The sequence below is a fragment of the Clupea harengus genome, chromosome 15 (assembly GCF_900700415.2).
Source record: "Clupea harengus chromosome 15, Ch_v2.0.2, whole genome shotgun sequence".
Classification (NCBI taxonomy): domain Eukaryota; kingdom Metazoa; phylum Chordata; class Actinopteri; order Clupeiformes; family Clupeidae; genus Clupea; species Clupea harengus.
In genome coordinates, this window is record NC_045166.1 from 2059252 (window position 1) to 2189251 (window position 130000).

At 44.6% G+C, this 130000-nt stretch overlaps 5 protein-coding genes across 5 annotated transcripts in view; 3 read left to right on the plus strand and 2 right to left on the minus strand.

Moving 5' to 3' along the window:
- tab2 (TGF-beta activated kinase 1 (MAP3K7) binding protein 2) overlaps positions 1-7397 on the plus strand; it is a 20740-nt gene extending 13343 nt beyond the window's left edge. Inside the window, 2 exon segments of the mRNA XM_031581160.2 lie at positions 1416-1511; positions 4400-7397. Of these exon segments, the coding sequence (XP_031437020.2) occupies positions 1416-1511; positions 4400-4545 (242 nt within the window). The 3' untranslated portion in view covers positions 4546-7397.
- Positions 7398-7611: 214 nt separating this feature from the next.
- Positions 7612-16356, minus strand: LOC105897016 (probable ribonuclease ZC3H12D). The gene is made up of 6 exons (XM_012823858.3): positions 15531-16356; positions 12939-13813; positions 10975-11114; positions 10420-10654; positions 10115-10221; positions 7612-9077 (listed from the first exon to the last, which is right to left on the minus strand). The coding sequence occupies exons 2-6, from the start codon at positions 13313-13315 to the stop codon at positions 8065-8067; spliced, it is 1872 nt and encodes a 623-aa protein (XP_012679312.2). The 5' UTR covers positions 13316-13813; positions 15531-16356; the 3' UTR covers positions 7612-8064.
- Positions 16357-26271: 9915 nt separating this feature from the next.
- scara5 (scavenger receptor class A, member 5 (putative)) lies at positions 26272-74562 on the minus strand. The gene is made up of 9 exons (XM_012823976.3): positions 74008-74562; positions 71009-71121; positions 67815-67943; positions 44818-45495; positions 42230-42310; positions 41354-41461; positions 37861-37929; positions 31362-31550; positions 26272-26922 (listed from the first exon to the last, which is right to left on the minus strand). Exons 2-9 carry the CDS (start codon positions 71118-71120, stop codon positions 26789-26791), a joined length of 1500 nt encoding a protein of 499 aa, XP_012679430.2. The 5' UTR covers position 71121; positions 74008-74562; the 3' UTR covers positions 26272-26788.
- Positions 74563-75018: 456 nt separating this feature from the next.
- On the plus strand, positions 75019-88746 carry LOC116223747 (sterile alpha motif domain-containing protein 12-like). Its single transcript, XM_031581595.2, has 4 exons — positions 75019-75145; positions 76466-76624; positions 76967-77104; positions 85698-88746. The coding sequence occupies exons 2-4, from the start codon at positions 76498-76500 to the stop codon at positions 85712-85714; spliced, it is 282 nt and encodes a 93-aa protein (XP_031437455.1). The 5' UTR covers positions 75019-75145; positions 76466-76497; the 3' UTR covers positions 85715-88746.
- Positions 88747-116891: 28145 nt separating this feature from the next.
- LOC105897019 (exostosin-1) overlaps positions 116892-130000 on the plus strand; it is a 235472-nt gene continuing 222363 nt past the window's right edge. The window contains exons 1-2 of the mRNA XM_031581851.2: positions 116892-118259; positions 118656-119772. Of these exons, the coding sequence (XP_031437711.1) occupies positions 118802-119772 (971 nt within the window). The 5' untranslated portion in view covers positions 116892-118259; positions 118656-118801. The remainder of the gene's footprint in view (positions 118260-118655; positions 119773-130000) is intronic.

Genomic DNA, 130000 nt, shown 5'->3' on the forward strand with positions numbered 1-130000 from the left:
TTTATACAAAGTAAAAAAGTGAGTTTGAGTTGTCTGTCACTCGACTGGAAGTCTCCATCGTTAAGCTTTGTGTTCTGCTGTGGAACATAACTGACTTTCCGGTGTTTCATTTTTTATCAAATGAAATCCACTCGCTTTTTTATCATTGGATCCTCTGCGCTCTCATTAAATGCAAGGATTCCATATGATATTCTGTTCTGTCCTTTTTGCACTATTTCAGATTTGGACTCACTAGTATCATTACCAGTGATTACCTTGTTTAGTATTGGCAAAGTTGTAGAACTGTTGGCCAACATATAATATCCGTATCCGTATAATATGTACGGGGTATTCCTCTAAAGTTTTAAGGAACTGGTCTGTGAATTCTAGAAACTTGAAGAGCAACTTGTCACCTTAGTATGTCTTGTTCTACCGATAAGCCTCTGATGAACAACCCATAAGCTTCTGTGCCATTTGTAGTCACGCCAACCCCACTATATTTCCATCAACAACTGTTTCCTTCTAAAGACAATGTCACGTTTATAATTTAAAGAATGAAAGAGGAAGAAATATTTTGGTGCGAGTTTCGTGAGAAAAGCGCTGCAGAACTTGGCTCCAGGGCCCCGGCGCTCGCTCACTCGCTCGCTCGCTGCGAGAGTGCTGCTATTGTGCTGTTAACTACCAGCAGTTTCCTGAATTGCATCCTGTCGCTGGTCGCTTGCAAAGGGATTTATTGGGCCCCAGGCACCTCTGAGCGTATGACCAGCATCTCAGATGCGTGAGTGGGGCCAACACAGAGGAAGTGGGTGTGGTGTGTGTGTGTGTGTGTGTGTGTGTGTGTGCTGCAGACGAGTGAAGCTCTTTACCGGTAGCTCCGCAGTCATCTCTGTGCACACTCGGCGCATTCTGTCCCCCTTAGTGGCCGCCAGATGACTCGTCCACATCCTGTCAAGTCATCACCTGCTCCGTCCTGTCCTACATTGGTGTGGGATTCAAGCGTGTGTGTGTGTGTGTGTGTGGTGTGTGTGTGTGTGTGTGTGTGTGTGTGATTGTATCTTTACTGTGTCTGTGAGAAGTAGTGTTCTGAGTATGTGTCAGTGGGTGACTGTGCAGCACTTTCTTTTTTAAGAGGGCGTGCCTACTGTTTGAAAACGATACATATTCATAATGGGTCACTGGCGACAGTCACTCTGTGTGTGTTAGTGGATGACTGGGTCCTATCTTGAGTATATGAAATTTGCTTAGTCTGATCAAATCTAGTTTGCTCAGTGTGTTACTTGATGACTATCCCAGCCCTTCTGTGTATGTGTGTGAGTGGGTGTCTTAATTATTAAGCTCTGTGTCAGCTGAGTGTTTCACAGATGTGTGTGTGTGTGTATGAAATTCATCACAAGAAGGAGCTGTGTGTAACCTCGTCATTCTTCTTGTATTTGCAGGACCACACTTCAACCCCAGTGCAATTCAGAACTTCTATGACAGCCTTGAATGCTTAGGTCCGGTCCCTCCAAAACCCAAAGGTACTTTATCTGTTGGTAAGTTCTAGAAAAGGTGGCGTGTTCCTTTCTGGACAGTCTGATCCTCTCCCTGCAGCTCCCCTCTCCTCTCCTCTTTCTCCTTCTCCATTGGAGAGTATACAGGGCAGTACTGTGCTCTTTTATTCCAGTAACGATGCCTGAGCCTAGCAACATCCAGCCTTAGCAATGCTATGAATGCTGTTTCTCTAGTTTGCCTGTATCTGTAGTGTATGAACTTCATTATTTCTTGATTCTGTCCATCTTTCTCTTCTCTTTCTCTTCTCTTTTTCTGCCACTCATCCTGTCACCCCCTGCTTTCTTCTCTGGGACCCCCTCAGGGCCAGAATACCCTGGCTCATTGGACAGGAGAGGACGGAAAATAAACGTCACCTCCAAGTTAAAGATGGATGCCACCGCTGCTCTCCCTCCTCCTGTCCCTCTGGGTTGGTTCGTCTGTCTGTCTGTCTGTCTGTCTGTCTCTGTGTCTCTGTTTCATCTCTCTCCGTCTGTCCTCTGCAGTCCATCCTTTTCCCCCATTTACTCTGCCGGGTCATGTCTGTCCATCAACACTGCCCACAAACCTTTTCAGAGGAATTCTACCATCATTTTTTTTTCATTCTGAAAAATGAATGTTGTGAATTTTCAAAATGTGTTCAATAATCTAATAGATCAGGATGTGTATCTGTGTAACATATTTACTCAGTAGGTGTTAGCTTTAATCTCAGACAGTGTTGTGTAGACAGTGTTAATATGCACACCATTAGTGTGAAATACAGTGCATTTAGGAACTGTTCAGACCCCTTCACTTTTTTTCCACTTTGTTATGTTGTTGAAATTATTTATTACCTTTATTATTAAGGATAGACTGAAATATACACATTGACAGTATTCGGATCATTTGCAATGGCGCTTCAAATTTAGCTTTGGTGCCCCCCTTTTCTCCTAATCATCTTGAGATGTTTCTGCACCTCGAATGGAGTCCATGTGTGGTAAATTCAACTGATTGGACATGATTGGGAAAGGCACACACCTGGCTGTATATGACAGTACATATCAGAGCGAAAAACCAAGCCATGAGTTTGGAGGGGCTGCCTGCAGAGGATAGAGACAGGAGACGAGGCACAGATCTGGGGAAGGCAACAAACAGAATCTGCTGCATTGAAGGTTCTCAAGAGGCCTCCGTAATTCTTAAATGGAAGATGTCTGGATGGAACAAGCAGGACTTCCGGCCAAACTGAGCAGGCGGGGGAGAACGGTCTTGGTAAGAGAGGTGCTCAAGAACCCAATAGTTACTCTGGCTGAGCTTCAGAGATCCTTTGTGGAAATGGGAAAATGTCCTGAAGGACAGCCATCTCCGCAACACTCGGATTTAGGCTTCAGGCAGAGTGGCCAGCTGAAGGCTCTACTGAGAGAAAGACACAGAAAGCCTGCTTGGAGTTGGAGCAGAAAGGGATTCAAAGGACTTTCAGACTGAGAAACAGGATTCTCTGGTCATTAGGGTTAGTGTTGAAAACACTGTGACTGGTGAAGAAACAGCAAACTAAATATGGAGGTTATTATCTGTTCAAAATTTGAAACCTCTAGCATGAAAACTTTTTGAGATGACGAACCCCAAACTTTGCCCCAGTCTGTCAACGTGCAAGAGGGGATACTGTGTTCAGAATTTCTTTTCTCAGAAAGTATTTCATGTAGCAAGCTGAGATTTTGCAAGTATTAGTTTGGAAGGTCACACTTTAAAATGTTCAAGAGAATCTGAGATGACCGTGCAGAAGGCGTTTGTCGATTTGGTGTTGAATAACCCTTTTTAATACATTTGCAAAACATTCTGAATTTAAACGATCTCAGCATAAGGCTGCAACATCAAAACATGTGAAAAAAGTAAAGGGGTCTGAATACTTTCTGAATGCACTGTACATGACTGTTGGGTCTGAGTAAGATATTATTATGGAAACACCACAGCACAATTTCCTGTGTCTGGCTTGATCAATGTTGTCCCACTAAAACATGTAGGCCAGACGTTAGCATTTAGCATCACGCTCTTTATTAAACACAAGGCCTCAGCTAGCCCATTTTAGTCTGTGTAAAAACTCCAGCTTCGTCTTTATTAAGTCCTATTTTACAGCTGGGTTGTTTACTGAAGGATCAGTTCACCCACACATGTAGGCCAGAGGCAGGGGGACAGGTGACACGATGGAATCCAGTGGATGGCTACTGATATGCTATCTCAGATCTATTCTAATTCACTTTATAGGCTGTCAGAGGATTATTTGTGTGTGTGTGTGTGTGTGTGTGTGTGTGTGTGTGTGTGTGTGTGTGTGTGTGTGTGTGTGTGTGTGTGTGTGTGTGTGTGTGTGGACTGTATGTGTGACCCACCCTTAAGCTCAGCTGTATTTTGAAGCCCAATCTTGGCAATGCTTTATCTCGAGTATTCTTTGACTTTGAGTTGCAGGAGCACTCAGGGTTGTTTTTCATTTTGGAGAGGGGATTATAGATGTATCTGGGGGAAACTCTGATAGCTAGTTTGATGGAAGGCCTGTGAGGCTAGAGGGAGGGCTACACAGCTGCGGTGTGTGTTTGAACATGGAACATTTATGTGAGACCGTGTTTACATTTTTGCCTCATTAATGAATGCCTTGTATGTAAATAACACGCCTTTTTTAATTTCTCCATTTCTGTCCGTTTCTGCCCAACTCTCCCTCTTTCTCTTTCTGTCTTTCCCTCTCTCTTCCCTTTTCTCTCATCCCCACCCCTTTCTTTCTTTACCTTTTTGCTCCCTCACTTTCTGTACACCATCTCTCTCTCTCCCTGTCACCCTCCCCATCTCTCTCTCTGCCTCCCCATCTCTCTCTCTCCCTGTCACCCTCCCCCATCTCTCTCTCTCTCTCCCTCCACCATCCCCTGTTCAGCAGACTCCAGCAGCTGTAAAAGTGTGCGGGCGGTGGCCGACTCGGAGGAGGACGAGGGCACCCAGTGGAGCTGCACGGCCTGCACCTTCCTCAACCATCCCGCCCTCAACCGCTGTGAACAGTGTGAGTTCCCGCGTCACTTCTGAGCCACAGCGGACGCCACGCCAACGCCACGCCAACGCCCCGTGCCCCGCGCCCATGCCACTCTCCACCAGACACCAAACACACACACACACACACACACACACACACACACTCAGCTAGAGCGGGGGAGCGGACGCCAAACACACACACACTCAGCTAGAGCGGGAGAGCGGACGCCAAACACACACACACACACACACACTCAGCTACAGTGGGGGAGCGGACGGCGCTCCTTCTCCAATCTTCTAGTTCTATTGAGAAAACACGGACAGGGTTACAAGTAGGTTTTTTTTGTTGTTCTTTGGTGTCGTTCATTTTTTTTTCCTTCCTATTTTTTTGAGTTTCCTCCAAGATTTGTGGAATGCTGAATCATTGAAGGCTTGACTGGATAGAGTTTACAGGTTGTGTCTCTTAAACAAACAAACAAAGAAAACATGAAAAAAAAAAAAAAAAAAAAAGAAGCCAACAGAAGCCAGCAGCGCCACCGGTACCTCTCCTTTGAGTCTGTGTGTACGTGCCACCCTGTGCCACTCTGAGGGGTACCTCTCCTTTGAGTCTGTGTGTACGTGCCACCCTGTGCCACTCTGAGGGGTACCTCTCCTTTGAGTCTGTGTGTACGTGCCACCCTGTGCCACTCTGAGGGGTACCTCTCCTTTGAGTCTGTGTGTACGTGCCACCCTGCTCTGAGGGGTACCTCTCCTTTGAGTCTGTGTGTACGTGCCACCCTGCTCTGAGGGGCATTCTTCTGCTCACGGGAGAACTCCCTGCTCCCTTCTTCAGTATTATCAGAGTACTGTGCCTCACACACACACACACACACACACATGGACACACACACACACACACACATGCACACACACACTGCCTGTACGCACACACACACACAGGGAAAGGTTGTGTGGATGCCAGTGATTTGGGCTCTTCTCCTGAAAAGCATGGAGAGAAAAATGGGATCTGGACTGGAGTGTGTCTGTCCGTGTGCCACGCTTGCCCTGAAGGGGAAACTACACGCACTACTTCGGGGGCCGGAGTGTCTTCTGCGTCTGGGTTGCTGTCTCCAGGGGTCGACGGGAACGATTCGGCGGAGTTTCTGCCAGCGATGGGAGAAAAAAAGAGAAAAAGCAAACGTTTTTCTGTTATCGTCCTTTTATTTCAGAGTACTCCTCACCAAATCGATGCCTCTGCAATCTGTAGCGAAAAACCAACCAAAAAAGAGAAAAATGAAACTGCATGCTTTACATGTGTACAGTCAACGGAGGAGAAAACCATCCCCTTGAACTTATAACTGTACATAGTTTTAGAATGTGCTTTTTAAACGACAAAAAAAGATGCCTCCTTCTCACACTATGAATCTCTTATATTTCTTGTAAGTATAGCTCTATAGACTTCAATAACTTTTCATCCTTTTTTTTCCCTCCCTCTCCCCCTTTCCTCTTGAACATGAATAAGCACGATTTGCCCATTTTTGTAAGCTTTTGAACTTGATTTCTGTGAGGAGGGAAGCGGCGCCTATGGGAGGCGGTGCAAGCAAGGGAGCATTTCTTTTTTTTTTTTTCAGGACGCGTTCATGAGAGCTCTGGTCCGCTCGCTCGCTCGCTGCTCCTTACTGGCATGCAACGCTGCTGACGGTCCCACGTACCATCTGTGCATGCAGCGGAAGTCGGAAGATGGAGTTATTTCTTTTCTTTTTGATTTTTTTTTTTTCTTCCTCGTGTCTAAAGATGCAAGAGAACTTTGGACTGGTAACAAGGACAAAACAAGCCCACAAACAAGGAATGACTAACCATCTTATCTGACAACTGGAATGCAGGTGCCAAGAGAAGTGTGCATGGTTAACCATGCACCCAGAAACATTTGATAGAAAAAGAAACTAGATTCACCAGAGTCAAAGTTTGAGGGCTTGGACTTTTTTGGGGGGTGGGGTGGGGGGTGTTTGGGGTGATTTTGCCCAGGTGTATGTGCGCAGCTTGATCTAAAGGTGAATTTACAGCAGAAGGGCTTTCACAAATGGAACAGTCATGGTGGGTTTACAAGTATGCAATAAAATCAATAGATTAAAATCCATCAAAGGTCCAGGACAGTTGTGTATCAGACAGCCTCGTCATTGATTAAGTGTGCGTCATTCACCTGTGTGCATCAACTAATGCCTTAAGCCTGAAGGACTCGATCTACACAAGCCCAAACAGACAGTGCCAAAGCAATTTCCCCTCCCCAGATATGTTGACCCTTCCTATTGATTTGAGAATTCAGTGTTTACTGTTTTATTGATTTTTACCTTAATATTTGAAGTTTCTTTTATTTTCTTTCCTCTGAGATTTTGTGAAAAAAAATTCTCACATGTTGTAATTAGCTGCCTCACCCTGGTGTATTGGAATGCTATGTGTATGAGTAATCTATGCAGTCACCAGTCACATGTGTCCTTTTGAAAAAAAGAAGCGTTACATGGATGGAATCAGAGGAAGGGTAAAGAGTTAAACTGACGCGATATCTCTGAAGCACTTATGTGATACTTTGACCTGTTTTAAAATTTAAAAAAAGGAAATCCAGTACCTGCTTCAGCCACAGCCCAGTGAGACGAATCTGTTCATATGTGTTTTATTAATTAAAAACAAAAAAAAAAGAGACTAATTTGGATATCTAAAGTTGTTTTTGATTTTAGCTGGGAAAACTGTCTTTGTAACAGATAAGTTATTTGTAAAAATAAAAAAAATCTATTCTGAAATTCTGGATGATTTCCCACCTTACTTCTGATTTTGCTGTGATTGTTGAACAGCGATGATCCTGACAGAGACAACCTCTTGAAGAGCTATCCACTAGGTGACAGTAGAGATAAGAATAAAATAATAAAAAACAACCCCTTGAAGTTTCAGGTTCTGTCTGCATAACAACATAAATGCTTAATGAGAACGAGAAGTGCAACAGTTCCTTATGGCTTGCAGCCAGTTGAAAACTTCCTTGTTGACAATACTGGCACTTTTATGTTGTGCCAGGAATTATTACCAGGAAGAAAAAGGTTTAGCATAATGAGACGAACGGTGAACATATCCTTGTACAAAACACGTCACAGGTAAATTTCAACAATTGCATGTTTATTGTCAGTGAATCTTCCATTCAACAACCTGTTTCATGGCAGTGACATGCTTTGGCAATCCCCACATCGGGGCTACGGAACTAAAAACAACAATTGTGTTGCTTTGACACAGTAGTTCATTAATGCTTTTACATAACCAACAGGGTTTACTGCCATAATTGCCCCTTACTTTTTTTTTAAAGTGCATGGCACATTCACATTGAAAAAAAACACATTCGGTGTGGACGGTCTAAATAGAAAAAACTGCTTTCAAAATGAGCAGGATAAAGGAAATGACAGTGAATGACTTTCAGAGTTCAAAGGTCAGGAGGAGCCTTTAAGGGCACTATGGTTTTTGAAATTGTAAACAGCACGTAGACAAACCTGAGAAAGAAACATCCGTCTGAGAGTCCAGATGCGAGAGAGGGAAAGGCGTTTGATAGAAGACATCTCAGAAGCTAGTTTTGAACTTCTGTATCAGTGCCACCAGTTCGGCCAAGTCGTGGACGTGCGGGTAGAGGCCCATGACCTGCTCAACAGAGCTCTGCGGGAAAATGGTGCTCAGCTGTGCCCTGATCTCCCTCCTGTCACTGGAGGAGGAGTTGGAGCGTCTACCCACTGCAGCCACCTCCGCCTGCGTCTGACCCCATCCAAACTCAAGTGACCTATGACCCCGGTACGGCCTCTGGTGGTGTGCTTCCTCCATGGGGGGCCCGTGACTGTGGAAACGGACGCTGCAGTGGCCGTGTGATGGCGCTGGCGTGTGCCCGTGGGGATGTGGCTGGCAGTACAAACACTGGCCGCGGGCTACAGGTGCGCCCATGTGAGCGTGACCGCACGTCCCGTGAGAGTGTGGCATCATGGGAGTGTAGCAGCACTCGGGCTTGTGCAGGCCCAGACCGGTGTTGTGTGAATGCTCAAGGTGCTCCCCGACCTCGGTGGCCTTCCTTGGGTCGCCAGACAAGTAGAAGTCTCCGCTGCCGTGGCTGGAGCCGGCCACTCCGCTGCTGAAGGCCAGAGACCGGCCCTGCTGGCCCTCGAGCTGCTGCGGCGACTCCTGCATGAACATCCTCGACATGGACGCCTCCAGGGAGCAGAAGCCTGGGTCGCTGTCTGAGCTGAAGCCGCCGTAGGGGGGCAGCGAGCCGTTCAGGTGGGCTGGGCTTCCTGTGCCTCTGGGGCTGTTGGAGCGCAGCACTGGGGAGCTCCGGTCCTCTTGGCCCATGCAAGGCACTATGCTGGGGAAGTACCCAGGGCGGGAGTAGCCGGCCAGGCCTGTGTCGCTGAGAGCCGACGTGTAAAGGTGGAGGTTCGAGGAGGTGCTGGAGGCCTGGTGCAGGGCCTGTTCTTGCTCGATGGCCGACTTGCTCTTCGCTCTCAACTCGTCTGCCACAGACAGCTGTGACTGGTCGGCACGCTCTGGGTGGTAGTACTTGCACTTCACCCCATAAGTGCACTTCTTCCCTGAAGGAAACAGATCGAAAAGGGAGGTGGTTTAGAGAGGGGGGGCGGTGGGAGGATTGTTTATGGCATGCATACACACACACACACACACACACACACACACACACACACACACACACACACACACACACACACACACACACACACACACACACACACACACACACACACACACACACACACACACACACACACACACACGCAGCAGCAGCAGCAGCAGATGTAAACCTCGACTCTCTTCAGAAAGTGTCAACAGTGGGAACGTGTTTGTTTGAGCGCGCCCTAGGCCCCCCCATCTCTTTCTCTTCTAATGCGTCGTAAACACACTTAGCAAAGCAAACAAATTAGCCCTCCTCTCACAACCTGTACTCGCTCCCCGGTTTTCTTCCTGTTTCCACTCCTCCCCCTCCCCCTCCCTCTCCCCCTCTCTATTGCACTTGCACTTACATAGGGTGTACTTCTTGCCTGACAATGGACAGATGTCAAATCAGCCAAGTGTTTGCTTTAAAGCTCGATTATCTACAGGCCTGATCAGCCTGTGTGAGGGGAAGGGTTCATTAGGGGCCAGGGAGTCAGGGGCCTTGTGTTGCAGCCTAGGAGCCAGGGACCGGCGTTCAAAGCCCAGACCCCAATAGACTGCCTGCCTGCCAAAGAAAAATCACTATTCTGCTCACCTGCTACAAAACGCCAGCCACAAGTCCACCTCAGCTGTTAGGAGCTAAGCCGCATTCAGCTGAGGAGCTCTGCGGTGAGCTTGGAGTATCTTTACATTCTCCACATTCCCTCTGCCCACTGTCCTCCATCCTCCCCTCAAGTTTGAATGTGGTATTCTTTTGTATGATTTTATCTTTGATTTAATGTGAGAACAGATATTGGTATCGTCCTTTAAGAGACTTTCACTCGTGTAACATCAATAAGTAGCAGACTCTCTGTGGTCCTCTGCATATGTATGTGGACTTGAGGATACCATCTGACTTTAAAAGATGAAGTTGTTGAGCTGTTAGTATCCCTCATCTGATAAACTGTCTGTTGCTTACCATAGGGACAGGGCTGCTGCTTGTTTTCAGGCACGGTTGGCCTTTTCCTTAAAAAGTTTTCAAGCGGTGGCCCATTCCTTCCAAGTGGATCCTCAGGTGGCATAAACCTGATGAGATGTAAACGTGTTATATTCCATGTTTAGCATTGTGATTAGATGTGGTGTCCAACACCGTGTCATACAGGTTGTGTGACCATGAGTTATAAGCCCACATTTTCAAAGACTGCTATTGAAATCAATGGATGTAGGCCTACCAATCAAATCATGGATAGCAAGTGATGATTTCAACCGTGATTTAATACTTACGTGTCATTAGCAAACGTGTACATTAGCAAGCGCTCCTCAATGAACTTCTTCCACTGTGGCTTTTCAATCTGCAGATCTCGGTAATTGTCGTTGGACACGATGATGCCGTCTGATTCGAAGGCCAGGTTGACAATGTAGCGGTCGTCATAGCACACGATCCGCTTGCCATTGATACAGCGTGATGGCGTGAACACAAGGATCTTTTTCCGTTCCAGTTCAGTTAGGATATGTTGATCTGAAACGCATGCACACATTGATATGATCATTATTCTACGGGGACAGAGAACCTAGAGGGGACATTCCTGTCTACTTTAACTTTCATCATTTGAGCTACAGTTACAATCACACGCCATGCAATTTGGGCCAGCAAAGCTTAAGGAAATTCTCACAAACAAGCAAGAAAAAAACCTTTTAATTTAGGTTTTACTGAACGACAAAACTGGGGAAATACACGTTCACAACAAAGGTCGGGCATGGAAGGCAGGAATTCAAACAAAACAACCGCCATATCACCATCTAGTGGACATTTTGCTTTACGACAGGACGTGGACTTACCTGTAATAGGTGTCTCAGGTCGCGGCTGCTCCTTCCTCCACAAGGGTATAAACACGGTGATGTCCCGCATGCCTCGATCCCAAAACCACTGCACAGCCAACTGCACCCCACGACATGAAAACACCTGTTTGTTCCCATGGCTGAAATGAAAACACCAGCCGGTTGGCAAAGAATGTGCCCTAGGTTATTCCACAGAACCCGAGCACGGGTTGATTGAAACAATTCCAAAGAAAATGATTTAGTGGAGTATTGTCGTGTGTGTGCATGTGTGTGAGAGCGTGACCCCAGAGAAGTTTATTTTTGGCATTGTTCACTGCTCTCGTCAGCTGGCTGGTGCGTGTTTATTTGCCTATGACCTGTGGTAACTCAAATGCGGGGTTTCCCCTGACCCCCCTCCCCCTGCACTAACAGGAAGTGGTAGTAAGTTTGCATATGCATGCTTGCAGCACACCCGGTAATGGAACTGCAGAATCAACCCGTGTGTGACAGCCTTAAAGACAAACTCAGAACAATGCCAAATGCCATCACGAGGAGTTGGAGCTGGTTAATGAAAGATACATGTTTGGAGAGAGTTGTCTGGTCAGTCACATGTTCATGGTCAGAGGGAACTTTTCTGAGTCAGGTACAGGAGCTTCCCTTATAGCACATGACGCTAACCACACGCACAGCCACCGAGACTGTCACTTAACAGGTGAACACGTCATGATGACTGGTCATTTTTAAAGCTGAGGTTGGACTATAGTTGAGAGGCAAGCAAACCTATTCTATATCTGGTGTTTTCTTTCGATCACTGCTCTTTAAAGCATTGAGACGGCTGTGTAACTGAGGATCTGTATGGAACGACCTCGTGATAAGAGTGCACGCATGTACACATCGATCCACATGCATGGTAGAGAAATTCACCAACAATTCTAAGTCTATGGGTTGCTGATACATGCTGAGTAAAAGACATAACATAACATAATGTGCTCTTTCTGCTTTACACAGTCAAATGGTATAGAGCAGCGTTGTGGCAAAGAATGTCAAGACCACGGTGCCTGCGTTGTCACTCTTTGCTCTCTGCTGTGGTGTACATGTCTAGGCTGCCTCTGAACACGTATTTCCTATTTTCCTCCGAAAATTAAGAAATGATTTCTGGCTTTCACTTCTTGTTGTCTTAAAGAGGAACTCCTTTTGTTCTGAAACCACTTGGCCTGGGTCCTTAGTGTTGGTATGGCAACCCCTTGCCCCTCACAACAAGCAGAGTAGCAGTAGCATGTACCCAATTAACTTTTAGAGCTACACTGTTCTACACCGACCGGCTTGTTGCTCTATGCCTCGACATGGCAGCAGTCATGTCTACCTATACTTTAGTCTCTTTTTTTGTTTTGTTTCGTTTCACTATTAAATTTGTTTTGTTTCACTGTAAATTTGGATTTCTTGTGTGTGTTTCAATTCAATGTATATGAAGATCCTGATTATGACATGACTATTATTTTGAAGCGCATGCATGGAAATGTTCTTAGCGTGCTTTTAAGGCTCCGGTGACCTCTCAGTGCACTACCTAACCAGCACTCTTATCTTGAGTATCAGCCCATCAGCAGTACCTATAATTCTACTAGGTTCCACCTGGTTTCCGCCCTGTGGTTTCCTCTGTGCCCAGGTTACGCAGCACAGTGCATAGGGCACATTGCTTTCATGCAGACGTCTTTCTGTCATCAACGCCAATTAGGCAAAACATGAAGAAATCACAGATTTTTGGTGGCTGAGGTGTTGAGCAAGAGAACTGTGGAGAGGTCCCACAATCTATATTGCCTATGCCAGCACTTCCTCTCCCTTAAGCCACTGGTGTTTCAACAGTCCATTTTAAAACCCATTCCCATTTGAAAAACTAGCAAAGAATTCTACATTATTTACACAGTGTCTTAATACAGTTTATACAGTTACCCAGCCATTCTCTAGCGTGTATGAACAGTAGCTCCTACCTCATGGCCACATTGCTCCCGTCGATGACTACCGGTCTGAAGTTGCTGACGTGGTTCCGGTCCACCGGCGTGGGGCTGTGTGACGGTGACACCGTCCGAGGAGGGCTGCACCCTCTGGCCACCAGCTGCGGGCTGCTGCTGGAGCCTCTGGAGGTCTTGGCAGTGCCCATGTGATGCCCGTTGGTCCGGGAGTGGCTGCTGCCCGCGGCGCTGTACGCTTGGCTGGTGCTGGTACTCTTGTGGCAGGTTTTGATGAGCTCCTCCAGGATGTCATTGGTCTGGGCGTCATGGCGGAGGCTGTCCAGCACCCGCAAGATGTCAGCGTGGGAGTAACCCAGCTTCAGAAAACGCTCCACTTTGCTCTGCTGCCGATCCATGGCAGCCTGCGTGTGTGTGTGTGTGTCTGTGTTTCTCTAACAGTATGGTTTGTCTCAGTTTCAGTCAGCTTATGTGTGTGTTCGCTGATTAAGTCCTTAGGTGTGTGTGTTTACTTGTGTGTGTGTGTGTGTGTAGTGTAGAGGTACAGTCACTCTGTAGTACTCCTGTGGGTGTTTAACCCATGTGTTGTATGGGTGCCAGGTCCTGCTTTGATGCCAATACTGCTCCTGTGATAGCAACTTTTGCCTCCGCTCAGCTTTTCTCTCACTCTTTCTTTCTCTCTCTCTCTCTCTCTCTCTCTCTCTTCTCGCTCACTGGGGGAATCCTCTCGGTCGTCTGTCCCCCTTCTCTAACACATGACTGTTTCCATGACGGAGCTGTCAGTTTTGGAACAGTTGACGGAGGCTTTAGGTCCTGAGGGAGCGAGGGCGTGGTCCGTTGGTGGTGGGTGGGTGGGTGCTGCTGGTTGACCAATGTTGACGAGGCGACCCCAGTCACTGTAAACACAGGAAACGCATGGCTGAAGTGACAGGGAGTTTCAGAGTAGGTCTGCGCTGCGCTGTGCTGTGCTGTGCTTCTCTGCGCTGCTCTGATAAAGATCTGCATGGTGCACCGATGCACAGGGACTGCGCTCAAAGAAACACACCTATCTACGTCACACACAAAAAAAAGCCCCCTCGATCAGGAGTTGCGAGTTGTCTATGTGTATATGTGTGTATATGTGTGTGTGTCTGTGTGTGCATGGGCGTGTGTGTGTGTGTGTGTCTGTGTGTGTGTGTGCATGTGCGTGTGCGTGTGCGTGTGCGTGTGCGTGTGTGTGTGTGTGTGTGTTTGGATCAAAAGCTGTATCTCCGCCACTTTCACTTGAGGTGCGAGTGGGTTTGTGTTGGCACAACAAATAACCCACCAGATGGAACTCATGATGGTGAACCTTGTCTCCGCAAAACCCCTCCCTGTCCCTTTCTGTCATTAGACTGGAAACTCCCTGCAAAGGAGGTGTGTTCAAGTAGCTATTTGTTTTTCTACATTGAAGGTGTCAAAAGATTTCAACTCAACAAAAGTAACACTTTGAATTTAATTAGCTTCCTTAGCATCATTCTTTTCCAAGCACGTTCTTCCTCACACAATCACATAAAGGGCACATCATTTCTAAACATGGAATGCTGTATGTCACTTTAAAATGACAAGCATTCAGAGTATAGGGCATGCTCTCTATCTGACTCATTAACCTCACAGTGGTACCTCAAATGTCACACACTGCTTTCATCTAGATCTGGTTTAGCCACTGACAGAGCGCAAAGGACTGGGCCGGGCAGGTACAGAGTGTTTTTTTAATATCTTCCTTCAAGGTGTTTTTCTGGCTGATTCTTCCTTGTGTCTATTTTTAGCGCTGCCGTCACACAATGCACAAACATAACCTTTCATTTGTCGTATAATTCAAGCCGTTTTTTTCTTGTGGCAAGGCATACATCCAAAAACAACTGCTCAGTTAATCCCGACTAACTGCCTTTGGTGAGTAAGTTGTTTTTCTCATTGAACTACATGCTCTTCCAACACCTCATATCAGCTCTTGACTGAGCTTTTAAGGCTAACACTGCGCTTCATATGTAGGCATATGCGTTGCACAGTAGATAATCAAATAGTTTTGGAAAATAGAATTCTAACAATCTCCCAGAGATACTTTCAGAACAAGCCAGAGCAAGCCAGTCATTGGTCTCTGCCCTGTACAATCAGTCACCACATCCTGCTTTTGTGGTGCTACTCTCTTCGCTTTTGTCAACCACTCATTTGGTGATCCACCACCCCCAGACTCTGCGAGCTAGACTCTCAAACCCCTGAGGTGGTGGGGTTTCTGTGTCTGTCCTGTGTGACCAGTCTGTCTGCCTGCCTGACAGCTGTCGTTCCCTCTCTCATTCGGCTCCTCGCAAAGTTGTCCTGGTGGTTATAGCACCATAGCAAGACACCACATTCTTCTAAAATGTAGTGCTTCTGCATTTACCAAAAAGAGAGAAAGAGAGAGAGAGAGAGAAGTGTCTGCAAGAGCTGTGCCCACTTAACCCAAGCTCCTCGCGAGTGAACTGAAACTCTGACAGTTAGAAAAAGCTGTGACTCTCGCCACGACTAAAACTAACGCTTCAGAAACGACACCCCGTTAGTGTCACTCCAGATAAAGCCCAGATCCAGTGGTGTTAGTGTGCGCAGGAGGGTACTCACAGTGAAGGAACAGTGATGTGCAGCCGCTTCGGCTCCCTCTGGCTGCTGCCTGTGCAGGCTTGTCTGGCGGTTGGAGTCACGTCTCACACTGAACTCGCTTCAGCTCCACTCTGCTGTTATCTCCCCGAACGAGGAAGTGACTGCATTTTTTTTTTTTTTTTTGAGCTATACCGGCAAGGAAGTGATAGATAGAAAGAAAGAGGGAAAGGGAGGGAGAAAGAGAGAATGAACGTTACTATACATTACCGAAGGGAATGAGACAAGCCAGGTTATGCAAAAAAACAGGGTCCATTCTCTTAAATGCTGCTTCCTCATGCAACTTGAGACTGTGCCTCAGGTGGTGGGTTCCTTAATCTAGGAGGAGTTGCTGATCTACCCACCACATGCGGCTCACCATCCTGAGCACTCCTGATTTATGAGCATGTTTTTTTTGTTTGACACAAGTGTTCTGCCGCAAGTCAAACCAGTAAACAAGTGAGAATTATGCTGATTAGCAGAATGTGTTTCAGGGCAACATACCAACAGATCAACAGAAACAAAAACCCTCTGAGGCTCAGGTATCTACATATCACATGCTAACACATTGTGTTGTATAACACAATTTATAAAACTTATATAACATGCTAACACAATTTATAAAACTTATATAACATGCTAACACCATTTATAAAACTTATGTAACATGCTAACACAATTTAAAAAACTTATATAACATGCTAACACAATTTATAAAACTTATAACACATGCTAACACAATTTATAAAACTTATATAACATGCTAACACAATTTATAAAACTTATGTAACATGCTAACACAATTTAAAAAACGTAAAACACATTCTAACACAATTTATAAAACGTATATCACACGCTAACACAATTTATAAAACTTATAACACATGCTAACACAATTTGAAACAATTGACAATTTGGCAATTATTTTTCAAAGAAAATGAGCCCTGGTGGTTCTCAAAACAGGCACACTTTGCACAGCTTCAAGAGATCAGTTTGTACGTGTAGATTAGTGTGAGTGTGTGTGTGTGTGTGTGTGAGAGAGAGAAAAGAGAGGGAGAGAGAGTGTGTGTGTGTGTGTGTGTGTGTGTGTGTGTGTGAGAGAGAAAAAGAGAGGGAGAGAGAGTGTGTGTGTGTGTGTGAGAGAAAAAGAGAGGGAGAGAGAGTGTGTGTATACACACAGGGGAATGGCACTTTCGCAACAGTACTCTGAAGCTATGGTTACAGGAAGCAGGATCAGAGACGATCCCAACCGAAATCCAGGAACAATCCTGACCTTACAAAAGGCCCTTCGAGTGCCTTTTAAAACAGCAACAACAGGAGAGGAACAAGGAGGTATTGGAGTCTTTGTTTGCTATGATGATCCTATCCTTATATATACAGTATATATATACTGTATATACAATCATGTTTGAGTTTTATTTGAAAGTCTGTTACTGACAACTAACAAGTATACTATTCTCTGTACTACAAAACAATCTATTTAAATTCATGCAAATTCACCTCAAGGACCTTCAGTGTGGAGTCATAATAGGCGATATGACTTTGATCTATGAGGTGCTTGTGTGTGTGTGTGTGTGTGTGTGTGTGTGTGTGTGTGTGCTTGACTTATAGCCTATTGCTGCTGTTCAACAACTACCACTGACAACAGCTTCTGCAGGAAGTGTCCTCTGTCTCAGAGACTCACCCACTCTTAAAGGTGCAATGGGGAGTTTTGGTTGTCAAACATCAGAAATACTTACAACAGTGATGCATTCTCAAGGACTTGGGGAAAGAGAGTATTGTAGCTTCCTTGGACATTGTAGATCTGTTCTGTTGTTGCTATTCTAAAATCAATTTGAAACTGGTAAACATTATCTGTAACTGCTGGTGTAACTGCTGGTGCCTGAGCTAATCTTGAGAGTTTTGTCTTTGACAAGCAAAATACTTTATTAGGACCGCAGCATTTATAAAGTCAAAGTCACCATGTTTGTCAAATGGTTTGGTCGACAATATCTCAAATATCAACTCTCAAATCCACAGAATGTAACTCACGGGTACGGCTTCACACCCTATCAGTGTATAGCAGCCATATCCACAAACTATAGTTCCTTACATTTTACTCCGAATAAGACCTACTGCTAACTTTTTAGTCTATTTTTGCCAGAAGCGTTATCATTCAACATAACACACTTTACTTGGAACAGAAAATATCTTATTTCACTTAATTTGTGCTCATTCTCTGGCCTGGATTACCACATGGGCGTATGGGCCCTAAAAACCTGCTCCAACTGATCCACTGCTGTAGGGTTGGCCCTTGAGAGGCCCTAAAGGCGTCCCCAGCCTCAATGCAAGTTGTCCAGAGCTAGTCTGACGCAGTGGCATTAGGTCCATAGCCCTGAATATTAAGCCTAGCCCAGAGTATTTCCTCCCTGAAAACAGAGGGGTTAATAGCAGAACAACAGACAGACTGTGGAACAGGGTGGAACCTCACTTGCAGTGTCCGAGGAAGGGGGAAATAATGAAGCGCTGCACAGAGCACTCAACGCTGGAACACTCGTGCACCTAGATGAAAAAAAAAAAAATGATTTATCATATTGTGTACCAAGCAAGCTCTCTCTCCCTCAAATAGACATGACCAGCCTACCAATGCCAATCTCCCTTCAAAACAAAACCAAGCCCCAGGCAAACTTGACTAAGGCCCTAATCCTTCTTCTCTGGGTCCCCCTGACAGAATTTTGAGTTAGGCCCCTCTAAGCCAGGATATTTAAAATTGGAATACCCGTTTTCCCCAGAAAAGTCTGGTTAAGTAACATTTTGTAGCCTACTTAGTTGTATTGTGGTTATACCTGAATGTCCTGAATACCTGAATCTAAGTGTGCAGTATCTATAATCTTTTATCATGCCTGAAAATATTTGGACAAATGCATATGTATTTCCATTTTGTAAATAGAAAATCAAATGAATGTGATATGAGAAACACTATGATACGTTTAGCAAGCCTGCCTTGGTTATATAACGCACCGCTATGTTGTACTTCTGCTTGATCTCGTGTTTTGCAGCGTACACCTTTGCTTTTGAAGGTCTTGTGTTTTTGGACATTGTATTTACAGTCCTCATGTTTGGGCCACATCTGTACTTCCTTGTGATTTATCATCCAAACCCTTTTTTCAGTTCCTCAAATGTTTCCTTACTCAACACCACAATGTGCTTGGATTGAAAATGAGAGAAAAACATGTTCACATGTTCACCACATCTTGTGAACATTTAGGCAAGGGACAAAAGTGCAGTCATGATACTGTTAAGTTAAAAAAAATAACACACATCAACACAGCAACATATCATCCCTCTCATAACTGTTGTAACCTGTCCTAAATGAATAATTTCATATTCTGACAGACACACGCATCATGTTGACAGGGAGGCTGAAGCATGTTTCATGCGTAGGCTGGGCGGAGTGTTTCCCTTCTCTGCTGCAGCCTTTGACTCATCAGGTGCACGCTGGCAGGAGGGGTTTCCCAATAGAGAAGTAACAAGTTTCCATTTAGCAAGTCTGTGATGGAGAGACTCAGTCACTTTTTCATGTCTTATTTCCACTAGTCTCATAACAAACATAGGCGGTGACAGTGACAGTGACAGTGGTATTCACTTCAGTGCAATATAGTTTCAACTCTTTGATTACCTTAATCCACCCCCCCCCCCTCCCCTGCATACACCCTCGTATATTTCCCTCCTTTCTAGTGATTTCATGTAAAACAGAGATGAATTTACCGGCATGAGAGGAGGGATCGAAACAAGCAACGGAGTGATGCTATTTGGTCTACCTCGACAACTCTACAAAAAACAAAGCAGTCTGTTTTTCAGAAGAAGTGCTGCAGGTCTGTACTTGTGTGACCTGAGGTCGTTCCAGGTAAAGTCAAGTAAAATGCCCAAAGCTGGTCTCAGATTGTGTTGCCATTTTGTTGCCCTGTCATTACACTATAAATCTACATTATAATATCAATTTACCTTTCGGACAAAGTGTGTTGAGGTTTTCTCAACCCTTTTATTATGGTTACGTTTTGTTGGCTTAGCTGTGCACTACCAAAACAATACATACTTGTCACCTTTTTGCTCTTTTGGGAAAAAGACAAAACAACAATATTTCAAAATGGAAATGATGTTACCAGTTTGCAGTATCAGTAGTGGGTTTGTGCTGCCTTTATGTTTGAATTGTTTTGTTTTGGTGTGTGTGTTGTTTTGGTGTGTGTGTGTGTGTGTGTGTTGTTCTGGTGTGTGTGTGTGTGTGTGTGTGTGTGTGTGTGTGTGTGTGTGAGAGAGAGAGATAGAGTGTGAGAGATTGAGAGAGAGAGAGAAAGCAGGAAGGTTTTGATAAATAACCTGTGATGTTTTGGTGACTTCCTCTTTCAGGTCTTATCAACAGCTATCAGGAAATTGTTTTTGGCGCATGATCATCATTGCGCAGAGCAGGCTTTCCATTATAAAACAAGTCTGTTTCCATTACGTCCTCCTATCACCAAAACATATCCCTCCTCACACAGGCCCTATATTTTAATTTAAGGTCACGTCCAACGGCATAATCATGACAAGCCCTTTAAAATCCCAAACGATATCAGTGCAATGTTTCTTGTGTAGGTAGCATGAACACAACCATGCACACACTGTCTGAAGGGGTTGTGGCAGTGAGTGGAGCTAAGGGGCTACCTGCTTGCTCTATTTGAATGGCTTAAAAAGCAATGAGCACCACCCAGTTCTGTTCGGTGTGTGAGCTCAGACCCTGTGCTTGAGATTGGGCCAGGTTAGCCTTTTCTTTACAAAATGGCAGATCATTGTAAGTGCGTACATTTTTTAACTGACAGTAATTATTACCTTGTTGACACAAAACAGACCAGCTGGTTTACAAGCATGGTGTGAAAATCTCCAATTTAAGAGTTTGACCCCCGACCCCCCCCCCATTGCATCAGTTTCACTCTGTTTAGAAGGCATCGCCACGGCGCTCACCAGCAAGGATATCGGTGCAGTTGTGTAACAGTAATAATTCATTATAAATATTTAAACCAGCATTTGTGTTTTACCTGCAAAGAATGCACATGTGCAGGAAAAGCTTAACATGTTTTGTTCAAAGAGGCTTCCTGGTGGTCAGAGAAGTCACATGAAGTGAAGCAAAGCCTTGGCTGAAGACATGTGAAGAGAGGGGGAACTGGTTTGTCTTGTTTCCCAGATATCATTCATCATCACGTGTGTGGGGCCTATAGCTATAGGATAGAATCACTAAGCCATTAGAATCTACAGCATTTGTAGTGGTGAAGGTAGTTCCACTGTATGACCCTGATGGCTCTCATGATGATTAGATCTGAAAGAGCTTGACACTTCCAATGCCAGAGTCACTCCTCAGAGTTGGCTCTGACACAGACGCTAATGTCACGTCTGCTAATATGTGACATCTATAAATCAGAAACCTTACAGTAGATATGCATGCGCTAGCTGTGCAGCAGGGAATGATGAACCAGTCAGACACTAGCAAGTCTTGTCTCATCCTGTGTGAACTGTTGAGGGCGGTCTGTATGCGTGCTGTGTGTGTGGGAGTTTCTTTTTTTTTTTCTTTTTTTTTTTTTTTAAATCTCAACAACTTTAGAAAGAATAATATTAAAGAATGCTGTGTTGTCAATTAATCACAACAGTGATGTATGTGTGAGATCCACCTGCCCGTAGACAAGTGTTACAAGGACACTATGATGTCTGCTGTGATATATTTGGCCACTAGAGTGCGCCAAAGCTGCACAGCCAACCTCAGGACTGCGTAATCTGTTACTACGATCTCAGTAGTACAGTCAGTGATAGTAGAGAAAATTATTCATTTTGAAACACAATGGTCAAGTAAATACGAGTAAATACCCCCCCCCCCCCACATCCCTTTCCTCTCAAACGTCCTTTTCCCTGCACATGTCTTAGCAGGCTCAAGTTTTTGGCTCCCCCCTTGTCCTGATTTGTTGATCTCAAATCATTGATTTGTCTGATCTCTGCCCCAATAAAAGAGCCTGCTTTCTTCAAACCCTCTTCCTCTTCCTCTTCCTCCTCTCCTCTTCCCCTTCCCTGTCAGTGCCACCAGGGGGCAGGTTTGAAGAGAGCGCAATACATCAGCGCCATCACTGTATTTATGCTCCACCACCACTATATATTTAGCTCTGTCCAATATGTCATAGCCGTTTTCATCACATCTTATTAACAGTGTTAAATATTGTGATCATTTGGTTAAGACGGTGTAACCAAGTCAAGTCAACTGATCAAGTTACACCGATGGAAAATGAGTTCAATCAATTCTAATCAACATTAGAACAGCTGTCAGCTTCATGCCAAGACGATACTGCTCTGACAGGATTTTTCTCAGAGAGTGTTGAACGTGTGTTTGCCTCGCAGCGTGTACCTCCCTGAAAAGGATCCAGACGCATCAATCCGCTAGCCTGTCCGCTGTCAGGTGTGCGCCCTGGGGTATCGGAGCCAGAGGCAGGCCATCGCTCCCCCAGCATGTTTCGTTTTCAGGACTTGGACACAGTTCTCTGCTGCGGAGGTGAGACTCATCTCAAGAATGTCCAGATTTCACACACATTTGGAGTCAAAGCCTCCATTTCATTCATTACTTACTCATGGCTTTGGGCAGCTGTGCCTGTGTGTGTGTGTGTGTGTGTGTGTGTGTGTGTGTGTGTGTGTGTGTATGCGTGTGTGTGTGTGTGTGTGTGTGTGTATGCGTGTGTGTGTGTGTGTATGTGTGTGTGTATGCGTGCGCGTGTGTGTGTGTGTGTATGCGTGTGTGTGTATGCGTGCGTGTGTGTGTGTATGTGTGCGCGTGTGTGTATGTGTGTGTGTGTGTGTATGCGTGTGCGTGTGTGTGTGTGTGTATGCGTGCGTGCGTGCGTGTGTGTGTGTGTGTATGTGTGCGTGTGTGCGTGCGTGCGTGTGTGTGTGTGCGTGCGTGTGTGTGTGTTTATGGCACACATGTGTGCACAGAATGTGGTTGTGTTTTTGTGTGCATGAGAATATCTGCAAGCTGGCATTTGTATGTGTGTGTTTCAAAAATGATGTCAGCACAGTCAAGCCATATTGATTAATGTCTGCAAGTTCCTCTTTCCATATGTGTGCAGTTACTGCAAATCACCCTTCAATGGCACGGTGACATAATCCATAGTTTTTAATAATGAAAATAGTATAGATGTTTGCCTTAGGAAAAGTACTATAATGAGAGAGAGGGTGAATGAGTGAGTGAGAGAAACAGATGAAGACAGAATGAGAGAGAGAGGGTGAGAGAGAGAGAGGGAGAGGAGAGAGAGAGAGAGGGTGAGAGAGAGAGAGAGAGAGTGTGAGAGAGAGAGAGAGAGGGTGAGAGAGAGAGAGAGAGAGCGCAATAGGAACATTTAACCTGACCACAGAAAGGATTTTCTCTGGATGTTTGTCTTGTTAACTCAGGCAGTTGTCACTGGCTCGTTGGTTGTTATAGGTAGTTTAGATTGAGAATAAACTCTTTGGTCAAAAAACCCCCACAGTTGATCGTAAAGGGGGAGAAATGAAATCGGCTTTATTTATGTTTGAAGGTGCCGTGGCTGTGGTTCTCTTCATCGCTACGACATGCGTCCATACGCAGGCTCAAGCTAGCTCGTGTTTATGTTAAGACATAAGCAATCAAAAGTCATTTTTTCTTTTTTTTTGCCATCAATGTCAAAGTCATCACTTTCTTTTGTGACTCATGCAGCCCGTCAACGCAGATCATTTCTGCCAATTCAAGACATCTGGGTTCTATAATTCTCACTCTTTAGAGGCCACCCTGGCAAGCGTTTCAGGGTATGTTGTAACAAAACCGACTACCTTCAACATCTCATCATCAAATCAGCTTGACCAGAATCAATCAGCAGCACAAGTTGATTTTCTTTTTTTTAATAAAAGCAATATAAAACAAAACATTACAGTGTCTCCAACTTTGGTCTTGAGGTTATCTCATTTGCTGTTGTGTTGTTTCCTAGCAAGCTGCTGTTTTGCTCTGGGTGGAGAGTCCATTTGCACCCTCCTATTGCAATCCGACATCGAATGAGCCGAATCATAACGCACACTTTAGTGTCCACTGATGCCCCTGACGCTACGCTGCTGTATGTGACAATGGAGGCGTTCATTTGACTGGGACAAAACAACTTCAATGGAAACACTCTTGCACACAGAACTCCATTTTCTACGAGTACTCAGATAAGTGGAATCAATGCGCTCCACTGTGTCTCCTGCCTAAAACATCAGACCCAGAATGCCCTTTGGATTTCTGATTTCAAACCTTCGGGCCAAATAGATGGAGGAAGAAAGGTTTGAAGTCACTGCCAAAGACACTTTTCATTATTGTTTTTTTGAGCCTGACACGCTGTCCGTGGTATGAATGTCCTCTGGATGTATCTATCCATTGTGCTCACTTTCCTGTACAACTGTGTTTGTATCACATGAGAGGGCTAGAGAAAGGGAGAGAGGGGAGATGGAAAAAAGAGAAAGAAAGAGAACAGAAAGAAGAGTTCTATCATTGTTAGGTGAATGGTCAGATAGCCTACTTGTTCTATCAGTAGAAGCCCACTTGCCTACTAGATTTAAACACATTGTGGAGACTCACTGTACAGTACATCCACCCCCTTGCATGTCGCTTGGCTAACTCCTTTAGTTTCCTAAGATCACCTTGAGAGGTGCAACCCACCCAAAAGTGAGTTGCGGCGGCCAAGGGCCTTAGAAGCTTGATTGGAGGTGACAGTCCATGTGCTCCGATTCTCTTTGTTCTCTTTTCAGTTGATCAGTGGATTCTGTTGGAATCATTTCCATATCCGTTTGGGCATGTGGAAGCCATCACAGGTAATTGTTCCTCAGCCTTCGTCTGATTTGAGAGGAGGGCATTTGAGATCGGTTTCCTTTTATAGGGTTCTCTTGACTTTCTTACGGTCTTTGAATGTATATCGGGGGTGCCTGGGTCGTTGGCTGCACCGCTTTGTGTTGAGCAGGGTCATAACATTCAGCTTTATCAGAAATAATGGAGGTCGTATGTATAAACACAAAAAAATGCTTTATTCTCTCCAACAATATATAACAACAAATATCAAATACTGTAACTGGTATTGCCTCTGAGATTGAAGTAGCTTTACAGACACTTAAAATATGCTTCTCTATGATGTTTATAGTTCATATACATTCGTATGCAAGTAGATATTGGATTTCTGTCTTTGCATCTGTAAATGAGAAATACAACTGACAGCTATGACAGAGAGGGGAAAAAAAATACAAGAAAACAAATACTGTGAAACATTCTTGGAGCTTTGGAACACCTGTGGGGAGTAAACCTTCATTAAGGAGAACCTGCAAGCCTTTCAGTGCTTATCATTGAAGAGCAATGGCTGCTTCACCAGTGGTCAAGAGCCTCATGCCTTATTCATCCAGCACAGTGGGCTTTCCCTGCTAGTTCACTGCCTGGATGGCCAAGATCTGTGGAGCCTGGCTTTGTGTGTTTGGCGTGTACACAGCGTGATATAAGCCATAACGATGAAATAGGCATCTATATTAAGAAATGGCCGCATTTTAAAGAACAATTAGGCCCCTGGCCCCGTGGTTTGATGGCCAAGATCCAAAACAGGAAGTTGTTCAGTGGTCAATTTACAATGCAGCAACAAATCTAAATGGGGAGGGGGGGACTTATGTGTGGCTTTAAAACCACTTGTGGTGAACATTAAAAGCATGTCTGTTCTGCCAGTTACTAACTACAACAAAAGTTAAACAATTGTAGACTTACATAAAATAAATTGTTCAAGTGTTAAGGTATGTTATTTATGATAGAGTAACACTACATAATGACACTGGTCACACTTATAAACATAATACATTGTTGGAAAATGTCATAAAGATCGGTACATACAAGCAATGGCACTTTGCAGTCCAGCTGGAAATGTAAGTAATCATGTCCTTCAGAGAGAGAGGATGACAGCATTCAAACTGAGAAGGACTTCATGGTGTGTTGTCTTTGGCTGCTTTCTAATACTGTTTGATTAAGCTCCACTGCCCCGCTGAAACTCTGGGGTTGAAGAATGGACTCAAGGGATGTGCGGTGCGGCCACACGGACAATCTAGCTGTCCGCAGAACGTGGCCAGGGAGCATTAGACACGTTTGTGTTTGCAGCAATAAAATGACATTCGTTTTTTAATGGTATCTGTATCTCCACCGCAGGCTATGTTCCATATAGCAGTGGTTGATTCAAGTACAGAAATGACGTTGTCAGCCAAGAGTATGGGGGGGGGGGGGGGGGGTTTATATGAAACCCCTTGCTTTCACCAGTACTTTAGCACCAGTCTACTTGAGGCTGTAAATTGGTAGATTTGTGGTCAGAGTCGGGGTTTCCAAACACAAACCAAGCGTCACTCTCATGACCACTGCACTATTTCTTACTGAGGGGAGAGACATTTTTGGCAGTGCTCTGTGTTACCCAAATGACCTGATTTGTGTGTGTGTATGTGTGTGTGTGTGTGTGTGGGGGGGGGGGGGGTTTGGAAAGCATATAGGAGCATTATAAAATCCGACATAAAAAGACCATACGTATCTTGATGTTAAAATTCACTAATGAGAGAAACTCAACACAATCACACGTGCACACATGCTCAGACACACACTTACACACACACACACACACACAGACTTACACACACACACACACACACTTACACACACATACACACAGACACACTTACACACACACACACACACACACATACACACACACACACACACAGACACACGTACACACACACACACACACACACACACTATTGAATCTGCTCTCTGAAGCCCACATCCATTAGACATGCACGACACTTGTTCCCACTCTTTTCCCTTTGTACCTTTTGCTTCTAGCCCCAAACAGGTCACTGTATGTTACTGGCCATTATTTTGGTCGGATCTTCTTGGCAAGAGATTCAGGTTTTTTTTTTGGTAGCGCCAGCCAATGGTGACACCAACTCTACAAAGACAATAGCTGACCCAGAGGCCCCCGCCGGGGCCCCCAGGCGAGGCATGTTTTCTCGAAACTGTCAAATCGATTTGCGCGGCGCGGACCAGGAAGTGCGGCGGCTTTGATGCACCTCGCCCAGGCTGTCAAGTCACGCTCTCGCCACATAACAAGTTAGTTCATTCTGGCCTTTCCAAAAACGTAGGAGGGGGGGAGCAAGGCGAAATGAGTGGTGGTGGTTGGGGAAGGCGGGGGGGGATGCTCTTAGGTGTTACACGTCACCCCTGCATCTTCCACATGGCCACAGTTGGTCCTGCCCCAGCCGGAGAACTTGCACTGGTGAATGGTGTCCTCAGTGCCCACGCAAGCCACGTCGTCCATCCAGATCAGACCGCTGCCTGTGGGACGAGGAGAGCAAAGCAGAGGATCAGGACCTGAGAGCCACCCTTCAGCAGTCGAAGTCGAAGTATCAACATATAAAATACACATTGTCGGCTAAATACAATCCAAACACGACCACTTTGGTTACTGTCTGTATGGTCAGTCAGATGAGGTGGCATGTCATGGGAGTACTGATAATCACAGAGGTAGTAGTCTAATTGCTATGAAACCAACTGCTTTCACAAAATAGGAGTTTATTCAGGGTACTGAGCCTCTACTCCCATAGGGTTCCATTCAAACAGAACAGCCACTGGTCTCCCCTCAAAGACCCCACAGCCGTTACACATTTTCACCCGAAGATTGGAGTCTCCCCTTTTAGAACAGCTCTGCCTGGAACTGACTTTGTAGCTAAATCAAGCACAACGCTTCTGTTGGATTTAGTTTTTTTTGGATTTTGGATGGTCACTCAAAGGAGCCTTAAAGGAGTTGTTTGAGGCTGCTGAAAAAGCAAGAATGGTTTGGAACAAATTCGTTTATTTACCTTTAGTTTTTGTTTCTGTTTCTGTTTTTGTTTATTGAGCTCATTCACTGTACTGTGATGAAACACATCAATGATGGTGTTGATATTGACATTTTTTATAAAAATCTGAATTTTGCGGGTTTGAAAATGGCCATCTTGAAAACAGCCCCTCCACAGTTTAAAATCCTCCTGAACCTTGCGAAGCCGATGCTGATGTAGAGTCAACCGTTTGGACTTCTCTACAACTCCCCGGCCCCTGACACGTGGGAGTCTTATTTTCATTTCATATTTTCATTCATCATTCACATGAGTTTAATTCCTATCAACTGTGTTGACAGCAACAAAGTAAAGTAAAAAATTTAAAGTAAATAGTTATTTTCTATTAGCCCATATTCTATTATTATCTCGGGTTGGGGGTTATGAGTACTTGCACGTGACAGTGAGAGGTTTGGCTGCTGTGCACAAGGAATTTAACAACTTATCCTGTGTATAACTACAAAATTGGCAAAAACACAAGCACAAAAACTCCCTATCTTTCACTCTCTCTCTCGCTCCCCCTCCCTCTCTCTCTCTCTCTCCCCCTCCCTCTCTCTCTCTCCCTCCCTCTCTCCCTTTCTCCCTCTCTCTCTCTCCCTCTCCCTCTCCCTCTCCCTCTCCCTCTCCCTCTCCCTCTCTCTCTCTCTCTCTCTCCCTCTCCTCATCTATAGTCCGACCCTGAGATGTTTGCATGCTCCACACATGGCAGCCAAGTGCCACCCAAGAGGAGCTCTGGCAGAGGGTCCTCCTCTCCTCCTCTCCTCCTCTCCTCCTCTCCTCCTCTCCTCCTCTAAGTGTCTTTACTGCCTTTATTAATTACCTCAACAAAACCAGCCATCTCTCTGGCTCAGAGGTACGTTCAGGTCTTGTTTTTAGCACAGCCAGAGTTACAGACACCCACCGAATGATCCCTGCTCTTGACAGCTTAATGAATTGGTTGTGTTCGGTCCACTGTGCAAAGCCTTGTCCAAATCCTCTTTTAAGGTGCCGCCATTTTTTCTGAGAAGGAATAAATCAATGACTTTGGTCTGAGCCATCCTTAATTCTCCGTTATCTTTTACAAGCATTCTACTGATGTAAGCACTCTAGCTACGACTAAGTTGCGACTTGCGTGTGGAGGTTAAAGGTTTTTTTTCTTTTTTTTTTTACCTTCTGTGAGGGTGGTTGGGAGGTTGGGTTTCTAATGGAATCAAAAGGTCATCACTGCTTTCTTCAAGTCTTACAGCACACGTTTAGGCAAGGGAACGGTTTCACTGGGTCTGATGGATTTTCCTGTCCTAACGCCAGGGTTCCAAAGTTCAATGACATCCATTAAAGGGTCACAGCTTAAGGCTGACAAATACAAAACTCCTATAGGGGAGATGCCTTACGGTGAAACACGTCAGATATCATACAATGACCAGTATTGTTCTAGATTGAGAGTAGATTTGTTTGTGTGTAGAACACTTTGGGCTGTCATTTTTCTCATCATGTGAACATTCCCCAGTCATACTTACAGTGTGCCAAATTTAAACAACCGTATCAAGACAGCATTTCAGAACGTTAAGAGCACCTTAGATCAATCTTGTGTATGAATAAAAATATATTCCCGTACATGATTACATCCTAAAATGCATTTCCAGGCTGTTAAAGCTTCCAGGTGCTACACCAGGCATCTATCTTCACTATCATCTCTCACAATCTGAGAGCTTGCAGATGTGCAGTGTTCGTCCACCGCCCCCAATAGGGCTATTAGCGATCCGGTGTGGGTCTGAGCATCCATACACAGCTCTGAGGAGAGACAACAGAGAGTTGTTCAGGCTCCATCAGGCTCCACCAGCCTCCATCTCAAACCTTCCACACTTATGAGTCAGCCCACTGTGGAAGGAAGTCAAGTTGGAGAGGCGCGTGCTCTGGGGCTGCTCTGTGCTCCGAAGCCTGACCATGGAGCTTTTGAGGACACGACTGTTGCATGCTGCTTCATGCAAATGTGTTTTAAAGCATAATAAGCATCCAATGACTTTTTTATATACCAATAAAGCAGCTCCAGGACATTAATCTATCCCATATTTTCCGTGAAGACGATCAAAAGACGTTTTTCTTTAATACAGAAAATATTTACCAAAATTCGTTCACATGATTACGTATTACTTGGAATAACAAAGATGTTTGTGGAGTATCATCCATGATTAATGTCACAAAGCTCCACAGGACACTGACACTCATTGAGAAGCTGAATAAAACATCTCACTGACAAACCTCTAAACAGCGACGCTAGTGTCACATGAACTAAGCACAGATGTTCACTTGACTGGCTGAATGAGAGTTATGATTTCAGAATTATAATAAATATAATAAAATAATGAATGAGATTAAGAGTATTTAAGAGTAAATCTATGTTCAAATATAGTTATATGCAGCGAGAGATGAGGTAAATATTTGGAAACATTGTTGTAAACAGAACACTAATCTTTGAAAAATGGGCTGTATGGGTGATTTCATAGCAAAACAAATCCAAATCATTTCTAATTTTACTTGGTTCTCTCAACCCTTAACTACCCTACAAACATGGTTGTTATTTCAACAAAACAAACTCCAAACACTGTGTGTGACAGATACTGCAATAAGTCATCATCTATATAGCCTTTCCTAAATAAGATAATTTTCTGTAGCTGAATGTAAGTTATAGTGGCAATCAGATGAATGTCACCATAGAGACTGTTTTGATGGCATCTAGCCTCCCTGGCTCTTCCCCATAAACTCATATTCTTCTCCAAAGTGATCCGACACAGCGTGCTGTAAAATACCTCATAAAAGTACAATGGAGAAAACAACTGGTCTCAACCATTTCCAAGATCCATAAATGCGGACTGATCACTCTATTGGATCTGACCTTAAGAGCCCGTCATTACTGTGTGGTTCAAACACAGATGGCGAAGTATTCTTGCCTCTCTCTCTGACTGTAGGTTTTAAGCATCACATCACCATTGAGCCAGGAGCAATGACGGTGTAGGTACCACCCAAAACATGTTTTGCTGCTGTCGACCAATAAACGATTTAAGGATTCATCTTAGTTCTCGTCTCTTAGTGCCACAGGTTTTAATACTAGTCTTGATTGGTAGAAGGCTGTTTACTTTAGTAAGAAATAGGGAAGGTTATGCGAGAAGCTGCTTCAGAACGACCTAGCTAGCCAGACTTAAACCATGTGTTTCCCCTGTCCTTTTCATCTCAAAATGTCTAAAAATGGCAAAAAGGTTTTTACTGGAACCCCCCTAACTGGTTTTTAGTCTCACAAAAAGATAAATGGTCATTACACGCCTAACTATCAAACACAGGCTGCCACTGATTGCAGCACTATAGATGAATGTATAAGTGGATCCCAAAGGCGGTTCAAAGTCGGGGAGCAAGGGGGTGGGTGTGTGCACTGTGTGTGTGTGTGTGTGTGTGTGTGTGTGTGTGTGTGTGGGTGCACTGTGTGTGGGTGCACTGTGTGTGTGTGTGTGTGTGTGTGTGTGTGTGGGGGGTGCACTGTGTGTGTGTGTGTGTGTGTGGGTGCACTGTGTGTGGGTGCACTGTGTGTGTGTGTGTGTGTGTGTGTGTGTGTGGGGGTGCACTGTGTGTGTGTGTGTGTGTGTGTGTTGGGGGCCCCACCAATTTGAAATGCCTTCTGCGGTCCATGCCAGTATGTATATGCTTCACACGCCACCTAATAGTGTGTGAGAGTGTGATAGGACCGTGTACTGATGTCAGTTAAGAAATGCCCCCCCCCCCCCCCCCCCCCCCCCCCCCCCTCCCTCAGCTCACATGTCAAACTCCACCTGTGGGTAATAGCTGTGAGAGTGATTTTGGAAAGATCAGATGGGAGGAAGACATTATACATCATTAAAGATAATATCAACATGGTAACTTTAAAAGACTCACCCTGGCCAAAGCGGCCGGTCTTGTGGATCTCTTTGGCTCCCCTGAAGCCCATCATCCTGCACACCACGTCCCCGTCCTTCTTGTCCCAGACATCATCACACACGGTGCCCCAGCGCCCCTCGTGAAACACCTCCACCCGGCCCTCGTGAGAATCCGATCCATTCACCAGCCTCACCAGTGTTGGCTCCACTGCATCACACACACACACACACACACACACACACACACACACACACACACACACACACACACACACACACACACACACACACACAATTAGTCTTACTGCATACAATTCCATTCCAAGTGACTTATAGTGAAGCACACCTTGGGACTAATGAAGCGGTTATATAATAAAGCATCTAGTTTTACTGTTTAAACGTCAAATAATACCTCATGGGTGAAGTATGCTAGACTTTGAGAGACATTGACAAAGGCGTTTATGGATATGCTATATGCTTCCAAGGGAAAGAAGATTTCAATGTTTGGATAGAGAACGCTTTTTCCCTAAAGAGCTTAAAAAGCATGAAGTTGGAGAGCTAGATGGGAAACTCTGCCACACGGTTAACAAATAAATGTGTTGAAGCGAAAGCTAATTAGCAGTTGAAAGGCATTTAGTGTCTGAGGAGCTGGATGGCCCTCCTCTGGCAGGTGTTTTCTAATTCAAATCCCAAACGCAACAGGTGACGGCAGAAAGAACCTCAGAGAATGTTCCCAATAGCGAGCACATCTGCATGAATGGGTCATCATGACAATCATTTCAAGATGTGCATCTAAGCTGCTTTCACTCAGTGCCCTACACGACGAGTTAATAAGTTCACTCACTCTCTCTCCTCTCCTTCTCCCCCCAGTCTCTTAGCCCCCATTCCCACAACACGGCACGAGCTAGCAACAACATCAGACATCTATTAGTCAGGGAGACGTGTCCAACGAGGCGTCTTCAATCTTCCTTCTCGTGCACGTCTCTGGGAGGTATCTCTCAGAGATTAACATCCGACTTTTGCCCTCACGCGTGACAGGTAGGTGGGAGGTGTTGATAACGATCGCTGGCTTAAACCGGACAGTGCTCCATCATTGGAGGGGCTCCGGTCTGGGCCCACATGGTGATATTAATTCGGCGGCTGCATTAAATGTAAATCTCCAGGATGGGCCTCGGAAGAGAGGAGGAACATCCTGCAAATGCATTGCAGATGCTGGCCCAGGGTTGGCCTGAGGAAGGCGGCCAATCTGCAGTGATTGAAAACACATGTCGTCCACCACAGACAAACAGGGAGATTTCCCGCTTACGCTCTCCTTCAACCCGCACCCCCCCCCCCCCCTCTCGTTCGAGATTACGGCCAGTTACGGCTCAGGGAACAACAATCTGTGCTGTGAAAAGGGGACTCAGTGGTGGGCTTGTTTGTGCCTGTGTGTGTGGTGTGTGTGTGTGTGTGTGTGTGTGTGTGTGTGTGTGTGTGTGTGTGTGTGTGTGTGTGTGTGTGTGTGTGAGCGTGTGTGTTTATGTGTATAGGTGTATGTCTGTGCATGCCAATTAGTGTTTATGTCTGCAGTACAAGACAGTGTCAGAGTCAGTGGAGTGCAAATCAGTAGGTGTGTGTATGTGTATATGAGTCTGTACTTGTGTTTAGGTGTCTATGAGTGTGTGTGTGTGTGTGTGTGTGTGTATATAACATATATAACAAAATCATGTATATCTGTGTGTGTTTCTGTGTGCGTGTGGGAAAGAGTGTGTGTGTGGGGGGGCACTTATATCCATGTGTGTATTGGGTCAAGGTCGAGAACAGAATCGCACATCTGACGGCTCCAAGCCTGTGTGACTAATGTGCTGCGTTTGAGCAGGCAGGGCTTAGAGCGTTCGTGCAAAAGGACTGAAATATATGGAGGAAATACTTCATTCAGGAAGTTCGCCTCCAAGCGCTGCATATCGAATCAAACAGGGCTAGTTTACCTGCTTTTGTAGCACGTACAAGGTTACATGTCATGCATCTGTAAGGATATTACCTTTAGCTGGGTAAAAAAAAAACAGATCAACACAATGCTCTTGGACATGCTAAACAGCATGCACAAGTGGTTTACTGCTACTCTTCCCTGTGACCAGTCAAACAAATCAGCCATGTGATATGGACGACGTGAAAAACAACTTTCGAGAAAAAAGGGAAATGAGATTTGTAAGTGAATACTTGACAAAGACCGATTGGCTGGGGACTTCACGTTTGGCTCATATAGCGCTTTAGTCCAATGTATTCATATCCCACATACCAGTTTATCAACTGTTGACCTGAGCCTTGCAGGGAGGTGGTCACTTGTACAGTATCAGACTCCTAATGGTCTACTCAACTCTACCTGATCCCACCATTGCGTCTGTATGGTATGTATGGTTTACATTAAGGTTTACATGGTTAAATGCCCATGTCAGAGTGTGGAGCACGCTGTGTGTAATGGCTCTCCTGGTATCTGTGGCCCTTATGTGTCACTCCCACAGGGACCTGTATGTGTGTGTGAGGTTTCAGCTCCTTAAGATGTCTATCAGTGGGCTGGGAGTGCCAGTACTACATTAGTGGACTCCACCGAGGCCGGGGTCCGCTTCCCCCCTGTGTGCGTGTGTTTGGACTGGACCGTGCTCACCACAGATGCGTCTGGGTCGTCCAAAGAGCAGGTTGAGCGGGGGAGTGATGGCGTCATTGTCGTGTTTGTGTGGTCCGGCCCCCAACCTCTCTGCTTGCGGACGGTTCCCACGGCAGCAGGAGCACAGTGAGAGGAGCACAGTGAGGGGCGCACCTCTCCCCCCTAATGCAATCCACCCCCACACCCCAGTGTGGCCCACGGCATGAGGGTGAACACGGCCAGGAGGAAACGCCTCACGTGTCCTAGATGTCATTCTATACTCCCCCGGTCGCATGCATGTGTGATCCAAGCGCTAAAAGCACGCTCGCTGTATCCTCAAAGGCCTCTGTTTTGGCTGCGCTCGGATGACATTAGAGTGGAATGTTGACCCATCATGTACGATATCTAGCTGATGTTCATAATCCAGGACTGTGTGTTTTGAACTCACACGGTGAGATTTGATATCCTTTTAGATGTAGTATTGCTGATATATCAGAAGTTAATAAGCACATCAAATGCATTAGTGCTGTACTGCTGTACAGGCCGTACTGTGTCTAAATGAGGTTTCTTACCAGGATATTAAAAGATCAAGAATATTAGAAATCCACAGCTTGTTGGAATAGTAAGTTAACCCTGCTTTTGATGAGTGCTAACTCAAGCAAACATGTTTTTGCGGGTGTAATCTGCTCAAAGCCAGCAAATTCCAGTGTGCAACTTAACCGAAACCGACTAATTGTCCAGACGAAGTAATGAAAAGCAGAAATCGAAAAACTTTCCAAAAACCCCCGGTGATGTCACCTCCCCTGTTTCACAACTCCCAACTTGTGAGATTTATTTAAGAACTAGGGCAGACTCCTTCCCTTCCCGTGGGACAGATCTCTGTAAATCAGCACTGTCGATACCTTGCAAAACACTGGCAGACATGGCCCACATGGTCCAGTCAGCAGAAGAAAGTGCTGTCATAATGTTTGGTGAAGAAGAGTCCGCTAAACGTTCTGTTTGGGGCCGGACAATTACAACATCTGTATCAAGAGCTGATCAATAAATCCCCACTTACAGCGTACAGGAATACAGTCACGTCAGTAAACTGAAGGACATGACTGCCTTACTTTCAGGGGAATCATGTCAGGCTGGTTGTGCAATACCCAGTCTTTTATTTGCCCAAGAGTGATTTACTCTTTGCACTGGTATATGATGTGGTTTTGAAACCCTTCAACACACCTCAACTCCTCTCTCTTTTCACCTCATCACTCCATCATCTGCACACACACACACACACACACACACAGTGCACCCACACACACACACACACACACACACACACACACACACACACACACACACACACACACACACACACACACACACTCTCTGGCCCCCACACATGAGAGTGTGTAAGAACGGTGTGAAGAGTGTGTGAGATGAGGTGTGGAAACAGACTGCTTAGCTCTCACACACCACTCTGCCCTTGATTACACGGCGGTTCATATTTAAGTCAACAAGCCCGTGGGGAGACAAGTGCGGAGGTGTCAGAGGGGATGGACACAGTGGTCTGCACGAGGCGAGGCATATCACAGCTGGTCAAACTCCTTATGATGTATTCCCTACGTCTGCCACACCTGTTGGGTCACAGTGCCAGGAAGAGAGGGAGAGAGAGAGAGAGAGAGAGAGAGAGAGAGAGAGAGAGAGAGTTCTGCAGTGTGATGCCATCAACATCAGACGGAGACAGTGATGAATGGGCTGAGGGGAGAGGCCAGTCACAACAGCGCCGTGGTGACAGAGCATGTGACATACATCAAGGCGGTCAGACCGCAAAACCCCTGCGTGTGATCCCACAAACCTCATCCATTTACATGAGTCTCTTCACACTCATGGAACCAATTTCACTTCAGAGGGCAGAGAAAGAGGAGAAAAAAACGAAACCTCCGAAGCAAAACTAAATAAATTGAGAAAAGACCCCACCCTCAACCCTCTTCATTTGGTAGGACTCTAATTCACAGTCCTTCTCTCTTTCTCTCTCTCTCTTTCTCTCTCTCTCTCTCTCTCCATGTACCTAAGTAAGGGTCAAAATCCGTTTCAGATGTTTGGAGCTGTCACTTTGACAGAGGCCCATTCCAACTCTCATCAAGCCAAAATGAGCCCTAATGATGTCATCAAGAAAAAATAATATTTCCAGCTCGAGGAAAAAAGAAATGAGAATTTGGGTTTGTTTTCTTTCCTTGCCTGAAAGTACATTGTGGTTGGTTTTATTGGACCAGTGTACCGGCCAGAGGGGGGAGTGGGGGGGGGGGGGGGGGGGGGGGGGCTAGGGTGGTACAGTACAGTGGGATCTAACAAAGAAGCACCAACCGCACAAACACTAAGCTAACCGGCTCTTAGCACACATTTCAAGATGGAATTTGTAAACAGATGATCTCAAACTTTAATCAGTGCTCTATGAAACCACTAAGCCTTCCTATCGGGAACTGAGCACTCAACCCAACCTCAAAGTCTCCAACAACAGCTGTGAGTGGCATTTAACTGTGAGCACAGGACTCCGCACATGAATGAATGGCTGTGCAAGACGAGGGGAGAGAGGTACATGGTCAGTAATGCTTTTCCAAGGGCCTTCGAGGAGCAGCTTTTACTCGGTCGTAAAATCGCTAGACTGAAAAGTACAGGTGATACGCCTCTTGTTTTGCTTTAGAAACGTGCGGGGGTGCTGGACGGAGCCTCTCACATCATGGCCAAGATGAAAGAATTCCAACATTAGCAATAGCTCACCCAGGAGGAATCTAATGGTGTTGTTTTTTTTTGCATCTGTTAATGTTTGGAGGCATTTGCAGACATGGCTGTGATATAACACACGACAGAGGAGAGTTATTAGTCCTGTGTGATATAACACATGACATAGGAGAGTTATTAGTCCTGTGTGATATAACACATGACATAGCAGAGCTATTAGTCCTGTGTGATATAACACATGACATAGGAGAGTTATTAGTCCTGTCCTGTGTGATATAACACATGACATAGCAGAGCTATTAGTCCTGTGTGATATAACACATGACATAGGAGAGTTATTAGTCCTGTGTGATATAACACATGACATAGGAGAGTTATTAGTCCTGTGTGATATAACACATGACATAGGAGAGTTATTAGTCCTGTCCTATGTGATATAACACATGACATAGCAGAGCTATTAGTCCTGTGTGATATAACACATGACATAGGAGAGTTATTAGTCCTGTCCTGTGTGATATAACACATGACATAGCAGAGCTATTAGTCCTGTGTGATATAACACATGACATAGGAGAGTTATTAGTCCTGTCCTGTGTGATATAACACATGACATAGCAGAGTTATTAGTCCTGTCCTGTGTGATATAACACATGACATAGGAGAGCTATTAGTCCTGTCCTGTGTGATATAACACATGACATAGCAGAGCTATTAGTCCTGTGTGATATAACACATGACAGAGGAGGGTTATTAGTCCTGTGTGATATAACACATGACATAGGAGAGTTATTAGTCCTGTCCTGTGTGATATAACACATGACATAGGAGAGTTATTAGTCCTGTCCTGTGTGATATAACACATGACATAGCAGAGTTATTAGTCCTGTCCTGTGTGATATAACACATGACATAGCAGAGCTATTAGTCCTGTGTGACCTACATTCTGCCCTTTTATGTCTGCCTTTGCATTCCATTGTGAATCTTACAAAAGAGCCACGGTCAAAGTGCCTTCTCCGTTGTCTTGTTCAGCATAGAATCTATTGCGTGAGGTGCTGCATAATGCGATCATTGATTGATATCTTTCAATATTCAAGTTATAGTATATAGACTTTATGTTTAAGTCCAGGCGAGCTCTTCCACATAAACAAACGCGATGATCAAATCCTACCTGTCTTCTCTCCTCCTCTGTCGCCTCTCTCCCCCTTGTCTCCCTTTGGCCCCCTCTCTCCCCTTTGACCTGAAAGACACAATCACAAACGGCCGGTTAAGGACAACAGACAGACAGACAGCAGATAAGTGGCATGCACTGATACATGGAGCAACAGGAGTGCTATCCCAGCACACTTCACTCTTCACACTTTGACACCAAACCCTAGGGGACCCGAAGGGGGACTTGTGCACGATGTGAGACTTTGCAGCAGCTTGTGAAAGCTCCCATGATGGAGAACTTTTCGTTGGGGGCGGGGGGGGTGGAGTGGAGAATTCAAGGCCTGTGGCCATGATGGTATAGCACCATTTAAGAAACAGAGGAGTATCTATTCACTGGTTTTACAGGAAACATAAAACAGCACCAAAATGAGCCCTTCCCCTTCAGAAAACAAAGTGAGATAGACCAGACCGTGGTAGGTCCTATTATTATGCATTAACCTACGGCTTTACCCACCACACATGCTCTCTAATCTGCGTGATGTGTAGAACTGAAGCAGACTGGCCACACGTGAGAAAAGAATACTTTAAATAATACTTCACTACTGTTTAAATTGGTGCTTTTCATTGAGAAGCAGAAGGACCCTCCTGTGGGGCCAAACCTCCATGCACATCAGTGCAGAAGAGTTGAAAGTGGTAAAGCACATATTTCTGAAATCTGATATTCATAACTGTAATGGGTTTCTCTGTCATGGTGACTTAGACTCGCAGAGCTTCGTGTGTTTGTTTACTGTTGTTCAGCTCGTTGTCTGAAGTGGGTCATCCATCTGAAAATGGTTTAGCGTGCTCTGCAGCAATCGCCAATGACAGTCTCAATGCACCAATTCAAGGTCTTACCGAAACTCCCTGGAAGATGGAATCTAAAAAACCACATGCTTACAGCAACTAATGTTATGTCCTTTAGCACACCCCTGATGAAACCAGATAGCCACAGAATGGTCAGTGATATTTATATAGCAATGACTCAGAATGATGTTATGGTACATTAGTCTTATAAACATTGCTTTAATGAAAATGTCTTGTTTATTGGATATGCAGCAGCAGAAGTAAACCCCTTTGCTTAAAGGTCATGGGAAATGTAGTTTAGATTTGAGGTGGTTGTGGTGTCCTATAATGTAAGTACAAAACAAGTACAAAAACATCTTACCTTTAACTTAAAATAAAATATACACCCCAGCTCAATAGATCATTACTAAATTGTCACACTATTAACAGATGTGTCTTTAAACGTGGCATTAAAATACGTTATACATTTCAGCTGCCTGCAATGAATATCTTGTATTGCCTGTGAAGAAAGAGCTTACTGGATGAGGACATAGCTCACCCTCAACTGTTGAGAAAATTCAAGACTTTAATTTTTGAACATACTTATTTCTGGTAACCTGTTCTAGTGGGAAAGTCCATTGTGTTTGGTGCTAAAATGGTCAAACTTCTCACATAAACGGTAAAGCTATTTATTGCTTGGGCCGGCGTGTCTAGGCTTATTATAAGGAAAGCGTACCACCACACAGCCAGCGGCGGGAGGCTACACCTCCTCTGAATTGGCCCACGCCCTGCCAACCCGCCTCTGTTCCACCCTGACAGATAGTTCTGAGCCACATCAATGGCCACGGCCTCTATGGTCCTCACATCTGCTACTCCAGTAAAGACACATAAAGGGGTTTAGCCTTCTGAAAGAAGGGGAGCCATTACTGTACGTTAGCTGTAATTTACTGCATTTTCTTTTTCCAGAAAATCATAGGACAGCATCCAGGGACAGTGGCACCCAAACACAACCACAAAATGGCGCCTGGTTGGTTTCTCGGCTGACCACATCCGCGGTGCAAACGCCTTGCGCCAGCGGGGATATTTTGAGGGGCTACGGCAGGCGGCTGCCAGGCTCAGCCCCTCCTGAACCGAGAGCGGGGAGGAGGAGGAGGAGGAGGAAATGGACGGGCTGTTCGGAGGTGCGAGTTACAAGCCTCTCAAGGTCTCTCAAGTTTTCCTCATTGATCCCTCTGCAGCTTTTTTCTTTTTTTCACTGCAGAGCAGCGTGCCTTTGTTGTTGTAAGTCCTATTTGTTTAACCCCTATTTCAAAGTCTTTAGGGTCTCGGGAAATGGCATTGTCCAGGGCTGGACGACTGCAGCACAGGGCAGTCTCCACGCAGGCTTATTGTTATTGGCTCGAAGGAGTTTTGAGAAAGTTGGATGGGAGACAGTTGGGCCAAACCAAACTGATCCCCAACAGCTGCTTGTTTAGCAAACTCTGGTCTGTGAAAACAGAATGGGTCTATTGTTGAGGGTCATGTCCTATAATGTTCCTATCACGAGCATGTGGGGTAATGTGTGTGTGTGTGTGTGTGTGTGTGTGTGTGTGTGTGTGTGTGTGTGTGTGTGTGTGTGTGTGTGTGTGTGTGTGTGTATATGTGTGTGTGCTTGTGTGTGAGATAGAGAGAGAAAGACTGAGAATGAGAGTCTGGGGTATTGGAGTATTGGATGACAAAAACTAGACTTGTGTTCCAATAAACACTCTGCATGAATTCCCCAGCATTCCCTGTGCCGTTGAAATGGGGATGTGTTATTGTGCTGGGCCAGTAGTGCACCGGGTCAGCCAGATGGATGAGGGTCCGTGGCAGGGTGGATCACTGTGAGCATTGCCAATGAAGCAAGACAAACGCAGGCTGTTACACACCAGGGATAAAGCGAAAACTCACAGGGAAATGGCACACTGTGAGCTCTCCAAGTGTGCTGTGAATTTGACATTTGACCTTTACACTTCTAGTTTTGCCAAGTGTGCTGTGAATATGACATTTGACCTTTACAGTTCTGGTTTTGCCAAGTGTGCTGTGAATATGACATTTGACCTTTACACTTCTGGTTTTGCCAGTGAATGTTGAAGTGTATAAAAGAAATGTTACAAATTCACAGGGCCAATATGTGTGCTCTATGTATAGGATAGTGTAAGACACGCATGTGAGTTAAATGGCCAACATGTGTAAAGGCCTTGAGAATTAGTCACGGTAAGACAGAGAGAGGGATAGAAGGAGAGAGGAAGTGGAAGAGAGAGGGATAGAAGGAGAGAGGAAGTGGAAGAGAGAGCGATGGAAGGAGAGAGGGATGGAAGAGAGAGGGATGGAAGAAGAGAGGGAGTAGTAGAGAGAGTTGGGAAACAAGTCAATGGAGTCTGTAAAACAGACAACAGAGTAGACAAAAGGATGGTGGGGGAAGATGATGGAGTGAGAGTGAGGGATTCCTGGATTCCATTTGTCTGTAAGACGGCACGGTCCTCTGGTGTCTGCAGGGGGAACCTCCGCTCCGCTCCGCTCTGCTCAGCTCGCTCACAGCGGGCCAAGACAGATCGAGATGGAGAGGCGGCTGCCCTGGGACGCCTCTGAAGTTCGAGACGAACGAAAGGCACACGCAGCTCGGCTCGGGCTCGGGCCCCCAGTGACAGAGGGGGTAACATCAGACATACCTTTAGGCCCTTCAGGCCCCGTCTCCCCTTTCTGCCCGTCGACGCCGTCCAGGCCGCTGGCTCCCTTCAGGCCCCGGAGACCCTGGATGCCCTTTTCTCCCGCAACGCCTGACAAGAAACACAGACACGCCATGGGGATTTGCTTTCCAACAGCCCCTTTCAAACAAATGGGGAAGGGAGGAAATCTGGCATTCATTTACCAGAATGAAAACATTTTCTACCTTATCAGGAATTTGGGAGCAAAGCACTGTTCTCATGCAACTGCCCTGTCAGATGCACCCCCCTACCCCAACCCCAACCTCCCTCCCTCCCCCAGACACCATGAAAAAGAGGCAGTGGGAGTTCCTCTGCTTCCTCCCTCGATATGTGTGGAGGCTTGACAGGGGCTTCAGATGCTTTGTCATCGGTAAATAAAACGCTCTCATGGGATGCTGTATATGACAGGTCAAGTGTGCTAAGGTTAACCCATACATTTAGCACACAGTGCCAGTGAGCAGATGTGCACGTGAGCTACGGGTCCGCAGGCAGGGCGCTGAAGGGTCAACCGTTATAGAGGGTCCCTGCACACAGCCCATGCCATGGGAATCTGGCAGATATATAGAGTAGACCTGACCTTATACTGGGAGGCTGACAGTTCAGGATAACACGCAGTACATGAGGCCTGTGAGGAATCCATCATTGTATTTTTTTTTTATTTATTGTTTGGAGGATAACCCCTTGAGATGCAGCATCTCGTTTTCGAGGGGGTCCTCAAACAAGCTCCATGAAAACACCATGTGGTGATACTTGCAATGCAAATGAACGTTCATGGATGGGAAGGAACAACATACGTCACATGGATATACAGTAAGAGGGGGGGGGGGGGGGGAAGCATACCTCTCAATCCACTCAGGCCAGGCGGACCCACTGGGCCCAGGGTGCCATCGTCACCCTTCTCCCCTTTTGGTCCCGGAGGTCCTGAGGACAGTGACAGGACAACAGTGAGTTACGTATATCTGATACTACATCTATTGCCACCATTACAGAAATCCATGAGATCCATTTTAGTTTACTGTACAAAATATGAAATACTCAGCAGCAATATGTTTCTTGGAATCTGTATATGGTTGGATAGGCTCAACAAGGTAATAACAGCATGTAGTTCTCACTGCCAACAAAAAGTAAAAACGTTTACATGTCTGCTTTCACTCTATGCATGTCACTTATAATAGAATATCGATGACCTACAGTAGAGATTTGAAAGCATGTAAATAAAGTTAGTCTCTTACAGTCCTTGAAGTGCACTGTGTTGTTTTGAAGTGGACTGTGTTGTTTTGAAGAGGACTGTGGGTTGTTTTGAAGTGGACTGTGTTGTTATGACGGGAGCTGTCTGGGATTCAATCACCTAAGCAGTTTGTTGACCTCAGTTTTGGAAGGCCTATTCAAGTTTCATGTTGTTGACTCATTTTGCAACAGAGGAGAACATATGCTGATTCAGTATTCACAAGCAGGAAAAGACGGTAGTGTGCGAGGCAACCAAAGCGTATTGCATGGATGAAATGAACTGTGCAATGTAAACAATTCCTGGCTAACCTGGCAGTGCGAGGGGGTGCCTTGAGTTCTGGAAGTACAGCTCAGCTGACTCCTTCCTTAAAAGTGGCTAAAACATGTTTTCTCTGTGTTTTCTTAATGGATAAATGTTTTCCCCACAGGGGAGTATATGGATTCAGATGAGTTGCCATAGTTAATAACCTCCTCTTAACGAGCCACCACTTCAAAGCCCGAAGACTTTGAAGCGGCCTTTAAATCCGAGCCCTTGTTGCGGGTCCTGCCAGGAGTGGGGAGCATCTCCGGAGAACCTTGCGGTACCCATTAAAGGCTCCAGGAATGTATGTCTGCGTCGGGGTCAAGGCTGAGGGCCCCAACTGGGGGGCCCAGTGCGTTAAGCAGCGAGGTCTAATTGGTGGTTTGTTTTAGTGGAATCAGTGTTATGGTCCTGCCCTCTCCGCTGGCCCCTGGGTCATTAATTCATTACACTGGAACTGTTGGAGAAAAAATAATAAACCCTGTTGCTAGCTAAAAATGAGTGAATATTTCCATCTATGCAAAAAACTAGACCCACCCTTGTGTTTCACGTACCAGCTCTTTTTGGGCCTGTTGGGATTGGCATGGGATCTTAAAGTTAATGTTATTTCCTTCCTAGAAGAGAGACGTTTTTTTTTTTCTAAATAAGGAAAGAGTGTCGTGTTCCTTCCTGATGTCAGGCCAGAAGCCAGTTAGTGGAGGTGGGAACGGAAGTCGCCAAGGCAGCCATGACCTTTAGAGAACATTCTAGTGTTGTTTAATTGTTTTCAATCAATGCAGGAACACATCAGAAAAGTTAATATTTCCTTCACAGGATGTGGTAGATCTAATGCTCAGATTGTGTTTCCTTGATTTACTGTTGACTGAAAATAAAAAAAATAGACACGGGCTTTGCTGCACAACACGTCCAAATACATGTACTATGTTACTGTAAAAGTTCCATGATCACAAGTTTCCAGCTTTAAGCCCTCCAAATACGATACACACACTCAAAGAATTCATAATTTAACATTTCAGTAATTACACTCTTTTTTTTCACAAACACAGCTTTGTTATTTGGCGCCAGAAACACGGGTGGAAACTAAACACAAGCTAAGAGGCACTGAGACACGGAAAGACACAATGCCAGCCACGGCGACTGCGAGTGTGAGGTGCGCAGCTTTCCTGGCTCTACTGAGGCTTAATGACATACAAATGTGTCTCATACTGGAACTAATGACAGACGGGCAGAGTTCTTAAAAGCAAGGTTCTCGAGGCAACCCAAAACGATTGTTTCCAGCCTGGATTCAGCTTCCTCCCACCCATATATAAACCAGATATTGGATACGATGCATAATTAGACATGGTTCCTTTTATATCCACACTTAGTTTTTCCCCTAACCACATTCTGACTGCCAGCATTTTCATCATGACATCACTGTAACGTCTCGGTATTTGTAAACATTTTGTGTGCATGTGTCTAATTTTGTTACTTTAAAGTAACAGAAGCAACAATTTGCCACTTTTTGTGGTATGTTCTTGTAGGTAACCCGTTTTGGTATCATCTTCAAATTAATTTTGATGGTATATAGTCATGTGAAGAACAGATAAACACACTATCAAGCTTTGCAACTAACTTTGCATACATGAAAGTATACATTTTTTATCTGAGATCTAAAATGGTTGAGAGTAACCTTAATGTGAAACACAGATATTTTGTTTTTGTATCAGCCACACTCCTAAGGCACTATTGTTCTCTCATTATGCTAATTGCATTTGATTCCCAACTTTTGTGTGAGTACAGGGAAATGTCTCCCATATGCTTTCAGTGTTAAATAACATTGCTCTACAGAAGCAACAGGTAGAAAATAGTTTGTCAACTCCGCTGACTCTGTGTGTTTTTGAAGCTCTCTGAAACGTACCTTCTATGTATGTGAGGTTCTTGAGGGCGACCGACTGCTCCCAGTCCTTGAGCCTCAGGTCCTCGGTGATGACGTTGAGGATCTCAATCTCGTTCCTCAGCTGCTCTTCCAGGTGCTCCTGCATGACCTTCATGGTCAGCGTGTCGTGGGTCACGTTGCTGATCTGCACCTGCAGGTCATGGATCTTGGCGCGATGGACGCTCACCTCGCCGGAGAACGTGTGGTTCACCGCGCCCACCATCCACCCCACGTCCTCCACACGCTCCCGCAGCCGGTCCACCCTCAGCGATGTCTCCCGCAGCAGGGTGTCCTGGGCCTGCAGGGAGCTGGTGGCGTGGGCCAGCTGAACGTCCAGGCTGCTGCTGCCGTTCCTTGGGCCCGACGAGCCCAGGCCCTCCAGCCGGTGCCCGAGGTGCTCCACGGAGTCGTCCATCTGAAGCGAGTGGTCCTGCAGGCCCCGTACGTCCTGCTCCAGGCCCCGCAAAACCAGATTCAGCTGCTGCAGGGCCTCTGTGTGGTTCTGGAAGAGGTTCTCCAGCTTCCAGATGTTCTCCAGCAGGTCACTCTGCGAGGAAAGCTGGCCCAAGGACTCCTGGAGGTCACGGGAGCGGTCGCCCAACCTGGTCATGTTCTCCATCAGGGCCTCCTGCTTCTCTGACGACACTTGAGACCTGGACACTGGGGGTCGGAGAAGAAGTTAAATGTAGCATTTGATTTGGGGTCAAGCATTGGACCAGAACCAGAAGTTTTTGGTGATTTGGTCTTTCAAACACACTTATTTTAGTCCAAAGCTATGGTTAATCACTACCATTAGAACAGGATGTAATACAAAACAAATCACAAGGTCACAACAGATGTTAGATGTTGAAGCATACACAAAGCCAACAATATGATCCCTTTGTGTATTGCAATGACTTTTATGGTTAGTTTGTGTATTCACTAAAGGTTCAAATAAATCATGGCCTTTATGTGCTGTTTGTCCTTCCAGAGCTGCAGAGCCGTTCTGTGGAAACTAGAGTTAAGGCTTTCAGGAAATGGACCACACAAATAATATGACTAAAGTGTGTTCAACAGCTGATATCCCAAATGTACTAACTAACTTTAATACATCCAAAATGATAGTAAAAATGTACAGAGATGTACAGTATATGTATATAGAAAGGACATAAAGGAAGGACACCAACTAGACGTGTAATTGGACTATTCCATGGAGACCAATGAAGTTTGAATGGATTGTTTTGCTATCTGTATCTCAGTTCCATATCACTTTGGGAAAATCATTGAATTTAGTGATGAAATCACAGTACCAATTATCTTTCAGTCTCATACCATCTATTGATCAAGCTGTTTACTCATCCCAGTGAGTTACACTTCCACATCTTGACATTGCCACCATGAAATAAGTGAGATGGGCCTCGGTGAAGAAAACTCACAATTGGCTTAAAAGAGAATAAAAGGCTGGAAGATATTTTGTTGCTCTGTCAAGATTTATTCCACAATCTTAACTTGGTTTGTGAACAGCTGAGGAAAACTCAAAATCCCCTTTTCAGCCTGAGTGAGATAGAAAGGGATTTAGGATTTATGCTCTGTTGGAGCCGAGTTGCTCGGTAACAGGACAAAATTGGCCCAGGAGATATTTTGAAACCAAATACTTCTCTGTCCCTACAATGACGCAACTGAATCTTATAATTTTAATACCTTTTTCTCTGTGTGTGTAATGTCTGAAAAAGTAGAAAAGAAAGGAGTGGAAATGGCCTGACCCATATGTACTTAAAAAAATCTCAGAGGCCGTAATACCACCATTACCAATGTAAAGTCAGTTCGTTTTTTATTTTACCTCAGTGTGCTATCATGAATGTTGAGGGAGAGCGGGGAAGCAGTTTTTCAGAACTGAAAGAAAAGTTCAGTCCCGTCACCAGATGAGAACTTTAATTCCGAACAGAACTTGGCTCCTCCATCACACAGATAAGACTAATTGATATTAATCAAGAAGTCACGACTAGAAAATCTTTGCCTGCATCTAATGTGGCTTTGAAAATTGGCAGCGGTTCGTGCCAAAACCCGCAGAAAAAAAATCGAAGAAAAACAGATGGATTTATTCCCAGAAGAAGAAATTAGGCAGAGGCAGGGTGAGGGGGGGGGGGGGGGGGACTGGGGGGCAGTGGATTTCTTGATGAAGACTAAAGAAGGCAGTGAAGGTGAATGTCTGCACTAGTTTACTGTCCAATCAGTCTTCTGCTGAGACAGTGGGGAGCTCCTCAGAGGGTCCAAGCTTGACCAGGACTCCATTGACAGACCTCTGCCATATCTACAGCCATAAAGCACTCAGGCATCAGGAGTGTGTGTAGGGGAAATACTAACGTCATGTACACGCCATTCCCTCACTTCCTCCGCCAAAGATGTATGGCCATTTCTACGACTGTCAGAACGTGAGAGCAGCCATTTCTCGGCCCATTTTCTTTTTTTTATGACGGGAACGGGGCTCAAGAGGGGTATTAAATCGGAACGACTTTCGAGTTTCGCCCGCACAACCTTGGGGCAGGGTTTTAAGGCGCGTAGTTCAGTGTGGGGGGGACGCGTCGGAGATGTTGCGGAGGTGGTGGTGGTGCTCAAGAGCATATCCATGTGTGTGGAGACGGCACGTTGTGAAGATAAACATCTTTCATCATACGTCGCTCGTATTCCGAGAGCGGAGCAGATGGACGGACCATGTGTGACGCATTCACCGTTTTGCACATTTTGTGGGTTTCTAATTCCCTGGCTGATTTCATATTGGAGTCAGTTTGTTCTCCCCCCACCCAACTTAAAGGATGTCCCTGTGCTAGCTGATCCCTGAGACCAGGTGCAAGTCAGCTGTGTTTGTTTGTGTGTGTGTGAGTTCATGTGTGTGTGTGTGTGTGTGTCCACATGCTAGTGAATGTGTGTTTGAGAAAAGGAAAGAGCCAGCTAGTGTCTGTGTGTGTGTGTGAGTTCATGTGTGTGTGTCCACATGCTAGTGAATGTGTGTTTGAGAGAAGGAAAGAGCCAGCTAGTGTCTGTGTGTGTGTGTGAGTTCATGTGTGTGTGTCCATATGCTAGTGAATGTGTGTTTGAGAGAAGGAAAGAGCCAGCTAGTGTCTGAGTGTGTGTGTGTGTGAGTTCATGTGTGTGTGTCCACATGCTAGTAAATGTGTGTTTGAGAGAAGGAAAGAGCCAGCTAGTGTCTGAGTGTGTGTGTGTGTGTGGGTGGGTGGAATAGTGGGTGGGTCTGTTAGAATGTAGGCTATGCTCCCTTTCCTGTTATTCCATTTCACATCCCCACTTCATCAGCATGGTCCTCATTATCTGCAGGAGTTTTTCCTCACAATAAACTGCACTCTCATCTCTCTCTCTCACTCTTTCCCTCTCTTTCTGTGTGTGTGTGTGTGTGTGTGTGTGTGTGTGTGTATGTGTGTGTTAAAGCAGAGGCCACACTTTTACAGGATGTATATTCCACACTCATTTGAGCCTTAACGCACTCTGGGGACCACCGTCAGAGTCACCCCACACACCTCAATGCTACCCCAGCCTCAAATGTTTCACATTCCCCCCCGCCACATTCAGAACCTCCCCTATAAACCCACTTGGAGAGGACAGCGTTAACATCCTCTGCTGCGCGGCCCGATCGCCGAGCTGGTCTCTCAGGGCCTATGAAGCCAGGCAGAAGAATTCCCCTGCTGGGCTGGGTGCATAGTTCTTTAGTTATGCCTAACCCACTGCAGGTTTCCAGCCAGAGGTGGAGAGAGGTCGGGAGAGGAACGTCAACAACATTTTGTTGAGCCAAGCATACAGTGAACTAGCTAATTACACACTTAAGGCCTATCTCCTGCTGTAACTCTTTAGCCTAAAGCTGAAGTTATAGCTTGGCTCTGTGATAATGCTCTAGGCCCCCCCACCGACTGACCTGAAAAAACCTGGGCCAGTAATAGATAGCTGGCTCTCTGCATGATGCATCTTCAGTTGTTGCCAACCTTGAGTTATTGCCAGTCCAGGCATTTTTCAGGTCAGATGGGGCAGATGGATGGATAGATTGATATCATGGAGAAGTAGCTTCAGATCCAACCTTGATCTCATGGAATGAATGAATGAATGTTGAATTCTTCTCCACCCAGTCTGGCACAGTAGGCCTCATGCTGTCCCATCACACCAGCCGTTGATACTGAACAGATAATGGTTTGATTTGACTGTTTGTTTCCTGCCATTCTCCCTCTCTGCCCAAGCACTGCCACTTGATTTCCCTCTGCTGCCTCCAGCCTTGAGATGATGACCAAACCCAGATGACTGGCATGAAAAACTGGACAACACTTCAGGACCGTAAAGCCCACTGTTCTTTGCTCAAACTTGTATTTTTTTTTTCAAGCCACACCTGAATTGGTCTTGAGATAATACTACAATTTTGGCAAAATCAGATTTTGAGGCAATTACCTTCATTATGTTTAAGGCAACGTCTCTTTAACTACTCGCAATCGCTTGTTTTTTTTGAGGTTTTGGATCTGTTGTGTGAATGTTCCACCTCATCTGTTAGTTTATTTGTATCTGTGAGTCATCACAGCCAAACAGCAGCCATGCTAGTGGTGGTGGAGCCAGAGGTCAACAGAAGTGAAGAGACCACCTGGGTAAGAAGAAGGAAAGGAGGAAAGGAGAGGGAGAGGAGGAGAGGAGAGGAGGGGGAGAGGAGGAGAGGAGGGGGAGAGCCCCCCGCAGGCCTGCTCTGGGTTGTCTCAGGCAGAACTTCAAACCTGCTGAAGCTCTCCTTCTTGTGCCCTGTCTCCTTTTTGATCTCCTCCCCCTCCCCAGTATTTATTATCTTTTCGGTCTCCCATTCGTTTTCACTCGTTAAGTTTTGCCCTTATCTCTGCTCTTTCGCTCTCTCTCTCTCTCTCTCTCTCTCTTATCACACCCATCCGCATGCTTCATTGCTATCTATCCTTCTTCCTGTTGTAAATTGGAAACCTTTGTACCCAGAGCCCCCCATCTCTCTTCATCTCACACCACCTCCCACCCGTCGTCTCCTCAAGCCTAAAGCTCATCAAGGGCAGCCCCTTTGATCTGATAGGGACCATTTTCTGTTAGATATACATTGATCTTTGATTGCTACGTCATGTTTCACAAGGGTTTATTTTACCGCTTTTTTCCCCTCTCCCTTGCCTTCCTTCTCCTTCCATCCCTGTCATCATCTTCTCTCAGTCCTTCTTCCCAGATTTACAACCCCCTTCTTGTTTCACCTTCTGTTCTTATTTAGCTTGTGGTGTGTCTTCATCTTCACTGGAGCCATATTTAAAATGGCAGCCACCTGAACAATAAATCCCCCCCTCCCTTTCCCCCCTCCCTCGCACATTTCTGAATCTCATCCAAAGTAGCCCTCTAATAGCACTACACGACCAAGACGGCAAGAAATCATGCCACTTTGTTTTGACAACGTTGCCGGATGCATTTTATGTCTCTCCCAGGCCGGCGTCCGCTCAACAGTCTGTGGCAGAGGGATTTTGCGGTCGAACATCTGAATCCATGTCATTCATTAGCAGTGAACCCAGAACAGGACAGCAATACTCCCTGTGGTGAGTCTGTGTTTCTGTGATTAGCTCCGAGAGCTTTATGACTAAACCAGTGCACATTGCCGTACTTACACATCATCCTTTTATGCACCGCATACTTTCTTTTACAACTAGATCACAGATGCAAGGTCTACATCCAGGTAAAGTCATTTATTTTCGCCCGACACATTATAGTGGTATGTTGGTTAGTTGGTGCTTTATAGTCTCACGTGTTGTTGAGAAGACTTTTACTCTGGAATTCTGGCACTTTACAGATACAATTGCTTTCTGCTGATTGCACCAACCGCAAATCTCTTAGGCGCCCTGAGCTCCACTTTCAGTGTGCACCGTCGTCATTAGTGTAGCTATGGAAAAGCATTATTTTGCAGCCATGCTTTTAAGAAATATCCTGAATGAAATGTATGAATGAAAATAAAACTCAATTCCCAGCAGACATCACCTGGAATCAGTCCATACTTCCATGGGCAGGTATATAAACTGCTAGAAGATAACATATACAGATATGCCACAGGCTATTGACTGTACTATTACATTGTTTTGCAATACTTAGGTTGATAACATGCTCCATATGCGTTTGTTTATCCATAGATTCCCTATAGAAATAGGTTGCAAATCCCCAAAAGCAGTCCAAATGCCTAAAGGCTTAGAGTTGATACTGAGGTCAGCAGATAAGCTGACTGATGAACGGAACATGTTGAGTTCCAATATGAAACCAGCGGAAGAATATTTATTTGCTGGCTTCTGGAACATTCTTAGGGATAGTCCCTTAGGGATAGTCCGTGTCATTCACTCTGTGACTTTGTGACCTCTAATCTTGTTTACACCGTGAGCATCTGAGAATCGTATTGTCTTATCAATAGAGTGAAGAGATGGGAGGAATTTCATGGACACAGATCTCAGTATTTCGAAATTTCTGGCAGCCATCATGCCCTGCAGCACATTGAGTTCTCAGCTGCATTCTATTCATCTTCTGTTCATTCTATTCTACTCATCTTCTGTTCATTCTATTCTATTCATCTTCTGTTCATTCTATTCTATTCATCTTCTGTTCATTCTATTCTATTCGTCCTGCACCCTTTCTTATTGCAGTTCCACACTTTCTCCTACTGAAGTTCACTGCCATGTTTTGACATCTTAACTCCTGTGTACAAACACAGAAAAACATGTTGTTTTCATAAGGGGTAAGTGCAAACACGCATGTTGCTTTTCTATAAATATGAGTCTGACACTCCAGTTAGTAAGCCTGGAGATTTAGAGTGAAATGTTATTGTAATGGTCTCTCAAATCACTCAGTAATTTGACAAGCATTCTGCAGCTGTGGATGACCATCAGTTTTATATGGATTGACCTCATGGCTAATGTTTTGTAGCATGCATGTGTTGGGAGAGAATATTTTGTCTGCCTAACTCAACAGTTGAGATCTGTTGGCAAGGCGATGTGTGGTTAGGTATAGAACCTTCCTGAGGTGCAGAGACAGAATCCTTTGATATGTGATTCTTTCTCTTTGTTGATATATACAGTATACAGTATTTATTCATTCACTAGAGGCACTAATGCAGAAGACAGTAGTCTACGGTGCGTACAGTGCATCATTCATACACTGTGAACCAAGCTCAGGTGCTCATTCTTGTTAGCACCTTGCCTCAATAGTTTAGCAACAGGAACTGTTTGTAGAGGGGTTACCAAAGTACCAAAGTGCCATTAGAGTACCATAAACTCTTGGGGCTGGAAAAGTTCCCTTTTAATAGGGGAACAAATTCAGATTGCTGAGATTTAGATAAATTCTGGTATCAAAATGGGAGGATTTATTGAGGTCACCAATTGGGACTTTATGGATGGGACCTAGGTTCAAATGTAAGCTCTTCAGAGCGTATTTCAATGAGTTGTGACGGGTAATTTAAACAGTAATAGAGCCAATATATACTCCCCTCCAGACACTAAAAAAGCGAATGCTGTCGGAAAGTAAAGGATAACCCAACACTGGGTGAGATTCAGCTTCCATATTTCACCCCTGACAGTCATGGGTCCCTCTCGTCAAATTTGGCAGTGATTTGCCTGTCTAGGTAATCAATCAGGCTGATTTCTGTCAGTGCACGTGTCGTTAAGACAAAAACGGATTTTTGTCCTGTATGCGCCATTTGTCATTTACTGAAATGGATAGGCTGTTCCCGCCGACTCTAACACAAAGCAGATTTATTGACCATCTTGCACCTGAGGAATCCATCACGAATAAGCCCTGCCTCGTTCCCCACCATCCTGTTCTTTCTCTCTATTCCCTAGCAACCTGCACGAAAACTTCCTCTCTCGCTCGCTTCCAGTGACTGTAAACACTGAGATTAGTTTCAATGTAATCGCCTGCAAGAGTGGTTTTGACATTGCTAAAGACCTTTCCTGCTGGGGAGACAGAGAAGACACCTATCCACCACCTCTCGGACCATGACTGAGCACACAGGGTGTATAACCGAAAGCCAATGAGGGCTTGAGGCAAAGCATCTGTGTCTGTCTCTGTGGATGACCACATCCCTGGACACTACGTTATCGGCCCAACCACAAGCTCTGCACCCACGCAAGGAATGTGGAAAGTTTGCCATAGAGGGGGTCATCTGCCCATGAGCCACCATTTGACAATGAGGGTCATTGTCTCCTCAAGCTTTTTCTGGGCCATGTCTGTAACAAACACTTCCCTTTCATCCAAAGGGCTCCATGATCGCTGACCGACCACGCCAGCGCAGCCAAGCCCACACCGGGAATCAAAGGTGGCCACAACCGTGGCTTTTAATTGGGGTTGGCAGGAGCCAAGGAAAATATACAGGTACAAGGAGGCCCTGGCAGTTCAAACAGCTTTATGTGAACAGTTGCTCGTGTCAAATACGACAGTTACTGGGGTGGCCTTCATTTCTGTGTCAACTCAAAAGCGTGGAGACGAGGCTACTGCCAACACCAGAGATCAGAGGCCTATTAGCGTATGCCTGTCTGTGCTTCATAGGATGACTTCACTTTTCTACGAGACCATCATGCCTCATTCCTCTCTCTCTCTCTCTCTCTCTCTCTCTCTTTCTCTCTCTCTCTATCTTTCTCTCTCTCTTGTCAGACTCTTTCTGTTCTCCCCTCCAATTGGCTGTTAAGAAAGTTCCTAAACCTCTCTCTCCTTTTCTTACTGAATTGGTGTCAAGACCTCATCACTGTTTTGTGAGCGCTGGGAGTTGAGGCCAGTTGGCAGTGGAGGCCATCATGTGGAAAGGCTGCCGGCCTGTTTTGTTGTGAAAAATGTACTGGCATGTGTGACACACGGCCATCATCTGGACATCATTAGGCCCTGATGTAGGCCTGTGTGAGTCACAGTCAACATTATTCACAATATGAACTTCTAGCCTGCCAACTGTAAAAGAGGTGTGGGGCAAGCCATCAGAGCACAGAACAGCTTGTTATTCTTAAGTGTTAGTGTTATATTCGCGAGAACACACACACACACACACACACACACACACACACACACACACACACACATACCATCACAAACAGTATGTAAGGGTAGTTTGTTGAAGTAAGCTAAATGTTTCGCCAAGATGGTGGAGGCTAACAGCTACGTGTAGCATGAAAACATTTCTATGATTGAAAGATATCTAGGCTACCATTATGTCTCCATCAACATCGATTGATATTTATGTTACATTAACTTATTCAAGGCAAAAAAGACTCCTATAGTTCTTCATTTAAGTCCTTTTGAGCTAGCTGATATTCAAACTATTTATGTTAACCGATGGGGATTCTACTGAGCTACTTGTTGCTTTTGACTACAGGATAGCCATACTCACTTGGGGTGCTTTTGTAAATTCAGTCGGGCCCTCTGAAAATAGATTGAGGCTATTTAAAACAATGGAATGTTCCATTTCTCCACAAATTAACAAAAACTTTAACTGTCATTATTTTAGCCTCTGAAATGAGATTTTATGCTATTAAAAACACCATTCCTGACAGAGTGGGCTTATGCCAGTGACAACACCCTTGTTATGCTTTGCTGTTTTCGCTACAGTGACTCACTAGCGCCTCTTGAGGTACAAAATGGTATTCTGAGAGAGCACAGTAGGGCTCTAGCTGGTTACCATTGCCAACGTGAGTAGATATCTGGGCAATACAGTGCATAGGCATTTTTGACATTTCTTCATATTCTGTTGCTATTTCTAATTCTTACTTATAGCCCCTTTAATGTATCTGTGTCTTAACCTGGTCAGTTAATGTGAACATATTCCTTTAATAAACCAAATATACTGTATTCCCATTAAAGGCTCTCTAGTTGGATGCTGGATGCTGGGTCATTGCCCTCAGTATATGGTGAAATGAAGATTGAAGTGATAAATGACACTACAGTACCCTGCGGCCAGTTTGACCTGGAAGGCTTCAGCTGGTTCGGTGTCAGTGCTGTGACTGATGAGGTGTCAGCCCCAGCAGGCCCTAACTCTCTCCGCAGCCCTGCATGTCATTAATTACGCTTTAATTGGTGTTGGCAGCAATGCATGAAAAGCCTTCTGGATGAGAGCAGCGTCTGTTGACTAGCTTCCAACCACAGCAACAACGTGTGTTGAAATGTACAGTCTTGTGTGTCTGAGGCTAACTGATAGTGATGCTAACTGAATTATTCACCATTAACCGTATTTACCATTGGCTCAGCTGTGCACATTCCTGTAGTAATTCTCCTCTTCCCTCTCAGGCATTGACTTTGACCTTGCCCTCAGACCAACCCCCCCGCCTCATCTCAAACGTACCATCAGAATCTCCTCTGTGGATATTCATTCAATTAGGAGTGAAATCTTGACCCCCCACGCTGTTGGATGCATAATGAAAAATTCCTCTGTGTTTATTTCCCCAAACATACTCCTCAGTTAAGCTTTCATTGGCCTTGACAACATGTGGTAAGAGGGCGTGTAACAGCAAACGCAAACAAATGTGAAATCCTGACCGCCAGTTGTTTTTGTGTCTAACAGCCAAATTTCTTTTCACTGAAGCTCATTTTCACAAGGGGAATGCCAGATTGAGCATGGGCGGAACCCCACTTCAGATTGAAATCAACACTAAACAGCTTTGTAGTACCATCACATTCCTTTGGTGACATAATAGTGGCAAAGCATAAGTTACCCCATATTGGAAAGGCAACTTCAAAATGTAACCCCTGAAAACAGAGGTTAATTTACCTTCATGGTTGTTGCTAAAATTGTTCTGAGCCACTTTCTGCTGTCAAAGGAACGTAGAGCCATTTGAGACTGTGGGGTCCTGGATATTTCCAGGTGGAATACGAGCTAATAGTCTGCAGTAGATCTGTTTTCTTTGACATGGCTGAAAAAAGAGTGGCCTTTTCTCACAGACAATGCGCTCGCTCTCCCATTTCTGTCTGGACAAGACAAAGTCTCGCTTTAATTTCCTGTTCCCAGGATAACCTTTATCCAACAATTTAGACAAATGCCTCCCCAGTAATATGGGATTGAATGCTTAATTCCAGATTCAGCCGCTGTCTGGCCAGTTTCTCTAGACAGCACAGGAGAGTCAGACACACACACACACACACACACACTGTGGACTTATTGGACTGGCAGACAATGAGGAGAGCAGTGGCTCCAGAGTGGGATGAGTGTGTGTGCGTGTGTATGTCTGTGTGTGTGTGTGTGCGTGTGTCTGTCTGTGTGTGTGTGTGTGTGTGTGTGTGTGTGTGTGTGTGTGTGTGTGTGTGTGTGTGCGTGCGTGTGTCTGTGTGTGTGTGTGTGTGTGTGTGTGTCAGAAGGGAGGTTGTTAGGGGCGGTGGTGTCAGGGAGGGGGGGGGGGGGGGGGGGAAACGTGGGATTTCAAAACACACGAGTGGTGCAACCTAGCTGCTGGAATGCCCATAAAGTGGGGCACGCTTTGTTTGCCTTCACTTCACTCTCTCTGAAGTCTGACAGATCAAAGTGGGTCTCCCACTGCTGAGAGGGGCAGGCTCTGCCAGAGCGATGGCTCTGCTTGACCGCGGAAGAAGCCTTAAGCAATCTGTCATTTTTAACCGTTTCAGTGTAAGGCACCTGTTCACCCATCTACATTCAGAGTATTTTTTCTTTTCTTTTGAGAGTGAAACGTTCTGCAGGGTCCAAAGTAATTCAAATTAGAGTATTTCATTAACCACTTTATATATTTGTTTTCCTCTTGTCACTGGTTCAACTGCGACCACTTCAGGCGGCTCAACATGCCATTTCACTTCTGAGAGTTTACGGGCTTAATTGTATCAATTTTGTACTCAGAGAAGTATTTGGGGCAAAAGTAGCAAAACACTCTTAAATCCACATAAGCTTGCAAAACAAGCAAATAACCTGACTTCACAGGTCTGTGGAGACTAAACATTTCTACCAAAAGAGACTGTGAAACCAAACAGCGCCGGCCTTTTAATGTCGCTATCTATGGATAACTGTCTATACAAGAAAAACAAATAAAAATCCCTCACATGGTTTATGAGGACCTGCGGGTCTCTACCCTGTGGTTTGCCCACACCCTTGAGACAACTATCCATTTGTCATCGCAGTGGGGACCGGGATTATTGCTGCCGCTCTCCACAGAATGCTTCACTTTGGTGCTTTTTTTTGTTTTTGCCTTGTAATCATCTCACCAAATGAAACAAGCAAACCAAACAACTCAGATGGTCATTCACAGCATCCCTACATAGCAGCTGTATTGTTTAATGGCTGGATGTCCATGTTCCAGCCAAGCTGCAAAGAATCCCACATGCGGTCTCTGAGTGTGTTGTGTTTAATTACCTTCCTGCTAAAACAGAGCGACATTCAGTGTGCCAATTATGCTGTCTGCTTTTCAAATGGAGGAGGCATGATTCAGCTCCACCCTCTGGGGCCATTGGTAGATGGCCCCGGGGCCGCCATGCAAGCGCCTTAGGAAGCCTTTTCAGCCGCGCTGTAGTGCACTGGAAAAGTTGACTAGCTGCTCTTTTGTGCCCTCCCAGGGACTGAGACATGAAGTGCTCTGAAAGGATTGGCCAAGAGTGGTCCCAGTGAAATAGCTTAGCTAGTGCGTTCATAACTGGAGGTTTTTCTGGGAGGTCTTTGTGCTTCTCTTGGCAAGATTGGGAAGAATGATTCTCAAAGTGGATGCCCTGGGACAGCCATGGCATTCGGACCCATCAATGATAACAGATGTCTGTAATGTTCCCTGTCATTGCCACCTACTGGGCACTCAACTGCCATTGAGTCCTCAGATGAAGATAAACGTCTCATTCTGTTAATAGAAGAGTCACACAGGTTTGTGAATCTGGGTTCTATACCACAGCAGGACAAAGGTCTACTTTGCTCCAACCAGCATTTAAATGTTAATTACCACGCAGAAGAGGTATTTTACACTTCATTTTTATAAAAAATCTGCACTTTAAGGGTTGAAAATAGCTTAACACAGCGTCTCCTGTTTAAAACCATCCAAGGCCGATGCTGACGTGGAGTCAATCATTTGAAATAGGCAGCCCAATAGGCAGCCAACCTCCCCCAGCCCCTGCCTGTGAGCGTGAGTCTGTGTGTGTGTGTGTGTGTGTGTGTGTGTGTCTGTGTGTGTGTGTGTGTGGGGGTGTGTGTGTGTGTGTGTCTGTACGTGTGTGTGTGTGTGTGTGTCTGTGTGTCTGTGTGTGTGTGTGTGTGTGTGTGAGGGGGGGGGGTGCGTGTCTGTGTGTGTGTGTGTGTGTGTGTGTGTGTGTGTGTGTGCGTGTACATGTGTGTGTACATGTGTGTGTGTGTGTGGGGGGGGTGTCTGTGTGTGTGTGTGTGTGTGTGTGTGTGTGTGTGTGTGACGCCATCCGTGTCTCCTGGCCGGCCCCCCTGAGTTGAGGTAGCCCCACTGTGCTACTGGTAACACATGTACACATCCTCTCTGTAATTAGTGGGGAGAAACAACAGGGGCTTGATGCAGCACAAAAATTAATTAGAGAGGGGGGTTTTCACCACAAAGAAGAGGGGGCACAACTGGGGCACTGACCGAATGCCCTGCGGGAGGCTTCCTCTTCTGTCGCCCGGCAACAATTGTTTACTAAATGTCATCCTGTTCAGGGGCCAGCTCGGGCCCCCACTTATTGAACGCATACATCACGGAATGAGATGTAACTCTGACAGCTGAGGCTAGAGTCAGTTTTTTCTTTCAAAGTTCGGGATGGTCTCCAAGACGATGCTTATAAATGGCCACTTTGAACACTGTATGGAGTAAATTATAGAATACTTTTTTCATGAGGAAACCTTCTGTGACCCATGTGTTTAAAATTTATGAAAATTCTGATCACAGATCATGTTATACTTCAAATATGGTTTGAGGTCTTTAATGCTCTTCAGAGGGAATAACACTTGGTCATTCGAATGTCAGCTTACTGTTGTTGTTCAAGAACCGCGTCTGAACTTAAACTGACTTGCCTATGCTCTAAGGTTTTAATCATTTGAGCTGGGATACTGGACTTTTTTGTAGGGGGGTCAAACTTAATGAAAACCGTACTAAGTTGGCATGGACACATAGATCTCCATCTAATCTGACAGTATGGTGGTTGTGTTGGCCCGGGCAGAGACTGAGTCAGGGGCAGATAGCTGGGACTTTGCCCAGTTTGACTTCATACATCCAACTTGGCAAACCAGGCCAAGCAGCTAGATCACCCAGAACAAATCTACACAGACCTACAATGCATAGAGCTATCCATTGGTTGAGAGTTATATACCGTTTTAATAAGGTTCACTCTCATTGGCCAGCAGAGGTAAATCTAGACTCAGATACCGAATGGGGGAATAGGATTAGTCATCACTCCCAATGAATGAGAAGGTGCTGGTTCTTTGGCCTGTAGTAGGTATACTCTTGTTTGTGTTGGACAAATAAAGACCGGCTCTACTGAACAAAACCACTCTGGTGAGTTTCCCACATTAAAAACATGAAAAAAAAAAAACATTCCCCAAATTACAAGTGGCTACAGGACTGCAAAAACAAATAACCATGAAAAACTACGGGGCATGGGCAAAAGAACTGGGTGTCTTCCAGCCATTGAGCTCAAGTCGTAAACTCTCTTGCATCTCGGCAATGGCTTTGCAGGGACCTGTCAACAGGGTAGCAGTCACTCATGTTGTCTCCTGAAGTTCATGGACTTTCAACATAGATGCAATTACAACTCTACAGAGGAACATTGTGCATTTGTGTGTATGTTTGTGTATGGGACAAACAGAACGCATTGAGAGAGGAACAAGAACAAAATACGAAGAACAATGCTCACTTGGAGAGCTGCTGAGGTGAAAAGTGTGCGGTGCATGAAAAATAGCCTGAATAAAAACAGCCATGTCTGGACAACCGTGCGATAACAGCTCCACTAGTGCCTAGGTGCAAATAAATGTAAATGTCTTTCAGGTTGCATAGAATTGACTTAAATGGAAATTACGTAGAAATGTGTTTCACCCAGGCAACACTTAATGCAGGTAAATAGGCCCTGTGGTCTAAGAACAAATTCCTCAACAGCACAATAACAAGCTGCCAGACCCATAGAGGTGGCACAGCCCTGATCCATACTAGTCTGGACACGGACAGGAGACAGGAGACAGTCACTGGACTATTTGGACACCTGGAATCCCTTTCCCATGAAGGTAAATTGCAAGACCAAAGCTCTCCTGAAAACAATCTGGTTTTGCTGTTACCTTGATCAGAGTCCATGTGAGTGTGGCGAGTGGTCTCTTTTTCTATTTCTCTCTTTTTCCTCTTTTGTCTGTTTCCCCTACAGTGTTTTCTGTTCCCTTGCATTTGAAAGGAAGCCCCTTCAAAACCGGATTTTCGATTTTTCACTTGACAGCCCGATATCTGCACATCGTCTGTTGCTGTAACACAATGACCCATAGGCGATGGAAGGCTGGGGCCGGGCCAGGTGGATTATGGGAATTTAGCAGTGGGGGAGGGAGCTCTTACGAGGATGTCTTTCTTTGTGAGCACGAGGGGGAAGAGGGAGAAACGCATGATTGTTTTCATGTCTAAGCAACACAGCGGCACGTCTTTGATGGACTGCTCCGCCACTTGGCCGGCGTTCAGCTCAGCCGTACAGCGGGACATCCGGGGGAACAAAGCCCATACTACAAACCTGATTGTCCCATTTTTTAGGTTTTCCAGGTAGGCCTCATCCAAATAGGCCTGGAACCTAAGCATCACCCTGCGCAATGTTGTTGGAGGAGACGCATAAAGAAGGGTGGGAGGCGGAAATTCGATAACTCCTCAAACTCTTAACTCAGCAGTATGCTGTCTGCATAAGATCTTGAGGTTTTTCTTCTGCTAAACTGAGGGCTGTTGAAAAGGCACGACACTGAAAACTCTGGGAATGGTATGTATTTTCAACCCCAACAGTCAAGGGACAAACTTATATATTGCCAATACTAACAAATACTGTCGATCTCACCAGGATATGACATCAGCTGAGAATTAAACAATCACTCTGGGAAGGTGTGGCAGCCATCACTCCCTCTTGGCCCCCACTGGAAATACTGAAGAGCCAAAAATAGATCCAAATACGACATAGGCCATTTCAACACCCGTGGGCAAATATTTAGTGTTGTGCCAGTCCCATGCTGCGAAGTTTGGTGTAAGTCTGTGTCGCGAGGTGCTGTCCAGATGTCAGATGTTTTTGCTAGATCATTTGTCAGCCTCTGTCAGTATGTTTAACACTGCTGTGGTGAAGGAATAGCTGAAGACCTGCATCACACCCCAGAGCTCCTGTCTAGCAGTCTAGCCCTATAGATTATGGAAAAAGCACACATTATTTCCCCTGGTCAGTGTGTATTTGTTTCTTGCATTACATACACTCAATTATCCGCTGCTCAATATTTCTAGATAAGTAGACAGTTTCCAACTTACAACAGTCATGTCCATGGTGTTAGATACATTAGTGAACTTACAACAGTCTTGTCCATGGTGTAACAGACATTAGTGAACTTACAACAGTCTTGTCCATGGTGTAAGATATGACTATATTATGATATAGTTTTGCTTGCCTGAGTTTTTCCTTTTTTCCTTGAGGTTATGCTACCTATTACTTTCAGTGTATGTGACTTGCTACTGACCCTTCAAGACTTTTTTTCTAATTGAACTTGTACATCTCTACTTTACAGTCAGGACTCAAAATGTGAAACAAATAAAGACTGGCTCCTTGCTGCATTGTATCAGCTGTGTGTTAGTAATTAGGTGCATTAAATCCTCCTGAAAGCGAACTTTCTGAAAAAGAGTTGCAGCTGGAAGAAAAGCATGCACACGTCCTCTAAAGCAGAAGTTCATCAATGCCAAGCCAATACCCTTACCAAGAATGACAATATGGATCACAAAACACATCCATCATGTGCTGTGTTACTCAGTTTGTCTGTCTTCAATACACGGCAAAAACAAAAGCAAGAACACAAAAAAACTAAATGTTAACTAATCTAGCCTGTGCCAAAGACCTTGTTTTTCAGCCAGACAGCCATGAGAAGTAGGTGGAGAACATGGAAATGGCATGGGAGAAACAGCTCTGCTAAGGTCGAAACACTACAGGCCCCCCAGCTAGTCTCATCTCCAGCCACATTTTTATACTTTTGAAATACAAATCAGCTGCAAACAGGTTGGCTGCAAGGGCCTGCTGTGATTGTAAACCCTGGTAGTTATTACTGTGCTCTTCCAGTCAAAGCATTTAGAACAGCCCCATGTTCCCAGTTTTATTGAAGTTCAAGCAGTTGAAGTTCAAGTAGTTCAAGTCCAGCGAATGACCTGAAAAGGAACAAAGGTAAGCGGCAAACTGCCAGATGTCAAAACAAGTTTAAGTTACCCCGAAAACTGTAAACTAAACCTTGACAGTTTATGCAAACAATTCCTACAGGTGTCTCGACTTCTGTTGTTTACTTCCAAACCCTCCGTCTGTTTAAAAGCAGTGTTAGAACAGACGGTGTTACTGCACCCTCTGAAGCATTGTTTGGACAATACTGCACTTCAGGAAGTAGTAGATTGCTAACATAATGGCGATAAAGAGGGAATCAAACAAAGGAAGACAGACAAACAGACCATTATAACCCTTAAAAGTGTAGTCCTTTCTTTTAGAGAAATAGCAAAGAAAGCCAAAGTGTCAGTGAGGACAGTTTCCTACACCATAAAAAAGGCACTTAGAACTCTAACAGGAAATGGTCTGGCACACCCAAAGCCAAAACAGAATCAGGAGATATGTTTCTGAGAGTCAACGCCTTATGTGACAGATGGCTAACAGGACAACAGCTTCAAGGACAGCTTAACAGTGGTTGGTGGAAGCAAATCTCAGTTTTAACTATGTAAAGTAGACTTCGAGCAGCAGGTTTGACAGGTTGAGTGGCTGTAAGAAAGCCATTGCTAAAATGGCAAAAAAGGAAAAAGAGTCTTGCCTGGGTCATGAAGCATCGACACTGGACTACTGAATGCTGCAAAAAGGTATTATGGACAGATGACTTCAAATGTGTGTGTGACACCAACTGTCAAACATGGAGGAGGAAGTGTGATGGTCTGGGGTTCTTTTGCGTGACTTGTGTGAACCTGAACCTGACCCTGAACCTAAAGGGCTACCACAGCATTTAGTAGCGTCATGGATGAAGTGGACAGAAGGGTGAAAGCAAAGCAACCAACAAGTGCAACACATTTGTGGGAACGGTACCGAGAAGACCTTTCTGAACAATATAGGATTTTCCATCGTAGACAGAACGCCTTTGGTGTGTTCAGCTGTCATATCAGCAAAAGGTGGCTACTTTAATGAGTCAAAGTGTAGATTAAATCACGTTAAACAGAACAATTCCATGAGCAGTTTTTTTTTGTAAATCTCTAACTGCTTTTTTGTTCTATGCTTTAATTTCCGGGTACATTGAGACAATAAACTGCATTCATTTCAATAAAAACTGGAAAAGTGGATGTGTCAAAAACTTTTGGAGTTGATATTCACATTGAAAGTTTTCCTTCCCTTTGGAATATATATATATATTTATATATTGAATCAAACAGCACAGCCCCTTCTTTCTGAGCAAAAGCCTTAGAATTCGACAGCCACACCAAAAGGTCATGTCTACATGGAAGTGTCATCTTACTGATAAACAAAGCAAGCACCACCAAATTCCCATACATGGGAATGTTTGAACAAAGGCATTTCCCTGCCTTTCCGATATTCTGCCTCACATCATCACCAGGCATACAGAGGTAGCCTTTGCCAAACAAGGCCATGGCTCTCCCTCATAAACACGGGGTTCAGAAATGCCACATCTTTTCCATGCACACAGCACAGTTTACACTAAAGAGACCGAGGAGATCCCAGAGATCATTAAAGTGTATAACACGTGTAAGCAGCTCTGATGAGCGCTCGAGCTTAAGGTATGGCTTCTAAGCCAATCTGGCACGTAGACGGGCTCAAGTTCATCTGAGAAGCGCCCCTGGATGGATGAGTCTTTGAACTTCAAAACGAGCAAGTGGGGATTAGTTCCTCCTCGTCTTCTTCCATGATCGCATGTTGGGACTACTTAGGTAATACAATGGCACTCTTTCAGAGGCTGAAATCTCTTTCTCTGCGCTGTTGCTCTGATTAAAGGTTATTACAAGTGGAGCACAACTGTGAACACTCAACTCTTCCACCACTCTGGTGCAGTGTGCCACCCTTCCCTATCTGTCCTCACTTGGTCTCTGTCATTCTCCCTCTCTGCTTCTCTCCTGACATCATTCTTGTGCAATACATGTGCAATCAATCCTTCCCATTGCTGTGGACCTCTTGGTCACTGGAGTGCCGGGGAGTTGAAAGTACCACTGTACCTACTGTCTTTTCTGGTGTGACAGATGTGGACATGATTTACAGTTCAGCTGTGCGACAGCTGCAGAGGAGTGAGCCTGAGCCGCGCCCACTCCAGCACAGGGGCATGCTGGGAGTCAGATCTCCTGCTCACTCCTGGGACACTCGCTCTCATGACATCACAGCACAACAGACTCTCTCTATGGTGGAGTCAGATCTCCTACTCACTCCTGGGACACTCGCTCTCATGACATCACAGCACAACAGACTCTCTCTATGGTGGAGTCAGATCTCCTGCTCACTCCTGGGACACTCGCTCTCATGACATCACAGCACAACAGACTCTCTCTATGGTGGAATCAGATCTCCTGCTCACTCCTGGGACACCCGCTCTCATGACATCACAGCACAACAGACTCTCTCTATGGTGGAATCAGGACCACAAGAACTATTCAAAACCCACAACGTCGCGTTGAGCGGAGCAGAGCAGAGCACTGTGGGATGGCCCACAGTCTTTCAGTACTGGATCCAAAGAATTATATATTCCCGCACACAACAATGCTTTGTTCGATGTCTAGGAAATCATCAAGGCATGGGGACAATGACGAGTTTGCTTGATGTAAGACCATGACACCAGAAAAGCTCTAACTGACACAAGATGTAGTCATAACGTGGACTCTATCCCTAGCTGTGGCTGTGCATTTTAAAGTGGGGCGTTTGCATAAGCCCTCTCTATACTGTATATCTATGAGTCAATCTGACACTAAAGGGGTCTGCAGAGTGCATAATGGGTGTACCATTTGATACCACCCTTCAGATACTTGGAAAAGGCCAGTGGTGCTCGAGGGTCTAGATTACAGCCACCACCTGCCACACCGCCACCCATATCCAGAGTCCCCCACCCCACACAGAAAGGCACATTGAAGCACACTTTTGTCTAATGTTCTCTGACTAGCTGGATTGGAAAATATGTCTCAACGTGAGCTGCTGGTTTAATGCTGGGTGAAACTCTCTCCGAGCTCCTTTCGTGGACTGAGCGTTTGATGGGGCGGTGTGCATTGTGACATTCTAGCCTCGGTCTGGACCCCTTAGGCTCTTCTTCCAGGGGGCTTATCTGAAACTGGGGCTTGGGGAGGCCGGGTCTATTCCCGCCTGGCCGTATCTTGGATCCCATCTGAGACCTCATAAATATTTAAGCGTGAACATAAAATGGAAAACAAATGTGGATTAAGAAGTGGATTGGGTCTGCCCGTGTTCACACTGGAACGTTGGCTGAGGACTGAGAATGGTTCCTCACCACAGCGTCGTATTACAACTGTGCAGCTCTGCGATGATCTACACTGATCTAATTCATCCCGGCAGTAAACAATAAATTGTCTCTTTTGACAGCTGGCACTACCACACAAGTTTCAGCCTTCTCATATGTATGCTATGACTTTGCTTAAAGCTGGCCATAAAAGCTGTCCATGTTAAGTGCCCTCCCTGAATCCTTCTTGGGTTGTAACTCTGCTTTTGAGGTCCCGGTGAGTCTGTGGGAAATTAAAGTGGGATTGTCATAAGAGAAAGCTTAGCCGTCCACATCCCCGCTGTTTGAGAACCCAAGAGGGCATGATGTCACAGGAGTTGGGAGAACATTAAGCCCATGTCCATTGCTTCAAGATAAGTCGCCGTGACTTCTGAAATTTGGCGACAACTGTTGTTCCATCCTTTCCATATGTTCTCTAGATTGACAGTTAGCCAAAGCTCAAAAGCATATTTATAACTCAGATAACATGGACGATAAAAAGTACACTAGAAGATCCTTACAATTTTCATCAAATTAACAACCTCCTCAACACCTCTCCTCAAAAGTAATGACCATTAATGTAGGCATTGCCGTCTGCAAAAGGCCATTTCTTAAGCATGTCCTGGTTTTCCAGTGCTCTTTGTTGGAAGTGAGGTCCCATTCACAGGAAACACAAAGTATGTCTCAGTACATGCGAGGATGTGTGGAGCCTCTGAATCTCTGGCATCTGCCCAACTGTGTCACATGATGGATAGATTTTAAAACACACACACACACACACACACACACTCACACACACACATGTACGCACAAACACATGTACACCCACTCACACACAAAAACTGACATTCTTTCTCTCTCTCTCTCTCTCTCTCTTTCTCGCTCTCTCTCTCTCTCTCTGTCTCACACACACACACACACACACACACACACGCACACACACCTTGCGAGGGATGAGAGCAACAGCTTTGACAGCCTTGATTAATGACAGTTGACATTCCCAAGACTACCCATTCTGGGATAGCCCGAGCTGATGCTTCAGCTACACATGGACATTCTCTGGAAACGAAGAGGAAAAGTGGGGAAAAGAAAGAGCCCATTTCTATAAGCCCAGTAAGTGGCCAGACTATTCACATGGGCAGGAAAACATACTGATGTGACTACAATGTCTCTTCATTCTGGGACAATATGAGAGAGGCCCCTGGGTGTGGCGCCATGGGTGCCCGCTGAAGCACGAAGGGGCGCCACAGAGGCCCGGTGAGGTGGTTCTGTCAATACCACCCTGCCCACCGGGATGCAATCCACCGTGGGCCTCCCCAGAACTCCCTGTCAAAAGTCACAGTAATGCACTCAGTCATTTACATGACAGGGGGAGAAGCGTGGTCTTCACGATTTTCAGCTGCGGGGAGGCTTCACAATGAGGCAAAGTGCACCAACCTCTCAGTGAGTCGTTTGTCAGAGAGAATTACCAGAGGAAAATTGATGTATTTAAGGTCACTGTGTGTGTCAACGTGTAACCACAGACTTGGGACTAGATGCCAGTGCAATTTTGGGGGGATGACAGCCTGTCCGTGATCAAAGTGCTTTCTCAGAAACCTTCCCTCCCAGGAGACATTTCTTAGAGCGATGCTTGTAACTAGTGCACTACAAATGAGCCTCCAACAGACGACTAAAGCTAAAGTACGAAGGCAAGCAAGAAATACAAATTCCCCTCAGTGATACCTTAGACAGGCAGGCTCAAATGTTTTCATGTGGAAGTAACTGAAGCGTTTTCCCATTCCCGTTGCGATCTGCTGGGATGGCTGATGTCATTCATTGCACAGGGCTCGGGACCAGGAGAGTACGCAAGCAGAGACAGATGGGCCAGCGATGTGGGCTTTCAACCCAGAAACCCAGATGCTCCCGCACATCTTAACTCAGTCTGTTTGAAACTCCAGCGAAGCTAATGGATACACTTCAACTGTGTCGCACACAAACTCAACACCTTTCAACATTAAGGAGAAGATCGTGCCACACACATGTCCCCAGAAGCCTGCACATTATTATCAACACCAGTGCTGCACGCACGCTCATGTGAGATGTTGTCTCTTGTGCTGTGTTGTCTACTATTGCTTTTAAATTATGTCTTTCTATTCTCTTGGTACACTATTGAAATAAGATGAACCACCAGTACATCATATAATGTCAGCATTAAGGGAACCTGACAATAAAATACTGGCAACCTTCAATGATTTAAATCTGACCATCTGGATGAGGACATCCAGGACATCTGCTTTGAGGACAATGGGACAACAACAGCAGCAGCAACAACAACAACAACAACAACAACAACAACAACAACAGTGACAGAAACACAAGGTCGCCTTACCTGCTATGCACAGCCCAAGAATGCTCAAGAGAACCAGGATGTACAATGAAACAATGGCATATTTGATGGCAGACAGGGAGTTGAGGTGGCCACAGCAGCTATCTCCCTTTCTTCTCTTAGAAGAGCAGGCTAGAGAGAGAGACACACACACACAAAGAAAAATAATTCACCTCAGAGCAATCCTCTAGATTCAGAAATGTTATACAAGACCCTGCCTAAGGAAATAATAACTAAGGATGGGTACAATAACACATCCTAAGGTGCACATGATCACTTGACAGCACTGCTTGCTGTTATTTCATTTAATTCGGAGGACAGTCAGGCTGTTTGGAGAGCTTGTCTGAGTCATGTTCCCATGGGCTCCTTGGAGTGTTTTTGTCAGCATGCATTATTTGTTTCATTGCTTTCAGGTGCAGACTATTTGATTGCTAAAACACAGTGGTAAACAAGCATAACTTCAAAACACACAAACATAAACAAGTGACAATTGTATACGAATACAATCACAAGATGGCTTTAAAGATTCACATACGGACATGTTTAACTCTGTCTGTGTACAGATACTTTGTTAAGCATTTTAAACAACAACGGGTCTCAGAACAACAAACACTGAACTGTGAGAGGGAAAAAAGTTCCCCTAGAATTAATATGGTACATAGATTTTCATCTTTGGCAGATGCAATAATATCATTCACCCTAGTTTGTTTTTGTTTTCATTCAGCTCAACCCTTTGGTGTCCTGTGCACTCCTCTGGCTGGGAATCAGACCCCTATTGTATTTCTACCCAGAATGCCACGCACTGCCATGTTTCAGAATCCATAGTTTTGTTATTGTAGCCTCTCCGAGAAACCAAACCAGGACCCTGAAAAAAGGGAGTGTTCAGTATGGGATTTATTAAGAGAGGCCCTGACAGGACTAGTCCCTCTGCCGGCCCTCCATCCATCAGATCCCTCGCCACACAGCCTCCACCTAATAACTGTAATAAGCCATTGGAGCGCTTAGAGTGGCTCTCAGTGGGTCAAGGATGATCTCTGAGACTTTTTTCCTCTGCTGACAGTTATGCTTCAGGATTTTGTGGGAAGGGTGGGCCTGTGTTGGAGAGATGTGGACTTGAAGAGGAGAAGTGAAGTGGGAGTATTGGGTTTCATTGAGGTAGTTTATTGCGTAAACGTCAGCCTCAGCAGAAAGTAAGGCCAGCAAACAACAAACACACAGGGAACGCATCGCTGCACCAAACTCTGACGCCAGATGAAAGCAGACTATGGCTCTGGATGAGACAAGCCACACACATCTGATCCACATTGGGAGAAATGATCCACGACCTCTTGAAATGGTTCGACACTGTTTCTCCTTTCAAAACTACTGGAGGTAGGTCTACGATAAATGGACATACCAATACTTGTACTTTCATTGTTCGTAACAAATCTCTGAAGAAGAATCTAGAAGCACATTGCAAACTTCATCCTCTCCTGCAGGCATTTTGATTTGCTTATCTGAGGACAGATTGGCTTGGCATCGCAGAAGGCATCCCTTTGCATCCCCTATTGTACAGCAGGCCACGGAGGACTAATGCATTATTCTTTCATTCATCCCATAAAAGGAAGGAGAGGGAGAGAGAGAGAGGGAGAGAGAGAGAGAGAGAAAGAGAAAGCAGCTCTATAAAGCACAAGCAGTCAACCTATTTTCCATAAACATACTTCTGCCTTCTCGGCAACATGGTTTCAATTGTCCTAAGACGGGTGATGTCATGCAGGCAGAGACAGACAGCGGCGAGTGTTCTTGGTGCTGCACACATGCTGGGCCTGGGACTCTAAATGCAGAATAATATCCATGGAGAAGGGGGGCGAAAAAAACACACACTCTGCCCCCAGTGATGAGATACACCTTTTTCTGTAGCTTAAGAAAACACAGCTGCTTTGGTCACACATGCGTTAAGTCTTCTCTGTTTGGAGAGTGGTTAAGCAATTTAAAGGGCTCTGGCACCTTACGGCTTCGCCTCTCTGGCTCTGGACATAATGCACTGGGACTTTTGTTGGACATGGCACATTGCTCACAATTTGTGGAACAATTAACGGTATGCCTTCATGCTATGGAATTCTGGCCAAGTATATTTATGGGCCAAAAGCATGGCAGACAAACCATATACGAATGCAGACTGCGCTTGTGCGCACACAGCCGGCTAGGCCTGAAAGAAATTGCGCTGTAAAGCAACGACGGATGGCAGCGCTTTGTCAAAAGCCATAGACTTCAGGCTTGAGTATCGCTGCGCGATATGTATACAATGGCAACCTTATGCATAAAACATTGGGTGCTAATCGTTTGCAGTTGTGTGTGAACTTGAAGCAAGACGGTCTACATTACTTGTGAGAGGATGTAAACAACCACATAAAATGTACAATGAGGTCTGGACATGGGAATGATTAACGCTCAAATGGACGTCATGTCTTTCGCTATATGTTTCAAGCGTCCAGGCGGAGTAGGTATCCTCTATGATTATTTACATGCTCTTGATATTTATATAGTTCCACAAACATTACATAAAGTCTGACACAGTGTCAGTTGTGTAACTCTAAATGTCTTATAAAACCCAAAGATAAGTAGCTCAGCTATGTTTAACGTAGTTCATTTATTTGACCCCCCTCTCTACATGTCTTTGATGATGCTTGGCTCTGAAAACAGAAACTCTATCTGCTGTTCCGCACTCTACATCTCTCATCCAATCAGTCAAGTATGTTCAGTCTCGGCTAGCCCGATGCCCAAAATGGAAGCTGGAACAAAAAGCAAACATTTTCAGCGAGGCTACACCTGTCCAAGCTCTCAACACTCTTCTTCGAGGAAACAGGGCACGACCTCTCAGCCTCCAACCGAGAAGCTTTTGCCAAAGCGTCATATTCCCCCATATTTATCTTTTCAATTAAAGCCTGACCCACTGTGAAAGTGTGACTAACTTGCTGAAACCAGCGGTGTTGCCCTTGTTCCCATGACTACACTACCCTGTCGAGCACACACTGTGCTGTGTGATACTCGAGAGGCAAACCGAAGCCAATGTAGCGCAATTACTGGGAAAGCAACGGAAGGCCTCAGACAGAGGGAGACTACTACAGTAAAGTTGTATAGCACACAGGCCAACCACAGATCCCTGGAACAGAAGAGCTGATGAAGTCACTCTGAGAAAGATCTAAACATGGCCTTACACTCTTCGCATAGGTTGAGTTTGGAGAGGTTGTGTCCATCGTAGGCCTCCTCGTAGAAGGAGCCGTTGTCCCGGTCCTGATAGGTACTCAAGTACATGGCCTTATTCTCCATACTGCAACAGAAGAAGAGGACAGATGATTACATAAGGGCATACATCAAAACAGAGAACAGACAGTGTCAACCACGGCATGTGTTTGTGGTTCTTTTATAGAACAACGGACATTTAAAAGATATATGGACACTTAAGAGATATACGGACACTTAAGAGATATATGGCCCAGCAGACGTCCAACAGCACCTCTGGCACCCCCAGGATGCACAGCATGATGCCAGCACTGATTCCAGAACAGTCCAAACGCAACGTAAGAGCACCAAGAATGCATTCTGTAGCCATGTTCACCACCCGCCCCGTCCAATCCATTTATAGAGATGATAATCAGCCACAGAGGGCCTGGCACACATTGGCAGCTCTTTACCATTAAGGAGACTTCCAATCCTTAATGCCTATTAAACATGGTAGCTGATTTTTTTTCCACTGCCTGTTGTCCTGAACAACTTGGACAAAGTAATTAAACATTAATCACTGCCAGTGACTTAAAGGGTTGAAGGGGGGGAAAAAGAGGATGAAGAAAGAGCTGAAGAAAAAGAGCTGATGAATGTGATCCAGAATGAGAAAGAAAAGAGCTTAATGTGCCAATAAAAGCTTTGGCCAGGCTTTCCTGACACAGAGAGTCTCATAATGTTCAACAGGGTCCTGAATCTGTTTAGCCATGTTTATAAAATGATAATCTCCACAACTGTTGGGTTTGAACATTAAAAGTCTTTTCAAATGTCATTATGGCCCAAATTCGGCATTTTTTCTTCTCCACAACATATGGCCGCCTGACAAGAAGTTCCCCAAGCACACTAAGAGGGCGTGGCAAAGCATTTGGACAACTTCTGGACAACAAGGCTTGTGTTGGTGAAATCTTATCCCAATATAACACACCTACACTTATAACAAACACGAGACAACTTATAAGCCAATTCTATATCTAGTCTCATGCTAAATTATATTATTTAGTGGCAAACTCAAATGTTGTTTAAGCAGGGCTTAATACTTTATACACGAGTGTGAATGTCAAGCTCCAGATCCACTGGTGCTGCCATCTAGTGCTGCCAGAAGTCTGCAGGGCAACACACAGGCAAAGAGCCTCCACTTCAAACATGCCCGGTTCAACAGCTGTTGGGTGAGGAAAAGAGAGAGAGAGAGAGAGAGAGAGAGAGAGAGAGAGAGAGAGAGACAGAGAGAGAAACTACACATTCCTGATCTATGGTCCTTCCCACAGTCTTGGTGGATTAGTTGACATCAGCCCATGCATGAGAGAGAGAGAGAGAGTGAGACCAGAGGATAGATATGGTCTTTGGCTGCGACCACAAGACCTGCTGTGATAACAACACAGCATCATGCCTGCCACACAGCTTTGCCCCGAGCCACAGCGGAACCTCCACCACATGAGAGGGATTATTTTGCCCTTAAACAAGTGCAACCAATGAGAGGGGCTATTCTGGGGTATCAAAGAATTTAGACGAATAAAGGTTTGAGTGAAACCAGTGGCTTTTGAAATGATGACATACTGCGACCCTCGCGTTGTTACTGGGCGCACATGGCTGGAAAACGCCTGTGAACGCCACAGTCTGACTTCAGAGGAGTGGGGCCATTAATAGCGCTTGTTCTGAACAAAAGGGATGTGAAGTACAGGAACGGACGAGGGGCTGTTTAGTGAAGTCATTAAAAAGCGTTCAGTCTGGACTTTTTCATTACGCTTAAAGGGGCAGGGTGGGTGTGCGGGAGGGGGAGGGGGAGGGGGAGGGGGGGGGTCTGTTGACATTTCAGCTCCAGCCTGACGCACACTCTTGTGCTGCTAGGAGACATGGGTTTGACCACCAATCAATGTCAGCTGAGATGTTGACAAAGTTCACCCTTTCACAGCCTTATCACACTCCAAATCCAAATCTGTCCTTTTGACTCCCGTTGAAGAAGCACACTCTTGCATTTCCTTATCATACTCCTGTTTTTCACTGTTATGCCAAAATCACCTCGCCTCAACAGCAAAAGCTATCTACCCATCCTGCTGTTCCAGTGCTAGATAGAATCTCTGACAACAGCTGACCGCTACCAGATAAGGACTCTCAAAATGAGCCTTATCTGAGTTGGGTCTTGTGACCTGGGCTATTGTTGCCCAAGCGAAACCTCAAAACCTGAATGGATGACTTGTGGCCAGCCTTAATGAGGATAAACCGCAGTGGAGAAAAACAACATCCCTTGTAACCAGAACTTCAAAGCCCAACACTGGCATCTCATCAATCACTCTGAGCACGACCAACAGCTGTGTGCTGTTGGGGGCTCATAAGTGACGTCAGATCTGTGATCAGTGGCATTCGTTCACTTACATTGGGTGTTATTAACATCCACTGGGCGCTATTAACATTTGAGAGGATGGACCTCGTCCAGGTGAACATCTGTTTGGAACCCAAGGGAGTTTAGGTATGATATGTAGCTCAAAACATCGCATGTGCCACTTTTGAGAGACAGAGAGAGAAAGAGAGATGTACTGTCATCCATAACATTCCATGCACAACCACACTACATTTAGACAGTTCTTGAAGAGAATTCTTGGTGTGTGTGTGTGTGTGTGTGTGTGTGTGTGTGTGTGTGTGTGTGTGTTTGTGTGTGTGTGTGTGTGAGAGAGAGAGAGAGAGTGTGTTGGGACCTTATTCTCAGCAGGTAACTGGTCAGTCATGCATGTTCTATTATTGCTGACAGTAGCACCACAGTGCAAAACACACCAAGGTGTTAATCAACCTGTTGCTTTGCACCTTCTGCCATAACTAATGATGCTCTGGAGAAGATCTCTAAGGGCACATTTTTTTTGCACCAGCAAATCATACCAGGCAAAAATACATAGACAGCAAAATGAGTAAATGTCCAAGTATGTAAAAAAAAAAGCTGACTTACCTGTAGGTAGTTCAGTGTGAGTTTAAGAAATTTGCACGAGAACAGCCTAGATGTTCATTTACATGCATAGATTCTATTCCTGTTTGTCACGTCTATTTTCCGAGTGCAGTCATTAGAACATGTTTTCTCTGTCAACGGTGTGGCTCAATGACAGAACGGACTCGGAGACGATGCTGAAGTCAACAGATGAGAAGCCGGACGGTGGACAGAGCAATGCACTCTTGAGCGCGACTTCATAAGTTATTTCCGTACTTGCAAAGTGCAGTGAAAGCATGAACGCTGCAAGTGACGTTTATACACGCCGAGGCTGTCCCTAATTACTTATGTCCTTACCTCATTCTACAGTCTCCAGTTTCCCGGGGCAGTGTCCACTTTTGAAAAACTTTTGACATCCCATTGCACCAACACGCCCTCTTGTGGCTTTTTTACTCTATGGCTGACGACAACTATGCCTAAAGAAATACAGGTTCCTATTCACTATGTTGGATCACAGAGGATTTAAACCATCCTGATCTTAAAAATAAAACGTTTACAGAACACATTTAATGGCGGTCAAAGTACATATTTTCATTCTACCGTAACGCAAAAGTGCGTATCAAAATTCCCAGCATAATTCCATTTCCATGCAACAACACTTTCAGTGAATTATCTAAATCATAGAACCTATCGTTTGTTTACAAACGTCTGACCAACAACCATAAACCTATCGGTGAGCTTTATTCAACAGCACAGCACAGGCCAGTACAGCTCAATACAATTACACTAGAAATATCTGAAAAGGTGGTATGTTGTCGATCCCATTATTGTTGCTTTAAAGTAGCCAAACCATTCCACAAACTTATCACAAACTTAGTGATTAGTTAGTTCAGTTCAGTTCACTTAGATTAGTTCATCTGTTTTTCATGGGCTAATTGGCAAAACCCTATCACTATAAAACATGCAATGACGAAAGACTATACTTAGCCTAAACACTACCTATGACACTCTATAGGATAAGCTATTCGCAAATGACAGGTGAGTCTCTTAGGTGACTATCATTGTACAGTGTTGGCGTACAGCCAAAATGCTGTGCTCCTCCCAGGTGTGCGCAGATGAGTAGCGGAACTCGGGTGTGGCCTCAAAGAAGAGGACGGGACAGGTAAACATTGGGCTTTTTCTTCGTTAAAGACCGTACTTTTATATTTTCTTTCAAGTTGCTTTTACTGAATGGGTACAAATGATGTGGTTTAAGTGGGCCACGTCGCTTAACGACGATGTAAGCAATCGAAAACTGGAATTTGGCAGACTCGACATGTGTTGGCTAATTTGTTATGAAATGTACTTTGATAAACAAAGCGTTGTTTTGGCTGTTTACATAGCAGCTATGAGTGGTTTGTCGCATCAGTTGCGCACTCGTTCAACAAGAATTTGATTGTTGCTGGTGATTGCATGGCATTCCTCGGCTGTTTTCATATCCTCTTTCATTTTATGGCATTGCTGGTGATCCATCCAAGAGATGCCATGAAAGCAACGGTAACTCCTAAAATGCAGTTAAGCAGTTAAATGCGTTCAGGAGGGTTGTAGATATGAACTGTAATGAAATTAATATTTACAGTAAGGTCCCATTTGTTTCTTTCTGATTGGAATAATTTCGGGATCAACATTTGTCCAAAACTTTACATTGTGTAATTACCAAATGGATCGCTAGGTGGTACGTTTGTATCAGTAGACCTGTGGCATTGCTGTCAATAGTCGAGCAGTTTATACTTTGGTCCATTATATAGCCTACTACCTTTTTAATATGAATACGAACATCTGCTGTGTTCGACGTGAAGTATGCGTTCGTGTGATTGCATTCTAACGTAATGCAAAGGGGCTATGCATTCCCGTTACACTTTATGCTTTTATGGTTTACCTACAACGGGGCTCCTGTTGTTTACCACACTCCATCTATTTCGTTATAGGGTTTACTGAACATGATTATTTTACTCTGCCTCGAATATTTTATTATACTTAAAGAAATCCTCATTTGCTAAAATGTACACGCTTTGTTTGCTTAAGCAAAGGTCCTTTAAGGCTGCCATGAGAAATAAAGGCATTTTGTTGACCCAAATAACATTCAACACCAATCTGAACAGGTTCAAAGCAGTGATTTGATAAATATTATCGCCGTTGTGTCATGAATTTCAATGCTGGACTCTCAAGAAACATTTCCATCTCACATACTCTATTGAGGTCAAGCAGTGGCATTGTTTTTGACCTAGAACGTTCTCCCTTTGGACAGTGGTCAAACCAACGAGCTCAGTATGCCTTCTTTTTAAACCTCACATAAACAGAGATCTTCTTGGACTGGTATACTGACTAATCAAATTCCCCTTCAATTCCCAAAGAAATACCGTTGTTGTCACTGATAATGCATAATAATAATTGCAGCATTACTGATTCCGATTGTATCTCACAATCGATAATGTATGTCTAGTTTGCACTAAGGTCACATTTCAAGAGGTCCTCATGGGGTCCTCCAAACGAGTGTCTAAATGGACAGTGGACGAAGTGTGTGACTGGGTGAGGAAGCAGTATCTCTGTGACTATGAGCAAACCGCCCTGCAGCAGGCAGTACTCACCCATGCCATCTCAGGTAGGATTCACCTCTGATCATTCTCAATAGTGTGCCATATCAGAAGATAAAAAGATCCTTCCTTTGACTCCCACATTTGATCTCTGACGGGCTTAAGATATGCTTAAGTTTTAAATCTCATCGATTAATAACAGAGACAGGAGACATCATATGTTTGTTGTACGTGGAATTCTCGTAATATTATTTTGTGATTTTATATTTTGTGAGAAAATGTTTGAGTTTGTTAGTACTGCTGAATGTCCTTCTGCCGGAGTGAGACAGGGTCACTGAGGTCCCTCAGGAGGAGGACACATAAGGAGGACTTTATGTTCTGGGTCTCACCTCCTTCGGTTCACTTGGCAGGTCGCGCTCTTCTGAGAATGAGCGAGCACCAGCTGGACAGGCTGGGTATAGAGCCTGAGCTGCAGCAGGAGATTCTGCAGGACGTGTTGCTCCTCAGGGTCCAGGAGGAACTGGAGAACCTGAATGACATCTTCACTGGTAAGGGACTGTAGGAGCCATTTGGGTTCATGTTTTAATCTTGTGTGGGACACTAGATGGCGCTCCATTTTAATTAGGCTTACACAATATAGGGGTGAAAGTTCATGCAGGTATCAGGTGTTGCTTGACGGAGGGAGAGCACACACACCTTTTTGACCGCTTCATTTGTATTTGCAAAGGTCTGTTCCATGTATATAAGATGCAAGTTTGGATGTATGGACATGCTTATGGACTGGATCTTACTGTGAGAAATAAAATTTGCATAACCAAGAACGAGAACGCAAAATTGGAACTTATTTGACATCTAACAAGCGCGTCAATTAAGTGCTCGGTCAGCAATCCCTCTGGGCTTAAAGTATAGACTTAGCCCATATACAAGTCAAAAAGGTTACTGCTCCACGTTACCGACGCAGTAGATTAGGCTACAGCCGCGTTCGAACCAAGCCAAGACCGTTGCATGCAATCGTGGATTGTAGAGAAAAGGACATCACGTTTGTTCATCCAGTCAACAACAACACATCTGTGGACAGCGCGAGGACGGCGTTCGTATTGGAGTCAACGTTGCTTCACGTCTCTGCGAATCTAAAGGCTACCATCACAGAAATCAACACTTCGTTTCGAAAGCCAACTGGAAATTCATCAGACGCATGGCGCCCAACGCGAGGTATGTGTACCGCTACTAAATTAATGGCCATTCGAGTTTTGTGTACACACACTGTGGGGCTAAAAATCCAACGCATTGGTGACAGTCGGGTTGGGGAGGATCACTAAACTTCACGTTACTTTGTTGCGAACTTGTTGCTAACAATTGAACTGAGATGTACGAAATGGCGGACACGCCCACTGGGCCACCGGCTGATTCGAACAATGTTGCAAATGGCGCTGATGCGCAAGTGGACAAAGAAAAACGTGTTGTAACATTAACTGCTAAAGCGTTTGTTGAAAAAATTGAACGATTGCAAAAGGATAGGAGGGCTAAGCTTAACAAAGCGAGCAGCTTAAAAAGAAAGATAAAAGAGCTTATACAAAAGGGAAAGAAATCACAGGTCCAGTGTGCCTTTAATGAGCTGCTTAAAGTATGTGATGAAGCAAAGAGTGTTCAAGATTCTGTGATTAGTATGTTACCTGAGGTTGAACAAGAGAAACATGATGTGTGGTTTAAAGCCCAAATGTTGAACATAACTGAATGTATCACACAGGTGCAATTATGGGTATCAAGTGTTGAACAAAATGTCCTCAATAGTGGCGAACAAAATGTATCTGATTATGATGATGATGATGATGATGATGGCATCAACCCTGATGACAGTATCTCAAATGTAGGCAGCCAACACTCAAGCAGGAAGAGTGCGTGTAGTAGTGGATCAAGCACTACTTCCTCTGCAAGAGTTATAATAGAAGCAGACAAGGCAGCGCTGCTTGTCCGTATGGCGGCGTTAAAGGAAAGGCATGCTTTGGAGGAGCAAGAACAGCAAATAAGGAGGAAAAAGGAACAACATGAACTGGAAACCATGCTTGCTGAGTCTGCAGCTAAACTTGCGGTGCTACAGGCCTCTGATAGTCGGTCAAAGGTATCCAATGCAATGAATTCTTACCTGGAGAGGGAAACTAGAAACATGGAACCTGTAAACAGATTGGACCCATTGGCAAAGGAATTCAATCTTATACCCCCAAGCAGACCCCAGCGGACCCAGCAGTTGTCGTTGCCAGCAGCCAACAACCCATTAACAGCCATAAGGGTGCCTCAGAGTGCTAGCCAACACCTTGCAACTAGACCAAAGGAGGGGACTAAGTCAAACAGCCATCATGCCCTGGAAAGGGAAACATTGACGCCGACTCTGGAACGTTCCCATCCCAACACTCAACCAACAGATCAAAGTCACTCTGGAGACCTTCTCATAGTAATGCAAAGGCAAAATGAAATAACATCCGCACTTGTCCAACAACAACGCCTATCATCATTGCCAGCAAGAGATATCCCCTTGTTCGATGGAGATCCTCTGCAATATATTTCCTTCTTGAAAGCATTTGAACAAGGAGTGGAAGAGAAGGCCAGCAAGGGTGACTGCCTCTACTACCTTGAACAGTTCACTAGGGGACAGCCAAGGGAGCTGATCCGTAGCTGTCTTCACATGACACCTGAGTATGGCTATGCTAAAGCAAAGCAGCTGCTATGTGAACATTTCGGCAGTAAGTACAAGATTGCTGTGGCATATATAGAAAGGGCTTTGTCCTGGCCCATAATAAAGACAGAAGATGTAAGCGCATTGCAGGCTTACTCTCTTTTTCTACGCAACTGTTGTAACGTAATGGAGGAACTACAGTACATGCAAGAGTTGGATATGCCAAATAATATGAGGGCAATCATGTCTAAACTGCCATACAAGCTCAGAGAGAGATGGAGAACCATTGCATTTGACATACTGGAAAAAACCGAACACAGAGCCCTGTTCAAAGACCTTGTGAAATTCCTAGAAAGACATGTCAGAATAATATCAGACCCTCTGTATGGTGACATAAGTGACTTAGCATCGGGAATGAATGAATCTAAGGTTTCTAATAGGCCAAAGTCCCATCAAGGAAATAGGATCAAGGGAAACAGCTTTGCCACAACCATTACACCTATGGAATCGATGGAGAATAATGGAGAGCGGAGAAATGCATCGCAAAGACATGACTCTGCAGTGGCGCTAGGCTGTGCGTGTTGCACTCAAGGTCACTCATTGCAGCAGTGTCAACAGTTCAAACAGATGAAACACAGAGACAAGCTGAGCTTCCTTAAAGAGAAAGATCTTTGCTTTGGCTGCCTGTGTGCCGGGCACAGGAGTCGGAACTGTGAGAGGCGGTTGACCTGTAGGTCTTGTGGAAAAAGGCATCCTACTGTACTTCACATTGACTGGAGAGAGACAGCCAATGCACCTACAGAACCCGCCAAGGAGTCAGGTGTCCAAGTACTGACAGCATCCCCGAAAACTTGTGGTCAAACAGGGGCCGGAACGGGATCGCTGCCTGCTTCCCATCCTGCCAGTCCAAGTCAAGTCCATTAAGGGAGACCAAGTAATTCAAACGTATGCCTTCTTAGATCCTGGAAGCTCCGCAACATTTTGCTCAGAGCAGCTAATGCGAAGGCTCAACCTTGCTGGAAGACAAACTCATCTTCTCCTACAAACCATGGGACAGGAAAGAGTGGTGCCAGCATACTCGGTCTCAGGCCTGGAGGTGTCCGGAATCAATGACAACCTTTTTTATAAACTCCCAGAAACATTCACACAGAAGAAAATGCTGGTAAACTCAGTTAACCTATTGAACGAAGGAGATTTGGCAAAGTGGCCCTACCTGGCAAACATTAAAATCCCCAGCATAATGGCGAATGTTGATCTGTTGATCGGAAGCAACGCACCCAAAATGTTGGAGCCCAAGGAGGTTGTCAACAGTAAAGGCGATGGCCCATATGCTTTGAGAACAGCCCTAGGCTGGGTTATTAATGGTCCTTTACATGGGAACAACAGCAGTTCCGGAGCAGAGTGTCGGAGTACATCAGCCATGGTTAATAGGATCTCTGTGTGCAAGTTAGAAGAAATGTTAGACAATCAGTACAATCATGACTTCAATGAGAGGGCTACAGAAGAGAAAGGGTTATCAAGGGAAGACATCAAATTCATGGAAATTGTGGAAAGGTCTGCAACCCTTGAGCATAATCATTACTGCCTGAAATTGCCTTTTAGGAAGGAAAAATTGTCTCTGCCTAACAACTTCCCTGTGGCGAAACAAAGGGTTCTCTGCTTGAAAAGGAAGTTCCAGAAAAATGAGCTCTTTTTCAAGGAGTACAGTTCATACATCAATGAGATGATTGATAAAGGATACGCAGAGGAAGTACCTACCCAGCAGCTGAGTAGCGGCCACAGCAACGTGTGGTATATCCCCCACCACGGAGTATATCATCCAAGGAAGAAAACTCTACGAGTGGTGTTTGACTGTGCTGCAACATTTAAGGGAACATCTCTGAACCGAGAGCTCTTGCAAGGTCCCAACCTCAACAGTACGCTGCTGGGAGTTCTCCTGAGATTTAGGCAGGAACCAGTGGCAATCATGGGAGATGTGCAAGCGATGTTTCATCAAGTTCAAGTCCCAGAAAAGGATAGAGACTTCCTGCGGTTTCTGTGGTGGCCGGAGGGAGATCTGACCAAACATGTGGCTGAGTTCCGTATGACTGTCCATTTGTTCGGTGCTGTATCCTCCCCGAGTTGTGCCATATATGCTCTGAGGAAAACAGCCGACGATAATCAGGCCGACTTTCCAGCAGAGGTGATCCAAACAGTCAAAGAAAACTTTTATGTGGATGATTGCCTGAAGAGTATAGCGTCTGAGGAGGAGGCCATCCTTATGGTCAAGCATCTGACTGCCCTCTGTCACAGAGGAGGGTTTGCCCTGACAAAATGGAGCAGCAACAACCGCACTGTATTGCAAATCCTGTCTGAGGAGCATAGAGCAAAAGATCTCAAGGAGCTAGACTTAGACATGGATAAACTTCCTGTCGAGAGAGCCCTAGGCTTGCAATGGTGCGCTGAAACGGATTCATTTAACTTCAAGATGGAAATCCATCAAGCATCTCCCACCAGACGTGGAATGTTGTCAGTGTCTAGTTCAGTGTATGATCCACTTGGATTTCTTGCACCTGTCCTCCTGCCTGCTAAGATCATGTTGCAGGAGCTTTGCAGAAGAAACTTTGGATGGGATGAGACTGTCCCATCTGACATCCTTCATCACTGGGTAAGGTGGATGGAGGAGCTGGATATGCTATTTGAGTGGAAAGTGGAAAGATGCATTAAACCTAAAGGCTTTGGAAACATCACACATGCTCAACTCCATCACTTCTCTGATGCTAGCGAGTCAGGATACGGGACAGTTACTTACCTCAGGATGCAAAACAACAGACATGATTTCCATGTGGGATTCCTGACGGGCAAAGCCAGAGTCACCCCTTTAAAGGCAATTACCATCCCCCGCCTTGAGCTCACGGCTGCCGTGCTTGCCGTTCGCATTGATCTGATGCTGAGGACAGAGCTGCGGATTCCATTGCAAGAATCAGTCTTTTGGACGGATAGCACGTCCGTGCTCAAGTATATAAAGAATGAAGACAAGCGCTTCCATACCTTTGTGGCAAACAGGGTTTCAACTATAAGAGAAACATCTAAAACTTCGCAGTGGAGATATATCAGTACCAGGGAAAACCCAGCAGATGATGCATCCAGAGGAGTGAGGGTTGGAGACTTCATCAATAACAACAGGTGGATTGGCGGCCCAGGGTTTCTGTGTAAGCCAGAAGAGGACTGGCCAGCCAATACAGTGGATACTGTGATCGAAGCCAATGACTTGGAGGTCAAGAAGGAAGCTGTTGTAAATGCAATTAATGTGAGGGACTTCCTTACTGGTACCAACCGTCTCGTCGCCTACTTCTCAGACTGGAGGAGATTGAAGGTAGCAGCAGCCTGGTTCCTTAAGTTGAAAGGGATACTTCAGCGCAAGATTCACAGAAGGAAGGGGCCCGAGGCCATTGATGCACACAAACAGCGTGTGATTGTGTCAGGAGGAAAAGCTCTGTCGGCAGATGATCTGCTGGAGGCTGAACTTGCTTTAATTCAGTACTGTCAACAGCAAAGATTCAGTGAAGAGATTACTATGTTGTCAACTGAGAACGGTGCTGTAAGCAGACAGAGTGTTCTATACAAATTGGATCCACGTTTGGATGGCGGCCTCCTGAGAGTCGGAGGGCGGCTGACTAAAGGTGCCTTGCCAGAGGAAACTAAACACCCACTGATAATATCCAAAGACCAACATGTAGCTACTCTCATTCTGAAGCACATCCATCAACAGCTTGGCCATAGTGGTCGTAATCATGTGCTATCCACACTGAGGAGACGGTACTGGATCACAGGTGCAAATTCAGCGGTGAGGAAAATCATCACTGAATGTGCTTTCTGTAGAAGACACAATGGTAAAATGATGGAGCAAAAAATGGCAGATTTGCCAAAGGAAAGGATTCTTCCTGATCACCCACCGTTTACCAATGTGGGAGTCGACTACTTTGGACCGATAGAGGTGAAAAGAGGACGAGGTAAAGTCAAGCGCTATGGCGTGATTTTCACCTGTTTGACCAGTAGAGCGGTCCACCTAGAAGTAGCCAACTCCTTGGATACAGATGCATGCATTAATGTTTTCAGACGATTCACCTGTAGAAGGGGTCAAGTGGTTCATATTCAATCTGATAACGGGACCAACTTTACAGCGACTGAAAGAGAATTAAGGGAGGCACTCTCATGTCTGAACCAAGCACAGATCGAAGGAATGTTGCAACAAAGGGGAATCAAGTGGAGCTTCAATCCTCCAGCAGGGTCACATTTTGGCGGCGTCTGGGAGCGTGTGATTCGCATGGTAAGGAGAATCCTGAATGCAGTGCTTCGACAGCAGAGGCTAGACGATGATGGACTTCATACAGTCATGTGCGAGGCAGAGGCTATTCTAAATGACCGACCCATCACCAAACTGTCCGATGATCCAAATGATCTCGAACCCCTGACTCCTAACCATATCCTGCTTATGAAAGGAAAACCATCTTTACCACCCGGACTGTTTGAACAACATGACCTGTACGTCAGACGGAGGTGGAGACAAGTCCAATATATCTCTGACCTCTTTTGGAAAAGATGGATACGTGAATACCTACCTTTACTGCAGGAACGGCAGAAATGGAATCAAAAGAGGGGCAATCTTAAACCTGGAGATATTGTAATCATCATGGACCCTACTGCCCCACGTGGTTCTTGGCCACTTGGAAGAGTCTTGGAGGCTTTTCATGATAAAAGGGGGTTTGCCCGATCAGTACGTCTGCAGACAAAAATGAGCATCATCGAAAGGCCTGTGACAAAACTTTGTTTGCTGCATGAGTCATAGGTTAGCCTTAACTTGCGTCTTCATTTTACCTTGCTAATGTTTCAAACTTGCTGAGTATCTATAGGTGTGATTTCACTCTGCCCTCTTTTCTTTATGGCTCCCATTGGTACGTGTTGGAATTGTTATGTCCTGGCCATCACAATTAGGGGCCGGTGTGTAGGAGCCATTTGGGTTCATGTTTTAATCTTGTGTGGGACACTAGATGGCGCTCCATTTTAATTAGGCTTACACAATATAGGGGTGAAAGTTCATGCAGGTATCAGGTGTTGCTTGACGGAGGGAGAGCACACACACCTTTTTGACCGCTTCATTTGTATTTGCAAAGGTCTGTTCCATGTATATAAGATGCAAGTTTGGATGTATGGACATGCTTATGGACTGGATCTTACTGTGAGAAATAAAATTTGCATAACCAAGAACGAGAACGCAAAATTGGAACTTATTTGACATCTAACAAGCGCGTCAATTAAGTGCTCGGTCAGCAATCCCTCTGGGCTTAAAGTATAGACTTAGACCATATAGGGACATTAGCAGGACATTCTACCCTTGTTCATAAAATGTAGTATCCACATCCAGTCACTGCAACTTGAGAAATTGAGATCTTGAATCACTGTACTGATTCAAGCATAGACCAAAAAATATGTTTGTATTAGCTTATATCATAATATAAAATAATGATAATGAAAACAGAGTTTACAGGTATTAGGCTGATTCATGTAAAACACCCGTTTGCTGATGTTTCAGTCATTCTTTTGACTTGACATCATTGATAAAGTGGATCCAGTTGCAGCATTAGTAGCATTAAAGCATCTTCAAGCATAGCCCTTACCCTCAATGATTTTCAAATGCAGTACTATTTTACCTTAACCTAAATAACTAAGCTTGCTGGTGCAGCACCAAATCTACCAGGCTTTTTCTCTTCTCCAGACTAATGTTTTTCTGTAAATACTGAGGGCACAATATGTGGACTGGAATTGTCAGGCAAGATGCATGTGAGCCTGGCATCATTTTGATAATAAGTGGACACTGTCATAAGAACAAAATACATTTTCTTGCATTAACATTATTCATATTGAAAACTAGAGGTGGGGACAGGCATCGATTAACATTTGTCCACTGTGTCATTGGCCATATTGTTGGTGACAGTTGTGTGTCCCTTTAGCTGCCCGTGCAGCGTCTAAGTGATGTGGTGTTCAACTGTGAAATGAAAAATGGAGCCACAGCATGTTATTGGTTGAGTGAGTCGTAACTGAATCCCATCAGCCGGGCTGCCAAACAAGCACCTCGACTCTTCACCTGACTCGACCCGCACAGGCATGCCTATCCTCCAAAACAAATTGCTCTGCCAACCAAACAGTAAACACTCTGATATTCCATTTTCATTGTGATAGGGGGTGGACCAAATCACACAAAAGAAAAGAAAATAACAGAACCCATGTAAAGCAGGCCTGGTCTCAGACTCTGATTGTCCTCGCCGACTTAACACAGAAACCCTTTAGTAGAGAGACGAGGAAGCGTGTGGTGTTAGACGAACATGTGGAGAGAATTGGTAGCAGGATGCCAGACTGTGATGTGGGTGACTGTTGTGGTGGATTAGGATGGCGTGTTCAAGCTAAACAAATGTTCTGTCTTTGCTCCACAGAGTGTTTTGCATCATGACCGAATAGACTGTGGATGTGGGGACTGCGGAACGTTCATTTGGCCTACATCTGCTGAAGATGACATGAACAGGGAGCATCCTTTCACTCTCAGGACTGTGGGCCCGGACAATTTTAGCAACACTGTTTTTTTGTTACACTGTCTTTCTGCACACCTACACAAAAGCCTCAAAAAGATTCACGCTTCCACAAAAGAATCTTCAGATTATGCAGAACAGTTGGGCACGGCGTACAACACAGTTACCCAGGTCAAAATCATCCTCAGTAGTTTGTCTGACATATTTATGAAGGGGGTCATTAAAGTAAGGCCGTTTCCCACTGGGTCCATTTTGCTGATCCAATTATTCCGAGTATTACGTTGCATTATTTGGTTGCGGACCACGGTCCATTTATGTCATCAACACGTAAGGAATGTGCTGATTTTATTCACTAGTGTTTTTCTTCATCTTTTTGTTCATGTGGTCATTTTCTCTCTGCCATACATGATGTGAGCTGCTCAGGTGAGGTTGTTGCGGAGACAGGCGGCAATGTGAAATGAATTTGTAGCTTTGTTTGCAGAGCATACACACATTCCCTCAAGCATAAATTGCCACATAGCATGCCCCCTTAATCAATTTTTTAACTGGTTAGCGTTTTAGACAATTGCATGTTGTGAAATAATTTCACATTTAACAGTGATTTATTTATGGTGGGAGAAATTGGGATCCATGAGCGGTCATAAACAGCGTTTGCTTTCTGGTTTTTGATCTGTTAACTTTCTCTCCAAATTCAAACAACACTGGAGTTCAGGTCATTTTCTGGAGGATTTGGGTACAGTCCATGATGTGCACCAGTTCGGAAAACAGCTTTGACATCAACCGAGCTCTCAGCCTAAAGGGACCGTACCAAAAGCTCTAGTGAGAAAGCACCCTAAGTATGACCAAATTAAAAAAGACTGTTAGATTGGCTAAATGACACAGTTGAATACTGTCATTCAGATCTGATAAATCAGTGGCATGAAATACCCTCATTAGAGCCCATAATAATAGAAATGGCTGTGTAGACTCTAAGGTCCAAGTACACAGGACCATCTCTTAGGTCAGGTCCTGTCTGCGGCTTCAGCCTATTGGGAGTTATAGGTCTATCAGCAGGCCGTCACCTCACTTTATTTATACAGCAAAAACAACAGGAGTTGAACCAAAGGGCTTTTCAGTCGAGGTAGATAAATTGACAATAAACATATACATGAATAAAGGAATAAGAGTTAAAAAGACTAAAAAGAAAATACGAAATATAAATAATACATAGGAATACAAAATAAAACATATGGAAGGATTAAAAGTGAGAGGAATAAAAAAAAATAGCAATGTAATATTAGAAATAAGAATGGATTAGAAGAGAAAGGAATAAAACTGGCAGTAAAATAAAACACAATAAAGGAACAACAAATCAGAATTACGAGTGAAAAAACAGAACAGCCTCAGACTGAAGTAAAAGCACAACCTCTCTGACTTAACTAAAGTGCAACTAAAAGGGACACGTAGTTAAAACCCAGAGAAAGCCAGCTTATAAAAGTGAGCTTTTAGTCTGGTTTTAAAAGTCTCCAAGCCGGCAGCAGATCTCACATCAAATAGGACCAATAACAGTAAAGGCTTGATCATCGTTTGTTTAAAAAATTAGACCTTAAAGCCCTTGATGGAACATAGGGGTCAGGAGATTTAAAATATAGGCTAGAGTAAGGCAATTCACAGCCTTAAAAGCAAACAGTTCAATCTTCAGATGTATCTAAACCTCACTGGGAGCCAATGTAGTGCAGCTAAAACAGGTGTGATCTTGGTCCTAGTTAATTAAGAGCCTAGCTGCTGCATCTCGGACCGCTTGCAGTTTGGAGAGTGATGCCTGGCTAACACCTATAGTATAGTACACTGCATTACAGTGTCTGGAAGACATAAAAGCATGGACCACCTTTTCACAGTCTTTGGGGGGAAGGAAATTCCACACTTTAGCAATTATTCTTAGTTGATAAAATAAGGCACTAACCACAGAATTGATCTGCTTATCAAATGTCTTTAACGCCTAGGTTCTTTACAACAGGCTTTGTGTTTGATGTGAGTGGACCGAGGACACTGCTGAGGTCTGTGGACACACCGCTAGGCCATTGGTTGTCCCTGGAGTGTCTCCTTACCAGAGATGGCATTGATTGTAAGAGACTGTATGCAATATGTTTTCACTGATGTCATGCTTTAACCTAGTTAATCATTGATATTGTTCGGTATAATATTCCAATTGATCTTTGGAGTATTATCTCATTTGTTCATAATCAGATTGACTACACCTTGTTTTGTTCATTTATTTATATATATACACACACACAAAAAGAATACAATCTCCAGTGCCAAACTAAACAAATAAAAAAGAGATGTAGACAAAGAGCAGAGTAAGTGGAGAGCTGTACCAAATCAGCACATGGAGGGAATCTGAGCCTAGTTCAAAGGAAAAGGGGGGGCATAAACCAAAAGAAATGCGAGCGCTAAATCTGTTTATGTTTTAAATCCTTTCCGCTTGAAGCAATCCTCTTGCTGACTCTGGAGTTTGGCCCGCGGCCCTCTGATACTGTTAGCCTGCCGCAGCTCACTGAGTCCTTACATTTTAGGGACATATTAGAGTACCTGGCCAACGCAATTAAACAGGGAAGAAAACTCAACACTGTTTCCACATCTGAAGAGTGTGAGCAGTGTGGCCTCTACTGGAGAGTTAGGTCCATGATTACTATAAAGTTCATTCATCAGATAGACGATTGTACATTCATTACACTGCCAAGAGACATGTTATTTGTACAGTGACCTGCAAGTGTCAATAAATGGTGTGTGACCCGCTGAACTTACAGACTCTGATGTCAGGGAGTCAACAAGCTGACCTAAAAGAGTGTGTTGTTTAGAATATTCCTGAATACTTAAATGTTACAAACCCAATGCATAGAAATAGAAGCTACATTGTGACCAAGTAATGTGTTTAATGTTAAAAACAACTTAAATAAAATAATAAATAAGTGTACTGAGTTGTTCATGTTTAACTAGGTTTTATAAATGTGTGCGTCACAATATAATTAAGACTTTAGTCAAACTCAAGCTATAGTAGATATTGCTTTATCATACCTGAAAACAGAAATGTATTATTAACTTTCCTAGCTAATGTCATTTTTCGCAGTTCAAGTCTTGAGATTTGGAGAAACAGTAACAGTAAACAGTCACAATAGGTGACAACAGGTACAGTATGTAGAAGCACAGTAAGAACAATCTGGTGATCATACAGTATGCATGGCAGGTTTTCTATTAATTTGACAAAAGCTTCTGAATATGCAGTCCTAAAAGATTCAACCCACTTCCCAAAACACTCACAGCACACTGATGGAGCCTGATGCCAGCGCCAACACTTGTGGAGGGACCAGGGAGACAAAGTCAGGTTTTGAAGATTGATATGATACATATGAATGCAGATGAATGACCTCTGCATAGATGGAACAGAACAGACACAAGTTTACTGCCCCCCCTGACAGAGAACCCTGCATTTGTGGTGTCACTGTGGAGGTGATAAAACAACTAGAAGAAGCGTTACTAGGCAGGGGAATTACTAACAGCAGATTCTTTTCTGGGGGTTAAAAAAGCACTTCAATTTCACAGGTGGCATAAACAGGGACAACAGCAGTAATCCCTCAACCCCTTTCCTCATCTCTCAGAATCTTTTAGAACCCAACCTTGCATTATTACAGCACATCCTTGCCACCGCCCAAATCAGGGTAAGGCTACTGTTTTGCAACTTCTATTTTTCTAGGAGCCACACCCTGCTTGCTAAGAAGTCTGCCGTGCCAACAGGAAGTACTGCACTGCTCCGACTCCACACTGTTGACTGTTTTCCTCTGACTCACGCCCCAGCACCACCTCCCCGCCCTCTACGAGGAGAAGTAAGTGCTGAGCCCATGGCTACAGCGTCCCACGGGGGTTAGACCAAATTAGGGCCCTTGATTAATATCCCTCCTCCTCCGAGATGCGTGGCATTTGATTTCTGCCTTTCAGGGCCACAGTGCATCAGGAAAGGGAGGAAAAAATGCTGACTCACATTAAATGTAAATCTACCTCAGGGGGAGGCACTAAATCATCGCTGACAGAAAGAGGCCTGTGAATACTCCAAAGGTTAGCGAAGCCTGCCGTCAGCCCGACGACAGAGCTGAAGAAAAAGCACAGATAGAAACTAAATCTCGACGAGAGAGAGAGAGAGAGAGAGAGAGAATTTTTTTGAATTTTAAAACAAACTTTATTGTACAACAACTGAGAGCACCGTACATCAGTACATCAAGTACATCAGTTATTCAAACATCGAGCAAAAGAAAGTTCATTATTTGTTACAGAGCACAGGGCACCATCCGTACACCATCTGTCTGTGAAAGACTCAATTGCCCTTGTTAGCTTATAAAAATGAAAATCAATAGTAATTCTGGACTTTATTAAGTTCTTGAAAACAGCTATAACATCATCTCCCATGTTCTGCTGGACTTTATTTTTTCGGCTCATATAAATAGCAAGCTTGGCCTGACCAACAATAAAATGAATAAGCTCACATTTTGTTCTGTGTTTCTGATTGTAGAAAAAACCAAGTATAAACCCTTGTTTGGTAAACACAATTCCAAAAGAAAATAACAAATGACTTAGCAAGCAAAACAATGAACTAAGCCTATTACACTCCATAAAGCAATGATAAATCGTCTCTCTCTCTGTACAGAATGGACAAGTATCACATATTGTTGGGTTCATCACAGACACTATGGCATTCACAGCAATGGCACCATGCAAGATCCTCCATTGAAGATCACCAGTTCTCTTTGTCAATGGAGACTTATAAAAAACTCTCCACACAGGCTTGGTTTTGTCATCAATACCTAACTTGTCTCTCCACACAGTATCCGTTCTACCTTTCAGAGTAGCCCTATTGGCCACTTTCACAAGATTCTTGTATACAACCTTCCCAGTGACTGAATCTAAATGCATCCGATCACAGTCCCCAAGCACTAGCAGAGGGCTAGTGTGACCACATTCTGAAAGTGATGGTGAAAGTTTCATATTCGGAAGACCATCACTAGTATTACATAGAATGTTACCTTTAGTATAGTCTTCCAGGAGACTTTTCTCCTGGTAACTTAACACCGCACTTAGTTTATCCAAAAACCGTTTCACATATCTCTGAGACCTTATTCCTAAGAAAGAGGCTGTCGCCTGGACATTCTGTAAATTACAACCTGCTGTATTAACAACATGGCGTAATTGCAAGACTCCTTTCTCACAGAGCAGAGTTTTTAGACCAGCAAAGTTACATGACACATCAAATCGTGACCCCATAACAACAGGTTCTTCAAGTAACCAGTGCACAGAAGATAGTCCTCCTGCCCACTCATGATTGAAAAGCCCCCAAGCCCTAAAAAGGCTCTTGTAGAAAGGAGACAGTCCATCAAGCGCAAGTTGCTTTGTGTCCATTTGAAAAAGAGCAATGTCCAGGCCCAGGTTACTGACTTCACGCAGAATGCCAAGAGCCAGTGGTCTCCAGGCCAGAGTACTTGAAGCAGAGAGCAGTCGCTGGATGAACTGCAACCGAAAAGTGTCCCTCCTGCAAGCAAGATTAATAAGTCCTTGTCCTCCATCCTCCTTTGATAGGAAAAGGATGACTTGAGGGACCCAGTGTAGTTTATCCCAAAAGAAATTTACCACTTCCCTCTGAATACTCTCAATAAGTCCAACAGGGGGTTCCATACATGCAAATTTGTGCCATAAGGCTGATGCCACAAGGTTGTTAATTATAAGTGTGCGCCCCCTATATGATAGTTGAGGGAGCAGCCACTTCCATTTCCCCAAACGAAACTTAACCTTTTCCAAAACCCCTTCCCAGTTCTTTTGAACAAAAACATCGTCACCCAAATAAACACCAAGATATTTAAACCCTTCCTTTTTCCAAACCATCCCACCTGACAAACCAGTGCACCTTTTTTCCCACTCTCCAACCCAAATAGCTTCGCTCTTCCCCCAGTTCACTTCAGCAGAAGAAAGAAAATTAAAATCCTTAACAATAGTTTGTAACACATTCAAATTATCACTGCCATTAACAAAAACGGTTACATCATCAGCATAAGCAGACAAAAAGAAACGTTCGTTACAGAAAGGCAAAGAAACACCCCTCAATTCAGACCGTAGCCTATGTAACAGGGGCTCAATTGCAATGGAGTAAAGCATGCCAGACAATGGACACCCCTGCCTGACCCCTCTTTTGACCTTAAAAGGGGCGCTCAGGCCTCCATTTATTTTCACCAAACTTTCACTGTTACAGTAAATAGCCCTGACCATAGCTGTGAAAACAGGGCTAAACCCAAAAGCGTCAAAAGTGGCCCACAAATAATCATGTTCAACATGGTCAAAAGCTTTTTGTTGATCTAGAGAGATCAGCCCCACATTAATGCCTGCATTTCTTGACGCAGTCATTAGGTCTCTGACTACCGCTATGTTATCAAAAATTGATCGGTCTGGTATACAATAAGATTGATCTGAATGCACTACTTGACCAATTACTTGTTTTAACCTCATAGCCAGAGCCTTGGACAGAATCTTCATGTCAGAGCATAGCAGGGAGACAGGGCGCCAGTTGCCTATTTCCTGCAAGTTACCCTTCTTGGACAGAAGTGTAATCACCGCCCGGCGACAGCTAAGGGGAAAGCACCCTTCCCCCAAGCACTCACAGAGAGGTCCTTCCCAACACATGACCAAAAAGCTTTATAAAAGTCAAATGGCAGACCATCGATCCCAGGGGCTCTGGCATTCTGCATACTCATGGCAGCCTGTTCAAGCTCATGAAGTGTTAGCACCTTATCTGTTACAGCATGACACTCATCAGGCACTTTAGGCAAATCATTGAAAAAAGGACTGGGCAACAGATCATTAGACACCAATTCAGTGTCGTACAACTTAGAATAAAAAGATCTTGCATAATTGCAAATCTGTGCAGGGTCAGACAACTCCTGGCCTGTTTCAGACCTCAGGATGTGCATTAACCGGCTCTGACCATTCTGCCTCTCTAAATTAAAGAAATACTTGGATGGAGCATCCATCAGCGTAACGTTCTGAAAACGGGAGCGTACTAAAGCCCCTTGTGCTCTGACTCCCAACAGTTCTTTTAGCCTGCCCTTCCTTTCATCCAGGAGTTTAAGGTGGTCCCCGTCCCCTGCAGGTGTTACCAGCCTTTGAAGACGCAAGATATCATTTTCCACGACCTTGAGCGAGGAGATAATTGACTTAGTGACATTAGAGGTGTAATGCTGACAAAATATCCTAATTTGGACCTTGCCATAATCCCACCAATCCCGTAAAGAGGAAAAGGAGTCAATTTGCTTCCTATAAGTATCCCAAAAGAAAATAAAGGTGTCCTTAAAGTGCTGATCTTCTAAGAGTGATGTGTTAAAACACCAGTAAGCACTTCTAGGCTTAAAAGCCTTAACACTCACATTACAAACAACCGCACAGTGATCAGAAAACCCAGTTGGCAGAATATGGCATGCTCTTAAAGTGTTGCGATGATTCTCCAGGGTATAAATTCTGTCTAGTCTTGCAAAGGAAATATAATTCCCTCTGCTGTGAGACCAAGTATACTGCCTGACACCTTGATGCAAGGTTCTCCATGTGTCACACAAATGATGAGCATTGATCAGTTTAATTACTGCCTTCTGGGAGGGCGCATGAGGCTCTAGGTGATTTCTATCTAGCTTGTCATCCACAATACAGTTAAAGTCACCACCTACGAAAAGAAAGCTTTCTGCCTCCAAATCATTTAACACCTCATCAATTTTGCTAAAAAAAAGTAACTCTGTCAGCTCCATTTGTTGGAGCATAAACATTTTAAAAAAACCATGGTGTGGCTTTCAAAAACTGCTTTAATCATCAAAAGCCTCCCCTCCACAATATCCTGAACATGGCAGCAGAGCGGGAGAGAATCTTTAGAAAACAAAATCGCCACCCCTCCACTCACGGAGGACTTGTGACTAAAGAATATCTGACCATTCCATTCCCTTCTCCAATCAACTTCATTAGTTTTATCACTGTGCGTTTCCTGAATTAGCATGACATTTATCTTTTTTAAATTAATAAAATCTATCAAAGTCAGCCTTTTCATTTTGTCTCTGGCACCGTTTAAGTTTAGAGTGCCAATTGTAAGGGCATTCGCGATCATCATGGATGTGTGGAGTTTGTAAACGTTGACTGCTCCTTAACTTTTTTCCTGAGTTTAGTCAGGAATTTTCGGAGGCGCGCAGCCTCCTTCCCAGAAAATACATTGTCTCTCAGAAATCATACAACATCATTAATAAACTGTTGCCGATCAGGAAAATAAAGCTCTGTTTCAACATTACGAAGCCCTTTGGTCTCATATAAAAAGCGGCTTATATCCTCTGCTTTGTACTTCAACGGTAAATCTCCTCCAGGTGCACAAACGTCACCAATCGAAGAGTCAGACAGATTAGAGCAAACAGACTCTTCGTCACTATCGTGTTCATCCCCTTTTTTTGCCCTTGGTACACAGCTTGCACTGTCCTCAGCCTTTCTCTTGAACGGGGTCTTAAATCCACCGCTCATTGCAACGTCTTGGGCAGGCTCTGGCGAAAGCAAGCCCGACACTTCTGCATTAACATTAACTGTAGGTGTTTCTAATACAGGTCTACCGTCTTTCTCGCTCAAAGCAGTCAACTCTTTCGTGATCAAATTAACTGCGCTATCATTTGAACCAGCTGGAGTGGAGCCACCAGCTGCGGCTACAAGCCCCTCTGTAATGAGGTCAATCAGGTGTTCCTCTGATTTGCTAGAGATGTTATGTGTGCTAGCTTCATGCGCAAATGCTTCGGCGGGCGAGGGGGGAGTTGCGGGGGGACCTTCTGAGCTCGTTTCAGCCACTTTCGGTGCACTTTCAGCACTGTTATTCTTTTTCCGTGGGCAGTCGCGGACGACGTGACCCACACAACCACAGTGAAAACACCTCAGCAATGCATCAGTCGTAGCATAAACTGTGTACTCAAATCCATCCACATTTAGCTTAATTGTCAGGTTGAGCTCTTCCTCCCCATTGTCAAGCACCATATACACCTGTCTCCGAAAGGAGACAACATGCTTTAGAAGCGTTGATTTGCAACCCAGAGAAATCTTCCTTATGGATGAAACCAGACGACCATAACCCGATAGCTTATCCTCAATCAAATTATCATTAATAAAAGGTGGAACGTTAGATATAATAACTTTCTTGGAAGGGGAGCTAAGTGGAAGGACGGTTGTGTGTGCGTCATTTAGCACGATACCTGTTGCAATTACTTGTCTAGCTTTGTCAACCGTACTGATAAAGACCACAATTGCATTATTCATACGGGAGGCCGATTTAACATTTTCATGGCCAACCACATCACCAATGGCAAGGCTACACTCCTCGACACTTGCGGAACACTGAATTTTAACCCCATGTTGTCTCGTTAGACGCTGAAATTCCATTATGCCCGTAGCAGTCACGCTGCCAGCCAAGGCTGGTGGCTAACTCCGCGGGAGGGCAAACTAAAAAAATAAAGCAAACTAAAAACTATCTACAGCGTCTGTAGAGATTGATAACAACGGAAAATAACAAAGAAACAGTTTGCCGAAAAACATGTACAAAAAACGTACCAAAAAAATAAGTTAGAATAGTTAGAAACCACTCACTTTCAGGAGCCGCTCAAACACTCAACCGCACGCGTAGAGAGAGAGAGAGAGAGAGAGAGAGAGAGAGAAAAGATGAACATGGAGTGTTGTTTTAATAAGACGCGAGTCCCGATTAACAGTTAATGATGGGTGATTCCAGAGAGAGGATAAACAAAGTTAAGAGGCCTTGCATTCCACTAGGATGTGCCTCCGGGTTCCCTCCGGGTTCCCTCCGGGTTCCCTCCGGGTACCTCACTTCCATCGCTGAGAAAGCCCACGGCTCTCAGAAGCGCAGTAACTCACCTACCCAGGCTCCAATTCTCTGGTTTATGCTCCATATTTACACAGGCTTTATGTCTGTTTGCCTGCTTATCAGTTTGCAAACACCACAGGGAGTCAGGGTTCACTTGACATGGTGTGTAGTTTCTCTGCTCCTGATTCGGAGTCATTGGACTACCATGTAGATGCCAGCGTATAGGGTGGGTATTGACCAGGTCTGGCATAGCCATGAACTCCAGTTTATTGATCATTTGCCATAAGTGATTACATAGGCATGACTGGCAAGGGTACCATGTCACAGCTTGGGAGTACTCTGCCCGGGTAGCTCCCTGTAGGCAAGTAGTGGACTGACGTTAGGTTGATGAGCATGAATGAGATACTCACTTTTTACGCCAGTTTGTCAGCATGTTTAGCCAGCATGTTTAGGCAGCATGTATACATTTTGTGGACCCTTAAATCCATCCATCAGTCTAGAGACATGTTTATTATTTAATGACCTGAGGATGTCCGCTTTACTCTCTGTCCATTAAGGATGCCGCCATGTGGAGTCAGAACATCCACATCAGCATGAAGAGAGAAGACAGATGGACAAGTTAGCGGTCATACAACTTAAAGCAATGTGGCCCATAGGAGAGGTGCAGGATGTGTCTTTTTTAGCTCCTCTTGCTTGACTACCTGTTTGTTTCCCTTGTGGATCCAAACAGAACTGAATGGACATGTCCTTTCATGAATCATTGCCAAAATGTCCCCCCCCCCCCCCATTTCGTGATCCCAGTGAGTTACTGTGATTGCTCCAGATCAGCTATCACCATCACAAGTTTCTCACTGTATATGTAAGGGACAACTGTTGAAAAAAAACTGTTCTTCTATCCTTTCTTTGGTTGACAAATGATTTGATCAGTTTTGACAGTGCGCTTCTATCATACAGCATTTCTCTCACTCTTTACCCATGACTATTCCTCTGATTGATTTCATCAAAATGGACACGATGTTAAAGTAGTTCCAGTTCTGTTTCAAGTTAATTGTTAACATCTTCGGTTGATCCGGTGATTGAACTGTTCAGTTCCCCACTCAAACGAGTCAGCACTGATACCCCAAGCATCATCCATGATCTTCATCAATATTAATGATACTGTAAATGATTCAGCTTATGATTAAATAATGTCAGCGTTAATTGCATTTGTTCACTTTCCCTTGTTCTCCCTGTCTGTGTTCCTTAGGAGGTTCCTCTGTGTTAATCACTTCTGATTGGTGGAAGCTGGTCCTGGCCAAATGTATAATTAGCCTGATCATATTACCAGTGCCTTGTGGACATCGCTGCATCACTCAGGGGGCCTCAGAGGCTGCAGGAGAGCACTGGCTGGGCCCCGCTCAGAACAATGAAACAATCGCTCCCTCAGAAACAAAAGGCAAGAAGAGAGGAGGAAGAAATCTCATTTGGACACTTTTTCATTCACATTCAATTATTATCTGAGGTGGTGCTTCGCGAGAAATTAGTTCCACACACTATTAATAAATTCATCTTGCTCCCTCTCTCGACCCTCTCTTCTCATCTCCGTCTCTTCACCCTATCGACCTCTCATCCCTCTGTCTCCCCACCTCTCTCTCTCATCCCTCTCTCTCCCCACCTCTCTCTCTCATCCCTCTCTCTCTCTCTCTCTCCTGACTCTCTCTGGCTTGTTTGCTGCATGTGCATTCCACAAATGGCAGTAGGCAGTGTGCATGGCCGCACATGGGCAGGGTCTCTCTCTCCTTCTCCTTCTCCTTCTCTCTCTCTCTCTCCCCCTCTCCCCTGCTGCAAGCTTGAGCATCCATCCGCGGTGGGGGCCAGCTGCTGTTTGTCACTGTCTTGTAATGTATTCATAGCGGCGACTGGAAGAGAAGGGATTGATTCCTTTTCTGACAGAGAAATGAGTAAGCGGCAGGCCACGGGTTGCATCCATCTTTGGATTAAGGGAGAATGAACAGTGGAAACGGGGCCGGGAGGGCGCTCTGGAGGCGGTGCCTGCCAAGGGCCTGTCTCGGCACACTCCACTGTAGTCTCACGGCTCAGTGACGAGGGACGGCCGGGAGAGCCGGGATTAACTTCTTCACTTCAGTTATGTGTTGGCTTTGCTTGTGTGCTTTTGGTGGGAGATGGGCAGAGGGATTAAAAGTGCTACTTTGGTTCTTTATTAGTGGAATTATACTTATGTGTCTTGTTTACTTGGTTTTAATTCATTTTGGCACAGGGTACTTTAAAGTTCTGAATTATTACTAGAACATCTCTGTTTTGTAGTTTGGGCATCAGACTGTGCAGCAAGTAATCACACTGTTTTGTAATCCAGTAATTATTCAATTACTCTGAATTATTACTAGAATAAGTTCTCTAACATCCTGTAAAAGAGATCAATTATTTCTTTCTTGTCTGAATTTGTTCTCGAAAAATGTTGTGTTGATGAGAGCAGTGTGTGGACATAGTGTGTGTTTTTGAGTATGTGCAGTATGCATGTGCTCAAACCCATTCTTGTGTGTATTTTCTACTGATTGTCTATGTGTGCATGTTTTAGATGTTCATTAAATGCTCAGAATAACACCTATCCCCTCTCTAACATTAACTACCCACTATTCTGTCCCCTGGGTTAATGTGGAGTATTATTAGAGGGGAATTCTGTTACAGCCCTCTATGATAATTACTTCATGCTTTCACACATACTCAAATGATTGTGCTTTTACTGACTAAAATGCACATGCCCCTTTGAATTAGAGTAGAACAGCTGACCAACCCTATCCCCAGCCTGTCATTCTGACCCTCTCTCTGAACTATGTGTACTCTCCAAGCCTAACCCCAGCCTGTCATTCTGACCCTCTCTCTGAACTATGTGTACTCTCCAAGCCTAACCCCAGCCTGTCATTCTGACCCTCTCTCTGAACTATGTGTACTCTCCAAGCCTATCCCCAGCCTGTCATTCTGACACTCTCTCTGAACTATGTGTACTCTCCAAGCCTATCCCCAGCCTGTCATTCTGACCCTCTCTCTGAACTATGTGTACTCTCCAGGGCTGACCCCAGCCTGTCATTCTGACCCTCTCTCTGAACTATGTGTACTCTCCAAGCCTATCCCCAGCCTGTCATTCTGACCCTCTATCTGAACTATGTGTACTCTCCAAGCCTAACCCCAGCCTGTCATTCTGACCCTCTATCTGAACTATGTGTACTCTCCAGGGCAGACCCCAATGTCATTTATGTCTTCACTTCATCTTTTTTGCATCCATTCATTTAGAAAGAGTATTTGAAGGTGGCCATTTTGTGTGTATATGTGTATATTCATTGGGCCATCCACCGTGAGTGTGTGTGTGTGTATCCTGTATGTATGTTTGTGGATGTGTACCAGTGAATGTTTGACAGTATTTATGATTTTATGGCATGTGCTTACTGCAGTCTGGAGTGGAGCGGCATTAACTTATTCATCTTTGGGCTGTGTGCATTGAATAAGCCTGTTCATTCTGAAGGACCAATGACCCTCAGTTTAGAGTATGTTGTAAAAAGTGACTAAAATATATGTGGTTATTATTTATTTATTATTATTTATTTATTATATATTATATATTTAGTTTTCACTCAATTACCTTGGATTTATCACCCTACAGTTTGTCTTCTGATGAACACGTGATTACATATCTTGAACTTTGACCCTCTTTACTGCTCAGCAGTTGGCAAAGTGGTGAGTGTGTGTGTATGGGAGTGTGAAAATGTAATGTAAATGTAAATGTATTGATGGTATTTAATGTAACCATTTCTTATTGCACCGAATCCTTGTCTCTGTGTCCATTTTATACGCTTCTCTTAGTGTTTATTAGAATTCCAGGAATCTTTATTGGATTTGGGCGGCAGACATCTTGTGAACTGATTGAATTGCTGCAGGAAGCAAATCAAGTTACCTTAGAAGACACTCGGAATGGGCTCCATATTCCCGCCTGACATCAGCCCATTGGCTTTCTGCGTGTGATTAATGTGGAGTAATTGGCAAGTTGGCTGTATAGTCAGTCAAACCTTCATTTCAGGTGAGAGGAAAAGAAAGAGCGAGAAGGAGATAAAGAGAACGGGTGTGATACACACACAGAAAGTGAGCGAGAGCAAAAAAAAAAGAGAGAGAGTGAGAGAGAGAACAGGAAGAAATTAATGATGTAAGGAAGCTATCAACTAAGGCTAGCGCTGCTTTTATTAGCACCGAGAGCACAGGGAGATCCACAGTCTGCACAATATCTCCAGGTTAAAGCGCCTTGGCCTGTTATTGAATAAATCCATTTGTCAAGACAAATGAGGTACACAGAGCTGGGGCCGTGATGGGCAAGCTTCCAGCGAGGCCAAAGGACCATGTAGTTTATTACCGGGGTGAAGAAAATTAGTTTTCTCTGAAAACTCAGAGCCAGGGCAATTCATTTCCCTGACATCAATGGACCTTTGGCAGCTGATTTATCTCTGCTGTATTCAAACTGATTGTAGGAGAGAGCATCTGGCTGCTGGCTGGCAGGACGAAATGGTGTGGGGTGAAGCCGGCCAGCTTTGGTTGTGCCTTCTTCGGGAGCTTTTAGAAAAATGCTACACTACAAATGCACCTTCATCTGTTATGAAACAGAAAAGGATATGGGCAATAAAAAGTGAGACACCAAAATGACTAGTTTTGTATACATAGAGTGGTATGATCTGTCTAACTGCCTCATATTAGGTTTTATTTTCTAGACTCGAGGTAAAAAGTAACACAAAAAGACTAACATCTAGGCTCTTTATGAGAACTGCATATTTAGTCACAGCCAAAAATGGCAGTGAAATGCACACTTTGTAAGGTATTTGATTCATACAGCCTTCAGTTAGTGGTACTGTAATCAAACACGTAACCATGCAAACCACTGATGAAACAAGACTATAAATATTACCCGTGCTTTTCTTAAGCACATTTTATAGTGCCGCCCATGATTGCATAATGAGGGTGTCAATGTTCTCAAGGCTCTCATCCAACCCCCTCGCTGGTCCACTCCCATCCATGCAGACAGTTCACTAAATATTTCTCATTCCCGAACTAATTTCAAAATCTATGAGCGTGGCAGTCACGTGGCGCTGTCTAAACATTTTATGGGGGTTACTCACCGAGGCACTTTATACACCATCAATTTAGTAGAGCAGGCTCCGGGGGGGGGGGGGGTCTCGGTGTGAGATATTAATGGAGACGGGGTGGCACGCTGGAAGGCCTTATAGGTAATTGGTGCGCTGATCCCACACGAGGGGAGCCTCAGTATATAATAATTTTTTTTGCGTGGAATATTATGGCTTTTGCGGGGCCTGCCGAGGGCTGGCTTGGGGACGTGTGTTTATGTCCGCATATGTTACGCCTGTTAAACAGAGTTGTCTGATTACATTATTCCGGCGGGCTGTTATCATCCTCATTTCTCGTCCTGCTCAAATTAGTTTAGTAGGGTGCTTGGCATCGTGCTTTAAGGCTGAATAATCACTTAAAGGTAAAGTTCGCGATTCTGGTAAAAGGCTGTTGATATTTGAGGTCAACAGACAATCAAATTGCACCCCTCCCATCCATGCCCCTGAAGCAACATGCTGATTGGCTGGAATAGTGTATGGCTTGGTCCGAGCCACTTTGTTTGTTTCCCCTTCAGACAAAAGAGGATTCTGAGGAGCAATTAGCTGAATTTGACAAAAAGTCTATTGGATTAGAATTGCAGACTGTACCTTTAAAGTGGCATTATGCAGTAATTGTCCTTCAGGATTAGGGTTAGGATAAGCAGTTTTCCCTTACAGTTTTTCTCAATTGCTAACACACATTTTTTGAAAGCATGCCTCGTTTCCTCAAAACTCTAAACACAAATCCCAAAACCACTCACACAAAATGCAAAACCCTTTATACATCCTGCAAAAGGCAACTTTGCTTTCAAAACAGTGTTATGTCACCTCAAAAGGGTACTTTGTTTTCTAATGACAAACACAGCCCATTATATGAGTAGACATTCTAAGCATCGATTGAACACTGATGTGCTCAATGGAAAACACTACTATGAAATGGGAATACACCAGTATGAAGGCCTTATCAGGAACATTATGTTACTATACGCTTACTCCTGTAGTAAAATATAACTGTATAATGTTTTTACGCAAATATAAAACAACACACAAATATACAGTAACAACTAAAATATTTCTTTATTTTTTCCAAAAGTGCTGTAGCCTATACATCACAGCAAACACAAATGAATGTGTAAATGTGTTGCACAGAACAAACAATAGGATATAGGCCAGTACAGTCAACAAAAAAAACAAAGAAAAATGTAAAATAAAAAAGGACAAAAAACTACTGCATCCTGTTCTAGCTCAAGACAATATTGACAATGTGCTATCAGAAATAGACCTACACAGTGTTGTGAATGTTGTTGCATTTTGTGTGAATGGTTTAGGGATTTGTGTTTAGAGTTTTGAGAAAACGAGGCATGCTTCATGTGTGTAAGCAATCGAGAAAAACTGTAACATTGGATTGGATTGCAATACAGTACAGTAATGTGTCAGTGCTGATAGGACGCAATCAGTTGTGGAAATGTATATGACTTGCACATAGTCATAGCATAACTGTTTGACTGTCGGAGTTTCTGACAAAAGGCACCCTGTACACCTGCTTTATTCTCAAGGTGTTCCACCTTAGAACACAGTCCACTGTGGCTAGGCTCACTGTATTGATGTTTAGGAATTAGTCTTGGTCATCAATGGTTGCACTTTGTATTTGTTTACGTAATTTTACAGATACAGTACAATGGAAAATACAAGAATACTATGCTCCTGATATAAGGCATTCAAACTAGTGTTTTCCTGTCATAGTAGTGTTTCTTACCTATTCCCTCTTCTGAATGTCCAGAGAATGGCTGCAACTGAGAAGCGGCTTATATTTGGTTGAACCCTCTGGCCAGCCTCCTGCATGGTCAAACCATGGTTGACCACAGGGTTGACCACAGTGGCCCGAATCTCATCAGAGATAATGGCTCTCCTTCTTGCTCTTTCTCTTCATCCTCTTCCTCCTCCTCCTCCTCTTACTCCCACTCCTCTGCCTTTCTGATCACCTCTCACTTCAATGTTGCCATCAATTGTTCTCCAAACCAGGAGCTAACCTGTGGCCATCATATTGCTAAAGCTTTGATTTCAAATTGCACAACAGCCTTGGAAATGGAAGTTTTGCCAATTGAATAGCAGTGTGTTCTGTCTGAACACAAGGAGGTTTTGGCATTGATGAAGTGTGCAAAGTAGAGAGGATGGTGTTTAGTGTTTTGAAGAAAGTGTGGTTAACAATTGAAATTTGTGTCTAAAGCAGATAATTGTGTGTTGTGAGTTGAAGAAAGTGCGGTTAACAATTGAAATCTGTGTCTAAAGCACATAATTGTGCTTATAGTTTAGCAGAATTGGTTTAGGGAGTTGGCACATGAGTTACAGGTTCTGGTCATTGTGCCATAAGTTCCAGTTTTTGAATGTAATCAATCGAGAAAAACTGTAAAATAACAGCTTTAAAAAAATTGGGGCGCTACAATTACTTTTATTATGGAGAATCGCCTCCGTGCCATTGCCATACCAGGGTCCATAGGCAAATGACTAGGTTATGTAGGTTTGCCTGAAGCCGCCCGTTTTTTTACTGTCTGCCGAACTAGTAAGTAGCTTATTTGCCGTCTTGCTCTGTCTTGTGTTGCACTTGCTTGATGTTTGACTGTGTTAGGACAGTTGTTGACTAACTAGTTTGTCATAATGTCAAAGTCAGCACATTTCAAGAGATTTCGTTAGTTTTGCCGGGAGCGTGCCTATGTTCCCACAGCCCTATGTTCCCACATTTCTAAGAGCTTTTTCAAAATTAGGTCTTGTTCCCACATTTCTAATATTCATTACAAAATTAGGGCCTATGTTCCTACAGTTCATCTAACCCTAACCCTAACCTATAACCCTAAATAATAACCCTAACCTGGGGCTGGGGCTTAACGGGAAATGTGGGACCATAGGGTTTAATTTTCAGAAAAATCTAGAAATGTGGGAACATAGGGCTGTGGCAACATCGGGACTAATTTTTCAAAATAAATCTGGGAACATAGATCTGTGGGAACATAGGGCTGTGGGAACATAGGGCCTAATTTTTGAAAATTGTCAGTGAAAAAAAAATCCTTAGAAATGTGGGAACATAGGGCTGTGGGAACATAGGGCTGACCCCGTTTTGCCGCTAGCATATCGTTAGCGATTAGCAATTGTTCCGTTATGCTACTTTAACTTTAGCTATTTGCTGTTGATGTACTTCATACTCAAACTCAAACTTTGGCTCCAGGGTCTGAAAATGCATCTGGCCTCCCATCCCTCATTCCTCCATATTAGACCAGGCCAGACCAGGCGCTACATATACCCCACTAGCTTCACGCTAGCTGCATACAGAGCAGACAATGAGCTGTTTCATTTCACTTTGGTATTCTACCTGTCTGTCTGTCTGCTGTCTGTCTCTTCTCGTCTTCACGTGACAGTGGATGCATCATGGCTTGCCTGCAGCCCGCGGTCCAAATGAGACTCCGTCAGGAGGAGACGTGAGAAGGCACTGTTTTCTTTGGTTTGTTGTCAATGTCATCGTTGACATTTGGGTTAGGACAGCTTCGTCATGGTGTGGTCATGCTGAAAATATGTGGCTTGGAATTAAACCTGTTTCATTTAGGCTTTATTGTGTTCTCAGTGTAAGCGGTTGCTCTCTGGTAGCTGCCATTCAAAGACTAAATCAAGCGTGTAATAAGAATCAAAGTGTGATGGCATCTGAAGGCTGAATGTGTGGCAATAGAGGACACTGCAATCTTGAGCAAGTAAGTCAGCTTTTATAGAAGGTCTATTTTACTTTTAGCTGAAATGAAAACCTCCACATTATGTTGAATAGAAATACTCTAAACCTGATTAGTGTTGTACAGATATCCTCAAGGATGGAACTATTGGACTGTGAGAGAGTGAGAAGGATTGGCTGATAATTGTGTGTTTCCCATGTGTAAATACTCCTTTCTAGCAAGTAGAACTTTAAAGTTTTAGGTGTTGTGTACAAATGTATCACAAGATAAGTTACGAGGAGTGATCAAACTGCCTGTGGAATGATATGAAAGATGTGAATCAGAAGCACAAAACCTGTTGCCAATGGCAGCAGTCATCATCAAGACCGTTGGGATGGGCCATTCAATTCAGTGAAATTTTCTACAGCATTCTTGGGAAACCGTATAATAAACACCAATAGCATTTGGTGGCAGCATTATCCAATTTTCTTCCAATGGTACTAAACTATAATTAACCAACATGAATTGTGTGAAACCTTTTAAATAAATGGCATGCAAATCACATACAACACATTTGCCACAAATGCAAGATTTAGCCACCAAGCCATCACCATCACCAGCCCCAGTCCTTTCATCACTCCCTCTTCTGAATGATCAAACAGGTAAAGAGGCCTGTTGGCCCATGGCTCCACCATTCAATTCACCACTGATTCCAAAGAGCTGAGAGCCAGCCAGCCAGGCAGGATGTAGCCCGTGTCGACTCTCTGTTGCCCAGAGAGCAAGCTCCAAGCCTGGGAGTCGAGCTCAGCGGTCCTCTTGGCCAGGCCCTCATGTATCAAGACACCCTCCCCACACACTGTTGGCCAGGCCCTCATGTATCCAGACACCCTCCCCACACACTGTTGGCCTGCGAGAGAGCCCAGAGAGGTGGATCCATTCCCACACCTCTAGTGCCTCTGACACCTGGTCAAGCTGCACGCCATTTCAGCATGGGCCTGAACTCCATCCAGGATACAGCCTGGGACTGGGAGACAGTGTTTGTGGGGTGCTTAACATTGATTGTCTTGAATCATGTCCCAGAAAAGACTTGCTGCACAGTCTGATGCCAGTAATTAGTACTTTGGGATTCATAATTCCCTATGTATACTGAATGCTTGGAAGTGAACAATCATACAGGACACATTGCTGGTTGTTTGGGTAGAGTGAAAACAATAACCACTGGTGCATTCATTGCGACATTGCATTGGTATTTCTTAATACACGGTATCTAACTGCAGGTGGCTTTTGTGTTGTGAGCCACACGTTATAACTAACTTGGATACATTTCCATTTCAGGGAGAGAGAAAAAAAGATTTTTCAGGTTTCTTTTCTCATTTTGATATATTTCCTATGAAATGGATATTTCACACACAATCCGTTTTGTGCTCCCTGAGACTCAGGCGAGACGTGATTGTAAAATCAATTGTGAAAGATGATGACACCAGGGCTCGGAGATTGGGGGAAAAGTGAACTATGAGGTTCAGTTTATCTGAACACCTGCAGTAGAGCAATTTGTTTGGAGCAGACAAAGCCAAGATATAAAACAGATGCAATTAAAAACTTGGCACTTTCTTGACTCCCCCTCCTCCTATTTTACAGCGCCCATATTTTGTAGGTCGACAAAATGCATGCCTGCGCAAAGATAAACTCATTGACATATTTGACACGGTTCTTCTAAAGTGAGATAAAATCTTTTCCTTTCAACGCTGTTTCTGAGGTATACTCATATATCTCAATGAACGCACAGATTTATGGAAAGCGCCAGGGCAATGTCAGCGCTGCGGATCTCTGGCTGCACTGCTATTAGCACAGACACGTCCCAACAAAGAGCTGCTGCGGGTGGAGTCACTTGGGCAGAAGTTTGTCTCGTTAATCAGGTCATTATAGTCACACTAAATCATTATTTTCCTAAAACAGGCATACAGAGTATTGTGTATATTATTAGGAGTACATTACTATGAAAATTAAGTGAAAAGCAGTGGGACTATTACAACTTCACTCACACTAACTCATTTTCATTTATTAGTGCAATGAATTTTCTGTTCGACTGACACAACGATTTATTAGGCAATCGCAGCCATGCACATGTTTTTCCAGGTATGTAAAGAGAGTGCTGATAAAACATTATAATTTGTCCTTGATGGAGTCCTATGTGTGTGGCCCTTATTTCAACCTCTTCATGGCTAGCTTTATTATCCCAGGCCAACCCTCCTGTCGTACCTAATTATTTCTGTTTGTCCCTGAACAAAGTCTTGAACACCTTATGGTCTAGATATATCTAGAATTAGCGGTCAAACTCAGAAACCTCTGAGATCCTGCAGCTGTTACTCAACTGTCCTAGGAGCCCCTGTCTAAAATGTGGAGTTTTTAAGAAAGCTGAAAGATCTGGACATCAACATCTGATGAGAATGTCTCTCCTGAGACGACCCCTGGGGCCTCCGAGACACACCTGACAGAAATGAACTATCCATAGCAACACTCGCTCGGTCTCATTTGCCTCTCTATGCTTTCTCACCTCCAAGGGTTGAATGAGTGTCATTACTGCAGTCGAATGGTGGATCCTTTTTTAAAGGTTCCCTGCTGTTCGCAGATGAGGGGCGGCCCTCTCTTTTTCCCATTTGGCACACTAACTTAATCTGCGCTTAATATAATTTGGCAGGGTAGCTAGCTTCCCTGTGTGGAGCTCATGCTGCAAAATTAAAATTAAAATTCAGGACTCCACTCAGTATGAGTCAACAGTGCTGTCTCTGTCAGGGACAGTTTGCTGAATATGTCGCTTCATTTTAGCAGTATGTGCTTCATTTTCATAGTATGGATGACTGAAGTATCATTATTCTGATGCATACCCATTAAACCTTTCACTGAATATGACCCAGGTTAAATTGATTGAGTGCCTCACTGTCAACAAGAAAAGGTGTCTCAGCGACACTTAAATGACACAAATTCCACAATAATGTGAGGGACTGGAGATGTGCACTGAATGTGCCCAAATGTAGAAAAGATAGAAACCACCAGTACATTTGTGTTTATTAAACTGCACTGATATCTGCTTCTCCATCCATATCATAGCATGACCAGATCTAAAAATAGCAACAACACATCAAACTCCCTGGCAAGAACAGCATGTGAGCGTGATTCCATCATTATCAAAAGGAGCCCGTAATCAAAAGTGACTGCTGTGAAAGTGGTCCCGCTGCCGTCACTTGAATAGAGCGAGCGAGACGTAATGGGAAGAGGGAGTTTTATTCACCCCTGCTTCGGCTCCTGCCCACCGGTCAACCTGATGAGTGAGGGCTGAACTTCGACATTTTCTCGGGGCGAAAGCTAAAGGGACTGCACGCAGGGTCTTTGGGCGTCTAGCGCGGCCGCAGCTCTGCACATTATCGATCGACCCACATACGGAGCGCGTTCCTCAACAGGGGGGCCTCTCCCCCTCCCACTGGCATCGGCAGCGGCGACACGAGAAATCAATTTGCGCCGGAGCGGTAATGCAGTGGGGTACGGGAGCGCTACGGAGGCGTGAAGCAGCCTGATGTTCCGCTGAAGAAGAAAAAAGAAAACAAGCCAGATGCCTGTGCCCTGCCTGCCGCATTCACACACACACACACACACACACACACACACACACACACACACACACTCACACACACACGCACGCACGCACACACACACTCTACCCTCTTCCCATGTGTTCTGGTAGCAACTAACTGGTTAAATTCACTGGACACATTTCTTGTTTCATTCCTTCACTGTGTAGACTGTTTTGTTTTTTTGTTCAGTTCACATAATCAGACCCACTGAGGCCCACTGTTAAATCTCCAACTCACCAAGGGCTCATTAACCGGGGGACAGTCACTGATTAATGTATGCTCTCAGAGCAGAGTAGCCTTGGGTGAAGCATCTAAATGACAGCAGGCTATGTGTGAATGACTGGCCAATAAAGACATTTTCCACCTCATATCAATCTAATGCGGATGGTTTTCACACTCACTGAATAATGAATCAAATAAAGATGTGTTCCAAGAAGTGTTATTGAGAAAAGTGAATGCCAACATCGAACACTTCATTTCAGCAGATTCTAGCGTGGTGGTTCTTGTAAAGCCCCTGTCACAGTGCCCTAAGCACCTGAGTGCCATATCTGCTAGTCAGCATTGGGATCAGTCTCAGTTCATGAATCCCTGTTTTCTCTCTGTCAACGGCACGGCTCCAAACCAACCGCATTTTCACTATCATACAGCACCTCCCCTACTCACTTGGCTATCTCAGACTCTCATACCGCCAGATAAAACATTTAAGAGCTGCGTGATGTTGCAGCTGGCAAAGCAGCACTTATCCTTAACATCTTGTCACTGAGGAGGAGGCACTTTTATCCAAATGGACTTGGATAGTAAATTGAATGCATTCCTGTATGAGAGCTGAGGGGAGGTTGAACTCGTGACCTTAAGAGTTCAGCAGGCAGCCATGAGGCTTCAGAGCTGAAATACAGGTACTAAGGTTTAGCCATGGTTAGCAGTAGCCATGGCAACCATGAGGCTCCAGAGCTTAAATACAGGTTCTAAGGTTTAGCCATAGTTAGCAGTAGCCATCGCATAAGCTAACAAAGCTTGCCAAACCTGTTTGTCTTCTTAATTAGGTTCTCATACATATTTTCTCAATCAGTTAAATATAACTGTGTGGTAGTAGGGAGGGAAAGCAAGCATTACAGTACACATTTTAAATGACAGTATTTGCCAAGAGGATTGCTCACGGTACGTTATTTGCCTAAGATTATAGTGTTTGTCTAGCTGACTGTCTGATTGTGGATCTGTATGTGACACTGCTGCTAAAACTACAAATGAAATTCTATTAAGCTTCAACTTCCTCTCTGTGGCACAGGGATACTTATCAGTCTTTTAAAACGCTGATTATTTCTTGTCTGGATATGCACGTGCTTGCATTTTCGGTAAGTTCATATACAGTGCTGTTACTGGCATTTGTTGCTTAATGTGAGATTCGACTGGGTGAGGCCAGATACAATAGCATTCTTACCCCACCCAGAGAATGGGGGAGGTTATTTGATATATGAAATGACAGTTACTGGGAACTGGGAATCACTCCAAATAAACTCCCAGTAGGATGATTAGACCTTCCCAGCAAATATAATCATATCAAATATAAAATTTATAATCATAGTTTATGAAGACATCCAGACCCAGTGGCATTGTGCCCATTGACTGAGTGTGACTGAAGAATAAATAGATAAATACAAATATTTATCAAAACATTTATTGTCAACACTGTTGCTATAATGTCCTAACCTTACAATCAGTTTTCATACATAACTGTTGTCCCCTGACAGCCATCACAACCCATATGTTGGCACTCTGAGATTCTTTTGAATGAAGAGTGTGTTACAAATAAAATGCATTATTATTTATTATTATTATAAGTTTATAACTATGCTGTTCCCGTATTATTCACAAATCTCAAATTAGCACTGGCAGCTGAGAGTGACTCCAAAAGCAAACTGAAGTGAGTGAGAGAGAGAGAAAGAGAGAGAGATAGAGATAGAGAGAGAGAGAGAGAGAGAGAGAGAGAGAGAGATAGAGAGGGAGATGTTTGTGCTATAAACATAATTGATGGTCCAAAGGTTTTCAAATAAAATATGCCCTTGCGATCAGTTTTAAGTGCGTTCTAATGCACTCACAGATACTGATCTTGAGGTGGAATGTTAATGTTGAGTGATATATTAAAAAGCATCTCTGTACTTCGTACCGCAGATAAGTTAAACATTCATCACGGGAAGAAAAAGGGAGCTTCCCTCTACAGTCTTCTGCAGCATACTACCACGATACACTACCACATCACATCAATGGAATACCAATACTGTAATGGAAATATTGGCACTGGGTGTAATACACCAAATACATCATGAAATGGTTCAAATAAAGTTTTCCCTCTGTTCCAGGAACAGAAATCAATCACCACAATCCCGCCCAAGCACTTGCTTGGCTTGCCAAGTGGGTAACAGCATATGATAGCAAAAACAAGCTGAGTTGTCTTGGCTGTACTCGGCTCAGATATGCAGGAAGTGCTAAGCTAGAAATCAACCATAAAATTTTATACGAAACAACAGCTTTGATGAAATGGCACAATAGCTGATCCATATGCAATTCCATTGAGTCCCTCAACCATATTTCACAAAAAGAACCTTTGGATCAGCTCTGCAGCTTTTGTTGTTATAATTGAGTCCTGGGTGAATACAATGACAATTCTGCTCTGTAATAGATGAAACCGTTCAACAAGCACCTCCCATCAGTCATCCCAATCTCTATACCTGATGACACAGACAAAAACAAAACAAGCTCCAGGAAGACAACCTGACGCTATACTCTCTGGATAAAAAGGACAGAAAAATGAAGCAACGACAATCCATCTGAACAAACCCATTCGACCTGCAACCCCAGTGTGGGAACATAAAGAAAATAAGCAATGTGAATCAGAGCAAACAGTATTTTTTTTAATTATATTTCTTGGGTTTTTAATGATAATAACAACAACAGACATACATAATATGTATACAACTACCTCACCACCTCAACAACACATCTTTACATAAACAAAACTCCACATTTCATTTCCAAAGCGACTCCAGTCCTGTCTGTTTAATAAGCACATAGCCTGTGGCTCTTTCAGATACAATCTACTCCATGAAACCTTTGTGTCCTAGCAGCACAATACACTTCCCCCCCCTCTTCCCCTCCTTCCCCATCCACAGCTATTATTCACAGTAAATATAGCCATCTTGGATGGCTTTGATCTGATAGCCTTTCCGAGGACAGGTGTTAGGGCAGCGGGGCGCTTCATTGCTGGGGAAGGCTAGTAGCTGCACCTGCAGTCACAGAGGCACGGAGTATGCAGTTAGCTGTCAGGAAGGAAGGAGTAGCAGCGAAGCAACAGGAGAGTATGCGCATACCTTCGGGAAGTGCCAAGCCAATCTGCCAAGCGTGTTGCTCTTTCTCTGGCTTATTAGACGGACGCTGCCCGGATGCCTGTTGCTCATTAGGCCCGGGGCCCGAGCCCCCGCGGTGCCAATACCTCAAGCCAGGGACGGGAAATAAGGGGCAACAGCCATGGAGCGGAGCAGGAGGGTGGGCATCATCACACCCAGCAGGTGACAGCAGAGCACAGGGCGCAGCCACACGTTGAGGTAAAAACAGATAAAGGGAGAGGTGGGGTGGGGGGGAGCGAGAGAAAGACAGAGGGAGAGAGAGAGAGAGAGAGAGAAAAACTACTGAGAAAACTAATTGCAGAATAAATAAGGATTAGCTCATCTTTAAATCTGTCTTGAAGCCAGCCTCGCACTCGATGCATTTTAATGCCCAGGCCTGAGGGCACGGTTAGCAGCCATGCCTGGAGGGGAGGAGAGGACTACCAGTTGGCAGAGTAACGATTTTTCACCCGTCTTTCTTCTCCTCCTCGTAAGATCTCAGCAGATGCCTTATTCAGCGCTTTGGTCCAGACCCTGGGAGCCTGGTTTCGCTTGATCTCAGTCACACCAAATTCAGGTGATGCTGCTGCTTGCTGGTGATACTGGTTGTGATGGTGAACCCCCCCTCTTCACACCTGCCTTGTCCTCATTAAGGCTTATCATGTCTCAAAGCAGGATCCTTGCAAAAACCCACCCCATCCTAAGTCATTAATACTTGGTGCGCTGTGGAGAATGAGAGATAAGGCATTATCCCCTCCCTTCCACGCATGGTGCATGCAAATCAGGGGGAAATGAAGGGAAAGAGCAGGAAATGTCTGCTCCACATGGAAGCTATTCCACGCAGTGTCATTTCAGCAGCCCCCAAAGAGTCATTTCTCCAGCTCTGAGCGGAGCATATCTCACTATCTGAGCTCTGGCATATACCATGCCCTCAACACCTAATTAAGTTTCAGATTAGCCAGAAGAATGGCCCAGACAGTTATATCACAATTAGGGGCAGATTAATGGATTTTACCCTGCTCAGGTGGGTGTAAATGACTCCTGACCAGCCAGGGTGAACTCCAACTGACGTCTGAAATGTCTTCAGGAAGTCTTCCAAATGATTCGGACTCTGATGACTCTGCCTTTGAGGCTTTTATCCTGTAGTCTGCTGCACATATTCTGGAGGTTTTGGAGAGTGCTACATAAATGATTACTGACACCTGACTATGTCAAAATCTTTTCTTTTCATCAACATGCTAAATTATTTTTGTGGCACGCCTTACAGAGGCTTTAATCATGATTCTTTGAGCAGGATGTTTTAGGTTAAACAGACGTGCTGAGCATTGTCATTACAAGGGTTGCCTGACTGGCCATACCAAACAAGCTCTATCCCTTTTCCGGTCCCCAACATTAACTCTCACTACTGTCTTCCGAATAGTTTCTTTTCAGCAGGTCTTAGTGTTATGTGAGATACATTGCTGGAGAAGCAATAAATGCTAAAATACAAACCCTTTAAATACCTCAGAGTATGTCTATCATTTTAAAATTTAAACTATAGACAAAATGGAAGTGTTGCTTGAAAATAGAACAAATGGTTATCCAAAAGCACGCTAAAGGCCTTCATTCGTAACTGAATTGATGGGCTGCAGGGTTTGGAGCGCAGGACAGAAAAAATGCACAGTTTTGTCCACTTAAGGCCAGGGCCAAGCACAGTCCCCAACAGCGTGTCTCGGTCTCACTCCACTGGTTTGAATAGTGTAGCTGGCCTGGCCTGCCACAGCCCACTAGCGTTGCTGAATGGAACAGTTATTGATGGAGCGGTGGGCCCCGCCGGGTGTTCTCTGGGCCTGGGGGATGCTTATCTGCGCTCGATTTGAGGCACCAGGGCATGTCCGCGAGCGAGAGGCTCCCCGTTGGCTCTCCTTCCCCGGAGGGAAGCACCTGAGATAGAGCTCCATCTCCCTCTGACAATCTGACAGCCCCACCTGGGGTCATGTACTGGTCACCAAGCAACCACTGGCAGGCAGTTACTATGCTAGCACACTGAACTGGGCTACCTGGTTAGAGAATCATGAGAATGGCAAAAAAAACCAGAGAGAACATTGATGAGAGTCCAAAGCTGAGAGAGGCTGACTGTGCTGTTAGAAGGTGACCAAGGGAGAAAACCATATGAGAACTTAATGCTAGTTTGATACTCCATGAGCCTACCTGTTTACGTATTGTGGATTGATAAGGATTTCATTAATATTTCAATCTGGTTTGAAATATTGATGGAGGATTGCTAATTCCTTTATAATAGGTTAGTTACAACAATACGGTATGAAACTAAAATGTACCCCCTCCTACCCTGTGTTTATCCTCTTACATGACTGATAGGCTGATCACTGACTTCATTGGCTAGTGCTGGGTTGTGATTTGGTTTGGTCTCTCTGCACACTGATAATATATTATATTAATAGCTTCCTAAATATGAGATCTGGTGCTGAGTACAGCGAAAGGTGTTTGGAATTAGCATCACTGACCCTCTCTTTGAATACATGAACACTGCCCTTAGGGGTAACACCGATATCTGCCTCTGTGCATCAGCGTTCATGCAGTATTTTCGCTTGTTATGATGAGAGCACACACACACACACACACACACACACACACACACACACACACACACACATACTGACAAAGAGGGCCTAGTATGGCTAAAACGAATGGCACTCAGACAGTCAACAGCTGTGGGTGAATAGCTGTAATTGGAGCACTTTCCCCAAAAGTGTTGTAGCACTAAGAGCGTCATAAACAAGAGACAGAGTAGTTCCTTTAAAATAACACACACTCTCCCGGAGACCATGCTGTTGGTCTAAATAAAAGGATATATCTGAAACCTTGGTACCACTTGCTAGGTCTTCTAAAGTACTAAATAAAATGTGCACAGTGGTGAATAACACTATGAATTCTGTGTTGACAGACAGATAAAACTCACATAATAAATGGACACTTCCCTATTTCCAACAATGGTCAGCCCTAAAGGAAAGTAATAAATGAACCGCTTGAGGTCATTTTGCATTGAATGCTTTGATAAATATGGTGTCATTTCACTGTCTCTGGTAAAAAACAAACCAGGTGCTTTAGCACAGTAAGTGTCTGTTGGTAAACCCACATCTTTGTAAAGCAGGATGTCTGTCCATACTGACACCCATAAATCATAACCCTTTACTGCAAATATTTAAGTTAGGACACTGATTCTTTTTTAAACTGCTTGAGTTGAGCTTATCAGGAAATGGATACTCTTTGTGTCTCTTCCCCTCTCTCTCTCTCTCTCTCTCTCTCTCTCTCTCTCTTTCCATCAGTCCCTCTCTGTCTCTCACACACATACACAAACAAACGCACACATTCACAGAAAAGTACACAGGGAGGGGAGCACATAGACAGACAGACAGACACAGACACAGACACAGACACAGACACACACACACACACACAGAGACACACACACACACACACACACAGACACACACACACACTCACATTCGCCGACCCACAGTGAGAGACAGTCACCTCCCTGCATCCCAGCAGTGCAGGCATGATGAGGCTAATGAACCCAGGGGAGAGAGGAATGTGAGGGAAAATGAGATTTTCACTTCAACACACATACCATTTCACAGCACATATTCAAGCCTCACACTCGCGCCTCTCAATTACAGTGTGACAGCCGGTCAGCTGCCCGTGTCCATTTGCATTTAGCGAATGATGTGATCCTGGGCTAAAAATGGTGGAATTTCACTGTATACTGAAGTAATAACTTTTTATGCATGGCAGTTATAGCAAAGGTGAGACTGGATTAACAAATACTTTTAATACCATATGCTATGATTATCTATACAATACATAACCTCTATATTACACTTAAGCATTTCAAAAGCATGTAGCCTACAAAATGATAATCCATGTTATCGCATGTGGACTGACAGGAAGACAAAACTGATGGTTAGGATTCAGTATATCTTACATGGCACATCTCTCTCTCTCTCTCTCTCTCTCTCTTTGTCTTTTGATAAAACATTTGATTTGATTGTTTAGAGGAAATGCGCTGCCATGGACCTGCTCCTGTCATCTGTTGTTGGCTGTTATAAGATATATGACTGGTATATGCTTGTCTCAGGACATGGTGTTAAAATACAGCCAAGGTCCAAACCCGTTTGAACAAATGCCCTGAGGAAGACAATCCTTAATGTGCACTATATAGCATTCTCAAATAATGTTACTGCACACACAACTGGCCATGCATGCAGGCAGGTGCAAGTGCACACACACACACACACACACACACACAAAGAGAGAGAGACTTGGTATAATAAGCAACTAAATCGCAGTCCAAGTTATTTGTACATGTGTTATATGTGTGTAGCATATATTGTCCCATTTGTGAAAAAGCACTAACAAGAAGTAACATATAGCAAGAAAGACTTTCATCTGAAACGCGTCTTGGTGTGTTTTGTCTGTTATATGCGGTGCCACAAGATGGCATCCTTTATCGCACGATAAAGGGGACACCTAAAACATAGTCCATAGAGACACATATTCGTACAAATATCGACGTCCATTACAAATATTTCCAAAATTCAAATAAATTAGCAGTTCGGAGATACACCGTGATTTGGTTCATTAAATGATGAGAAGTCGTGAGTTGCATATAGGCCTATAGCGGTTGAAGAAAGGACCGGAATCACTGTAAACCTGTTACTTACCTAGGCTTTGTGCTCTCAGGCATATGGCTTTAATTGGCTGCTTGCAACAAACAAAAAACATTTAAAGCATTTACTACAGCATTTACTACAACATGTCGCATTGAGGTTTGACGTTTCCCGTCTGCACAAACCCGGCCCTTTAAAATTTAAATGAATTATCACCTATTCATCTGATGTGTAAGTTTCCTCAAAATAAACCTTCCACGAATCAAGCGGAACAACCTATGGCCCCAGTGGTTGTAACCTTTATAAGGCCTCTGACAGCTGTTATTCATATGACAATTTTTAAGAATGACAGGTATGCATGGTCCTGTAAGACTACTGCAATGACGAGAATATCGACTTTTCTGATAGACATATGCTGCTCTTATTATAAGTGCAAAACACGTCGCACGCTGGAGGCACCAAAACGTCAATTGTAATAATTCTATGCGTATGTGGGCTTCAAATGTGAATTAAAAATGTAAACTATAAATGTATGTACTTAAAATGAGTGTGTCATAACTCACGTTGGATAAAAAAGATCCAAGAGGCTCTTCCCTCTCCATACCCTTACACATGGCTAGGATACTGTTTCCAGTTAAAAAAAGACGTTAACTTGTTAACTTGTGCTCGCAGGCGTTCTAACCGAAGTGTCCGATGCAGCCTACGCCTCCTGAAATGATCGACGCGACGTTCACCCATTACTATCGCTCACCAAGCATCCTCTACCAATAACGGAGAGCGGAGGTGCAACCTCGCGTTGTGGGAGGTTTCAGCGCATGGTGCTTTGGCTCTCAATGGGAGTAAAGAGGGATGCTGGACGGATTCACAAACTCAGCTGGACCCCTGTTTTCAGAACAGTCGGACTGTAAAGGAACGTAGCCAGGTATACCTGGATTAAACGCGAATAGTTGCACTATATAGTGATTGCATTTTCTCGTATGTATGGGCATGTCAAGCGGACTTGATGGTTGATCATGGGTAGGACTGAAAGGCTGGAGACGGGTGTCGCTCAGGTGACATCAACACCGTTAACTTTCCCCTCAAGTACCTAATGGACGCTGGCGAACAAGTGGAACCATGAGGAACTCGCCAAACGCGTGCAAGGATTTATGCCACCGTGGCAGTACAAGAACAGTTTCGCAGTTTTAAGAGAAACATTCGAAATTTCCACACAAATGTGTTATGATGAATGTGCATGTGCGTCTTATAGACCGCTCTCTTAAGCGCCCGAGCTGTCTGTGAGAGTAATGGAGACGATCTCAGCTTTCGCAGTAATGAAGTGACAGTGCCAAAAAGCACTCAAGCCACAGTGCATGGAACTGATTGCGTGCACATCTGATGTTACATGGGTTCAGGTATGCCTGTTGTAACAATACATGTGAAGTATAACGTTGTCAAGATATTCAGTGTTCACGTGCTTCACGACAGCGAGCTGTTTCGTGGCTACATGTTTGAAACTTTCACGCACATGGACGCACAAGTACATGACAACACATGGTGTGTGGCAAGGAGAATGTAAACGTTTGTTTCTCGGAACGACGTGACTATTTGATTCATTCCTGAAAAAGAAGGCGGTATTTTGGAGAAAGTACGTCGGAGCTGTCTTGGATATCATCTCAAAGGCATTGGGCGAGTACAAGCACTGGAGACACTTCAGAGTAATCAACTGAATGTGTTATGGGACGGCAACATTCTAGTTTGTTTCGCGCAGCTGAATGTCATTTTAATCAGTTGCGGTCATTTGTCTCACCCAAAAGACAATTTTATATACGCCAGTGAAAGTGGATGTCATGGCTATACAATGGAATACAGACACACAGCAGTAAACTAGTGAAACTTGATCACCAGTAAAGGAACTTCCATGCTTACCGGTTGTACTGCTACTCTGAAAGGGTAAAATGAATTCCAGACTTCGGAAGAAAATTTAGTTTAGCTCTGTCATATGGATCTTGTTCATTTTCTTTGGAGTCTCCTGAAACGTCATCATTCACTGACAGATGCTCCCACAGGTGTTTCAGGAAAGGTACAGTAACCGTAGGCAAGCAGCAGACATTTAAGTGCTACAAGATGAATCATTTATGTTACCAGATATTACTGACAACCCCTCATTTCCAATGTCATATTCTATCCGGTTCACAGTGCTGTTACATAAACAGGAGACGCTGATTCACACAAATTCATTTATGACCCCTCTGCTTTTTCTTTGCTTAAAATGAGTGAACATGGGGAAAAAACAAACACATTTCGTTTTTTTTATATAGTTAATTTCATTGTAAGATTGCCCTTTTGATAACATAATTATTGACTGTAACACAAGTCAGAGTATTCATGACTAATTACGAAATCCATTTACTTTCACACATCTTTTATGATACTGGACACCAACATTCTGAAGAGCTGTGTTTGTTTCACTCCGCAGTTGCTTTTCTGCATCCAGGGAGTCCTTATCTGAAAACATGCTCCTCTTGGTATGAGTGCCTGTGCCGTGGGCTAGAAGAGGACCCCGCTCCCTTCCTACCTCCTTCTCCTGCCTTCCCGTCACCACTGCCAGCCCCTCTTGCACACATGCAGGCCAAGAAGAGGTACCTGCTGGTGTCTCTGGGGGCCTGTCTTCTTCTGCTTGCCTACTTGTGGGGACTGCAGATCGGGGAGTTTCACCAGGAAAGCCACCAGCAGCTCTACGCTGCCAACGCCCAAGGTCCCCGAGGTCCCCGACTGCCCAGGCAGCACTGGCCGGAGTGGGGCCACTCTCTGAGCGCCTACCTGGATGGGGTGGAGCAGGAGGAGGACAGCCCCGTGGGCATCCACCAGCACTCCTCCCCCAGGGAGAGGCGGGAGATCCGCACCAACATCTACAAGAGCCGCCGGTGCCGCATGGACACCTGCTTCGACTACAGCCTCTGCGAGAGGGGCTTCAAGGTGTACGTGTACCCGCTGGCCAAGGGGGAGAAGATCTCCGAGAGCTACCAGAAGATCCTGACGGCCATTGAGGACTCCCGCTTTTACACCACGGATCCGCAGGAGGCGTGCCTGTTCGTGCTGAGCATCGATACGCTGGACAGAGACCAGCTCTCTGCCCAGTATGTCCACAATGTCAAGGCCAAAATCCAGAGCCTTCCTTTGTGGAACGAAGGAAGGAACCACCTTATTTTCAACCTCTACTCGGGCACCTGGCCGGACTACACAGAGGAGCTGGGCTTTGATATTGGTCAGGCGATGTTGGCCAAGGCCAGCATCGATATGGATAATTTCAGGCCACACTTTGATGTGTCCATTCCTCTTTTTTCAAAAGACCATGTCCAGAAAGGAGGAGACAAGGGTTATTTGACACTCAATAATGTCCCGCCATCAAGGAAATATGTGCTAGTTTTCAAAGGGAAGAGGTATCTCACTGGTATAGGCTCAGAAACCAGAAACGCACTCTATCACATTCACAATGGAGATGATATCATTTTATTGACTACCTGCAAGCATGGGAAAGACTGGGAGAAACATAAAGATGGCCGATGCGACAGGGACAATGAAGAATACTCAAAGTAAGACCCACTTTCATTTTTGTTCTGTTGGCTGAAGTTCTTGCTTTGTTGTTTTGGTGTGTGTGTTCAATAGTGGCCAGCTGCACTTGTTGAATTACCACAGCTATTGTTTGGCTCAGGTTGTTTTGTCTGGGTTGATAATGGTAAACTCGAGACTTGCCTGTATATAACTCTTCAGAAAGTGCAACATTTCTAAATTCAGCGGGCTTACACCTGCAGTAGCCAACACTGGGTTTTTACTTGAAAGTAACACATTTAACCTGCAGGCAATATGATGTTGCATTGGCAAGCCGATTTGCATACACAAGCTGCTGTTTCGAGGTTGTAATCATCTTAGGTGAGAAGCTCATGTAACTGTGTCACCTCAACCTACTTTTTACAAAGAGGCACATATAAAAAAAAAAAACTCTGAGATGCTTGAGAAGTTGAAAGAGGCCCATCTTCAGGTATACCACTGTGAAGAATTATCCTTGGAATAGTTCTGAGGGGCAATGCGTTCTGTTTGGCTTCTTTGTTCTGTGTGGGTGAAAAAGCTCTGCGCTTCAACACTTTAGGTCTCAAAGCTGCAGAAGAGCGAGAGCTGCAAATAAAAGTAGTTTGTCTGCGGGAGTTCACAAAATGGAAGGCTTACTCGAAACATTCCAGCCGCTTAGATGCTTATGTTTATATATATATATATATACAGTACGTAGGTTTGAATGTTTTTATCAGACAGTCAAAGAATCGGCTTTGTGAATGACTTAACATCAGTAACAGCAGTTGTTTTAGGGTCCTTGGTGTTTCGATTTGATGTGCAATAAAAGACAGTCTCTGTTTTGAATGGGGCTCTACCGTGGTACTGGGCTGAGGATCATAACCCATTGTAACTGTAACTCTTTGCAAAAATCACATTCCTCTGCTATGATGACTTGTCTTTTTTCCATGAGCGCACCAAACGGTAACTTGCATAATCCAGTAATCCTTTACGGAACCATGTGATGCCTCAAACTTGCCTCATTTAACCTGGGACCACATGGGAAGAGCCGGCCTCCATTGTGTACCGCTGCTCTGATTTGTTCTGTGCCGCTGAGCTTCCCCCCTGCCACCCTTTGTTGCGACGCAGGCTTGTTTGTGGACACAAGACAGTGTCATCACTGATGATGCCTCAGTCCCAGGTTTTTAACTGGAATTTTAGGCAGTGGTGTTTTTTCAGTCAAAGCTATTGTCTCCAAGAGGGCCTCCTTATAATGTACTGGGGATAGGGAACAAATATATTTTTCACGCCTTTCACTGTTGAATGACAACCAGCGTGCGATGCCCCTTCTGCATCCGCTGTCATAATCATTGATCTCGATCAAACACTGTGATTACTCAGCCGCATAGATCTCACATGTAAATGTAAACATCATGTGAGCTACTCCAATAGCAGGGAAGACATAAGTGTTTTGTGTGGCAAAAGCACAATTAGATGAGCGGTTGGAATAATCCATCTTCACTGTGTAGTGAAAGCATTTTGTTGAAGACTCAGTGTGTAAGAAAAATGTTCTGACCAGGAGACATTTACTATTTAAATAAATGTGGTTGGGTATCAAAGCGGCAGAGCTAGTCAATAACTGGCCCTCAGCTGAGAGGTGCTGCATATTGGTGGAGATCATACCTCATTCTGGGCTGGACTGGGGTGGGAGGGGGGGGTGGGGGGGATGATTTGACTCTACAGTGATAACAACCCTCCACTACCATACAGAAGAATAGGGGCCTAATACTGATAACATTACAGCTTGCACTCATAATCTCTAATGCATTGATTTATTATTTAAATTGGTTTGCATCACCCTAGGTAGAGGATGTTTAAGATGGTGAAGATCGTAATTTCCGTATGAAGCATAGCAACATAGCATAGTCATTTTAAGGCCAAAGGTTCAGATGGTTCCTGATTAGGATGTACATTTAAACACTGTTGCATCGCAAAGGCCACAGATTGTTGGTCAGCTGATCAGATGAGTCATGTACTGGCCTGTTGTGATTTCTTGAATCATGTGGTGCTCGTCCAGCTTGTTTTGAGAAATTGGACACGAGATGAATTGAACTAATGGCTGAGATTTATGTGGACTGCCAGCCTCTGGCCAGTGAGAGAATTAGGAGCTGTCAACATGCAGAGCAGTGTCTGTCAATGACGCATAGTGTGTGGAATTGAATTGTGGAAGTCGGAATAATTAAATTCTGCTTCCTGTTCAGTGTTGACTCCCAACTATTATCTCAACCAACTGTGGCAAAAGGCTTCCTACGGAAATTAATACATAACACCATTCCCTTTTGTTTGTGACATACAGGAAGTTAATCTATGAAATGTTTCACAAGATAATTAAGATGTGGGGAAGAGAGAGAGAGAGAGAGAGAGAGAGAGAGAGAGAGAGAGAGAGATCAATAGTAGTAAGGCCCAATTGTAGTAAGGCCCATTTTTAACAGGCACTCTTACTGAGGACTTGCACGTTTACTATGCTCAGACTTCATCCGTGATGAAAAGGAGCATACATCTATCTAGGCTGTGTTTTACTCAGTAGTACCTGATGAGCAGAGGGTTCTTGTTGATGTCTCAGGTACAGTTAGTGTGTATTCATAAAATCACTCAAATTGTACAGTTTACTTAATCAAATCTCCATCACACCAACAGCGATGTCCAAAGACATCAGCACCGTGCCTGAGAAAGTCCTCCTCTGAAGGACTGATGAAATGAATATCACATTCAATTTTCATCTTCATTTTGGTTTCCAACAACTGCTGATTTGCAGAGAGATAACAAGAAGCCTTGGTTGGTACTTTGAAAAGCCCCACACTCAACTTCATATAAGAAGCTGCAGTGTTTTGAAGATTTGAATGATCATGAGGAAGTTCTAACTATGTCGTGAAAAAAAAGATCATCATTACTTCACTGTTGAAATTTTAATGGTTATAACAGATGTGTACTACAAAAATGAGGTCAAACAGGTCTTTTTTTCGCTCTGAAATATTTTGAGTTAATTGAATGCAATCTTGGTTGAGCACTGATAAAACTGTGTCTGGTTTTCGGTTCTGGAACCATCTCAACGGTTCTGTTCCCAACTACAGGCGCCACGTGCCTTTACATAATGGACTTCCAGAGAATAGTTTCATAAGGGTTTGCCTTTGGCAGACACTAACTGGTGATTTAACCAGTGTGTTTGTTAACAAAGTCGTACCAAGTAAAGATTAATATGGAGCTATACTGGAGATGTTTCCACACAGTTTTAAACAATAAAATGCAGTGTTGATTGAGGCCAATTTTGGCAGTAGAGCTGATCGATAAGGGTTCCATTATGGAGATGAGTACAGCAACTCCCCCCTCATAGGTAGGGGGCAGTAGGATCTCATGGAGGTATTGACATTTGGTTCAGCCCCCCTCTCCTTTGGGAGATTGAAATGTGCCATTTTATCATTTCAAAAGCACAGGTTTCCAGTTATATAGTCCATGGTAAAATATTAGATGCACTTCTGACCTAAATGGCTTTAATGTAAAAATGTTTTGTGTGCGTGCATGCGTTTGTTTGCGTGTGTTATTAGTTGGGGGCAGGTGTATTACATAAGAGCCTTAGCTAGATGCTCCTAGAGGACACGTATCCAGGTATCATCGTCATAAAGCTCCATGACCCCTTGTGCTCAAAGTATTACCCACAGCGAGAACCCTTTTGAGGGGGAGACTTTGATTGTAATGTTATTAGAATTGTATTTCATCAATGAGATTGTACAACAGGTAATGCAAGCATTGAAATCAGGCTTGAGTTAGCCTTAATGATTATGTTTGCGTTACCATACATCTTACGTATGTGCAGTACAGCTCTGAGAGTTATCTGTGGATTGCCTCAGACAGTCCTCCTGTGATTGACATGTCCACACAGAGGTGAGCAATTCCACTGCAGGTTTGCTCACAGAAAGCCCTGGGTCTGACTCAGACTAGGCACCTAGGGGGCCGGGGAGTCCTGCGGTCTGAAAGCCCTGGGTCAGACTGAGACTAGGCGCGTAGGGCCGGGGAGTCCTGCGGTCTGAAAGCCCTGGGTCTGACTCAGACTAGGCACCTAGGGGGCCGGGGAGTCCTGCTCTACTCTTCCCTCTAACAGATCAGAGGCGTGGGGCTGGGCGGCAGAGCGGCAGAGCGGCTCAGGAAACAACGGCAAATATGTTTGGCGTCAAGGATTCCGTCTCCTTGCCATATTAAGTGCCCTGCTTATATACTGGGTCGATTGACTCTGCTCCCTCTCTTTCAAACTCTGTGTGGGTTATATGGGAGGGGAAAAAAACGAATGACTGGATTCGCCTCAATCAGAGGACTCTTCTTTATTTTTTTTTATCTTTCTGTATTGTTCTTTTTCATTATTTATTTATCAATTTTCACAGACCCCTTGGAAGGAATGAAAATGCATGAAGGAATGAAACATACCTGAATTGCCCCAATTAAATTATGTTATTTTATCCAGTAAAGAAGAATAGCATAGTCCTCAAACCCCTGCCTTTGACATAAATGATTGTGATATAATCACACCTTGTGTAGTCCATCTGTACGTGTTCTGCTGCAGTGAAGTGTGTGCCCGTATGGACCTTATTATTGACTAAAGAACATACCAGCATGAAAGTGGTGAAATTATAATTATTATTTTTTTAAATGAAAGACATTTTTTTTAAGTGTTCCAGATTTGCGAAATGTCAGGTGCTTAGACTTGGCAAAAGAGTGTTGAAACTGTGTGATAGGCACGCTCATGTCGACCTCATCGTTAAAGTCAGCGTTTGGACAAGGAGACAAGAATAAGAATGACCGTAAGAATGTCAGTGTCTCCATGTGCATCAAGCGTTGCCAGTTTGGTCTTCGCTGCGAACAGTACGGTACTTCCTCGGAGTTGCAGCTAATTGCACTTGACTTCCATGTATGCACATTTAGAAATCAGATGTGTGCTCCAACTGTGCCCTCACACTGCTGAAGCTCTTCTGGAGAGTCCTTTCATTACCTCAGCGCCGTACGACAGAAAGAGAGAGAAAGAGAGAGAGAGAGAGAGAGAGAGAGAGAGAGAGAGAGAGAGAGAGAGAGAGAGAGAGAAAGAGAGAAAGAAAGAGAGAGAGAGAAAAAGAAAAAGAGAAAGAGAGAGAGAAAGAGAGAGAGAAAAAGAAACAGAGAAAGAGAAAGAGAAAGAGAGAGAGAACCAGCAGCAGAAAGGCAGAGCAGTACTCCACAGTGGAGGGCCCACATCAAAGCCCATTAAAACCTCGCACTTGTCCCACTCTTGAGGTGAGAGCGCCCTCTCCTCTCCTAAAGCCTCGACTTTGCGCTACTGAAACAAGAAAGGGGGGGGGGGGGGTTGAAGCCACCACAAATGCAGCAGTTATCAGAGTCTCCATGCTGTATGCTGGGCATCTGTCAGTGGGGCTTTTTTGGTGGTGAATATCCCCACCTCTACAGGGGAATATCTACCACATCTACCACCCCACCCTCCATCCATGTGTCTGTGTGGGGCCACTGGAACTCGGTCCATGCCGGAGGAGAGAGGCCGAGGCCGGGTGTTTGAGACCCCCGTGTGTGTTTGACAGTCAGATCCCCCTCAGGAAGCGCAGGGACCAGCTTTTGAACAAACGTCCCCCAAACCCCCCCCTCACAAACCACACACTCACTTCCTCCCCACTCTCTCTGGTTCTCTCTCCACCCCCACCAACACACTATTACAGAGACCAGTGGGTCAATCATCTTTACAGCATGTTTTATGAAGAGTGACACTCCCATGAATAAAACTGCACTTTATTTGCTATGTCAAATTTGATTTATCAAATCGATGCGATGGAATATTCAAGAGGGTGTCAGGGATTGTGGGATTCTTTCCCCCCCCTCCACTTAGTACAGAGACCCATTCTACAGATCTAGACTTTGAGGCTACGTACGAGTGTAGGAGTCTGTGTTGGTGTGGGGTAAAGGTAGAAATCAATGTCTCAGGTGCACTTCAGCGTGAATTCGCTGGGAGTATCCTTAAGCCTCATGCATGTTACTGAACACATTAGCAAATGGCTGTGAATCTGTTCAGACTGAAGCACAGACAGGGGGCAAATATTGTAAACTTCAGCAGTGCTGTTGCCCTGATGTGTAATTAAAAGCGCTGTGGATGAAACCACAAACTTTAACTATTGCTTTAGTAGGGCTGTCTGTTGCAGTTACGGTTTGGCAGAGATGTTTGTTGTCCTACCTGCATTGTGTGTGGGCTTCTCTGCAAATTAATCTTCATTTATGGGTTTAATATGCCATGATTTGTGATGAAGCAATTCCTAATTTAATCTAAGGGGATTTATTGCTGTTTAATTCTAATTAAAAATGGAATATTATAAATGATCCGCAGGAAGTATTTGACGGATGTATTTTTTGTTTTGCTTAATCAGAAATGCTGTCTAAGCCCAGACCAGTGATTGAATATTACTTGTATTTTATTGTGAAGGCAAACTAACTCATTTATAAAATTTCCACTCTACAATTCCTTCGTAATTACTGAATTCATATAGTCACCTGTGGAACTGTGTATATATGAAGTGAAACAGTAACACACTTGACATTCTGCCTAGACATGAGTTGATCTTTCATTGCCAAGACGCAAATACATTGTCTAAATAAATAGATGGATAGGATATCCATGTTACATTACTTGTCTAAGTTAGATTTGTGATCAGGAGTCATGCACCTGGCAATTAACTCTGTTGTTCCATTCTACTTTAAAGCACTGCATTTCCACTGAAGTAGTATGGATAAATGTGTTTTTTTATTAAATACATCTCTATTTTTATATACCCCCTTTTTAAGTCATTTTACCCTGGGCATGGCAGGCATACATCGGACTGGCCCCCTCTAGGTACTGCACTCTGGTGTGGGCGGGGTTGACTTTATTGTCCTTTCCTAACTGACAACATCCTGCTGCTTTTTAAATGTAGTTCAGGAAAAAGAGAGACAGAGACGATGGAGAGAGAGAGAGAGAGAGAGAGAGAGAGAAAGCTAGAGATCAGTCCCCGATGTGTGACTGGCACTTCTGTTGGCATTTGCTATTAAACACCTACTCCTCTGACGCCTACTCTCGTCTGAGGCTCTAATGTCCATATCGTGTGTGTGTGTGTGTGTGTGTGTGTGTGTGTGTGTGTGTGTGTGTGAGCAGGTGGCTGTGAATGCCTACTGATGAGGTTGCTGTAGCGCCGCCATCGCCTCCCTCCTGTGCATCTCCTGCAGGTGCAGATCACGCTGATGGCATTTTGACACGTTCTGCTCCTCGTCCCCCAGAGCCACCCATGACACACACACACACACACACACACACACACACTCCGTACCTCTACAGCGGAGGCCCGAGCCTTGATTTTCCCCGGTCTGGTTGACACATGTTGTCCATCCTCGGCCGAGGCATTTTAATGCCTGTCTAGATAGATGGGAAAAACTGGGTGGAACAGGGGCTAGAATGTGTCTGTGTGTATGTTTGCATAAAACTGCATGTTTGACAGAAATTCAGTTTTGTCTTTGTGTGTGTGTGTGTGTGTGTGTGTCAGGGTGTTATGACCGTGTGTGTCATGCTCTCTTTTAAAGTGTCTGTGCAGGCATCTATAGGCGTGCATGGTGTGTGTGCGTGTAGTGTAGGTAAGTGTGTGTGTGTGTGTGTCTGTGCACGTGTGTGTGTGTGCGGCTCCACGTCTTTCAGGCTGTGTGGCTTGAGCTAGGTTAATACCAGTGTGTGGTGACACAGGGTTGTCAGGGGAGACGGGGCTTAGAGCGTGAGCGTGAGTGGGGGCCAGGCTGTGCTCTGATTCCCCCACCCCACCCTGCGCTACCTTCAGTGGGAAATGCCAGCGCGACCCAGCGGGCTGACCTGGCTGTTCCCAGCCCCATCATCCCATTATTAAAGCCCCCTCTCTGGGCAGGCGGCCGGGGGGGGGGAGTGGCGGTAGTGGCAGGCGTGAAGGTGACAGCCGACAGCTATCCTTCACGGGGGGACACGCAGCCTCCAAATCAAACGACACAGGGGCCTCAACCTTTTTCACCTCGACCTTTATTCCTTACCTTTTTCCTCTCTTTGATGTCTCACATCTTAAAGTTGCCAGTAGCTACAGAAAATGAAGAAATATCTGTGGAAAAGTGTGTGTGTGTGGTGTGTGTGGTGTGTGTGGTGTGTGTGTGTGGTGTGTGTGTGTGGTGTGTGTGTGTCGTAGAGGGGGCAGCGTGTCAATGCTTGCATGCTCTGGGTGTCCCAGGTCCCATGTGCTTAGAATAATGATGTCAAGGCAGGGGGAATATCTCCCTCATGAGGAGTGCATGTGGGGGCCCCCAGGGACCACTCCCTCACTGCTCTGGCTCGACCTCAAAGGGAAGCGGGACGGAGGTCGATCGATTCCGCTCAAGGTGACGCCAAGTGTGACGTTCAGAGGCAACCTGATGCAACGCCCTGAGCCTGAATATGGATGACGGGAGAGAAAACGGAGGTGTTGTAGCAGCCGAAGAAGAAGAAGAAGGAGTAAATGAAGAAGACAGACAAAGTGAAAGAAGAAGAGAAAAGTGAAAGAGTGCTTTTTTCTTTGTCAGCAGCACTCACTCAGCTCAGAGATCGGTTGTCACCCTGACCGCAGACACACAGGTGTGGCTCTGTGCTTTTGAAGCGAGGGAGGGAGAAAGTGGAGGTGAATCTGAGCCTTTTGGACCAGGGAGGTAGGGAGGGAGGGTTGGGGTGCGGGGGTGAGGGGGTGAGAGATTGTCTCTCAGGCGACACGGTTCAGCTCTTGGCCGTGTGTGTGTGTGTGTGTGTGTGTGTGTGTGTGTGTGTGTGTGTGGCTCCACTCAGCTCACCGGCACACAGAGAACAGAAAGAGCCTCAGGCCAGGGCTTCATTTCTGTAGTAGGTTGGCTGGATGAAAATAAAGTGTGTATGTATCACAGGGAGACAGACAGAAGGAGGAAGAGATGGAAAGTAAGAGAAAGAGGACAGGAGAGAAGAAGAACGATGACAAGAAGAAGTGATAGAACAATGAAGGAAAGACAAAAAAGGCGAGAGAGCGAGAGCAAGGACAACAGGTGGAAGAGGAAGTAGAGCGGATCCCAGCCTAAACATACTGGATGTGCCTGGAGCACTGACAGCTGAAGTTACACTGCCTCTCTCCCCTCTCTCCCTTGAGCTCACTGTGAGACTCTAATGGATGCACTGTTCTGAAGAGAACAGCGACCTTTTAACATCTGTTTGGCAATCGCATATGTTATTCTACCCAATCAGCTGATTAAACAGCAATGGTATTAACTTGAGGCTATTTTGACTGTCTCAAGTGTTCCCCTTTTCTGACCCTCTCTCTAGACAAACAAAGATAACATTAGATTACAAGAACTCTCCGGAATTCTCCGTCTTGCATTCCATCTGGGAACACTGTGATACTGTCTGAGAAAAGCTGCCACTAGGAAGTCATTTTCTGCCTGAGATAATGCGTCAGATGAGAGGCGATCGCTCGCTCGCTCGTTCGCTGCGAGGCAGCCAGCTGGTCGAGCACTCCGGCTCTCCTTCCCCCTCTTGTCTCCTCTTGTACCCTGTCATTTGAGGCCACCAGCCCTGGGTATCAGAGCACACCTCAATCAATTGGCCACTGTGCATTCAGGAACTGGGAGTGCACTGGAAAGCGACCGTGATTGTTCGTCTGATTCAGACAAGGGTAAATATAGTAGCTCTGTTCTCGGATGCCACAAGATAAGATGGAAAGTGCACTGTGTGTGTGTGAGTGTGTGTGTGTGTGTGGGTGCTTATTATTTTGTGCGTGTGTGGGAGAGAGTCAGCATGTATGTTTGATTCCCATGCTTTATTGACTGACATTGCCTGTGTGAATTCCCTTGTCCTCATGTTCATCATCATTTAGACAGTGATGTTAATCCCCAAAGCGTTGGCATGCGAGTGCACTTATGCAGACATACATCTATCAGTGTGTGTGTGTGTGTGTGTGTGTGTGTGTGTGTAAACTATGCAGACATGCATCTATCTGTGTGTGTGTGTGTGTGTGTGTGTGTGTGTGTGTGTGTGTGTGTGTGTGTGTGTGTGTGTGTGTGTGTGTGTGTGTGTCTGTGTGTGTGTAAACTATGCAGACATGCATCTATCTGTGTGTGTGTGTGTGTGTGTGTGTGTGTGTGTGTGTGTGTGTGTGTGTGTGTAAACTATGCAGACATACATCTCTGTGTGTGTGTGTGTGTGTGTAAACTATGCAG

Coding starts and splice junctions, on each gene's coding strand:
- LOC105897016 (XM_012823858.3), bottom strand. CDS start 13,315: ATGGATCGGCAGCAGAGCAAAGTGGAGCGTTTTCTGAAGCTGGGTTAC. Junction 10,655..10,974: donor ACCTGAGACACCTATTACAG/GTAAGTCCACGT, acceptor CATGCGTTTCAG/ATCAACATATCCTAACTGAA. Junction 9,078..10,114: donor GCAGCAGCCCTGTCCCTATG/GTAAGCAACAGA, acceptor TGTTTCCTTCAG/GGAAGAAGTGCACTTATGGG.
- scara5 (XM_012823976.3), bottom strand. CDS start 71,120: ATGGAGAATAAGGCCATGTACTTGAGTACCTATCAGGACCGGGACAAC. Junction 41,462..42,229: donor TGGCCTGAGTGGATTGAGAG/GTATGCTTCCCC, acceptor GTTTCTTGTCAG/GCGTTGCGGGAGAAAAGGGC. Junction 26,923..31,361: donor GACCGGCCGCTTTGGCCAGG/GTGAGTCTTTTA, acceptor CTCGTCCCACAG/GCAGCGGTCTGATCTGGATG.
- LOC116223747 (XM_031581595.2), top strand. CDS start 76,498: ATGGGGTCCTCCAAACGAGTGTCTAAATGGACAGTGGACGAAGTGTGT. Junction 76,625..76,966: donor ACTCACCCATGCCATCTCAG/GTAGGATTCACC, acceptor TTCACTTGGCAG/GTCGCGCTCTTCTGAGAATG.